Here is a 144,179-nt window from a genome sequence, read left to right as displayed (position 1 = left end):
TTGCAGAGGAAACGGTAGCAACTGGTCCAGATATGGAGTAATTTGACACTGAAACATATAAGCAAAATTCACAGGTTAAATGTTAAAAAAATGAATGTGCAATACCAATGGTTTAGTACTTTCAAAGACTGTGTGTTATTATTGTCCTGAAGGTAGAGCAAGTCTTCCCCTTGAAGACCCTCAATTACACCATATGTGTAGATTTTCCTGTTGTTTTGGTAGGATGAGATTTGCTTTGTTTTGTAAGAATAAAATATTCCCTTCAGACCAGAGGCCAAGTCTGCATCCTCTATGGACATAGGTGTGGGCATTGCCTATACTGGCATTTCCTCTCCACTTTCCAGTTGCGTTGTTGAAAGAACGTATCTGTCGTGCTCCCTGTGTTTCTTCTGATCCAGGAAATTCCTTCTATCATCACTTAGCTGGTGCAGTATAAAGAGAATTTGAGTCTTTTTGACACTGTATGCCACTCAGGACAGGGCAGGGCCTACTTCCTAATACTGAAATACAGCACAGTGTCAGACAAGAATTGCTTGGCAGTCTTGCCAATCCAATGTCTTGAAAAAGTATGATTTTCTAAAACTACATTGAAAAAGATTTGGTGGCTGTGAGTTCTTTAAAGAAAGAGAATCTTATCAAATCACAGAATCAAAAGGGCTGGAAGGGACCTCGAAAGTTCATCTAGTCCAATTCCCCTGCCAGAGCAGGAACACCTAGTGTAGGTCACACAGGAACTCGTCCAGGTGGGTTTTGAATGTCCCCAGAGAAGGAGACTCCACAATCCATCTAGTCAGCCTGTTCCAGTGCTTCATCACCCTCTCCATGAAGAAATTCTTCCTTGTATTTCTTTGGAATCTCTTACATTACAGCTTATACCTATTTCCCCTTGTCCTGTCATTGGACATAATTGAGAACAGCCTGGCTCTATCCTCCTGACACCCACCCTTTATACATTTGTAATCATTAATGAGATCACCCCTCAGTCTTCTCCAAAGAGCTCCAGCTCCCTCAGCCTTTCATCATAAAGGAGGTGCTCTACTCCCTTCATCATCTTTGTGGCCTTGTGCTGAACTTCGTCCAGCAGCTCCCTGTCCTTCTTGAGCTGAGGGGCCCAGAACTGGACACAGTATTCCAGATGTGGTCTCACAAGGACAGAGGAGAGGCGGAGGAGAACTTCTCTTGACTTACTGCCCACAACCCTTCTAATACACCCCAGGATGCCATTGGCCTTCTTGGCCATGAGGGTACATTGCTGGCTCATGGTCATCTTTCTGTCCACCAGGACTCCCAGGTCCCTTTCCCCTACGCTACTCTCTAAGAGTTCATTCCCTAACCTATTCTTTCCCAGACGAAAGACTCTACACTTGCCCTTGTTGAATTTCATTAGATTTCTCCCTGCCCAGCTCTCCAGCCTCTCTCGTTGAATGGCAGCACATTCTGGTGTGTCAGACACTCCCCCCAGTTTAGTATCATCAGGAAATTTGCTGATAGGGCCCTCTGTTCCCTCGGCAAGATCATTAATGAATATACTGAACAATATTGATCCCAGCACCTACCCCTGAGTGACTCCACTAGATATAGGCCTCCAACTATACCCTGACCCACTGATCACCACTCTCTGCCTTCTTCCCTTCAACCAGTTCACAATCTATCTCACTACCTGATCATTCAGCCCACACTTTCTCAGTTTTGCTGCCAGGATGCTGTGGGAGACGGTGTCAAATGCTTTACTGAAGTCAAGATAAACCACATCCACTGCACTACCACCATCTATCCACCTGGTTATGTCTTCATAAAAGGCTATCAGCTTGGTCAAACATGACTTCTCCTTGGTAAAGCCATGTTGACTGCTCCAAAAGACCCTCTTGTCCTTTAAATGTCTGGAGACAGAGCCTAGGATAAGTTGTTTCATTACCTTTCCAGGGATGGAGGTGAGGCCAACTGTTCTGTAGTTACCTGGCTCCTCCTTCTTACCCTTTTTGAAGACTGGAATGATATTTACTTTCCTCCAGTCCTCAGGCACCTCTCCTGTTCTCCACAACTTACTGAACATGATGGAGAGTGGTCTAGCAATGGCTTCCACCAGCTCCCTCAGCATCCGTGGATGCATCCCATCAGGGCCCATGGATTTATGTACATCCAGACTGTTCAACTGATCCTTAACCCAGTCCTCATCAACCAAACAAAACTCTTCCTTTAACCTGACTTCCTCTGGAGTCTGGGGCTCCTGAGGACAGTCTCCACCAGTGTAGACAGAGGCAAAGCCAGGATTCAGTACTTCTGACTTCTCTGTATCTGTTGTCACCAGGGCACCCATCTGGTTCAACAGTGGGCCTATATTGCCTCTAGCATTAATCTTATCTGCAATGTATTTGAAGAAGCCCTTCTTGTCCTTGACCTCCCTTGCAAGGCACAACTCCAATGAGGCTTTAGGTTTCCTAGTTGTCTCCCTACATCCTCTGACAACAGCTTTATATTCATCCCAAGTCTCCATTCCTTCCTTCCATGATATATAGACTCTCTTCTTCTACTTGAGTTTGCCCAAGTTTCCTGTTTAACCATGCAGATCTCCTGGCTCCCTTTCTTGATTTCCTTCCTGCTGGGATGTTCTGATCCTGAGCTTGGAAAAAGGGATCTTTGAGTAGAGGCTGGCTATCTTGGGTCCCTTTATCCTCCAATACACTGTCCCACGAGATGTCCCCTAGCAATTGCTTGAAAAGGCCAAATTTGTCTCTGCTAAAGTCCAGGGTTGTGATCCTGCTTGAAATTCTGTTCCTACCACGTAAGATCCTGAACTCCACCATCTCGTGGTTGCTTCAGCCAAGGCTGCCCTCAGCCTTCACTGCTTCAACCAGACCTTGCTTTCTTGTGAGTACAAGATCTAGTAGTGCTCCTCTCCTGAGTTGGCACATCCATCATTTGCATCAAGAAGTTATCGTAGATGCAAGAAGCAACCTCCTGGTCTGTAAGTGGCAGCTGTGTAGGCCTTCCAGCAGGTGTCTAGATAATTGAAATCCCCCATGAGAACCAGGGCCTGTGATTTTGAGGCTGCTCCCAGCTGCCTGTAGAAGGCCTCATCAACTTCCTCATCCTGATCAGGTGGCCTGTAATAGACACCCACAACAGTGTCACACATGGTAGCCTGACCCTTAATTCTAATCCACAAACTCTCAACTTGCCCTTCGTCCTCACCTGGACAGAATTCAGTACATTCCAGTTGCTCTTTCACATAAAGAGCAACTCCACCACCTCACCTGGCTGGCCTTTCTCTCCTAAAAAAGACATAGCCATCCATGACCACATTCCGGTCATGGGAGCTGTCCCATCATATCTCTGCAATTGCCACCAGATCATAACCCCTTGCCTGTACACGCTTCCAGCTCCTTACCATGCAACACGCACTGGCATAGAGGCATTTCAGGAGGGAAGCTGATCATGTAGGATTCACCCCTGTCACTGGCTTGCCTCTACCCAGATTTCATACACAACAGGGAATTCAGAAACCAAATAAAATCTTTTTTTTTCCTGTAGTCATAGTAAAATTTAACTAATAGGATGATGAAAAAAACTTGTACCTGAGGAAATGGTTGTCGTTTTAAAAGAAAAGCAAAGAACTCTGTCTTGTAACATATCCTCTGTCTGGATGAACTAACTTTCCATAGCATGACAGGATTTTCCCACTGACTTATCAAAACCAGTAGTCAACACCTTCTTTCAAACAGTGAAGTAGTAAAGTTGCTAACAGATCAACTTCTAACATACAAGACTAAAAAAAAGAAGAAATAAACATTGAGGTCTTCAATTAATTGAGTGAAATTGGAGCAGATGAAGTATTGAGTCAACATCCTTACTGAGTCAACAGGTGGTGTGATAGGGTAGATGAAGACATGGCTAATGTAAGGAAGGCTTATGGTGAGCATAAATCTCTAAAAGCATCTGAAATATTGTTTATATTGCTCCATTTCACATTGGAAATTACTTCCACATCTATCTAGGACAACCACAAACAGGAATGTAACCCCAAATATGAAAAGCCTGAGGCACCCACTTTACACAGCTTTACAGCTAAATGCATATTTTAGATAAAAAGACATAAGAATAAAAAAACGGTCTTTTGTACAAACTTGTAATACCTAGGAAATATGTAATACATGCCTTTGGGAGTTAGGTTCAAAATATTTATCACCAGTATATGTGATGCAGTTCAAAAGAAAGCAGGAGAGAGAGGCCATCCAATAGGATCCCAAACAGTTCACAGTCTGACTTGCATTACAGCTGTAGTAATTTTCACAGAAAATGCTGCACTTCAGCTGAAAGTAAAAGAGAGAATGACACAAGTGCATGAAGTCCCATAGTAAAAGATGGGGGAAAGTCCCTGTGTTAAGGATATCATAAGTGTAATAAACAGAACTTGGAAGAAACCAAGGTCAGCATTCTGCAAAGTAACATCTTTTCAGTTACACACAACCCCATGCCATAAATTTACATTTGGGCAGTCCAAACAAGATTTCATGGACATTACTGTTACTCCAATAACTTGGAGTTAACAGCATTCTTAAACTGGTACATGTGAGTCAAAATCATATTTGAAAGCAATTGTCCTTTCTCAAAGCTGAAAATAAGTTCTACTGTAAAACAAATGTAATTACGTCTCTGCAGAAAGGAACACGTCCAGAACCATCATGAAGTTGGTTGTAATCAACGACCTTTTGCGAAATACCTTGAACTTTCTTTTGTTGATGGACCTTTCTAAAAGTATACTGGGAGCCATAGGTTTCTGGCTTGTACCCATTTTAAACAGCGCTTATCGCACAGTGCTACAATCTGTTATCAGATGACCCTGTGCTCGTACACAAACACAACCACTATCAGGCACAGACAGCCTATAATCTGGCAATAACTTTAAAAAACAGAAACAAACACAATGTGTAGGGAATATTAATAAACTCAAGGAATTCTGGCACAGAATAAGACTACCACTAAGGATTTGGAGGGAAGTGTAGTAAGACATGATAAAAGTCCACTTAAATTTCAGTCCTATTCCATATGACATAAGTAGCTATTGTCACCTGAAATACTCTCTTTAGAGCAGGTCAAAATGCTTTTGCCTTATCTAGCTTTTGCAAATGTGATAATTACCTTGTTTTACAGGATTATATTGTGTCTAGTAAGTTAATACACAGGCATTTGTACAAAAACAGCCATTTAATTATAACCATTATTCTTGCTTTGGAAGAAAGGTCTTACAAGAAAGACTCTTCCTTTAGCATATATTACAGGATAAATTTGTAAAATTTTGGAATTCTTCAATAGCTGTAACAGGAGCTAGATTTCTTCAAAGGCACACTGATATAGCAAGATATTTACAATGGGCTAATTTCAGCAGCTACCACGGTTCATAGTCTGGTTTATGTTCACAATCTCTCATAATACAGTCCTCTTAAAAATGTACTAACTTTCAGTAGAAAGTCAGAGAATTGTTTACTCTATAATCAGGACTGTTTCCCTGCCACATGACAATACAGCACACAGTGTCACTTCTCATACTGTATCCAACTTTAGAATCCAGAGGACACAATGCAACTACACAGTTAAAAGTCACAACCAGAAAATAGAGCAGGGCATAGTGATGGGACCGGTGTGTTCAGTACCGAGCCTGAGCTGACAGTACATATATTTTATCTTTGTATTACTCTTTAAATTATTTCAAAATATTATCTCCCTTTCCTGTTTTGGATCAAAACTTGTAACACATTTATGTCATGTTACCAAAATCGAATTTCAGAAAGTTTGGTCAGCAAGTCTTTGTGGCATTAATAAGGATCACTTAGGAATTACTCTTACCAAATGTAGAAATAAATCGTATTCCATTTAAATGGTGATTGCTCTTTCTAACCTTATCCCTCAAGCTGATGCAAGAGTTCCTGGAAAATTTCAAGCTATGACGTTTTAGAGATAGACTTACTTAAGAGAGCATGGAAGATTTTAAGGCACTCAATATAATTTTTCCTTGATATGTGAAGCACATTCCTTTTTTAAAAAAAAGATCTCACTAGTTTATTTGCAAAACTCATTGAAAATAATAAACATTGTTCAGAGAAGACTTTAATTTAGAGAAATCAATCTCTAGATTGATCATTCTTCTGGGTATTTTAATACAGATACACTTCTCTCATCGTTACCATGACATCACTGATTACAGTATTCCAATTGACTAATCAGGAAGGAGGCTATGTCTAAACTGGATGAGGTTATGACTCTAAAGTATTGTTATCTTTTTCTGCTAAGGAAAGATTGGTTAGGGAACTCCCACTCAGGAATTCTTTCTTTCTCCAACTGAAGGGAGGTTGAGGTGCCAGTTCAATCTGCTTTATCACATATGTTGGTAGATTGCACCCGTGCCTATGCTATGAAATAAAACTCATTGTCTCCTATTACCATAAAATATTTGTATTTCAGTAGCATTCACAGGTCTCATAGCACCTTAAAAAATGTGGAAAAACACATTTCTTCCCTAGAGTTATTTATTCTATTAAAAATATCAAAAAAGAATATGGAAAAGGAAACAAGAGAGGGATATAATCATATTTACATACATGTATATCATAGAATCATAGAATGATAGGGTTGGAAGGGATCTTTAGAGACCATCTTGTCCAACTCCCCTGCAGAAGCAGGTTCACCTAGATCAGGTTGCATAGGAACATGTCCATATGTGTGTTTTAACAAAAACATACATTTTTTGTTAAAATCAACATGAACAAACCTAGGCATTCAAAATTGCCAAGACAAAAAAATATGTGACAGAAGAAGAATTCCCATGTAGAACAATTTATTGAAATCTAACTAAGATTATTTAACTGAATATGGGCTATAGAGAGTTAGTATAACAGTAATTAAAAAAAAATCAGAATGGGGTAAAAAAATCAGAATGGGGTTAAAAAATCGAATCTGGGATGGTATAAACTATACAGAATATAAAAATTGGTATTTTTATCAAGAAAAATCTATACCTAAAGAATAAGTTATCAAATATCTGATAAGATTTATTTTCCAATAATAACATCGATATAGTGAAAAGTTATTTTTGAGAATTCAGTTACTCTCAAACCAAATATTTAATTAGTCTTACTACCATCCTTTAAGTATACAGATTCTTTTGCCTGAGTGATGTCAATTTTCTAAAACAAGTTAAATCTGATTATCCTATATTCTAAGATGCCCCTAAAATTTACACTCATTTAATGAGTTATTATCCCTACAGTCACATGAAGTATAAAGGCTCATGGTATTGCACTTTTTATTTCCCATGAAAGCATCCGTGATAAACAGTTTTGTAAGTGGAGAATTGCATTGCTGCACTGGGGGTGTAATTACACTGCATTTTGATGCATCCCCTTCGTTTCTTTTATGCACTGAAGTTTTGCAATATTCTCCTTTTTGTTAAGGTCAAGCAGACATATTCCTCAGTTGATCTAAACTGTCACGGGGCTGTTAAAGTTATTGCAATGGTGATTTCAACATCTGAAAAGATGGATTCTCAGACTGCACAAAAGTGAACCTAAAAGTAACAGGAGAATTTTCCTTTCCCCCCTACCTTTCTTTTTTTTTCTTTTTTCTTTTTTGGATACTTTATTTCTTTCAAATAACATATCTAAAAGAAAAAAAATATCAGTAGGAAATTACTGAGTCATCTGCAGATGATAGTTGTTTGTAAATGTAAAGGTAAGGACATTTCCATTTACTGAATTTAAATGCATTCCAAGTGGCACAGCCAGCACAGTGTCAAGTTTTCTGCCGCGATAAGGCTGGAGGCAGGAAGCCATGAGAGGTCAGGAAGGAAGCACTATTGAGCCTGAAAGAGGACCGAACAGCAAAAGGCAGCAACAGAGTCTGGTGTATTTAGGCTATGTAACAACTGCACTATTTTCCAAAGATAAACACCCACAAATGCAAAATTGAAGCTACTGTCCCTTTAAATTTACTGGAGCGGGGGGGGGGGGGGGGGGGCAGGTGGGAGGAGAAGTAAGGAAAAAATCCTTGTTTGCTGTGTTTGCCTTTTGCTTCCAGCAGCCTTTTAAGGGGAAGAGGGAAGGAGAGGAAGGCAACAGGGAAATTACTATTTCACATAAACATTTCTTCTGGGGACTAATTTGTTTATAGCAATTCAATTTGACCCCGAGCACACCAAAGGAAATTACTTTAATACTGGTTTTGATCCCTCATACCAGAGATGAATCTGAGTGGTTTAGTTTGCATTGGTGTGTTTCCAAACATCACCAACATCACCTGCTTCCCATTATACTGCCCGATGGGAAAAAGGTCAAGTTAAGGAGAAAGGGAAAGCTCCTACAAAGTTTGGCTTGTAAAAAGCCACATGGAGAGAAAAGTGCAAGGTTGTTCCTCTGTATTACAGCACCAAAGGTTTTCAAAGTAGGCTAAGGGGTCCAGCTAAACTTCGATGACAAGTGGGTTTTCCACCCCATGAAATGAGGGGATTTACATTTTCTTCTTTTTCCATTATGTGATAAATACATTTTACATTTTTCCTTTGAAAATGAAAGACACACAGCAGAAGAGACATTTGTCTGCTTAAGTGTTCATTTACTTGCTATTTTACCTACTGAGGTTGAAACTCTTGCTCTGGTATTTGCCAATGTTGGGGAGGGGAGGGGATTGGAGGAACTTGGCAATCTCACTTTTGGTAGTTTTGAAATGTTCTCTTTAGAGAAAAATGATGCTGAAAAAGACCATCTTAGAATAGCTGTTACCTGGTAGGACACCCCTGAAGGAGAGGGCAGATCCAGACCAGAAACAGTAATCATGATGATGAATCAGACAGTGCTAAGATTTGTCATATATTTCATTTGTTCTTACTGTCTGGTTCAGGGGATAGCAAGTAGCCTAGAGTGAGTTAGTATCTTTCTTGGTCCCATTGTGAATTTTATAGGATTTTTCATGTTCCTCTGATTTTAAAAGTTCTGTCCAAATATTCTTCACTAGCTCTAATATTTAACTATGTATCTTTAAAGTCAGTTCATGTAAAAATATATTATAACATCCCAATGGTTCTATGACTTTCAGGCATAAATAGCTTTCAATTTTGTTGCTACTATTTTATGCTTATATAGTTAGTTGGAAGCCAGACAATTTACTATTGTACTAGGTCATCTAAAACATAGAGAGCGTAAGCCAGTGCCCACTGCCTTTAATGAAAGCGGGATATCAAAAAGTATCAGCTCCAGAAAGCCGTCAAAAATACAATTGCTCACAATAGAAAACTTTTACTTGTGCTTTGTGATCTGGGCCCAAGTGCGTGCAGAGGAACTCATTCCTGCTGTGGGATTGTTCAGCTGCACTCCCTCACATTACAGAATAAAAACCAAGAAGCATATCCAACCTACAGCAAAAGTCAGAGCTGTAGATGGGTTATTACAATTCTTTTTCTACGGGAAAAGTGGTGTTAGCAGCAGAGAAAAGCAAAGAACTTAAATCCAATGTTACTCCATTATTTTTTATTCTTTTTCCCCTAACCACAGCACTGTCATTAGTTTCCTGGTTTCTAGTGCATCTTTTGGAGCAACTCAAACAAAGCCTTTCCATGAGTAAGACATTCATTAAAAGGAAATATGGAAACATTTGAACTTTTCAGTTAGACCATACAGGGCCCCAGCCTTCTTGAGGAAGGTTCATACTTCGAGCAATTTGCTTCTTCCATTAAATCCAGCAGTTGTTTATTCCCTGTCAACATAGTTTTCAAAGCAGTGCATTACAGGGAAAAGAAATAGATTTTTTCTGAGGGTTACAAAGCAGAGAACACAAGTCAAACAGCACACAGAAGGAGAGGAAGATTTTACCGCATATGCTTGGTTTAGGTAGGTTTTGATCATTTTTTTGATAAAAGTCGTTATTTTCCCAAAGATTTCATTAACAGCATTACATTTGAGAAATACCTTGGAGAAGTATTTATATTTTTAAAATAATTTTAATTTGAAAATAAGATGATTTCTAAAGATTGGAGCAAAGTGACAGAAAGAATCACTGAGACAGGTAATAAATGGTAAATGTGGAGCTGCAGTGCACTGATGGAGGTAAAGGAGGTATCATCCCTGATGTGTTGCCTGTGAAGTGTGGCCATCCAACTATGACTGTTGGTGAGATACCAAAGCTACAACTGGCCCTATAAAACATAATTGCTTATTTGCCTTGTCTCTCATACCTTGATAGTCTGTGTTCTTTAAGACAGATGCTTTCCTTTATTATGTTTATGCAGGTCTTGGTACCTTAGAGCCACTCAGCAATATAAATAAACAAATATTCTTTTTTAAAAAGAGGCATGTGAATACTCCTTTTATAAGTCATAATAAATTCGTTATTATGAATTCATGATTATATAAGCTGGAACAACAAAAGGATCCAACAGGTAGACAAGGAAAAACAATTTAGCTATCATTTTTTTGATATAAAAAAGAGATTGGAGGCAACTTAAATGATTTTTTTATTTCAGGACTGTAGCTTCACCTCCCAAATCTCAGACATGATTAATTTTTTTAAGTTGCTGAGTAGAACAAAAATATTAATTTGAAGAGATCAGAAGCCTTATCAAAAAAAAAAGACTTTTTTTCTGAAGTTTCATTAATTCAAATCCTTTTTCTTGACCTGAGAGATAGTAGATCCTGCGATCATGTGTTTTGAATACACCAAACCACTTATAATTACTTTTTTGACACTACCTGGCTTTCAGAAGGTAATCTCAGATGAGAACACTGAAAGTTCAAGAGCATTTAGATGGAGAGATTTTCCTCCAAATAATATGATATTATATATGAGGTACCCAAAATGGGAAAACTGGGATCTGAAAAAGAAATATGAATAAACCTTCATGCAGCAAGAAGTGATAGCACCTTAAATAATGTCTTTTATCAGTGCAAAATCCAAACTTACGATAAACTAAAACTGGGAAAACATGAACTTTCATGTGGGGGAAGAGGTCTGGGCATTTCTTAGTGTACATGAATGTGTTCGTCCACATGCCTGGTCAAAACATGGAAATTCCTTTCTGAGTCCCTCTGGCTGAAACATTTTGCCTTTGAATGCTTTCTCTGTCCAATTAGCATGAAACATAAAATGCTTTTAATCAGACAGTCTGGACCAGTTCAACAGGAATATAAAGAAAAATTCATCACTCAAGAAGTGACTACCAGTCAAGAAGACTGGTAGTGCATCTCAAACATTGTATAATTCCATCCCTTTTAAGAGTCAAAACTTATTTCTGCTGGAGAAAGGTGAAAGGAAGTTCACTCATGTAAAAATATATTACCTACCTGAGCTGCCAAGGTCAGTGAGACCTCTCCTAGGTTGAATAAGTACCGCTTGAGCAAAAGAATTAGACTGGGAGGTAGCTTTAGCTTATGAACTACTTTTTAAGTTGCTAAACATTCTAGAGAGGTAAATGTATAGAACTAAATTCCACATGTTTTATAATCATATGATTCCTTTACCATAACCAGTTTGTACAGAAGTAACAGAGAGGAGAATTTGGTTGGTGGCATGACACTCATCTGAAAGGAATTCTTTGTCACTGCCATTTAACAATAAACTTGTGCAACATTACCATGTGGTACTTCCATAATGGGAGAGTTAGCAGAGCCTGCCAAAATCTGGCCCAATTTTACTTCAGGTTTTGAGCAAAACCAGGACAATTTCTGGCACGATCTAGAGATTTTTATTAAATTGGAACTGATGTAAAATTGGGTTTGTCTACTTAAAGCATTTACACTTACTTGAACATCAAAGCACAGTTTAAGAGTCAGCCAAAATAAATGAAGTGAAAGGGTATCCACAAATCCTGCAAGTTGGAGTTAACAAAGCTTTTAAAAAACTTTGCCAGCTATCATTTGTGATGCATGAAACTCTCTCCATGTATGTAACAGCTATATAAACTAATGCTAATATACCATTAAAAGAATGACACTTTGTTTACAGTGATATGTTCAAAGGCATTAGGTTTAGTATAATTTATCTTTTCTCATGTTAAATCTGACTGCTTTACCTGCCCATTACAGGTAGTTTTCTCTATGTATAGGTAGCAGAGTCCTAGACCAAAGACATATCCAGTACAAGTCTAATCTATGTCTAATTTGTCAAGTAGACAGTTCTTAGCATTGTGGTCCACAAACACATCCTTTTTCCTTTCCAAGTAGACAGCTGAAAGGCATTTTTCATAAGATTACATGCAGCAACAGGTACTCTAGAACATGCACTGTAATGCCTAATTAAAAACAGTACAATGAAATTAAATTCAGATGGAGGACCTTGAGAGAAAGGAATGGTACTATGCTGTTTGGAAGATACTTTAGAAATAGCCTCATAAATAAGTTTATGCAAAAGAAAATAGATTTTGTTGCAAAAATTCTTTAGTCCAATGACTAAGTATCATGCTTTCTTCTCTGATGTTCTCATTCTTGTCTGTTGTCATCCTAAAACAAAAGCTGATTTTCATGTTTCGATAAGATGTTTTCAGACTGGATACAACTATTTATCTTCTCCCTCCTGTGTGATGTCACACAAAAGATTTGAAAAATAAGCCTTACTTCACTGACAGAACCAGAAGAAATCACCACTTAAATTGTCATTTCAAAAAATCTGAACAAGTAGATTAAGCATTATCATTGCCCTGTTAAAGGCTCTTTCAGAGATGCTCTAGTGACTACAGAGGCAGCAATTTAAGACATGACAACCGTTTGCCTCTTCTGTTTGTCTGCCAGAGATTATTTGCCTCAGAGCATGCACTTGCTTTTTAGAAATTCTGTTTTATAGTATCTTATCTGAAACAGTTGTGAAGGCTGATGCACATTACTGCTGTGTTGTACTATGAACTAGAAAGGCTGAGGTGCAGGTATATATCCCTTCTGCTACCCTGCCACAGGAGCTAATCTCTGGGTGGGTAAATCCACCAAAGCTAAAATCAACTGCAACCCATAAATTAAGGCCTTTCCAGAAGGTATGAAATATTGACTGATCTTCCACTCTCAGAGTGGTTTCTATTCTCCTCTGGTTGACTGCAGAAGATTAAACCCCCTTTCCTCTGCTTGAAGACTGGAATTGGCTTAATGAAGGGTATAAAACTATGGTGAAAGATTTATTTGGTATGTTGTTTGCCATTAGAATTTGGTTTGGAATTTTAAGGAGCTTTCAGGAGACTTAAGCAGATAATGATCTGAAGCCACAAAATTCCTTCAGGCATTTCTTCATCCCACTATACACTACTTGAGGCAGTAACATCTACCTACTATGCCTACTGGCTATTTCTAAGCAAAAGGACTCCTTAATAGGTTCTTAAATGCTCTTGTCACCAGATAGCTTTGTGTTTTTAAGCAAAGTGAAATTCAGTGCTTGAGAAAAGTGCAAGGATGTTGATATACTTGAAATTAACTCTAGTAACAAATTAAATAACATCATTAGCAAACTTTCCATGAGGAGGTGAAAATGAAGTTGTTACATATTCCAGCATCAGCCACATTACTCACTCTCTCCACTTAAACAAAGCCCAACGTTGCACAATAGAGTGAGAGGTGTTCAATGAAAACTCACTCTTTCTGCAACGATGCTTGGACTACATTGGTTTTTTTTTAAGAGTAGAAGAAACTGCACACCTGCAGTCACCAAATCCTCCCAGCCTCTTACAGACCCTATGGACTACTCCTCCTGTCTGCACCCTGAACTTTAATTTGACACCTCCTCAAAAACACTGTTTTCACAACATACTGAAGGTCATCATATTTGGATATTGCAAACCATTGGAGGCAAGAAAAGGATGCATTGAGCTGAAAGATTCTTACAGAAAAACCCATGGTAACCGCTCCCTTTCTGATAGTACAGGGCCTTCCACTGATCCAACCTATAGTACTATAACATTTTTAGGCAGGTAGACCGTGTGGGGCCGTTCAATTTAACACCTTAACATTTCAATTAGAAGTCAGTAAACAGCTGGTGCAGATCATAGATAGTCACAAACACTTGGAAAATCAGGCCACAAACATTCTGCATGAGAATCACTGTCCAAGCAGACTTAAAGTTGACCACGCACCACGTTTGATGGTCTCATATGAGTACCATCACAGAATCAGTGTCCATCTGAAATGAGTCATCATTTGAGCAGAAAGGTGATAGAAAAAGGGAATAGTTTTCCAAGTTTTTTTTGATAAAATCTGAAAGGGAACTGAATGATATTGTGATAAGTAGTAACAACTGTTAAATAAGCAGAGCACAGTTTAATTTGCAAGATTTCTTCCGATCCTTTGATGAAGTCCGAGATATATTTTTGTCATTTATCCCCTAGTTTCACCTCCACAAAAAGAAAGGCAGTTTACCACCTTAGAAAACTGATGAATGTTGTAGCTGAAATCATTTGTCAGAAACAAAACTGTCAGTCACACCCTGCTGGGATGTCTATGCAAGTAGTTAAAAAGTAAGCAAGTAACCAAGTGAGACATGGAAGAATTATCCTTCATTCCAATCACCCATAACAGGCATGTGGACCACATCTACTGATTCTGAGTATAAAACTGCAACAACTCTACCTAGTGATGCCAGTGTGTCTGTCTTGGAGAAATTCTTCTCCATGAAAGTCACCTGCTTTTTGTTATTTTCTTAGTACATAATTAGGAGTGAAGCTTAAATATTGTCCATTCACACTGAGATTTTCACATGGGAACCTAAGACATCGTCCCTTTTTTTGTTGTTTGGTACTGAGTTATTTACTGTGATATATTCCTGAGAACTTTAACAGGAAAGAACAGTAGCTGACATCTGGCAGAAATCTAGACAGTTATGTAGATTATAAACAGAATGATCTATCACTTTTAGCAAATATATACCAGAACAAAAGACATTAAGTAGAAGCATAACTGGCAAAACATAGATGGCAGGAAGAGATCAAAGAAATCCTGCTCTTTGCTATATGAATAGAATAGGTGAAATTACTATACAAGGAAGAGTCTTATATAAAATTAGCATTGATATGTTTATCCTTGTTTTGAATGCAGCTTTGTTTGAACTGAGAAAAAAATCATAAAGCAGCCAACAGCGCTCAAGAGTGGCTATCCTTTATTGCTGTATTATGTTTTCAGGAAAGATTGATTTCCCCCCTCTCCTTTTCTTACCCCCTGCCATTAAACATAAAGGTTTCTTCCACTAACACATTTTTATTCATCTAAAAGCATTGAATAGAAACATTATATAGAAATGTGTGCTAAAATAGATGAAAAAACACAATTCCTTCTTAAAAAAGCATATTAACAAGCTCATTTTAATAGAGCATTGTATGCTCTATTAGAAAAAAAAAAGATAATACAACTGAAAGTTAATGCTTTCATGTCATTAAGAGTTGATAAGCTGTATATAGGTAGCTGTGAGGGGGTTCAGGAGTGGCAGAGACTTCAGTGGTGATGGGGTTGCATAATCCTGCAGCCACTGCCAACTCATACAAACTGCAGTATGCAATACCAATGGAGTGAGGGCTCCAGCCCCTGTGGCACTCCTGGGAAACCTTTCCTAGGATTTCCTCCATTTTTTCTCCGCTAAAAAATATCCATTTTTTAAGACCCATTTATGAGTTGAACTGTCTAAAATCAGGAATTTTGTGAATATACCACTAAAATACACAGATATCATAGGACTGTCTTATCTCCTCTCTCCCAAAAGTGCTCCCAGGCAAGATTTCTTCACCTATTTCTTTTTTTTCTGGATATCATCAGTGTAAACCCAGGTGTTAAAACAACAGAAAAGGCTCAATCCAGAAACTGCAACCAGAGTGAATAAACTATATGACTTTCATTGGATAAACTTTGTTATAGGAGAACTTCTAATCAGATGGATCCTATTACTCGATACTTGAAGGCTGCATTGCAAACACCAAGCAGTCCTACTGCTCTCATGGCATTAATGCATTGGTACTTAATTACAGTTACTGTGAATACAAGATATTTTTGCTGTTTGACTGGGTCTTTGTGCCAGAGTGGTTATGTAGGATCAGTGAAACAGAATGTATGTGCGTGCCTCAGATATATAAATAAAGGGTCCAGTGTCAAATGTTGCCAAATACAGTTTTAAATAAAATTGGTTGATTATGTATTGAAGTAGGTATGATATCCCTATACAACCCTTTAAGACTGGGATAACGGTAACTTGACACAAAGAATCAGAATGGATAATGTAGGGCTGTGAATCCTTCAGCTGTAATCTCTGGAATATCTATGTCAAGGCATTAGTCAGCCAAGCTTTAGTTGTGATTTAGTTTTGCTGCATGAGATTTTTTCAATGCAGAAACTGCGAAATTGTTAAGAGTAATGCAATGAAGGAGTTCAGTCGTGCTACTCTCTGTCAGGCAAAACTAAGGAGCACACTAGAAACATTGCTTTAAAAAGTTAGGATCAAGCATTAAAATCGTGAGAATGTGACAAAATCACTTCAGTATGCTTGACTGCAAGTCATGAAGACAGTAAATATCCGGCCTCCTACAACTTAATTTAGGTGGCTCTCAGATAAAATTGATAAGGATTTTATTCCTGTACTTCAAATAATATTATTTTACATTGTCTCAAAACTTATATACGTGAGGTTTTGCTATACAAAGGAAGGCAACTTCACCAAAAAAATCAAAGATGTAAATCTGATGGTACTTTTTAAAATACTACCTGAACATATGCTACAATAAGCCATCGTGGCTTTAATGTCTGGTTTAAGAGGCTTTCATTAATGAAAATGTAACAATTAGCTCCTCCACATTTTCCTAATAGGCAACGTTTAAAAAAAGCAAGTTCGATAATGCATTGCTTAATGCAATTTTTTAATTTCCAGTAGAGACAAACTGAAGGCAATCAGTGGTCTACCTAACCCAACGTGATAAGACTCATAAAAGGCAGGTGTTTGTTATGGTTTGAGCAAAGAGTCTAAGAAACCCTAAAGGATCCATTTATAGAATAATATACCTAAAGGAAAGCCTCTTCCTATTTTTTTTAAGCATAGAGTTGGCTTCTGTATGGAGGCAGCAGAGTTCAGATACCTTTCAAGCTCCTGTGATTTGCTGTCCAGTTAATGATCACATTATCCACTTTATTTAATCTCTCTATAAAGAATGACTGATGCTTTTTACTGAACTATGCTACGTTATGTGGTTCAGTAAAAATGGTTTGTCAGTAATTTTTATCCACAGCTGTTTAGAAATTTTCTATGACTTGTAACAGAATATACAGATTTACGAATATTAAGGCATTTCACAAGAACATCAATATTGTATTTTTAAAAATTAAGTACTTGAATCTCATGAGAACTTTTATGCCTCTCTGTTCAGATACATCATCAGATTGTTTTGTATTTTATTTTAATATTATACAATAAAAATAAAAATAAGGACTTGACTAATACCTGAGAGCTTTTTTGAAATATCATAAGAAATGCCAAATTTCCTCTCTTGCACAAAATTAGAAATTTCGCTCCAGCCCACAGAAATTTCTTGCTGTTATATGTTTTATAGTAAGGCCTACAGGACAGTTCCAATTTACACAGACCTATATATGTACATGTAGCCTACTTTAGGTCTTGTTAGAGGTTGTTGATGACAGCCTTCTCAAGCTCCATCCAGAATAGATTCTGAGAGTCATTCAGGGCAGATGCTTCAAAGTAGATTGTATTACTATCTCTTAAAGAAACCAGGCTGGCCTTCAACTCACAAAAAGCCTTGTATTCTATGGAAGGATATTCAGGACAGTATTTTTTGTAGAAATAGTCAAATCTCAGCATGTTGTAAGGTCTGAAGATATTTTCTTCTTTCTTATATCTAGGTAAGTTGCCTCTTTTTTTTCCCTACAGAAGTCTTTTGGTCCTTGGCTGCCAGCCACAGTAAAACAGCTGAACATCTTGATTATCAACTTCGGTTGTATTTTCATCCTAGAAACAATTTATTTCATGGCTCAGGTGACAACTCAGCCACAGAATAACAGGAAAATGAACGTATGCTTCCAAAATAGTATAAAACTTGTTACATTCACATTTCAACAAAAGGTCTGCCCTGAAGTGTGAAGTTCTGCACTTCAGCTTTAAAACTAAAAGGCTCAGAAGGTGCCCAATCAAGTTTACTGTCTTTGTACAACACTGTATCTTTAACCTTTCCAGACCTTCTTCCTGTGTTAACAGTGATAGCAATAGTGACCAATACACAGTTTCCTTTTTGTAGGAAAAATAACGTAACTATCAGAATATATCAGAAGTTATTAATGAGATTTAAGTCTTTTGAGGACAAATGTTCTATTGTCCAGGCAGAGAGTAATACATTAGTTTGAATGCAAGTATGATCAGACATTTGGTATTATATTCACTGTTTGTTCATATCTTTTGAAATTTGGGATTGATTATAAATATCTCTGATCAGCAGTTCTGTCTTACAAAAGTGCTATGCTTCAGCATCCCTGAAATCAACTCTTTAGTGCATTTAGAGAAAGAGGATGAGCAATCAAGGAAGAAGTGTCACCAAAACCACTCCCCTAAGATGCACTGAAAATGGGATATAATTTTTAGTAATACATTCATGAATTTGATTGCTTTTTACAAACCCTGGAGTTTCAGAGTCTGCTTAAAATACCTATACAGATACTACTTTTTAAAAAGATGCACAAATAATACCTCTGAAGAGCAGATAACAGCTTCATAGAATCATAGAATGGTAAGGGTTGGAAGAGACCTTTAGAGATCATTTAGTTCAATGCCCCTGCAGAATCAGGTCCACCTAGATCAAGTCGCACATGAATGTATCCAGGTGGGTCTTGAAGACCTTCTAAACTGCTTCTAAACTTCTAAGAGGTTATCTAATTAACAAACTTTCAGGTTTTTAATTTTTAAATTATGACCTTTATAAATCAAGAATAAAGGCTAGTCCCCACTATGTAAATGTTTCATTTCATTACTTAATCAGATATTAATTAAGCAGAGAATCGAAATAAAAATTAGAAATTGCCATGCTGTTTTGAGTGAGATTTATTGGCACCTACTCCATGCAACTGTTTTCTCAAAAAGCCTTGCTATTACATGCAGCTATTTCTTATTATGTCTGTTTAAAACAGAATGTTGGTTTATGACTGCCCCTAGAGAAAACCATTTCAACATCATTGAATTAATTTGTCTATTTGATACAACCACTGATCGTAAAACTGTGTTCAAACATCTTCTAAAAAGACCCATCAGTTTTGTAAAGCACTCTTAGCTTCTATTTATCAAATTATCAATTTTATGTGAAGAAGAATTATTTGTTTTCATACTGAATGAAATGTCAACACTTGCCATAAGACTTTAATGTTCAGGCTCAGATATCCAATTCTGCTTGGGCTAAACAGGCATGTAGCTGCATCCATTTTTACTAAGGAACAAAGAAACATAGGACTACTACAGTGCCCTAGGATCACTGAGACCAGGTGTGTGCTCTAAAACGGTGGGATTCATCTCATCAAATTTTGATCATCTAAGGATAGTTGCCTATTCCAAGTATCCTTGTAGAAGAGTGAGATTCACTCCCATGATTTAGACACCTACTTTAGCCTCAGTCTGAGACACGTATTATCTCTGGCTGTAAGACTATTAAGATTTAGAAGTATCTGATTATTTCCTTTTTCCCTTACAACACAGTCTTAGGGCATTTTTCAATATCCACCACATGACTAAGGTTGAGCATTAGGGACAAGTTTTCTTTCACTGTACTAGAAAGAATGAGCTTAACTAATTAGAAAACATTCAAGTGAGAGAGAAAATGAATGGAGAGAGAAAACAGTGTCATACAATTCCATAGGGAAAAGTAGTGTCCCTACTAAATCTAGGCTAATAACAGATCAATTAATATAGCCAGAAAACAAACAAGATAACAGGCATATACAGGATTTCTTTTGGAAGTTTTGTGAGACTGAAAGAGCGCCTGTTTTTTCAACTTACTCAGTTGTCTTAATAAAAAATATTCCCTGTATAAAGTTTTAGCTCATTAGTCTGTGAATGTTGTAGATAGTTATCAAGACAAGCTTTAATCTTCAGAAATTTTATTTTATGTTTTATAAGCACAAAAACATTACTCTTTGTGATTTCATGTTTAGAATCTTCAGGATTTTTGTTTATCTGAAATTATCTCTCCATTTATGGTTGTGAAATGCATAGTTCATTTTTAGTGAAGCCATTGTATCTTGTCATGTGTGGAAGTATTCACATGAAGCAACCTGAAATCCTTCAACTGTTCTTCCCTTTGCAGAAATAGGGTGATTACTCCAGAGAACAATTCAGAGCACTGCATGACATTTGTAATTTCTATAATTCTGTATCAGAACCTCTCTCTTTCTGAATAAAATAAAAATCTAAGGAGATTAGGCAGAAAATATGAAATGTTAATTGGATGCCTAAAACTGGGTAGTGTGAGTGTTCTTTCTGCTATTAAATAGATAGTATGAACAGTTTTAAATACTATTTGGAAAGATATATTCAGTATACAGCCTAATTTGTAACAGTAATGATGTCATCACAGCAGTAAGGCTATGAGATAGACAAGGTTTGCACAGAGATTTAGTAAGCCTATATTATTAAGCCATTTGATACAATCAGGGAAAAAAACAGACAAAAACTCTTTAAAGCAAATAAACTCTTTAAATATGTTGAAATTGCAAAACTTCTCTGGATGCAAATCAGTTACAGAAGTTCAAGGGAATCTGAGAAAGTCAGAGGAAGATAAAGTAATAAAGGGTTACTACCTACACAGAAACCACGTCTAGCTCAGGAAATCCCAGAGCTTCAAAAGTTTGAAGGCTGGGACAGTATTCAGGAAAATAAGATACATGCTTGCCCTGTTCTTATAGTTCCCCTGCTCTTGGCCACTGCTAGGGATGAGATAGTGTGCTAAGCAGACCTTGGTCTGACCTAGAACAGATGCTGTTCTGGACATATTTATAGTTTTTTGAAATAAACAATAAAAATTAATTATAGTTTCATTTAAAAAAATAAAAGCATGCATTTCACAGTTGAAAAATGTTTTGCAGGTGTTGTTTCAGAGAACTCATCTCTGCAAGCATCTAACACTGATAGTTTTTCAATCTTTTAAATAAATTACTTTTTGCCACATCTCAAGAAATACCTAGTTAGTAAAATGCAATAGATTTGGTTCAGGAGCTACATTAATGACAGTCATGACATTTTCTACTGAGGGACTGATCTGTTCTGTTTACCAACAAGTACTTCAAAGCCTCTAGAATGCACCTTCACCCTAATTTAGCTTGCTAGTGCTCTAAAATGTTTAGGAGATGAAAGCAAAGCTAATCCACAATCCTCTCACCTTCCTGGTTATACATGCAGCACCAATACAATGCCTTCTTGATTAGAAGTGAATCAGGTACAGAGTGCAAGGAGAAGCCTTCAATAGAAAATATGTAGATTACTATTGTTTTAGTTAGGAAAGGACATCCTCTCAAGCCTAATCTATGCAGTGCTATCACGTGCTAAAATATTCTCTTTGGCAGTACAGCAGCAAACAAACAAGGTCTTTATTGTACTGCTCTGAAGTATCTCAGATTCACTTGTGATCACATGCTGTTGCAAGAGGAATGTGAAACAATAACATCACAGCTCTGGTGAACACATTCACAAGATTTACCTGTCAAGAAGACAGTGGATGTGCTGCAGTGAGAGGCAGAGATGATAGCTCATTTCCTTGTTTTGTCTTGTTTGCAGAAAACGGGATCATCTGAGGGGCTTGCAGTTGGAGAGAGACAAAGGTTTCTGTTTCTTAAGTTGTGATCTCATATTGCTAACAGAATTTTAATGCATGACCTGTCTGATCTCCTGCTTAGGCTAGCTGAGAGCTTAAGCTATGTGATGATTGTCTTATAAGTCCAAATATATATAAGTACATATAAGCACAGTGCTACCCAACAAATATATTGAAGACCTTTAACTATTGTATACTGGAGAAACCAGGACAAGACATATGCTCACTGATAGCAGTTATGGGTCTGGCATGAAATCTTTCTCATCTTCTGCTTAGAACTACCTACCTCCTCAACTAGTATTTCAAGGTGGTTTTGGTTTTTTTGTTAAATGTGAAGCCAAGCTTGAACCACAAAAAAATGCTGTCTGTACTGACCGTGCTTTACCTGCAAAAATCAGTAGAGAACAACTATGAGAATAATTCCTCTTTAGGAATTGGTAGCTACTGTGGACCCTAACAGAAACCAATGGGCCCAAACAATTCTCTAACCTCCAGATTTTTACCTTCAGAGGATGAGAGATTGCAGATTTGAGTCCCAGACACTTAAACAATGTCTTCATTGCCACAATTATTATTAATATCCATTTGATATACTGTTATAAAATTCACCTTGACACTGGGCTTAATAGCTTCTGCTGTGGTGCAAAAAGATTATATGAAAAACTGGACTGTTTGACCAGGAAAGACTGAAAAAAGATTACGTCTCTTCAGGATGGAGAGGAGAAGACTGAGGGGAATATGACTGAGATCGTCACAAAGATGGTGGGTAAGTTCATATGATGAAGGTGAAATTGTTACTCGCCAGTTCTGCAGCAGTAGAATGAGAGCAAACTTAGTGAAAGTATTAGAAAATGGGTTTAAAAGAGGTAAAATATTCTTTTGCACAGCAGGCGGTAAACTTTGGAAATTTGCCACCATAGAAGGCAGAGGAGGAAGAAAGAGGTAGCAGGTTCAAAAAGTGCTTTGATAAATTCATAGGAAACAGTTCTGTAAATAGCTTGTGAAGGGAACAGTCAGAGACATGCCCACAGAGATCCTTCATGCCACAACTGTGGTTGTTGGGAAGTGCAAGGGGAAGGCACTATAGAATGTGTCTGGGTTTGCAGGCCTTTCTCCAACCAGCATCTCCTGTTGCCCCACTGGAGTCAGACTGTGGATACAGACCAGGCTCTGATCCTCTATAGCATTTGTCATGTTACGTCATTCTTCAGTCAGTGAGTCTTCTCTCAATTTAAATCAGAAATCTTAGACCTACTCATCATCCAGCTTTCTCTTCTGTGCTACCCTTAAAAGAGGATGCACTTATCCTTAAGCACCACAAGAAATTCTGATTATTTCAGCGAGACCAGTCTTACACACTTGAAGTTTACCACTGGACCTGAAGTAGCTGGCATTCAATTCTTCTGTGAAACTAAGAGAACCTAACAATTGATATTAGAAAGATAACAGATAAAACCACACTAAATGAACAAACCAAAATATCATGAATTGCTTCCTATTACAAGCAGCCAGTCCATCACTTCCCTTGACCGATGTCTCTCTCCTTTTCTTCTGTCTTATTGTCACTTGCTAGTGAAGTAAGGAAAAGCTTGCTCTTAAGCTTCTATTCTCTCTCTTTTCTTTCTGACTTTTCATTCATCTTTACCCTACTCATAGCAGCAGGACTAAGCAGGAATTTAGGCCTTAACTGAAACATGTAGTGCTTTGGAGAACTTGCTTAGGGTCTCTGGATGTCCATCAATGAAGAAGGCACATAGAAGCTCCTGCTATTCTAAAGGTGCTCACTATAATGCTTTCAATGTACTTTCGAGGTGCTTGCATAGAAATGCTGTATGAACTCCACACACTATTATTAAAGTCCAGAAAACACAGAGGATAAAGATGGGTTGCCAAACTCAGCAGCAGCATGGTGGCTGTTTGTGGTCACTCTTTAAGGCTTACCCTTTCTAGGTTTTGAGGTTAATGATATTTAATTCAGACTATTAGGAGCTGAGATGTCTCTCAAACATGCCACATAAGATGTGGGCATGTATCCACCCAGAATCCTACCTCTGAAAGGGAGTGAGAACCAAATGCTTTAAATAATAGTGAAAGAATCCCCAATTGCTCACAGTGTATATATCAGAAAGTTTCCAAACAGACCTCTAAATTAGAGGTAGTATATGTCAAGCTTTGCATCCCTTGTAGAAAAATATCACTGCATTTTTTGTATAAACATCTGGTCCTTTATTTGACATACAGGGACAAAAAGATGAAGTAATGACTTCTCACATTGTCTAGCTAAGATCTTCTGATTGATAAAATAAGCAGGAAAGTGGAAGGAGAAGACATGCATGCCTGCTGTTAAAGAAAAGCCTATTTGCACATAATGCTCTGGAGAAATTACTGAACATTTCATCCACACAAAATACAAGTTCTGTCACTCTGCCAGGGTCAGTGAGACCTGGGCTAATCTATTGAGGCAGTTCTAGTTATGCAAGTTAAATGGTTTAGTGGTTGCTTTAATTAGGAACCCCATTTTTGTTTACAAACTCTCCAAAAATTGCAGCAAAGAATGTTGAATGCCCATGCTTACCAGCTCCAGTCCTTGTCCTAATCCTTAGCCCTCCAAGAAGAGTTTCTTTGCCTCCTGCCACCCATGCCTGGCAAGCTCCCAGAAATATATGCCTAACAAACACCAGGTATTGCAACATAAAAGTGAGATGTAGCACAAATCATCCCATGTATTACAAGGACAACTAAGGCTAAGAAATCATTGGCACTGTAAAGAAATCAGGAATTTAAATTAAAGGACAATAAAAAAAAGTCTTCACGTTTTCCTACACCTGCTAACAACATCACTGCAAATGTTTTCATTGTGACACCAATCATCCTTCACATAACATTCCTTTCTCATTCTTATCTCACAAGCATATCTGCACCTTCTTCCATGCTGCTCTTTCTAGCAGATAGGAATGACCTTCCATAATCTATTTGTCCAATTCTACCTTTACCTGATACAAACTTCTGCCAAAGGAACTTTTTTTACAACATTGCTTCATTAAAGTTCTGTGTGTTCTAAGGAGAGAAACTCATCGAAAAAGCACTTAAGATGGTCAAACCTAATCCTATTTCCATACCATAGCCTCATCCCCACTGCTTGATTCTCTTTCTCCTGAGGCTGTTTCTTCTGCAATTGGTACCACTGTGCACTGGTAATGACTTATTGAAAGCTCAGAGGCCCCTGCTGTTGTAAGTGGATATAATATAATGATCCTCAGGAGGGACTTGTTGGTCTTCTTCAGCTTTGCCTATGAAGTTCATAATTTATGAGAGATGCATGCATTCAGTGGGACTGGGGTCATCTTTCACACATCCCATGACTCAGGTAGCATATTTACAAGTGCTGTCATTGTCAAACAGCAGTAAAAAGTGGCATCTCTCATGTTAGATGTAGGTATACAGAGCCAATTCAATATTTTTCAGAAGTATTGTTTTTTTCTGCTTTTAAATAGAAGGCTAAGCCATGACTGTTCCTGTCAGAGGAAGAAGAAAAGTGGGAAGGCTGACATATAGAATAGGCAAGAGGATCCCTGAAGAGTTCAGCTGGACATTGTGCTCCTGCAATGTCCAGGCCCCCTCTGCTGTTATGGCCCTTTGATCATGAAGCCCTCTCTTGGATAGAGGAGCAGCAGTTTGGTCTTCTACAGATCAAGTACAAACAAAGAAAACACTGCATATATAATCACTTTTTTTTGCCTTGGCAGCTGCGTGCCTTGTCTTTACCTAGAGATTGCTGTAGATATACAGTTTTTTACAAAGTATGTGAAGGAGATGGCTTTGACTTTTCACTTACTTGAAAAACACCTGTAGAGAAACAGGGAGTTTTGATGGAAATTGGTTTTATAAATTTGAATTCAGCTAAGTCTCCTCTCCCCAGTGCTCATACTTCTCAGAAACTTTCAGAAAAACAGTAGACATGAGGAAAAGATCTGAGTTTTCACTTTCAGAGATCCTAGTGAATCAAGATAACCTGAAACAGACCAGAAGGTATTCATATTCACATTGGAGAGCTGTCTTGCTGAAAAAGGACTTTGAAGAGTTTCAATGAAAGTGACTTTGTGACCTGACTGAGTGCCCTGCCAAGGGAAGCAACTAGACATAGTGTTCAACCAGGTGACCGTGATGAAGTGACTAGCCAAGGTGCAGTTTTGACCAATTAATACCATTGTCAGCCACACAATTTTGTAGCTTGCAAACATGCGTAATGAATCAGGAGAATGACTCTCCAAGATGTACTGAAATCCAAAGGAAAATATGACAAAATTTGGGCAGCAGTGGGACCAGACATCCTGTTCAGAGAAGTTGTTCTTCTGTGCAACTTCCTTTCTCCACTTCCCTCTTGGCTTCTAGTCCTGTCCTCAGGTCATTAAACCACATCACTTGCCTGTTGTTAGCAGGTTAGAAATACTGAGACAGATAGGTACTGACATGATATTGATAGCAGTTTGATAGCAACAGATCTACATTACCAGCTATAGCACTTGCTCAAATGCTCAGTCCCTCTTGCTGCTAAGTACCAGCTGCAAATTTACACCTCCCTTTCTATAAGCCTAAAAGAGTTTTCCCATGTTATTATTCAGTCAGCCTAGTGATTTTTCCTACATAGCTGCAGCAAAACACATCACAGACGAAGATCTGGCCACTCTCAAAGTGTATTTGATGAGTTTGGGGTTGTTTTTTTCAAGTAAATTTAAAAACCTCAGACAAACAATGCAGCATGTTTTATCACTGGTTTAATATGGGATTCTCAAATCAAAGCACTGCTGATCAATAGCAAAGTACCTAACTCTTAGCTTTATTGATTATGTCTACACAGACTTAATTCACAAGTCAACCATACTGGCTCCCCAGATCACTTTGTTGAACCTAGGCATAGCTTGCACAGAATGGAGAGTATCTTCCGATCACATTCTTGTCCTTTAAACTGATTAATCCAATCTAAATTCATGTTTACAATTGCTAGACAGTTAGATAGTGGTGTAGCGAGGGAGAAAAAGGTTTCTCAGCCTAGTCTGAGTTGGGTTTTCAGCACATATCACAAAGAAATAGGCTCTCTTTTCTGTTGCATCAAAAAACACCAATGTACTGATGCTGTCAGGTGATCTCAGATCTTGTCAACTCCTCTGAATTATTTAGATTTTTTTCCTCAGAACAGAAATTATTCTTTTTTAAAGTCAAAACAATAACATCAACAAACCTCCCATCAACAAACCATGATCTGCAGGCAAATATCTCTGTAATACAATGAAGGGAAAATGTCAAGGCAGGAACAGATTTTGGAGAACACTTTTTGAACATAACCTCTTAATTTGCAGGAGTCCAATCAGCAAGATGTCATCCAGCTGACTGAAGAAGTGAAGATGCACTGTGTGTTAAAATCAGGCTCTTAGCAAACGCTTTTCAGTACCTTCTACTCTAAGACCATTCTCTGTATTAGCCAGTAGGGATGTTGTCATTAATTTGAGGTAGTGAGAGATTTCAGCTGTGCAGAAGTCTGTGTGGGTGAAGGATTTGAGTGAAGAACAGGAAAAGGAGAGGAACAGCCATTCAGCAGTATATCAATGTATCTTTTCATAGCTGTGCCCACCAGGGAAAGGAGGGTAAAGTTGAATCAAAATTTATCTGTCCTATCCTGCATTCATAAAGGGCTTCTAGGGGGAAACTGCTTCTCTTAGTATACTGTACAGCTTTCTCAAATAGGTTTGCTGGGTGATCAGTTAAGAAGGGGAAGAGTATAAATTTATAGCCTTACAGACTGCCCTCACTGCTTGTACATGCTGTGTTGGTTTCACTGTCGTGTTTTTGAGACTGTGGGTATGACATTAGTTTCTGCCCCATGCATGATCACCACAGCTGCTATACTCTCACCTTCTGTAAGCAGCATGTAGCACCACAGCGTAACAACTTCAGAGCCACAGCAGAGTGCAATAGTTAACCAACATTGCAGCTAAAGACATTAGGGCTCTGGCTTAACTCTAAATGAGAGTGACCATAAAAAAACCCCAGTTATTGAAAATCTTGAAAATCTCACAGCCTGGCTACATTAACATCCATCAATTACCTGAGGCAGCAGCACAAGGTCAGTTTGCAGGCCTGTCCCTTACCAGCACTGAGCCTCTTTTCACACAGCTTGTAATTGTGTCACAAACCTTGGTTCAGGCATTTCTCTGATGCTGTCAAGGAGAGAAGAGTCCAGTCTGTCAACAATCCACACATCAGGTTCTGTCCCCATCACATCACACCCCCTCCCCACACCATTTCCCACCTGAGCCATATTAGGTATTCTTAGTTTCTGTATCTAACTATATCTTATTTGAGTTTGGCATATTGAGCTGTTGTATGAACACTGTTCATCCCTTCCAGGCAATGGCCTAAATGATTTTTAAGAGAACAAAATTTCATTTCAGAAACTGCCCAATTTTAAAAATAGATGTTGAAAACCAGATGCAAAATCATGAGCCCTATTGCTATTTCACATTCTCTATAGATTAAACTACTTATCTTTTTTTGCTGGGGGTGGCGTAAGGCCTCTATTCCCAGAAAGCATTTCTCTCATAAGGGGAAGTTGCTTCCTTAGATGCTACACTTAAAAAGTGGAAGAAAGTGGACAGAAAGATGCACAGGCCAGGGATCGTCAGTCTTGTGAAGAGTGGGGAGAGTTAACTGGTGAAATACCTGTGAGTCCCCAAGGAGGAGAAGGATGGAGAGGAAAAGAAGGGAGGCTGAGTGAAGCCCAAGTCAGATTAAGATCTATTTCCCTCTTTCTTCTTGTTAGCTGCAGCTGGGTCTCACCCACCCTCCGCCTTGAAGTTGTCAGCAAGCCAACGCCTGGCACCATGGCCAAGTAATTACTGATGACATGTGAGTTGTATTCTTTCCAGATTGGCTTTCCTGCCTTTCTGCAAGAAAAATAAATGAAAAACTGTACCCCAACAAACATGACAGGAAAAATAACAATACTTGTGTGGGACTGATACTGGAAACGTCCTGCTCCTCCAGCTGCAGACTGCAGAGAGCTACTGCCACCCTCACCCTACATCATCTCAGCAAGGAAGGGAGAGATTTGAGGTAGGATGGGAGAAGGCCTCTTTCCAAAGGTCAGCACGTCTCTTGTAGTCAAAGCCCAATGCCACACCAAGAACAGGGAGAAGGTAGCAATGCAGAAGTTCTTGGGAATGGAAGTAATCGAGACAGAGACAATACAGCTTGTATTTGGTTTACTAGAAAGTAAAAGAACAGTATTGTTCACTATTCTCCTCTCCCTTCAACCTGAGTTATATGACTCTGAGCCATCCGTTAAAGTCTCATAAACTCATGTCTGACTGAAATGCAAGTGAGTCCCTCCAAATAATGATTTCTACAAGTCTTTCTCAGCTATCAAGCTCTTCAGTATAAGATGGCAAGCTCAAATTCCAAAATTCCATCCCATATTACAGAACTGGCCTTAATAGTTTGTACATCTCTATCTTGCAAAAATTATCTGCTATCTTATGCAATATGCCGACTTATTCTATCTCACAAAATCAGGACCAGAGATACCACTACCTGAAGTGATATCCGTATGCACAAACAATATCTCATTTCTACCAGAAAAAAGGGCCTTTATTTTCATACAAAGTTTTATTCTATAACTCTCAACAGGAGCCACAGAGAACAGTTTTCTCACCTTCACCTCCTGCAGTCTGTGAGATGTTCATAATCTCTCTCTGTGGACAACACAAACAGAAGTGTATCCATGAGGTGGATGAATGGATATCATTCCTTTGGAGGTCCCATGGTCTTTTTTTTGCACTATAAGGACTTTATTTCTGTTCCTTTCGTATCTACAGTGATAGATTCAGCAGGACAGTCCTAGAAACGACTGGTTTTGTTATACAGTTAAGTTTCCTTGGCTACATGCATATCAGCATACCATTCAATTCATGATGGAGAGATAGAAAATTCAAAAGTGAACCTCTTCATTGACATTTTTGCTATGTCCTTATGAAATTATTTCAACTGTGTTGGAGTCATGAAAGAACAAAAATTCCCATTAAAAGAAAAATTCTGTCTAATTAGAATCAAGAGGTTATTTCAAAATATACTGCACTTGAAAGCCTCAAAACTGAGGCTTAGTCCTCCCAACAACACCAATCAGCCAAAGTGCCTGTGAGAATTGGTGGGACTCTAATAAAAAAAGGCCTGGTAAAAATTTGTAATAGTTTTTATGTCATTGAAATCCTGATGCAAAATCTGGGCTTGCTCCTGCGGAGGCAAGGTATCAAAATAATACGCTTTCAGATGAATTAAACTTGCCCATTGTCCTTAACACCACAACAGGGCAGAACACAGAACTACTGTTCTCCAGCTGAAGGATAATAACTTCCTGCTAAGGGATGATGACTCTTTTAAATACATTAACTCATTCATTTTCAATCACATACCCATATCTCTGAGCAACTCACCAGAAGGTGTTATCAGTGGAGCATGGGTATTTACCTAGCTCTGCTCCTCCAAAATCTTAACCCCATCTTTCTCTTGGTACAAGTCCCTAACCCTTTGTTCTGGTGAATGAGACTGCTCCCCGTCTAGTAAGGTTATCACTGCTCAAACAGCTAAGCTGTCTCCAAAGCAGTTTCTGAATTACTATAGTTTACCTAAAAATTGAGTAGTGACAAAACACAAAACAGATCTTAGTATGTAATTAGTAATAGACATAATCCGTGTGTGACTTTTTAGAAGAACAGGGTTATTATGGCCGAAAAGAGCAACTCTGCGAGACAGGCATTTCAGTGTCGTCAAAATGAGAAGATAACCGGATGTTGTGCCCATGAAAATACTCTGCCTTCTTTATTTAGTTTTCTTCTTTTGAAAATATATTCCATATGTAAATTCATATAACACTACAGAAATGAACATGAAGCAGAAACATGAACAGAAGTTGAAGAAAAGAAATTGCAGGAATCAACCTTTATGAAAAACATATCTGTTTAGCCAAGAGCAAGTTTGGACCTTCTGCTTCTTTCCAAGTGCTTTGACACACATGAATCTGTCTATGAAAGAAAACAATAATTGCAGTAAACTTATTAAAAAAATGAAATTATTCTTCAGAATATTTGGACAGATCCTAAACTGTAAAGTGTATATATAACAAACTAACATCAGACCAGTCAAAATCTGCCCCACAGCTACTTATAGAATCATAGAATCAAATAATTTCAGTTGGAAAAGACCTTTAAGATCCTTGAGTCCAACCACTAACCTCACACTGCCAAGCCCGACACTAAACCATATCCCTCAGCACCTCATCTACATGTCTTTTTAATATCTCCAGGGGTGGTGACACATTTCCCTCTTCTGCTCTGTGATCTGTTGCATCAGGTGGGTTTCTTGCTAAGTATTCCAATAAGGCCAGTTCCTTTTGCTGGGGAGAGAAGCTACCTGGCCACTTTGCAAGAAACATGCGTTATAGGTAAGTTGATGTGCAGCACCAGCATATGCACTTGTTGCAATGCAGGATACATAAGCCTTTCAACTTTAGTTGAAGCTCTAGAGCTTGTACTCAAAATATCCAGTGTAATACCTGTGTGGCAACTACGGTAGTGATAGCTATCATCCCTTTTAAGTTCTGGTAAGTGGACAGTATCTAGGGTATTTTGATTTATTTTTTACACTGCTTCCCCAGCACTGTGTAGGAACAGTTCCACTGGCCTGGATGATGATAAATAAGCAGATTTTAATTATTGATACTTCAAATCTGCAAACAGCTGGTACTTTTCTAAATGGATGTTTTGCCTTTTTGGCATGCCTCTCATTTCTTACTGCCATTTCTTATAGGAAAGAAAAGGTGAATAAGGAGGCATAAACAGGAATTTGCCCTTAATAAACTAAATTCAAGTCTTTCTGCTCCAACCACAGGTTGTTTTTGCACAGTCCATTGAGCATAATGGTACTGGGATGCACAGACTCTATCTCCAATATAATGATCAGATGCAGAACATTTCTGTATGGTACTAGGAAATAATCAAGAGAGAATAAATACATAAACAAACTGAGAAGTGTGTATGGCAGGCTCTGCATTCTCAAAGTAATGTTTGCCCTATCATCTTCTATTTTATTCACATCAGAAGCTTCCCAAAGTCTTTACTCTGCAAGCATTACATCCTCTTCCACAAGCCATACTCACTTGTGCTGCAGCAAACTCCATAAGATTATGTTATTATTAAAGTCATAAGATTATGTGCAGGCTGGATTTGCACAAGAAAGGGAATCTTTACTTGGAATTTTATTATGGTAAAGATTCAAATACTGCATCTTTTCTCTTTCTCTCTTCCTTCCCTTTCAATCTTTATTTCCCCCCTTTCTGTAGCACTTAGAAATCAGGTTTCAGGGTGTTAATAAATAACAGAGCAGAATTTTGGAAGATGTCCAGCTCTTCACCCCACCCAGATGAATACCTGGAAGCACACTGTTACCATGGCTATCCTGCCAGAGTGAAATCAAGTGAAGCCTCAACTGGAACAAATTTTGAAAAGATGAAAAGATGTTCTCTGAAACAGGTAGCCACAGGACCGACACAGCAATACTTAGTTTACAGCTTTATATTTTTCTTATAAATAATGTCGTTTTACTCTACAAATCCTTTTATGGCAGGACTAGACATGTTGTGAATCTTATTTTCCATGTACTTTATCTTGCTATTTTCTAAACTAATCAAGTAAAATAGTTTTAAACTAATAATTTTGCCAAAATATAGGAATTGATGAAGTTTAGGATTTAGGATGTTGCAAGTCTATTTGCTATCATCTATGTTGCCCAGTATCTGGCAAAACAATATAAAGTGGTTTTCTTTCTGTGTCAGTGCTAGAACTGGCTGAGTATTTGTGGAGCATAAAATGTTTCACATGTATTGTTTCCATTTCAAAAAGTTTTCACCAAATCCAAGCCAGGCACCCAGTAGAACTCTCCAGCCACTTCTATACACTGAATTATAGCCATGGACACTAATGCTCCCTTGTGTCCTTGGTTCCAGCATCCTGCAGAAGAATACTCTATGCTTCTGAAGTCTGAGGTTTGGGTACAGCATCTCCAGATCAGGAACTGCCAAAATCCAGCTCCAAAACCATCATTCCAAGACTTTCTGGTCCTGTATCTTGGAGTGAAGAGGCTGAGAATTCAGGTTCCTTCATCCACACTTTGCCTCAGTCAGGCCAACATTTTCTGAGTGCTGCACCTTAATAAAATCCACCCCCACCCCCAGGGTCCTGTACATCCTCAGGAAAGCTGACGTGATGGTCAGTCATGGCTGAGTGGCAGGAGAAGGGTGGTAGGAGGTAAGGCAGCTTTTCATGCCAAGCTGTGGGTCCCTGGTGTGATGTTCTGTGAAATGTGATTTGGGTGTAAACTTCAGCAGAGAAGACTGACAAATCAATAGACAAAACCAGCCCAAAGTGAACATCAGTGCCAACTCAAAAGCTTACTTTCCTGCATGATATGGCTCTCAACTGGGGTCCTTCACAAGCCTGGGAAACTGCTGCAACTTTTGCACCTTCACACAGAAATACCAGGCATAATGCTGGACCTTGCTCTCAGAGCCTGGTAAATGCCCTTCCTTCCTAGCTTCCCTTCACTGCAAGACACCCAGAAGAGTCAGAGGGCAATAAATACTGTTACTTACCTTATTCCCTTCCTCTTCTGTCTGTGGAAGGACAAAGTCCTTCTCCTTCAGGGTGACAGAGTTGGCTCATATGTCCTATCTGTGACAGATGGGGTTATATCTCTGGAGACAAGGTTCCTCCTGAGTCTTCCTCCATGACAACTGGCTCCACAGAGCCCCTGCTATCAACCTCCATGTGTCTGGCACCAAGTCTGACTATTGATTTAGTAGCCCATTGTCCTGTGGGAAAAGGGCTTAGTAGCAAATACCAGAACACAGTCAATAACATACAACCTCCAGATTCTGTGTTAGAGCTTCAATGCTGGGCCTCAGGGACCAGAAACACCTCAGTAGCACTACTGCAAACCAGCCATCAGACTGGTGAAGCAAATGGATCAAAGTAGGAAACATCAGAAACAGGCTAAAGACACCTACTTTGCATGCCTCAGGTGTCTGACAAAATGTCATAAACCATCTGATTGTAACACTTTAAGACTCTTTGAAAACCTAGGAGTTCAAAGGTGTGATTCTGATTCTGAGTAGCCACTTCTGAGAAGCCACTTATTTCAGTGCAATTGCTCCTGATTTTCACAACTATGAGCTCTTTAATTTTTAAAATGCCAACATCATGCTGTCACCAATCCCGAGCCTGGAAATATCAGCAGCTCACGACAGATGTGTCATGTACTCCCTCCTTCCCCTTTCTGGATCCCTCTCCCTGCTACTCACTAATACACACTGCCAGGGCACAAGTTAAGTCCCCAGCAGTGTGATGTGTTCTTGTAAAACAAAATAGATGAGGTTTGAAGAACGTAAACAGGACCGTACTAACCCAGTTCATCCTATGATCCCAGGCTCCAAACAAAAGGGCAAGGGTGGGGCCCACAGACCAGTCCAAGTGTCGGGTGGGTCCATGTTTTACGAAAGATAAGAACATATTCTATTAAAAAAAGAAAGTCTTTTGTACAGTTGCTCTCTGAAACCCTGAAGGGGGAAAAATTATCTTTGTGCACAGAGTCCTGTGGTGTGGGGCGGTGCAGGCACACACAGCACCAGGCACTGGTGTTGCCAGGCACTGGGGATGTGTACATTGCTCACAAGCCAGCACTGCCAAGGGAATGCTGGTGGAAACTCCATCATCCAACAGCAGCACAGCAACAGTTTTGCCCTGTGGTATATTTTTATCTTGTTGGCATTTTTCTTCTCTTTTTTTAACCTCTTTAGTTATTACTGTAAATGACAGTTCTGGGATGCTGTCTTCTCTTGTCACCATGACATACAAGGACTGGACATTTATGTGGATGAGAATATCCATCATAATAATTCTAGTATCAAGTCTAGCATCAAAGCATAAAGCATGAAAGTCTTTATGCTTTAGGGCATGTGACTATGCAAATCCTGGTCCTGATCCAAAGTGAATGTGTTTTATATTGGCCTCATGAGGATCTCAGATTTGAGGGGCCTCACACTACTCCAAGCCAGTTCCCAGCCCCTTGGGGAGCTGCAGCAGTGCCCACAAGCCCGTCTGAGCGAGATCTGCACCCCTATGTCCTGCACTGCAGTGCAACTGTATGGGAAACCTCGGCAGTGAGGCAGCCAGGAGTTTGGCTAGCCTTGTTAGCAATCCTGACAAAGCTCTCTCTGGGGGCAGGTACTCCCCTAATTGCCTAGGGCAGGATTTTTATCTGTTTCAGAGGCAAGGGACAGAGGATTGACTGAATCACAAGTATAAGCACCTTGGAAGTCTTATATTCTCTTGCTTTCATGTTGTCTCCACCACTGCTGGAACTGCAGGGTTTGGGTTCACATCCTATCTTGAAAGTGCATTTCTTTAAAGTTCAGGGAAATGTTTCAATTTGATTTCAGTCCAAAAGGAGGTAGATTTAAAATACTGGTCTACATCTCGATTCAGATTCCTCAAACATTTGTAACTGCTCACATGCAAGAGCCTGGGAACAGCCCATCTTAGGAATCATCACAGAACAAGTAATATTACTGAGATTCAAGGAAATTAACACCCTCCTACAAAATCAAAATAACTAACTTTCTATAATCCACATATAAGTCTCAGCAATTCAGTGAAGGATTTTACTCCTACCAGCATTTCATTCCTTTCAGGAAGGGTTAATTACTCCTAAACAAAATATATGTTTCTTAGGAAGTACCTTTAAGTGTTTAGGAAGGCACATTTGCCTGTTTACCCTAAAGAAAATCAGTCCATCAAATTTGATGACAAGTAATATTGTCCCTAAGAGAAGCTCTGTAATTACCCATCTATCCCTTTCTATTCTTTGTAATTATTCACTTGCAATTATCTCCATCCTGCCTGATGTTTTTCTAAATCCTGCATGAATATAAAGTAAAGCAACAGTGAGATCAGTCATGATAGTTCTGAAATAATTTATAATTTAATGAGAGGATGGTATGGAAGGGGTTACACTCTGTGCTCCAGTTCCTCTTTTTGTCCCCAAGGAGAGGAAAGAAGCAGAATACCTCCAGAAGCTAATGAAACATGGAAACAATTTGTGTACAAGCAAAAACCCAGTTTGTCGTCTCTCAGTGCCAATAATAATACTTTATTTCCTATTTGTACTGTATAATGTTCAGGATGAAAAACAAGTGATATTACTTGGTAATTCCCAAAGATGTCATTTTATAGGTAGCATGGCCATCTCCCTGAACTTAGAGTGTATAGAAATATCTCTGCATCCATGCAGAGGGAAGCCAGGAGCTACCTGGTTTGTTTTAGTTTGAGCACCTTTGAAACCTCCTTGATGGAAAACATCAAGAATTTTGTCTCCTTTGAGGAATCAGACTTTGAAATCAGGCTGTTACAAACCCACTTGGAGCTATCCATCTGTAAAGGAAATCCAGCTATATCTTCTTTACTGATAGTACTTTAAGCCATATTTTTATCCAAAACCAGACGTGAGGGCACAGCACAGGGTAGGCTGTGAGGTTAATTACAAATCAGCACTGATTACCACTGACAATTTCCTCAAGAATGAATTAGCATCAAAATCAGTCCCTGTTTAGCTACGATGCAGCTTCATGTGCATTCGTGGATATTTCCCTGTTTTCACTAGGTCTGGGTGTGTCCAAAGAGGAATACAAAACTGCTTATCAGAACGACACCAAAGAAAGAAAGAGGAAAGATGGAGCGTTAGGGCACCCTACAAATGACCACTGAGATAATTAAAGCAGGTGTCAAAATCCCTAACAATTGCTGAGAAACAGTACCTCCCACCCTGGCTCTGGTGTCAGAGTAACAGAGATAAAATAACAAACCAATGAGGTCCCAGTGGGTCTCCACAGGCACCTCAGGCAGGAACTGAGCTTGCTGGCAATGCTTGCCTCCTGCTGTGAGCTTGTTTTCTGTTTCCAAAAGTCAGTTGCTTTGCGCGTGAGACACAAGTCCCCTCACTGAGGACAGCAGTTTGAAAGCCTGCTCTACAGACCAGGAACGTAACCTAAGCCCAACAGCTTTCCCGTGTTTCCAGAGGTCCATTGCAAGCTGTGTGCAGCAACTCTGTATTCAGTGACTGCCTTGCCCACCTGCATATTCAAGTTCTCATTAAAACCACGGTGAACTTGCCTTTGACAAAATAAAATTAAAAAGTAGTAGCACCATGCACCCCTACACACAAACACACGCTTTATGAGGGTCTGTAACAACTGGTTTCAAACTCACAGAAAACAGGAAAACTGCCGGCAGACAACAGCTCCTGGAGTGATGGATCAGCACTGAGAACAAACTGGAATATCTCTGGTGCCATCTGCTAGGTGCCTCATCTGCAGCAGGTTAAAGCCTCAAATCACACACTGGTAGTGCCTGTATTTTTTCAGAGTGGTAATGATGGGGCACCAACCAGTAGTTAAAATATCATGCAGACCTACCAGGTTTAAACAAAAAAAAAAAATAGTCTAAGCATCATGCTGTGTGATACTTTAGCCAGGCACGAAAAAGCAGATGCAGTCTCAGTCCTGTCACAGCTCTCCGTGCCCTTTGCATGCAGGTATCTCACCAACAGACATGTGCATGTTGCACTGGCACATGCTGAGCTGCTGGGCCAAGGACAGTTCCACCCAATGGCCTGGAATTCAGGAGAGGCTGGATGTAGGTTCAGAGGGGCAGCTCACAGCCAAGGCTAGGTCACTTCTTCACTCTGGGGCATAGTTTCTTTCTGGTACCTCTTGCAACTTGAGCACTCTTGCTGTCATCCAAGTAATTACTGCATGAACGTGTTCCTTAAGCATGAATTAGGAGGCTCAGGTATAAAATGGCTGTTTCTTCATTTGGGTAACAGGGTTACATGTTGCAAGACAAAATATGTTCCAAATAATTTTCTAATCCTCAGACATTCCAAGACTTAAACAAGGTGAGAGTGACATTCCTTAGTGCTACCTATACAAAGCCAAGAAAGAGGAGATCCATCTGTTTCTCCTTTCTATGGTCACCATGGCAATACAGCTTTAGCACATCTTGTAAATACAAGCTTTGGAGATAGACTTAGGAAAGCCAACTTCAAACAAGCGCTTCAAACAAGAACTCCCTATTGTCAACTTCCTGCTGCTTAAATCAGGAGACAACTACTCAATAAAATGCTAGAAAATCACACGAGGCAATCTGATGTTGGAAGTTTCTCATCTATTCCTTGGGACCCAAGCAGCCTTACAGTTCAAATTTAACAGACACCAACCAGCAGGAGCAAGTACATATACCAAGGCAATATCAAGTGCACTCATCACAAAAAGGCCCACTACAGTACGTGTCTTGCAGTCCTTAAACTCATGCGCTGTTCAGGTCATATCTGCAGAAGTTATCTGGTATGAGAGAAAACTCCAAGGGCAAATCCAGACTTTGCAGACCCATACAGGGCTAGATACTATGGAAATGAATTGCTAACAGTGTTGACCAGCTCCATTGTTTAAAGCAGCGCCTCTCAGACTTCAGCAATAATTCAACAGTGAAATAAACAGCTGTGATCAGATAGCCAGGGAAATTAGATAAAGAGCACAATAGCTGTGAAGATAGGAATATTTCATGACGAGTCATATATCAGTTTATTCCTGATTTAAGTCCCTTTTGATTACTCTTTGTTAATACCTCACATCTGTATGACAAATCACAAAGAAAGGCAAAGATCTTTCGAGACAGAATCTGTTTTCTTGCAAGATGACATGTGCATGCTACCTTCATGACTTAGAGCTCAGCCATCCTCTTATGACTCTTTCATATTACTTAGAAATTACTTAGAAATATTACTGCTTTTCAGGACACAGCAGTTTCCTCAAAGATAGTTTTTACACTTTAATGTTCTCTCAAGGTACTACACTACTCAAAAATGCTCCTTTCCTCTACATCTGTTCCCACAGAAGTGCAAAACAACTCCTTTAAGTCTCAAGACAATGTCTTCAAAATTTTTCTTAAGATTGGGTTAAACCCAAACTTGGCACTTATTTTATGCTGTCGCATACTTATTTCTTTCAAAAGAATGCATTTAACTGGAAAAGCAATAATAAACCCAAAATGTCTGGATTAATGGGATTATCATGTTGATTTAATAGTATACTTTCGAAAAATGTTACCAAAGGGGCTGAACACAATTGCTCTGGATGAAAGAAGCTGCAAGCAGCTGGATTAAGCTTTCAGCACTGGGAAAGAAGCAGTCTCCAGCCTTGCTAAATGGGGCTAACGTGGAATTCAGGATGCATCATACACACAGCTGGCTATAAAACTCTTCAGATCATCCAGCTCTGCCTCTCCCCTAGAGCAAACAATTCTCTTTGCATTTCTGGTTACTCTTATCAAAGGTAAATAGGCTGAGTATTTCATAGTACTCTAGGGTTTTTTGAGGATATTCTCAAAAGACCTGGTCAAGCTAGAGGACCCCAGCCTAGGGAGGAGAGGCTGCTCTTTTTACACATTTGGAGGGCTACTTTTTAAGCTAAGACATTGTGAAAGGTATCTCTTCTTCAGATAGTTTTGAGATGTTGGTTGATACCAAGCTAAAACATGCATATCTAGTCTTTACAACCATGGTAAATTATTTCAATGTCATATTGGTTAGCATAAATGCAATATTACATTCTCTCAAATTAGTAAATTTCACAAAAGAAGGGGAGAAAAGTCATGTTTAACTGATGATACTGAACTACTGGTTTGCCTTTTTATGGACATGCCATGCAGCTGATGTTCAAGCATTCCCACCTAGTGTTGTGCTTTCAGTTTGTTGTTATGTGTCTTACCTACAATTAAATAAAAAGCCAAAAACCTTCACAATTTCACTTTCAAGTTTTAACTCCAGAAATCCAAAAAGACCTTTCTAAGACTTTTTTTTTTATCCTTGTGTGTCTGAATGTTGGTACCTTAGCCTCAAGCCTCTGGGGTCTCCTTTCAGTGCATTTTACCTTGAGTTCCCTGGAGTTGAGGATTTACTACCAGTGGTATTCTTACAAGCAATACTATACTTTAATCACCATTAATTATTTGCAATCTTAATTTATCTTTAGTATGTATTTTTAGGGAAATTATCTTGGCTTTTTCCCTCCAACAGTTCTACAGTCTACAGGAAGAAAAGTTCAGCTCTGTTTAGGAGAGCTACATGATGGAGGGAGAAAGCTTTTCTGAAGTGATAAGTAAGTGTTAAGCATTGCATAGAAGTCTCCAAAATTTCCTCAGACCTACTCAGCCTCCTTCCTCTCCAGTTCTGCAAGAGCTGATTCTCTTCCTCCTGCAAATCTGGTGGTGTAATATGGAGTGAGTTGTAAACAGTGAGAATCCATGCAGAATTAGTAAATATCGAGTTTGTCATGGATTCTCTTTTCCAATCGTAAAGGTGAACGTTGCTAACAATCTCTCTTATGTCCTCTAGGATAAGTTTCAAGAAAATTTGCTAACTGTATTAAAATTATTTTGGAAATACACCACTGTTACTGAGGCAAAGACTTTCCTCTGTTTCTTGATAATTTGACACCAATATAGAATGTTTTAGTGTGAAAAATCTAAACCAACCCCATAGTGTTTCTGCTCAGGTATATTAATGCAAAGTTAAATATCTTCCTAAAAAACACTACAGTACTGCATGAGCAATGGGGTGAAAGTCACTGACTTTACTGCACATTTATGCAGGAGTAATAGAAATCAGAATCTAGTTTATTGTGCTTGTTGGCAAAGGGATAAGCAGAGGTGCTCACTTTAGTAACAACTCCAAACACAGCTTCTCTAAATTGCACCGCAAAATTCTGCAGATGAAAATAAAATTTGAAGATAGTTTTAGATGAAAGTTTTGAACACTTAGCAATGATAATTATTTTTCATTTTTCAAAAGTTGCTATAACTAGACACAAGAAAGTTTTGAACATATTTTGCAAATACTCCAATTGGATTAGGAGGACTTATCTCACAAATTTCTGCACCCAAATTAGGCTCCAAATGCATTTAGGATTTATAGCACAAAAGCCTTTGCAATGCTGACTATTCTTTTAAGAAATCCACAGCGTATCAACAGGAACGCAGAGCATGCCTTGGGTTGCATCATTAGCTTCAGTTTCAGGAATTACTGAAATCCCCTAAGCTACAATTTGTCATGATTCTCGTTCTTGGGAAATCCTTTAAAAGGGACTGTTAAAGTAATTAAGCTAGTGTCCTCGATTTAATCTTTAAGGCTGCCTGGCCAACATTGAGTCACCGTAGTCTTCTAGGTCAGACAGGAAAAGAATTGACGTCATTGCAAAACGCCACTGCGTAAGTGTCTCCAAAAAAAATGGCAGCCAAGTGTACACAGTTGGATAATCAGATGCTGTGAATAACATGCTGCTCAACAGGTGAGCTTAGGGAATTTGGCACTTCAGAGCTGAACTGAGGCTGTCCTTACGCAGATGATAAAAGATCCGCAATACACTTTCTCTGACATAACATATTTAGCAAACTTATCAAGATGTTTCCTCTGTCCAGAAAGTCAACCAGCCTATTAGGAATGATAATTTGGCACACGATATGCTCGAGGGACAAATACGATAAGGGATGTTTCATACAAAGGGGCTTCCACTACTAGTCAGTTATGTCAATCTGCAGCTAAAAACAGCGGTGTAAAAATAAACTTTAACTCTTCACCCTGGGCAATTAAGCTGTTTTCTAACAAAATAAGCATGGCTTAAACAGACACCAGGAAAGAGAACTACAGCTCTGTTGTAACACATATTCCTGAAAAATCAAAAACAAGCGCTAAAGCATAGCACTGCATTCTAGATATTTTCCCACTCAACATTTAACATTTCCAAATTCCTGATGAACTGGAACAGAACCACATAGTTCAGAGACCACAGTTTTCTCAAAGCCTGGAGACCCTTCAGAAGAGAACCGTTCATGTTCAGACTCATTTTTAGAAAAGTCACAAACAGGAAGCGCATGTGCTGCTGTTCACAGGCTAATGGAGGGAGCATAAAGCTGTGTTTAGGCATACACTAACCTTGAACCTTATCCCAGTGACTTGTACCTGCCCCGGCACTCATCAGAAGGCTTTTCTCATGACTAGCAAAAGCCCACATCCTTGCAATTATTTGAATGATTCAGAAATACATCTAGCTCTGGCTGTCCAGAATCCTTACCTTAATCCCCAGAATAGCCTCATTGGAGCCCAGAAATCCTTCCTACAGCAGAAATCAAAAGAACACACATTTGTCCTTTAAATATGTTAATGATTCTTGTCTTTGGTTTATCTCTAAGAGCTTTATCTATCTAACTATAAAGCTACCTCTGTTGGAATGATCCTAAACCTAAGCCCAAATCCAACCAAAAGCCCACGTAACTCTTGGCCACCACAAAATTCTTCAGTTCGTTGTATTCACCTCAGTTTTCCCAACAGGATCAATGATACAGCATCCAGTAACAACCTTGATTGTTCACTCTTTTACAGATACCTTAAACAAACCATAATTAAAATAATATCCAGTCTTCATGTCAATACCCATAGAAGCTGTGACTCTAGCAGGACCTAGCACAAACATATATATTTCATACTTTGTTGTGTGAAAACTCAAGATATTTTAAAACATGCCTTAAAACATTCTCACCTGTCAGACTGAACCTTTATCCTAGCCCTGCAGGGCTTGTAGGATGTAGCAGTGAACTGCTTTCACCTTTGTGGTGCTCAGGGCTAAGGCTTATTCACAGCTGAGCAACTCTACATAGCTAGCAGCAGAAACGATACCGAAAGTATACTTCAGAGCATATAGCTCTGCTAACTCCTGCCATCACCTTTGTAAATGTAACCAGACTATAGCTGCATCTTGGAGTTAGAGTTCATTTCCAGAAGAGAGACGATCTTATTACTGGATGTCCAAAGCTACTATAGTAAGATAGAGACTGAGCCAAGGAAGACAAACAACTTCTGCTGAGTTCTGGCATCAATATGAGTTTTCTGTGCTATACCTTACCCTACAGTTAGAGTTGGGCTTATGTTTCTCTTGGGCTCAATGTGAGATGAGAAGATTGCTTTATCACTGAATTTTACAATACCTGGAGGTCTATGAAGAGGGCAGACACCCAAGATAGATGCCTGAGGTTGATAAGATGCAGACTGATGTTGAAACAACCAGCACTTACAGGGTTGGGCTTGATGGGCCATAAAAGTGGGGCCAGAACTGACTGGAGCAGAAGGCAGTGTGCAAAGCCCAGTGAAGGCTGGAGGCAGTAGTGAAGGGCTCCGAGTTCATTAATGGGTAGTCTGTTGATCAAATCACAAGCCTAAGACAAACTTAGCATTGGAGATGGACTTTAGGACAGTAGGAACTAAAAAGCTAAGGAGGCTGCAGGATCCTACAGGAACAGATTGATGGCTATGATCATCTCAAAGAACTAAATAAAGGTAAAGATGAATTAAGTTTCTGCTTTATGACTATGACAAAGTAGTTATATACAATTATTAAACCACTCAAAATATGTTTAGATAGGGCTGGACACAGTAGTTTTACCTAGTGACCCAAATACATTTCCGAAAGTCACTGTCTGAACTTGTCATTAGAAACTCCACCGCTTTTACAGGATCCAGCAAAAAACTACCTCTAGGTCTGTTATCTTAGCTGTAGCATCCTAAGCCCTAATCCTCAAGTCAAACACCTAAAATTTAATTTCACCATAAAGATTTCTAGAAGTCACAGAACTATGGAGTAAGCAATTCATGCTGCTCTGTCTAGCCCTATCCCTACTTCTGCAGGCTTTGCAAGATGCAACAATAAAGCCATCTCTTCTTTACCCTCTAATCAGAAGGAAAACACTTTCACCAGATGAAATACAGACAGACCTTGCCCATATGACAATGACTCACAGCACTAACAATCAGCCAGTTGCCTCTGCCCGCTCTAATCCTTAACCTCATAGTACCATCCTTTCTCTTTAAGCCATTCCCCAGTACAGAAGCAGCTACATTGGGATACTGTTTCTTATGAGGAGGACTGAATCAGACCATGGACTGCAACAGAAAACTTGGCTGTTTCCACATTGATTTTGCCTCTCCTCTCACTTCAACTCTTTTTTTTCCTGTTTCTCTTCCCTTCCTCCCTGGCCTGCAAGTGCTCCCCTCTCTGCCAGCTCTTGCAGCGTTCCATCTTACAACATTGATGCAGTGTGCATGGTGGAGTACTAGGTGAAATAGGCCAGAGGATGCTCACTGCATGGGTTTGTCAGCAGTTGTCTTGCTCCTCCCTTCATCTCTCTTTTGTCTTTTCTCCTTTCTGGGGTCAGGAACTCACAGAGCAGCAACTGTCCAACCCCATGAGGCCAGCAATTTACCCAGGGGATGTTCAAGCTGGCCAGGCAGGATAACACAGTCAGGACATCAAGCTACACCTCTCAGGTCATGCTGCTGTGGGGAGGGTGACTCCTCATAAGACTTTTGGCACAAGCAAGGGGCCCAGTAACCTGTGGAGCTGGGAGCAAATGCTCTCAGCCCTGGTGCTGTGGTGGCTGCTGTCTTCTGGGAGGCAGATAGGCATTCTGAGTGCATGGAGCTGACATGGCCCCCAGGAAAGCACATCCTCACCGTGCTGCAATGCGGAGCTTTGGAAAGAAGGAACAAAGCTGCCACAGCTAGAGGCACAAGGGTTTTTTGGCAGTGGAAGGCAGTACTGGGCACAAGGGAGGCTGGGGATGCAGAAGCCACAACCAACCAGGCACAGGTATGTAGGGAGGACAGTCAGAAGCGCAAGAAGGAGGAGGAAGGCACCAAACTATAGAAAAGTGGTATCACAGTCTAGAAAGTCTACATTTCTCTGGTTCAGGGGACTCATCTAGAAGACAAATGACTGACACTGGGGGTTTCTGATCAATCATAGACATCTTGCATGACCTTGGGCAGGTTTCCCCACGCTGCATGTACACAGCATCTATCTTAAATGATGCAGGAAAACTACCTTTGTTTTATACAAGTGGTGTGAAAGAACTAACAGAAGGCCATGAGGTACTCTGATAGAATCATAGGGAGTGCTATAGCCATGAGTCAGCCAGTTCTATTTACTTCAGTATATGAGAATATTATTTCAACTAGCCCTAAGAAGTAATGTCGACCTATATCAGACTTTGCAAACACAGAACTCCACAAAGCTTTTGCAATTTTGGTGGAAAAAATTATTCCAAATACTTAAGGTTTCATTTCAAATACAACAGTGTGAAAAAAATGAGTCACAAAGCACATGAAATATCTCTCTCTAGTGATACTCCTCAGTGGTATCAAGTAATTATCTTATAACACAGATATCTGAAGAAGTTATTGTGCTCTAATAATCCAAACAGATTTTTTTTCCCCGCTTTTCTTTAACACTCAGTGCAGGGTGAAATCATTGTAAAACCAAGGCACAGTGAGTTCTGGGCCCCTCTTTTCCAGTTTTTACCAGGAGACTGAAAGGTAAAGATGACTGTGGTGATAATAAAGGCACCCCTGTTAGAAGGTGCCACAGAGCTGGTAGAGCCCAGCACAGAGGGTGGTTGAGATTTATTCTCAAAGCCTGGACGGCTATCTTCCTTAACCTTTAGGAAATCAGTCTTGAAAATACTGTCTAAACAAAGAAATCAAAAGGTAAATTCTAATGCAGCTAACGTCTCTAAAAATAAACAGGCATTAGCATTTAGTCTCATTCTTAGCTAGATCAAATTGTAGTCTTCCTACAAACTGGTAAGAATGATGTCTAAGATCCATGAATATTTATCAGGAAAGGTGTTATACTTTACAAGAATAATCTCCTAAACTTGGAAAAAGAGGTAGTCAGAGACCAAAGAGAAACAAAAGAACCAAAGAAACTCTTTAGAGAGATTTTGAACCTTCCAAGCAAAGCCAAAGAGCCTTGGTGCTGACTCTTCACCTTGGTGGCCATGCATGCCAATCCACAGCCCCTGCGTCTGCCACCTCACCAAGCACCTTATTTACATGCCAACGACTTTTGCCTTCTTCAATCACAGATTATCAGGCTGTCTGGTAACAGAAAGGGGTGGCCCTTTAAAAGCTGGGCCTATATTTTTCACTATCAAAAATGTAAATAACCAATGTCAGTTTAAGGCACCATAGGAGGGCAGGGATAAGTTGCAGTTATCAAAGGACTAGAAATAGCTGTAAAACTTGGGCCAGTCTGTCTCTCGACCACAGCACCTAAATTAGCAGTGAATGTAAGCAATGAACAGGTCTCAGGATCCAGGAGTGAAATCTCTTCTGCTCAAATTTTGAGATAAGATTCTCATTTTCATTTCCTCTTAGCTTAAAAGTAACACATTTTCTTCCAGGAGATTCTACAGCTTTTACTTTTAATTTACATCTGTTCTGCTAGCTGTTAAATGAGGCACATAGGCAAATGCATTACTTCCTCCTCACCCTTGTTCTTGATCAATGATCATGCTGAAGGGCTTTTTGGATTATTCGATGGTCACTTGGCCAATCACATCAGCAATTACTTCTCCTACTGCATAAATTCCCCTCCTTGAAAGATTAACCTGTTATTCCCACTTCAAGAACTGTGCAGATTGTCTTCTTAGGGTAGCAAGAACAGGCTTGTACAAAGGACAAGCAGGAACTTGTTCACTTAGCAGTCCTTTCTTTTTTTCTCCTCTGTCTTTGCCCCATTAACATTGCACTTCATTGTGGCAGACAGAAATCTGAATCATGAACTGCTTAGCTCCTGGGAAGAATTTGTATGGGATGAACTAAGTAATGTTTACTTCTACCTCAACTCTTCAATATTACAAGGAATTGTCTGTCCGCACTGTGGATTTGCTCTTTGGAACAGCAGTATCTCAACATTTACTTCAGCTAGGAAATATTTTTCCAGTGGAGAATCTCCAGAAACTGCTGTAAACAGCTATAATTTAAGCACACATTTTATAGAAAAAAACAAACAAAACCAAAAACCAAACCAAACACCCCTATTTTCAAATTTTTCTTTTGATTTTTGGAAATAGGTAACAAATATTTTTAAATCAGCTGAACAAATGTACAAAAGCATTTCTGTAGGTTTTGAAGCTCTGAAGTTTCTATTTTTTAATGTATGAGATTTCAAAGGGTTACATGTTTTCCAGTGGTCATTGTTGTTCAGGTGTTCATAGAAGGTATCAGCAAACCTTGACAGCATAGGGAGGATTATAAAAGCAACTTTGTTTGCAAGGCAGCCCCAGGTTAAGGAGACCAAAGTGAAACAAAGTATTTCTGGTGAAAACCTTTGCCTTTTTTTGTTGCTGCCAGTTGCCATCATGCTAGAGGAATGCCAGCCACCGGCATTCACCACGGAAAGCCTCTGCTTGGCTGGCAGAGTACATTACGTACAGTCAGGATACAGCGTCCTGAGTTCTCATACCTTTTCCAGACCTGCCAGCTTGCCTATCAGCTTGTGGTAATGGGAGGTGCTCACCTGTTTCCTAACAACAAACAGTACTTTACAGTACATTACAGGATCTGTAATGGCTGGTACAGTATGTGCTGTAAACTGCATCTCTTATTGGAAAGGAGAAGCTGTCCAAGCCGGTCACATAAGATATGCACAAAAAGGTAGCTAGGCAAAACCAGGTTATACCAACAGAGCTCCAGGTTTCAACTTTACCTCAACGTTATTTCAGCATCACCTGAAGCATCGGACAGTGATGATTTCAAACGGTACTGGCTGTCAATAGGGTTGATTCAGGAACCCATAACAACCTCAGCTTTACAGCAGACAGTAGGTAAGCCTGTCAGAGATCTAAATAAAGTAGATGAATGAATGCAACCGTCTGTCACATGTGCATTGTGTGCAACAAAGGTAAATTTAAGTTGAGCTAAGGATGTTTTAAGAGCAAGTGTGCAAAGCTGAGCTTCTGAATAGGTATTATGTCCTATCAAGGACTCATTGTTTAACAGATCCTATACCTAACAATGCCTCATTGTGAAGGCTCCAAAGATCAGTGCATTAAATACCAGTTTTTCAGACCCCGTCACATTTTCAGTGTCTTCCAGTGCTGCAAACACTTGGATATTCTTGCTACACTCACACCTGTATGTGCATCTCTTTGCTGTGTCTATGCTATTCTGTGAATGGGAGAAGTGGCTCAAAGCAGAGGATTCTTTGAGAATTTTATTCGGTCTCATTCCAAAGAAATCTCCTTTTTGGGATATTGGAAAGCTACAGCACATGTGGAAAAACAAATCTGGATTGCACGACTGATTCCACCTTCCGGATGGCTGCTTCCAGGAGAAATAGCACTGTGTAAGGCCATGGATTAACATGCATTTACATGCACAGGCTCTGTGCATGCAGCTGGAGGGAGGATATGGCGTTCTATAGGTGGAAAGATTCCGGTTCATTATACTGTGTGTAGGAAGTGGCTTTATACAATGCTGTCAGGAGCACAGGGAGACAAGTACTTCTTCCTAACTGACAACTAAAGTATGCAAAAATGCTGAAATCTGGTTACCAAAAATGAGTGGAAGACTGATGATAGAATCAACATCAGGGCAGTATTATGGTGCAGAAGCGCCGAGAGATCTCTACACCTCTGCTGCGGAGAAGGTGAGACCTAGCTCTGGATTTGTAAAACCAATGTAATGTATCGCAGAAAACATTTAATTCTCAACAATTACAACGTGAGACAGGTTCCTGGGGCAGATATCTGACACAAGTGGTGGTGGTGGGGTGTCAACAGCTCTCCCAGACATTAAGGTTAATGAAAGGTCTACATTTTCCTTCTGGCACAGCCTCCGGAGAGGGACCCCTTGGGGGCAGATTGGATGAGGAGGAAGGCAGAGCTAAGTGGGAGGGTGAAGGGGGAGGGGATCTTTGAAACCACTGCTCAGAGATGAAAAGAGTATGCTTTCCTGGCTCTGGTATCTCTCTAAAACCTCTGCACAGATACAGGGAATTTTTTCAGAGAAAGCTAAAGCCACTGCACCTTTTGCTGGCAAAGAAGGACAAATGATTACTATAAATGCACCTCCTCTGCCATTAAAAAGTAATAGTCAATAAATGCCTTACAGCAAGTTTGACAAAAAGAATTCCCTGGGCTGGTCTCCCAGGCTAGTTATCTTCAGGTTTGCATCCCAGACTTTGCAAATGTGAATTTTTGCTCCAGTTTTGTGCCTGTATCACATCAATGTATGGCCTGCAATTAGCTACCTGTAGCATTCCGAGAAGTGTTATAATCCAGTTTTGTCAATGGATAGACTGGCCATTTTCACGTGTCTTCAGAGACTGAGAGGACACGGGGCCTGTCTAAGTAAGCAGACAATGAAGTTCAAAAAGCATGCCTGTAAAGCACTAGAAGTTGGTGTAGTCACATCAGCTGTGAAATCGGTTGTGTTAAAGCACAATTAGAGTTAAGGACATTTTCATCACCTGCCTTTTCTAGTGTTCTTGTCACCACGTTAAGATAATTAATTTGCAAATCTCCTCCCTTCTGGAAAAATTTCCCATTCCAGAAAATCAATATAGTAGAGCTACTAATTCTCCCTTTCCTCACTCCCAGCAGCCTTATAGTAGCATGAAGAAGGGAGAAAAACTCTGAACCTGTCTGTGTTCAAATGTAGCAATCCCCAGCACTCAAATATTCCTGACCAGATTTTACTTCGAGATTATAAATGGAGAGAGACTTGACTCTTAAATTGACCCCAGAGTGATGGAATTAGATTTGAACCGCAATTTAAAATGAAATGTCAGTCCCTCAGAGCTGCTCAACTCTGCAAATCAGCCAAGATTTTTCCAGCTTGGGCTAGCTTAGAATGGTTCTGACTGTGATTTAAATTTTATCAACACAGAAACACTCTCCACTATGTCTTCCCATGGCATTGAGTGGCCCTGAATTTCTGGCACTCTCCTTCTTTTCCTCAAAATGGTAAGGTTTTTATCTGATTAGCTTTAAGAGATCTTGATAACTACTCGACCTAGTTATTTCTTGAATTCATTGCTTGGAGATCAAATATTACATCACAAGAACTTAATCTTGTTCCAAATGAAGCCAAGGACAAAACTCCCATTGACTTCAGGCTGTGCAGGACAAGGCCATAAATCCTTAAAAAGCTGAATGTCCAATTTTCAAATTAAAACATAATGAACTTAATAGTCGTGGATTTAAAGGCTGTTGTTACATTTTGCATCTCATTTTGCATGAGATTCTACAGCCTGGTTACAAACACTTTTAAAATTTTGATGCTCTGAGAGAGGGTCATTTTCTGGGAGCTCCCATCATTATCTATCAGGCCAGTACACAAAACACACAATGGAAGTGATACTGCCCTGACTGCAAACAATGTCTTTGGAAAGCTTCAAACAATTTCTTTGTAAACAATTGATCAGGGTAATTACATTTTCTAATCTGAAGTGGTGCTGTGACATTGTTTCAGGTAACACATGAATCATGCTAAAGGGTTTTCCTCTGCTAGGCTGGCTACCTTATCTAAGCAAGCTCTAGTCTAAGGATGGAGACCTAAGCCTGATGAAGTATTGTACTGGCACTGCAGGCAGTGGCTCCACCACCTGCCCTCAAGACTCCTCCAATCCACTGCTACTGTTGGGCAGACAGCTCACCACGCAATTAAAGAACCTGAAGAAATAGTGGAGCTGTGCCTAATGCCTCATGATCTCAACTCATTCTCTCTGAGAGATGAGGTGTCAGATGGGACAACCTTGCTGCATATCTGAATGATGCTGAGTCCAGGTGAGAGAGCTACAGCTCCGCTTTAGCAGAAGGCAAACATGCCCTTGATGACTTTGCACTTGCTAATGAACACAAATGACCTAAAACACAATAAGTGTGTCTCCCACCACCTTTAAGCCAAGCTGCGATGTAATAATGTGGCTGTCAAATCCTCACCACTCTATGGGATTATGTTAACAAACTAGTCCAAGTTTATTTCACAAATCATGATTAAATGCTTGCACTAGAAGCAGCTTTAGCTTTATGGTTTGTTTGGTTTTGTTTTTAACAGCAGTTACAATACTAAAATTGCAGTATGACCTGCCCCTGCAATGTTCTTTTATTCTACAATCTCTTGTCATAGATGGAATCTGTACACTGCTTAATTTTTGTTATCATGGCCTTGGATCTAGCAGCTATGATTGTCATGATTAAATCAGTATTAACTTAATTACAAAGGGCTTTACTCAAGATAAACTGTAAAGAAGTGATCCAGAACAGTGAGAACTGCACTGCTGAGGACGTCTGGCAAAGGCCCTTCAGACACTTTGAGAGTTTTTCCTCACATAAGTTTTGTTTTTTTTTTTTTTTTTTTAATCCAGATGTGTTGCTTTTGTCAAATGTCAGAAATTAGATCAGTCTGGCACCTCTGAGTCTGACCCTTGAAGCCAGCCTCATCAATGCCTTTGGCCATGATTTCTCTTTACTGCCATCAGCAGCTAAATTTTTCACTTAGCTCCAAACATGATGCCATTGGTGGTCTGCCATGAGTCAGACACTGAGGGTTTCCCTAATTTCTTCCTCTCAGTGCCACGAACAAAGGATATCAGGATTTGGCACACTTCTTATGTTCATCTCCTGTTCCAAGGTATTTCCATTCTGCAGGATGAACACACAATCATTGATATAATTATGGTGGAAATGATCATTTCATCTCTACTTGCCTCCCTTATTTGACCTGGCAGAAGTTTAGTTATGATTTAGATAGTGAATCTCTCTCAATTGAATCCAACAGCAAAACTCTCATAGTTTTTAATATGAATATCAGTCCTTTCCTAGTTAGGAGAGTAATCATATATTGCTGACACAACAGCTGATGATCTAGCCTTTTAAAAAGGCTTCAAAAAAAATCTCAAATATCTCCATGCATTTTTGAGAGTACTACATAGTAAATATGCATAAGTCATGTCTGAACAGACAGCAAGGTACATTTCAGCATTTCAAGTGAAAAGCTAAATGTTTTCCATAAATTATACAAGATTTGCTTAAAAGTGTAGGACCTAAGCTAAGTTGTTCAGAGACCATGGTCTGTGTATTCAGCTGTTTGAAACACAACCTGTGGCCAACCACTATCTATTCTCCAGGGAGAAGTCTGGAAGAACTTCCACCAGGTGTGTAAATGTCCTGGTTTTCCTCAAAGTCCTGTCTCCTCAATAGACTCCATTAGCATTCTTCTGAATACTATCAACTGAAAAGCAGACATGGCATTCAGTACAAAAGTCAGTCCTCTAGGGTTTTTTCTGCCACCTACGATAAAACAAAGATACTTCCAGATAATAAAAATGTCCTAATTTCTCACAAATGCATCCAAAAATTTCCCTTGCTTTCCAAAAGCAGGTGAAAGAGCCATCATTGCACACCTTCTCGCTTTCAAGACCTGAAACAAAACAGTATCCTATTTATGACACATTTCCATGGGATGATACTAAAAAGGTCAGGATGAACTAATGGATCATTTATGATGACACTTTCTTATATGACAATTCTTGTATGACATTTTTTGGATTACATTCCATGTAGTTTGTTTTTCTGGTATTTCTTCCATAGTTTTTCGTTAATTATTGAATACTTTCTCCAGAGTCTTGAAAATAACTTACTTAGGGTTGTGTCCCTTCTGTTCATTGATATTTTCTTCATTTTGGCCAGTGGGACAAACACTTGCAATCCTCTCTGCTGCTTTTTGGTCTAACACAAGGTAGTATGCTGTTAGAAGGGAGTTAGACCTAGTCTTGTCTGTGAAGCACTAATCATTTGTATGCAGGTTGATTACAAAGCACAGAAATTCTGTGTTGCAGAGCTGTTAAGAGAGTCAAACTTTTGGGTCATGGGCCAGTTTCTTGTACGTGGACTTCTGGCAAAAGTCAGAGAGTTAGAACTCAAAGACAGACACACAGAAAAGTTTTCCCTCTGGAGGAAGGGATGGTGGATTTGGTCATGTTATGTACAGTGCACATCCTTTCTGGATGACAGAAGCTTAATTTCACCAGAATAAATGCAAGGTGCTTGACATGGGACAGAAGAAACCCTTGCAACAATGCAAGATGGATACTTATTGGGGAGGGAGCAGCTCTGCAGAGCAGGCCCTGAGGTTGACAAGTTGTTGAATATGAGTCAGCAGTGCGCCCTTGAGGCAATGGAAGCTAAGCACATACCCAGCTTTGTTAGCAAGAGAGCAGCCAGCAGTTTGAGGGAAGTGACTGTTCCCTTCCAATTCACACTTGTGAGGCCACATTTGGAGTACTCTGCCATGTCCACTTTTGGATTCCCCAGTATGAGGCACTAACATGTCAGCCCAAGTCCAGTGGAGGGTCACCAAGACTGTGGGGCATGATATTCAAGAAGGGCTGAGGAAACCCAGTTTGCCCAGTCTGGAAAAGAAAAGGCCAGGGGTGGAAAGGGATCTGATTGTGATCTTCATCTGCTTAACTTGGTCCTACAGGCAAAATGGAGTCAAGTTTCTCAGAGGTGTGCAGCCAAAAGACAAGAGGCAATGGTCACAAGCTGTGTCCAGGGAAACCGTCAGCAAGTATAAGAAGGAAGTAAAAAATCAGGTAAGAGTGGTTAAACTCAGACAGAGAGGTTGGGGAAATCTCCACCCTCAGATACTTTCAAAACTTGACAAGACAAGGTTACAAATAACCTCATGTGGCTTTTAAGTTAGCCCTGCCTGGAGCAGAGGATTGGACTATCTGACCTCCAGGGGTCCTTTCCAATCTAAATTATTCTGTGGTTCTATAAATAAGGTAGAGACTGCAAGGAAAAGGGCCTAAATCAGATTCAGGAGTGGCATGAGCCTTTCCTGTGTTGAGATGAGAGAACAAGCCTGCAGGCTGTTGCTGCTGCTGACCTCTTTAGGGCTGGATGATTGAAAATCACTCCTGGATGCAGCGGAGCGTGTGTTCCTGGCACAGCGCTTGCATTGAGCCATTCCCAAGTTTCTCTAAGCACTGGCCTTATCTGGGTGGAGTGCTGTCAGTCAGGCATTTTTTCCTTCAATTTTGCCTCACCCATTGCCAGTGCAGCATGTTAAACCCAGCCTGTCAAAAGGACTCACCAAACCTCCACACTCCAAGAACGAGTGAGATTTTTGCAATAATTTTTTACTACTTTTTTTTTTTTAAATACAGTTTTCATTTCTTGGGAAATAATTTGTACCTTTGGTGACAATGTTGAGCAAGTAAAATGTATCAATTACACACAGATTCCTGTTTCTAACCTGAATTAGAACACCAGCAGACAAGAAGAATCAAACAGATTTGGAACAGAAATATTACCCTTTCTTTTTAGCTAAAAATGATTCTACTTCAGATAAATAAAGAGATATACATTTAATTATTCAAATGACTTCTTAAAGTAAAAGGCTGGAGTGATAACATTTCTCGTGTTGGGTAATTAAACTGATGAAATGTATACTCTTATTTCTAATAAAATAGATGTTCTGACACGTTCCTTAGTAAAGCTTTACTGCATCATCAGCCACTCACCTGGCACACACAACCTCCCTTATCTGTGTTGAATCAAAATGCTTTACATTAATTAAAACAAAAGTAAAAATCAAGTAGTCAGTTGGAGACAAAAAAACATTTTCATTTGATAATACTTGCCCAATAAAGCTGTCTTGCTGTCTTTTCTTAGCAAAAAGTATTGGAGTTTGGATTTTCTTGCTATAAGGAATATAAACCAATGAGCAACGTTGCACACTTAAGTGTTTCTAATAATGTGGGTATTTTGAGTTTAAGTTGTTCCCTTAGGTTTGAGGCCTATGGGAAGAGTAACAAGAAAATGCTATGACCAATAAATTCAGCATATTTTTTAGGACAGTCAATGTTTCATGAACAGTCTGTCTGTTACTCCACTGTTTCAAGTCCCCAGATCTTTAAGTTTTGAAGTATCTCCTAATTTTAATCTGTCATAGAGATGTAACTTTGTGTTAAAGTCTTGCATTTCCTTACATTTAGAATTTGACATTGACACGCCACAGTTAGTCACACTTGACCTGTAGGAAAAAAGATAAGTGAAACTATAAAATTATCAGCAAGTGTGAGAATACTCTCAGGATAGCAGACTCCATCATCCTGGTCCTCATTCAGTCTCTATCATTATCTTTTTGTCCAGGTGGAATTCAAGGTCCAAACACTCATATCGTACTCAAGATGAGCCAGACTCAAGATATGTTCTGTGGATATAATATCACATCTGATCTATTCAGACTGTAGGAAAGGAAGCTCAGTTCACATCACAATGCATGTGTGACCTGCCTTTCCTCTTAGCAGAGCACAGTTGAAACCAAGCCTGCACCCTGTGTGAGCATGGGCCTACATTGCACAGATGGTTGACAAGCTGAGTCTCAGGTGGGCTCATGAAAACAGCCTTACCTGGTGGTGGAAGTAGCTTCAACCTGGTCAAAATCTCAAACGTTATTTTGAAATGTTCCTGCTCTTCAGTACATGACCACTTTATGAAGTTTGTAACATCTTTTCTACTCAGTTTTGTTTTCCACTTGATTTTGAGTTCAGTTCTTCACTAATCCTTACGCTATTTTCTTACAGTCAAGTGTCTGCTCTGAAATACATGAAGGTGAGCACTTGTAGACAGAAAATTGTCTTCTTCATTTTCAAGGGGACAGAACGCAGTATTTTCTTGGCCTTTGCAGCCAGAAACAAAAAAACCCATGCAAATATTATGTGTGATAAGACATGGAAAGAAAAGATTGCTAATGTTAGCTCACACATCTGTAGCTCTTGCCTAAGCAGACTCCAGTGTCCGGCAAATCATACAGATTTTAGTGCATGTGCCACATCCCAGTCTTTTTGCAGTGCATGGCAATACTCCCAGTAGTTTCAATAGGAGTATGTTCTAACACAGAGTTGACAAGCTTGAAAAAAACTAAAAATAAAACAAAAGTATTTTTAAATCTTCATATTAGAACAAAAAGCATCTTACAGGCTCTGTGTCAAAAGTGAAAACTGAGGCTGGAACTTAACTCCAGCTTCAAGCATATTTCTAACCTTTATGCCAGTATACTGACTAGTTTCTTTAAATACAATAGAAACTCTGCCACTTTGAAGATAAGCCCTCACAGTTAGCTTAAAACAATAATTCTGTACTTTCTTTCCTGTTTCTAGATTTATTTTAAGTATTAGTATAAAATGTCAGAGTCTGATAGCAGCCAGATCAGTTTGTATAAAAATCAACTGCCTGTTTGTAGTATATTACGGGCTATATTTGACACAGGAAAGCACTTAATCATGAATGCTATCAGCACACCACACCCATCTTTGTAAGTGCCCTATAAGCTAGATTTATCACCATGAACTCAAACTGGATAGAGACAAGTAATAATGAATAATGTCACCCCCCTCTGTGGAGGTGGGGTTAAAGGTGTGTTACCCACAATATGACTGCCAGACAAGAGTTCAGAAGCCACATTCGTAGCTATCAGTGCCACAGAGTCATCAGAGCCATCTCCCTTTCAGTTTGAATTGATGTCCAGAGGACTATTTACACTGGAATCATCAGATTCCAAAGCATCAGATAAACAGTGTTTAGATAAAAGAGGGAAGAATCCGTCCCAAATACATAATCGCACAAATTCTATCATACTAGGTATTGTATATCTCTTGGCTCATTTATTGTTGCAGCTCATTTATAAGTTTGAGCACTGAAAAACAGCATGGCACTAGAAAGTGTGTCTTTTACTTTATCACTTACAGCTTTTTTAGTCACAAATGTCACTAGTGACCATACAACTGATTTACATCTAAAAAAATACAGACATATTGTCAGCTGCATATAGCAACCAATACTCTGACTGCCAACTCATTCATTAGAGGTAGTGACTCAATTTCTAGCTCTAAACTCAAAATAAGATACAGGAAAGAAAAAAAATCCATTAATCTATTTAATTTTCATTATTTTTTTTTAAAATCTCTTAAAAAATCTATTAATGAGATGTCATTGGTATTCAGATGTTTACATTACATGAGACATTGAATTAGAGATAAGGAAGATGCACAAAGCAATCGAGATTCCAAACCAGCTCAACTCCAGCTAGATGAGACAAACAAGTAGCTTCAGAAAGAGCAGGACTAAGGCTCTGAAAAATCTAATTATTAAAACTCTGAAAATCTCATAGAAAACTCAAGCAGTGGTTAAATATAAGGATTTTGAAAGCTGGAGGATACTACAATAGACAGCACTCTCCAGGTGATCTGTAAGCTTCCCCAAAGCACTGGTTCAGAAAATAGTTCAGAGATGATGCATTATACCTGGAGGTACATAAAAGAGCAAGCCCACAGACAGGTAAATGAAAGAAAATAAAGGCAGTACCTGTGAAGTGAGAAAGCTGAAATTTTTTATTAAACTAATGGCAAGTGAATAGGCACCAAATTAAATGACAAAGGCCTATTTATTTCATACAGGTAGCATTAGAAAGAAGTATTAATCAATCTTAGTTTACTAAATTGCGGAGCCAGCTCAGACACTGCTCACCCATGGAATCCTAAATCTGCTGTCTCTGCTGCAAGCTGCTTTCCGGGGTTTTGTGAACAATATATCACTGTTTTTAGCTTCCATCACCTTACCAGGCAATACCACAAACACTGAAGGCTTCATCCCTGCCCTGAGCACTTTCTGTTGATTCAAAGGGTGAAGCAATAGTGACAGCTCCAAAAAAGGAATGGAAAACTGTCAGAGGATGTCCCCACTGGCACGTGCACCAAGCCTGGCCCCAAAAACCCACATATGAGCAGAATCCATGTCACTACCTCAACACTGATCCTCTGCTAATTTGCTTGGTGCTATAGCCTCTAGGTTGTATTGCACCAGTATCAGCTGCCTCGGGGTCTCTTCAAGGAATTTGTTCTTTGTGTGAAGGTGGCCACCACTCACAAAAGGACCGAGTGCTTGTGCTGCTCTGACACACATACTTCTAACCTAAATCTCTCCTAGCGGCAGCACACTGACCTGCAGGAGAAGAACATGGTCACTCATCTAATGTCACTTACCAACCCACAGGAATATGCTGTGAGAAGTCTCTCTCCAAAGTCGTCTGTCCAGGCTTTCTTCCCTCTGGCAATCTGGAGGTGTTGTCTGCTGCTCCCCAAATCACCCACATCCACAACTCCATCTCATAGAGACAACCTGGGTCCCAGGAAACAGACATACTCACTGGCAACTCTGCAAAGAGACAAGATGAGCATGTGGCTGGATGTCTACAGCTGCACACTCCAGTCATGGTCTTCATGGTCTGGGGGGCAGCTGTTATGGGATGGGAGTGCACTACCCCTTTCAGCCAACTGCCCCCATAGCCCTTATGATGGACCCACTCATGCAGCTTTGTGCTCAGCACACCAGGGGTTAGTAGAGGTACTACAAATGCCAACACTTCTTGATCTACTTCTCTAGTGAGCACCTAAAGCTGAACATCATGCTTGTGGACATCCTTTATCTGGGATTGGACAAATACAGGGGAATGGGAAATGGTGTCTAGTCCCAAAAAAGTAGTGTCATGCCTCGCAGGAAAGTCAAGCGCAATGGTGGCAGGCCGAATACAGAACTACTCTGCATGTAACCATCTCTGTGGCTTCCCTAAATATAATCCAGCATTTCTAATGCAGAGCACTAGAATTAGAGTGGAAGTAGAATCCTCAAAAAGCTACTCAAAGAGTTTGTCTCTCTAGTCCAACACCAGGATACATGGATAAAAAATGCCTTATGGATCCATCAGGGGGTATCTAATGCTGTCAGTATCCAGAAGTGGCCACTCCAACACCCTACAGCTACATAGCCAAGAAATACAGTATTTGACTGTCAGTGCAGTGTTAGCAATGACAAAAATGGCTGAATTACCTGGTCTGCCTTGTAAGGGAGGCTGACGCTGCCCCAACTGCAGAAATCATAGAATCATTACAGTTGCAAAAGATCCTTAAAACCATTGAGTCCAACCACTAGCCCAACACTACCATGTCCACCACTAAACCCTTTCCCTTTGATCTCTCAGATGTCACTCATGTAGTACTATTCTTATTTCAGCTTAGTCACAGTCTTACAGAGACAAGTAAATCCCAGATTCCTGATGTAAAAACACAAACAAATAAAAGAAACACAAGCAGAGAGGAAAAAAAACCAGGAGGAAATCTAGCTGACTACAGCATAGTCAAAGCAAAACACACCCATGCTCCCCCCTACTTTGTAGTTCACTTTTAAGTTGTGTGGTATCCAACAGCTGGAAACTGTCTCACCATTGGGCTGTGCATAGAGATGTGCCAGAGATTCCCCTTTACTCCCTTGGGTGGGATGTAAAGAATTCCTCTCCTCATAGCTAGCATTCCTTCTGCACTGAGTCACTTTATATCTCAGACAATAAGGTACAAGCCCTGTTCAGACATTCATAGATAGACACCGGGATTTTTTTCTAATGATATAAATTTGAAAATGTCCATTGGATATGAGGCTTCCTGGTCAAAATCTGTATTAAAAACAGAGTAGCCCACACTCACCACCTGCAGTTAAGAGTCATACTTTGGTGTCCTTATCTCAGCTTCCTAAGATTAATTATTCAAGACTGAGGAAAGAGATTCAAGTTCATATCTTATTCAAATAATATCATATTGATATAAAATTCTAATTAATATAATATCTATTAAAATAAATTATAATCCTGGAAGATGCAGCATTCAGTAGTATGGTCATCTGCTCATTCCCCTTAGTAGCAGCCAGCACAAGTACAAAAGTCTGCTGTGTCATGTATTGTTATTCCTAAGAATAAGCCCACCTGATTCTTTATCAGCAGCTTTAGAACACGTCATTTATCTGACGTGTTTGTGATGCAGTGGTGGGATAGAAACAAGAGGGTCTGGGGTTGTTTTGGGGTTTTTTGTAGGTGGTTAGTTGGAAATACAAGTATAAGTCAAAAGTGAATATGGGTCATAAGCTGCCAAAGTGATATTTCTACTTTCATAGAATCATAAATGGTTTGTGTTGGAAGGAATCTTAAAGATCATTGAGTTCCAACTCTCCTGCCACAGGCAGGGTCATCTTCCCCTAGATTAGGCTGCTCAGAACCCCATTCAGTGTGGCCTTGAACACTTACAAAGACAAGGTGTCTACAGCCTCTCTGGACAACCTACTCAGTGCCTCATCAACCTCCCCAGTGAAGAACTTCTTCCTATTAGCTAATCTAAATCTACTTTCTTGATTTATTACTTTGAAGACATTATCAGAGATAGTTGAAAGTAAATATCAGTGTTATCACTGTTGTCACTGCTAGGAGAGATTCTGGTTAAACCCAGTGCAGACAAGAAGAGGCAAAGAAGGCATAGCTCTGATCTCCAGTTCAGGTTCTATGTATTAACAACCGACAGAAGCTGAGATCTTTGCATTTGTGGTTCTCCAGCAAACTGAAATGAAAGAAAAGTCTTAACAGCAAAATTAGGGTTTGAGGTTTGGATCAATTTCCCACTTCCTTACCAGGCTGAACTTGTCAATTTTGGTGATTATTGTCCCTCTGGATTCATTATGTGGGTTTTAGATATTTTATGCAGCTTTTTCTACCTTGTTAGTTTTTTGTTTGCTTTTTCTCCTGATGGAGGAAATTTGGAATTTCAGGAAAGTAGATCCAATTTACCTTAGTCTGAGCAGAGTAAGGTTATTTTGCCATTGCTCAGCAAATTAAATTATTACTTAAAGTAGTTTATTGGTACTGCAGCCCATGAGTGAGAGGTACAGCTCCTGTACAGACCAACCAAAACTCTGTTGATCAAGCCAGACGCTTGGAATATTCCTTAAATTCCTGGCCTCACACATCAGGGCTACTTCGTGGTGGTTCAGTCTTCCTGATTTTACGTTCACAAAACCAAAAAACTCCAGTTCCCCCCCAGTATCTTGGTTTCATCAGTGCAGAGCAGGAATTATTTTAAATTGCTGAGAAGTTTAGTGGTAAGCATACGTAATTTTTCATTCAGTCTATTTGATCTCCATTTCAGAACCAAGGTCCTCCAAAAATCGATGCTGCATCTAGCCGCTTGTCCACACAGCAACTGAGATTCTGGATGACTGGAAATGTATCAACACATTTTACTCATAGATAAGAGCTTTATCTTCTGCAAGAAAACTGTATGAACAATATCCAGGGGATAAACTTAGGGAGCTATTTTATTGTAAAAAGAGATTTATAAATGCACGCTTATAGATACTAGAACATGCTAAAAGGGTACTGGTGCACGGTATAAGCTAGTTTTCACAGAACAGGCATCATTTGTGTTCAAGCGTCTTTCTAGGCAAAACACTGGCTCTCAGCCAAGTAAAATTTTTTCAACACAAGAAAAATGAAATCACTTACTGGAACTAGCCTACTGATTCACTTTTGGTCACTTTCACCGCTCAGTCCAATGTCCAGGCAACAAATGACTCCTTTTCCTGAACTGGTCAGGATTAGGAGGTGCCAGCCAAGGCCAAGTTTTGCAGAGTTGTGTGGGAACGGGACACCGCAGTAGGTGAAGAGCTTGCTTAGAAGTTGGGTTGGCTGCTGATGAAGGAGTTTTTTATTTATCATATCCCATATTAAAACACAAAACTCTGGTTACAATGCACCAACACACAAAAATACACTATTTTTTGAAGTAACATCTACTTGCCTGGTACAAAACAACTTTTATGTGTACCTCTTAAAAACCCTAACCATCTTCTTACTGTAAAAGACACCCAGATAAGCTAACTCTTTCTTTGTTCCTTTTATTTCTTCTGGAAAAACAAAATCAAAGGCCAGAGTGCAATGTAAGGGGTAGTGGTACACAATATTATATTGTAAGCATACATCCTTTATAGAAAACTTTCATGTAGCTTTAAGTAGCAGAGCAATTGCAGCTCTACAATTCACTGAAGCCGTGGGTGTCACGCTATGACTGATGAAGAGTCTGGGCCATTTGGTTCTACTAATCACAATTTCAAAAGCCATTACACAAAATCTCTGCCTTGTCTCACTGTAAAATGAAAAAAATCAAACTTCTCTGTGTTTTTTGTTGTTCTTCACCCTCCTTCCAGGTGAATTTACTGGTAACATTATACCGAGCATGGATTTGATGTGGTAATCAAACCTCTACTATGGACGAATTTTGTATGTCTCATTTTTTGAGATTCAGAATCAGGCTGCAAAAACATTGCAAATGATCCTATTTGTCTGTTACACTATATTGACAGCAACTGTCCATCAACATGCAAATATAATAAAAAAAGGTGCCAACTTAATTTTTTCTTATTCACAGAAGTAACATGCAATAAGTTACTCCAGTGACCACATTCTGTAAGAAGCAGCGACTCATGGCTATAACTCACTTAAATGTCTTGCAGTTTCTCCATTCTACCTCTATACGTTCTTACAGGATTTTTATGCTTCAGCTAACATTGTTGTGACTAAAAAACATCTAGTGTTTCCTGTCTATATATGAAGCCCTCTGCCTTTAAGAAATGGTCCTCTTAATAAAGTTTATAATACTCTGACTCTCACTTTTTATTGGAAGTATTTTGCTTATACTTCTGTTCAAAGACACAGAATACATTCTTGGTTCAAACCTACAAAAGCTACTTTGGTTTTTTTGTAGATTTTCTGAGCTCATTCACCAGTAACTTGTGCATGAGGCTCCAGGTGCTTTGCCCACAACACTGTCTTTCTAAAGGAAATGCAGAGCAATGCTGCAGGAAGAGGGCTGAAGAAAACTCAGATTTCTTTGATCAGGCCCTGATGCACTCATTTTTATGCTGGATGTTTCTCCAAATAGTTTGCATTACCTCATCAGAATACTGGTTTAGGGGTTTTGGTCCTGTACCCTGAATGATCTCTTTTAACCAGATGAGGTGGTGGATCTGTGGGAGTGAGAAGCTCCTACAGACTCTCCTTTCTGCAGGGGAAGAAGGGGAAACAAGGCATAGCCATGATATGCCTCTAACCACAGCAATTGCTGCTTGCTATTGTTACAGCTGTTATATAACTCAGTGCTGGCTCAAGGTTACTCAGTAGATAGTATCATAGAAGCATCAGTGGACCTTGCACTGAGGTGGCATTGCACCAGACTCCTCCTCTGTTGATAATGAAGATCTGGCCACTACTTTCAAGATGACAGAGAAAACCAGATAAAGCCCACTCTGGAATGGAATCAAATTCTCATAATCACCTGAACATTTCTTCAGCCTCCACCTTTCTAAAAATGGGGCTTTTTCTATGAGTCTCCTTTACATAACCATTTTACAGACAGCTTTACCTGCATTTTGTTTTATAATCCTGTCATACTTGCTGCTTCCCCCTTTCTTGTACATGTGTGTGTGCTTTTGTTACTTGTATTGTATAAGGTGCCTTGGGATATTCGCATCCTGTGCATTGTGTGGCATTGTGTTGAATAGGAGGTACAGAAATTAAAAGCAGGTCTCCTCCTACCCACATATGCCTTTTCTTTGCAGGTTTTCCTGGAAGTTTTGTGTGGGGAGGGAAGGGAAGAGGTAAAATATGACTTGGCTGAGAATGCCGGATGCTGAATCAGCTGCGATTGCCTCACGTTTTCCTTTCTTTTAAAATAAGGGGTACAGTTTTTGAAAATGTCCATTTGACTGCAGGCCCTACCCAACCCATCACTTCTCAGTAAGTCACTTTTTGAAAATGGTATATGTGCTTCTCAGTCACAAGGGCATCTTCAGAGAACATCTTTATAATGCCTTCCTCCTAAGTCTAGAGACTATGTCCTCAGAGACTGCAAGATCCTGGTGTAGATGTTGCAGACTACCATGGTGCTCAGGATCAGCTGCAACTAGTTTTACTCTCCCCAAAATATTATTTGCAAAAAAAGGAGATAGCTATAACCATTAACTCAAACCCCCTTCCTCTCACCAGCACCACCAACCCCCCCCCCTCCCAAAACCACACAGCCTCTTAAAGCATACTTTTATTCTGCTGCACTGCTCTGGTTGAAGGAGCTGATACCTGAAGTGCTGGCCCTTGCTGCTTGCACCTACATAGGCTGGCACAGATTACTCTGATAAGGCTAGTCAGCAATGGCGTGCTGAGGCAAAAGTCAATGCGCAAAAGAACTCTTCAAGAGCAGCAAACAAGGAGTGTGGCGTCAAAACCCTACAAGCCCTGGAGAGAGTCCTTTTCAGAAGACTTACCCATCTTAAGGTTACAGACTGATGAAATCAGACAGTGATGAGAAGCTAACAGCAGCTCTCTGGAAGCATGTCATCTATTTTTAGCAGGGGGCAGTATTTTGCTTCCACAGCACCCCTGTCTTCAAAAGAAAGGAAGAGCTTGATGCATTTTAGATAAAGCACACACAGTTCTTTAGCATATAGCTACATACATGCTCATCCTTTCAAAGGCTGCTTCCCTGTTGTTCAATAACTCATGCAAATAAAGGTTCATCCCGTATTACTTGTTTACTGCAATTGAATACTTGAAACCCTGGCAGAGAGGAGAGGAAAACAGAGCATTAGTGAGGGCTGTGGCCTCCAAAGTGTGCAAGAAAAATGACTAGAGTCTGACAAGAAAGGCCTTTGCTTTCAAACACAAGAAAAGTAATTACTGATTGCTGTTTTTCTCTTCTTTCTCCTTTGCAGAAATGTGCTTACATTCACTTGATACAGCAAGCATTTGAGGTCTTGATCACTCTCCTAATGGTTCTTAATTCTTCCTACACCGTTCTCAGTTAGATGGAGCACCTTATAATATAACTTCCTCATTAACATCAAGAGCTGTGATTATACAGTTTTGTTACCAAGGGCTTCAAAGGCATGAAGCCTAAATATAATCTTACAGTACCTTGTTACAATACAAAGCACATCCTCTAATACATTTTTTTTTGTTTGCATAAAATGCGGGACAATAATGGTTCACTTGACCTTTGCCCCCCTGTATAGTTCATTTTAACATTGTTTGAGGAGCACAGAGTTTGCATTTTGCAGGGCACAGGTGCTCTGCCCCACACTAGAGGCTCAACCCGGTGGTGCGGCGCACTGCTTCTCCCCACGCCCCCCCCCCAGCAGCTGGACTCAAGGGATTGCTTTTGTGGTCCACCAGGAATTTCCTGTGATAGAATATCAGAAACCTACTGGTGACTAGTAGGAGGTGACTTCACAGGGCAAAAGTTCTCTCCCTACAATAAACATTCTCAGCACTGCTGTGGAGATTTCCTACACAGACCTGACAGCAGCCAGCTACTTGTCATCTCGACAGAGAATGGCTCAGGGAAGGGATCGTTGTCGGTTGCAAGAGTTTGCCATCTTAAAAGTGAAGCTGCACCCCTGCTGCCATTTTATAAATGCTTCCTGAGAAAAGGAAGAGCTCAAACTATCCATGATCATCTAAAAAAATTCCCAACAATATTGACAGAAAAGACTTAATAAATTTTACAAATCCACAGTCAAAGACAGAATATACTGGTATCTGTAGGTACCGTGGCACGCATACAGTCCACACATGCCATATATCCTGGTATCTATAGGTACCATGGTACACATACAGACCATATACACCATATAACCTGGTATCTCTAGGTACCATGGCAAACATACAGTCCGTATATATCATATATCCTGGTATCTGTAGGTACTGTGATACACATACAGTCAGAGAACTAACTCAACAATAAGGAAAGCACCATATTCTTTCTCTCTCTCTCTCCATGTTTCCTTGGGGAAAAAAAAAACCAAACAAACCGAAACCCAAAAATGTAGCAATATTCAGCAGCCAGATCTCTTGCAGAGGACTGTCATTTGGAGCCTCCAAGTAGTAAATCTGAGCCTGACACAATTCCCTTGGCTACAGCTACTAAGAGGACTGTCGGGGGCACTAGATTTGTTTGACTGGCTGAAATAACGTGCAACTGGGCAGACTGCAGTGAAGTTTACCAAAATAGCTTTAGGGAAACAATACATTAATTTCCTGTGGAAAATACATCTATTAAAATGGAGACTAGGCTTGGTTGTGTCCAACACAGTAAAAAAGTATGCTGTAAAGCTTGGAAGAAAACACAGCTCAGTGTTGGCTTGGAAGTACAAAAAGTGCTGAAAAGTATTTGCCTCAAAATCAGGGCTGTGCCAGGGTCCTCCTTGGTAGTAGCAGTGAAAGACAACAAAGATTTCCAGAAGGTATCTTTAAGCTGTCTCACCAACTCCTCCACATATCCCAGTCTTGATCAGGGCTGGACAGAACAGAACTGTTCTGAACACATCTCACCTTGCTCTGCAACCAATAGCACTGCATCAGGAAGAAGGAAGGAGAAAGAGGCAGTAAGAAACCTGAGAGAATACTTAACAAGAGCAGAGATGTTTGATGCTGCACTCCTTGTTTGGTGTTCCTGAAGTGTTCCTACATTCATTGATATCTGCACAGAAATCCCTCACTAGTGTGGTCAGAGCAGTCTGTAAGTCTTGCACCTGTAAGTGTGAGGTCCAGGGAGTCAGCACTTTAGCTTCTTTAAGCATAGCAGTGGGGAGGAACAAAGCACTGCTTTGAAGAGTTGTTTCTTGCATTCCTAGACAATCTCTTCTTTTTCCCCAGCTGTGCACAACCTTTAAACCAGCGTGATTTCTACAAGAGCTCTGACCAATCCCTTTTGAAGGGCCTAATTCAAAGAAATAACATCCCTCTTGCCCCACAGTTTGGTAATGATGCACTAAGAGACGAGATCACATTATTTGGCCTCAGTGTACTCACCAAACTTTTAGTGACAAAGAGATGTTCGTGTTGAGGGAAGACTAAATCCACCTGTCAAATACTTCTTTTGATTTTTTTTTTTTTTTGTGATCAAGGCTGATACGTTCAGTCTCAGTGACTGAATTTCCAGTCAGTCACTATGTACTCAGGAGGAAGAAACCAGTTTGGTTAGCTTTTTTTCTGTTTCTCAGCAAGCAGAACACTGTATTCCATTTCTGTGGACCGTGACATCCCATGGTACATTAAAAGCCTTATTCAAACTGCAAGAGAGCCATATTTTACACTCAGCAGGAGACTCTAGGAAGAAGTATGAGGCCAGGGTTATTCTGACTCTGGACAGCTTGTCAAATGGGGAGCTAGGAACAAAGCTTAGGACATTCTCTGCCAGTTCATGTGATCCTGAAATAAATAGGTAGAAGATTGCCTCAGCAGGGATTTTCTTTATATTGCAAGAGACTCAGCATAGAACAAGGTTTAAATTCAGAAGTAGCTGAACCTGCCCTCGTGCTTTTGTTCTAAGTCTCCATCTCCACTCTGCAGCATTGCAAAACCTGTGGAAACGTCAAGGATGGCTCTGAAGTAACCAGGATTTTATTTTCTTGTCCACACTTGAATGGAGTCTGTGAACACTAAGATCTCAGCTTGGTTCATTGACCAGGTTTGCTGATATTTGATAATTCCTCTTCTAACACAGGTCATGTCCCGTGCCAATCCATAGTTTTACCTTAAAACCATAAAAAAATTCTTCAGGTAGTGGGAAAGCTTAAGAAATCCTTTATTAGTCCAGTCAGCATTTTATTCTGACTTATGTATTTAAAACGATGATGACAGAAACCACAGGAATTGCTTCTGCCTTCTGAAATACTGAATTGTATGTAATGAACTCTACCACAAAAATCTCACACATCATTCACCACACAAAGGCAGAATACATTGTATTTCCTATGGCTATCCAGTTCTACTATGCTGGAGAGGGGGCTTACACCTCTCCACACACCAGGAGCCCGTCCTCTTCTTCCCACAGATATTTAAGACAAAGAGGAATGGAAAAGGCTCTGCAATGTGGACGCTATCCTTGCTCTTTGACTTTAGCATGCAAGGCCAGATTTAAGCTGGGCAGGATCTAATCTTCTGAGAGTGCTGAACATCATCATTTTCTAGTTGATACTGCTTGTGACTGTGTTGTGTAAATTAGAGCTGTCATCCATGAGAAATAAAACGATCCAACCTTGGTTATGCCCTTGAGTTTCACAATGAAGAGACATAGAGGTCAAAGGGGCCTCCTGAGCAAAGACGTTCACCCTCTTCCAGAATGCTCCAGGATGACTTCTTGTCTCCTGCAACTCATTGTAATTCGTACGGCACAAGTAGTCAACAAACTGCAGCGATTTTGCCTTTGCATGTGATAGAAATTTCAAGGAGTCTGTACTTCATGCTATGAAGGAGAGAAAACACATAAATACTGATTCCATGTTTGTACTAGAAAAATTCAATCACAAAACTTCTACTGAAAATGTAGGCTAAAGTAAGGGAGAAAGCCTCCACCAAGTGAATATGTAGGAAAAAGGTCTTGGCTTGGAGCTGGGCTCATCAATTCACGGGTGCGCCATGGGAGAAATTAGATCCAGAGACTTTGGCAAATTACTATTTTCATCAAAAAGAGGCATAGTAAATGATATGATCCTTTTGATCCCTGCACCTGCTACACTCAATGTGTGTCAGGAGAAGGATTGAGGTCAAACAAAATGGCTCTTGCTTTTGAATATTTTTGAAGTTTGCAAACTCAATCCAGTTTTGTTTTGGGTGGAAGATCTCTTTTGAGAGGTCTCACAGAATATGTTACATTGTATTGGGGCATGGGGTGAAGACAACAGTGACCGTTGTCTGATCTTACATAGATTGGTCTTCTCCTTTACATTTGCCTTATTTCCTCAAGGCTGTAATCAGAGGAGTGGAGGACAATCAAATTTTGAAGCCCTGGCTGTGCTTTCTGAAAGAAAACAGAAAACTTCACAGAGTCATCATTGTATTTCCCATCTAACAAGGTACCTGACAGTAGAGGACTTGAAGAGGGAAGCAAATATTATAGAACAACTAGGTTTCCAAAATCCAAAACATAAAATCTTGTCCTCAGCAGAGCTAAAAACAAGACAGTCCTCCAACACACTTATGTTGCAATACTTTGCTAAAAACTTGCCAGGCTTGAGGAAATCTGAAGATTCTACAGTGATCAGTTCTGGGGCCAGTCTTGTTCAACACCTTCATCAGTGACCTGGATGAGGGGACAAAGTGTACCCTCAGCAGTTTGGCTGATGACACCAAACTAGGAGGACTGGCTGATTCCCCAGAAGGCTGTGCTGCCATTCAGCAGGACCTCGACCGGCTTGAGAGTTGGACAGAGAGGAACCTCATGAGGCTCAACAAGGACAAGTTCACCTGGGGAAGAACAACTCCATGCACCAGTACAGACTTTGACCTGATGGAGAGCAGCTCTGCAGAGAGAGACCTGGGAGTCCTGGTTGACAATAAACTAAACGAGCCAGTAATACGCCCTCGTGGCCAAGAAGGCCAATGGCATCCTGAGATGCATCAAGGAGAGTGTGGCCAGCAGGTCAAGGGAGGTTCTGCTCCCCCTCTCCTCTGCCCTGGTGAGGCCTCATCTGGAGTCCTGTGTCCAGTTCTGGGCTCCTCAGCTCAAGAGAGACAAGGAACTTCTGGAGAGAATCCAGCACAGGGGCACCAAGATGATCAGAGGACTGGAACATCTTTCCTATGAGAAAAGGCTGCAGGGACTGGGGCTGTTTAGTCTAGAGAAAAGGACACTGCAGGGGAATTCCATTAACATTTACAAATATCTAAATGGTGGATGTCAGGAGGTTGGGGCATCACTTTTTTCTGTTGTATCCAGTGACAGGACAAGGGGTAATGGGAAGAAGCTGGAACACAAAAAGTTCCATTTAAACATAAGGAAAAACTATTCCACTCTGAGGGTGAGGGCACTGGCACAGGCTGCCCAGGGAGGGTGTGGAGTCTCCTTCTCTGGAGGTCTTCAAGACCTGCCTGGATGCGTTCCCGTGTCACCTGATCTAGATGAACCTGCTTCTGCAGGAGGGTTGGACTAGATGATCTCTAGATTCCTTCCAATCCCTACCATTCTGTGATTCTATGATCCTACTTCACTATGCATTTGCATTTTCCCTTAAGGTAGGGTGAAGAATTATATGACTTACTGATGGTAAAAGCAAGATAGTTTGCTTTCTGTCCTACCTTAACACTGACTATTGGCAACCAGAAGGTGACTGAGCAGAAATACTCTGCTCTCTCTGTGATCCTCAAATTTGCCACTTTGTGCTTGGGTCCACAGAACGGTACATTATTTGACTTCAGGGTAAGAAGGAGAACAGATGCCTTTTCCCCTTTCAGTAGGACACTTACAGTGCCATGTCATAAACATGAACTGCACATCACAAAATTGGTTTCCTGTAACACTTTGGTTACAGGAATGAGCATGCAAATACTGTGTATTTGTAGTATATCTGATTTCCTAAGGCTACTCATTCCAGTATTTGACTGTTTGGTGCTGCTTTTCCACCTGGAAGACTAAATCTCATCATACCTTCAGTTCTCTGATTTGTAAGCAGAGCACTAGAGGCATAAATTTATTCCCACTAAACAGTAACTTCATGAGGCAGCTCAGTGGGGCTGTCTGTAGAATGATGTAGCATAATGTGATTCTAAATCCCTTGAAAACTGGTGCAAACATAAAGTTTCTATCATCATTTAAATCTATTTAAAGAAAAAGCTCTGTCACAAGAAAGCCTTGCTTATTGTCTTGTTAGTACCTCTTTTCCTGACAGTCTTAAAGGGTTCACCACCACTTAATTATTTCAGTGCAATGACAGAATTCATCTCACCATTTCTGACTTACAGATATCCTGAAAGACTGCAGTTTTTAACATCAGGAAATGTAAAGGTAACAGCATAGCAGCCTTCCCATTTACTAACCATTATCTTTCAAAACTCCTTTCCTTCCCCTCAAAGTTGTTGCCTCATTAATCTCCACGCGTGACTGAAAAAGTGTTAAAAGCTTTTGTGAGCAATTAATTACAAAAAGACATCTGGGGACATTTCACAAGTTTTAAACAGCACCGTCTGTTGTGGTGCAAAGCACATACTGAAATATTCCTGCTTGAGAACACACCTGAGACTTATCCTCCCAAATTAAAGACCCTTAATCTCAGCACCTGACAGAGATGGAGCCAACCTGTTCGCCACGGTGCTCAGAAGCCGTCCGTGTCTGCGGGCTGGGGTGGCCGGGGCAACATCTCCCCCCAGCGGCCGCTACACTCCGATCGGTCTGACATGTTTTCATAGGTTAATTTGGGAAAAAAAAAACCCACAGGTCCATAGGCACACTTCAGCCTCAATTCTAATATCTTGTGTACCTTTCACTGTATCACTTCCTGCGACAGATGCTGCCGTACTTGCGAAGTTCTGCAGATGGCCACTGTGACTGGCAAAACTATTACAAGTAGATTACACACAAATTCAGTCCCATAAATTGATTTTTTGCCCACTGCCTTCTTCCAGCTTTGTACCTGTCTCCACTTACACTCTGCTTTTTTTTTTTTTCCATTTGCCACTCCTAAACAAGAGAAATAGATCCTGTGTTCAGTTTTGGACCCCTCACTACAAGAAAGACATTGAGATGCTGGAACTTGTCCAGAGATGGGCAACAAAGCTAGTGAAGTGTTTGGAGAACAAGTCAGATGAAGAGCAGCTGAAGAAGCTGGGAATGTTTAGCCTGGAGAAGGTTGAAGGGAGACATGATCAGTCTCTACAACTACCTGAAAGTGGGTTGTAGGGAGGTGGGGGTCAGTCTCCTCTCACAGCTAAGGAGTAATAGGACAAGAGGACATGGCTCCAAGTTGCACCACTGGAGGTTTAGATTGGACATTAGGAAGAACTTTTTCACTGAGAGGGTTGTTAAATATTGGAATTGGCTGCCCAGGGAGGTGTTGGAGTCACTATCTCTGGAGATATTCAAAAGACTCATAGATGAGGTACTGAGGGATATGGTTTAGTTTAATGATGTGTCTGGCAGTGTGATGTTAGTGGTTGGACACAATGATCTTAAAGGCCTGTCCTAAGCAAAACTATTCTATGATTCCATGTTTTTGTTGACTAGTGCCAGAAGGAAATACACATTAACCACTTACTGATAGTGAAAAACCCACAGGGCTGAAAAACAGACACAAAGCTGGAGACTGCTGTTCCCCTCCTTAAACCTGGCATTTACAGCTGCAGGAGGCAGCCAGCTCATCCTCCAGTCCCCACCAGGCAGCGAGATGCTCCACCTTGTTGGTGCTGGGGTTTTAGTAATAAGCATATTTTGGTGGCTGAATCCCCTTGTGAGATGCCAGGAAGTACCAGGCAGCCTCCTTCTTTAGCAGTAAAACACACATTAGCTCTGCTGACCCCAGGCATAGCTGAGGTACCTCTTCATTTCCCACTGAGTCACACAGGCAGGTGCATTCTCCCAACTCCAGCCAGGGCAGAAAAGGAGCTGGTACCCCTCCCAGTAAAAACTAGCAGGAAAGGAAGAAAATAGAGGTTTTGTTTTTTGGGTTTTTTTAGACAGATTGAAAATGGTCCATTTATCTGCAAAATAAGTTTATGCAGAACATCATTCTTTATGTTTGTCTGGGTAATCAACAAGAGCCACAAGACACTCAAGGCTAAAATTAAGAAAAACAGTCAATGTTCATCTCAGAAAAAGTTTGAAAATGATCTTGCTAAGATAAATCTTTTCCTGGACTAACAGTAGCTTCCAATATTTTTAATTCTATTTTTGTGCTTTACATCTATTTGTTTCTGATAGATTTTGTTGATATGTATCGCCTTTGTTTAGGAATGCCAAGTGAAAAAAATGCAGAGTAAGTAGAAATAAGACAGGAACAAAGCAGTGTGCAAAAATTAAACTTACTGAGATGAATTTGTATTAAATACACTTAGAATAGTCTTGAAAGTTTTTGACCTGTTGATGTGAAAGCAGAAGGTTATAGCAATTTTTCCAAATTTAAAAAGATGTCAGTTTTGTATAAATCACACAACAACTGAAAGGGTGGTTCCTACTACAGTTATCAGCAGTATTAAGCCTACTGAGACAAAAGAAAATTTGGGCAGAAAAGGTTTCTATTTTATGTTTGACAGGATATTTTGTGGATTTGATTCCATTTCCCTCTCCAGTCTGTACCTCTGTGTGTGTCTTTCCAATAGCACCAGGGACAGGAGATGGCTTATGAGCAGCACCCTGCTGAAGCCTGGCTTCTCTATCTGAAGTCTGGAAGCTACATTTGCTGGTGTCTAACGAGATGAATTCACATCTAAGTCCATCTATTGGTACGGACACAAATCTCCTCTACCAGTGTGGCTGCTTGTCTTCACAGGACTGCTGGGACCTTTTTCTCTTTGATACTTCCACTCCTCCCTCAAGGAGACCTGAAACATTTTCAAAAGAAATGGCATGGGAGTCAAATGGACACACAGATAGGCAAATGTGTGCTGTTGCACAACACTCATTTCCTTAGGAAATGAGATTAAAATACAGACTATAACACAGGAAAACTTGACTGTAGCATTCCCTGAACCCAATTAAGGGAATCAGCTTCTGACTGAGGTTATGATAAGAAGCTACCATATTCTAGGAATGCCAATCACCTTCTGACTGAGGTTATGATAAGAAGCTATCATATTCTAGGAATGCCAGCTGGCCTTAGTGTTAGCTACTGAAGCATATTTCCTTTCCTTTCCCTTCTGGATGGGCCTGCAGCCAAAAGCTCTGCTACGTATTGAAGAAGTGGCCATGCCAGCATGGCCGGTTCTTGCTCTATCTGTGCCTCCCGAACTTTGTGACCAATGGAATATAACATTTGTTTTCAGACTGATGTGGAAAAAAAAGCAAAACAAAGAAGCTAGGTAATGTAATTGATCCAGAAGAGACATGTGCCATGAGCCAGGATGACCTGTGGCCTGTAGGATTCTCAGGCCTGTCTTTCATGGAGTCAAGGGCTTTAGTATCCTAGGAAGGATGGCACAGAAGAGGTTGAAATGGGCAGAGAGAATATTTGAATTCCAGCCTTTAAAGTTTCTTTCATGTAATAATAGCTATTCCATTTGAGACCTTTATATTCTCACTTTGACCCCTTTCAATTAGCAAGCATTTCCTGTTCATGTTAGTCATTCGAACAAATTGCTCAAGCATACAAAAAGAAACTCAGTCATTCCTCAGCGAGCACAAAAGTTCCATCATTATTTACATGATATTGTAGTGCATAGCTTAATGCATGAGCCACCATCTCTATTTGCACAAGTTAATAAGATTTTATGGAAAGCATTCCCATGTCTGCACTGTTGGAGCTCCATATTACATGCTATTTTGGAGCGGATGTATGGAGCTCCATACCACATACTGAGACCTAGTTCTATCCCAGAGCACCTGCTAAGTGGGTACTACTGCTACTAGCCTGAGTAGCATGGGATTGACAAAGATTATACAAGTTGCCTGAGGCTGTGAGCAAGTTTTCCAGAAGTGACACCAACTTGTACACAGAGATGGAGTCATAACAGATGTCTTGCTTTTATTCCCCAAAGGCACAAGAAGCTACTTGGATACTGGAGTTTTATTTTTCCCCCACCATGATGCTTTGAACAAAGGCAGGAATCCTGCACTTGTGCTCTGAAATAATGAAAACAATCGGATTAGTCTGGCCAATTAACAAAACTCCCATTACCTCAAAAAGCTCCAAAACCAAAATGAGAAGCAAAATGGAAATCTTTCCATACTACATTCCTTATAAAATCAGATATTATATTCAAAGCCTTCGGGATCCACAACATTTAGTTTTCAAATGAAGTATCTGATGTTCCTTACTTACATCTGATCAAAGTTGCATGTACCCGTTTTGTGCCTCTTGTTCATAACTGATTGTTATCTTTTTGGTGTAAATTAAATGAAGTTTAGAAGTCAGCTTTTGTGAACTTTGAAACTAATTATTCAAATTGACTACGAAAATTAACTACCCTTTAACCTTGTTTGTGAGTTCCTTCTGGAGAGACACCAAGGACAGCTGCAAACATGAGTGAGAGAAATGTAGCTTTCCTTTCAGGCAAACACCTTTCTGAGTGAGTGTCTAGCCCTGGGCATTGGGCACCTCGCTGGGGATGGGAATAGGGCCAGTGAGCCAGGCAGGGATTGTCAGGCTTGCTGGTACCCTTGCAGCTCTGGAACAAAATTGTAAAAGCTGTGACAACAGAAAAAAATTAGGCCGTGATGATGTGGACTACTCTGCATTAAAAAAAATAGTTTTGTGTACACAACGCCAGGGCACCTGAATCTCAGCTTTATGGAAAGGCAATGGCTGTGAGGCAGGCTTGTATTGCTGAGTCTGGAACCTGCTGCCTTTGACAGAGATTTTCACCTTGGGAATTTGTTAGCCCTCTCTCAAGAGGCACATTCTCTCAGGACAGTAAGCAGATGAAAAAAATCAGTGTATTTTGAAATATAGAATCTTTCTTTTTTCACGTGCTAATTAGAAACATACCACAGATACAGAACCAGAGCCATATGTAAAGTTCTGAGTCAGATATAAGCGATTATCTGAAGGAAAAAAAGCCTGCCTTTTCCGTTCAACAACAGAGGGTTTGTGCAAGTTCCTAGTTATTTCATTCAGGAAGAATCAAAGTTTCCTTTCAGTCACAGAAAAACATTGAGCTCTGACTTTCTGTAGCCAAACACAGTGCTAGCAGCAAACACTTATGTCAAATCAACCTAGATATTTCAAGAAAAAAAGACATTTTAAGACAAAAATTTCCTCCAGTCACAAGGACTGCTCCAAGAAGGCTTCTTTAGGGCTTCAGTGTAGGGATTCATGCGAGACCTGTTAACATGAGAAACCACTGAGAACCTCTGTAGTATACTTTTGGAGTCAATGATTAATCTTACAGGGAGAAGACTGCTTTGGTTCACATTGTGGGGGCTGTTTCCCCAAATTTATATGGCTACTCTTTTTGGTAAAGGTCATACACAATTCTCAGAAATATGTTACACTCTTGAAATGTTAATCTATATAACAAAAACAACAACAAAAAAGTAGCATTCTGAAAGGTTTTTTTAGTGAAGTTTTACTCTTCCTCTTTAATACCCAGCTCGGTAAGGTACAGACCTCAGAGCACTTCCAGCAGGATCTGTAATGATGATGGAACAGAGATTCCAATTCCATTGCAAAATGCTATGCCTGGTCAGCAGACACCAATAGAAAACTCTGCAGCTAACAGAATATCCCGCTATATTTGATTTTGGATGAGCAAAGAGAACCCAAACAGCAAGGCCATCCATGATGCCATTAAGGAAAAACCACAAGCATTCTGAACGCTGTCAGCCCTTTCTGGGTGCTCAGACCAGCTGCAATGCACAGTTCCCAGGACAACATGCAAAACTTTCATGGCTCCAATATTAAGCTTGAACAAGCTTTCAAGCTAACTTAACTTCATCTTTGTAAGAGTACATTAGAAACCCTGAAAACAAAGGGCAAAAGTGATGAAGAAATAAATTAATTGTTCACATTGAACTTTAAACCTTCTGGACTCTGAAATGAGTGAATAGAGACTGAACCAGAATTCAGTGAATTCCCACAGGAATAAATGTGTCTGGTCACTAGGTGTCAGCCTTGCCTGTACCAGGAGGAAACAGGACCTTCTCCCTACCCCAGTGAGCAGATGCAAAAGATCGTAGCAGCCGTGTAATTTGAGGAACTGAGCAGAGGAGGATGCTGCTTGTGCTGGATGCTTATGTACCCGGTAATATATTTGTAACCCTCTGGTTTGGATACTGGAAGCAACAGCGTGTTTCTCTCAATGCCGAGGGGATGTGACTGCAGAGACAGCAGAGTTCTGCTCTAAAACAACAAAAAATCAGCAGGGTATATGCAATGAATCAGTAACTGTTTTGCAAGCCCCCACAATATTTACTGCTTATCCTCAAACACCAGTTCCTGGAATAATGCCACCAAATGAAAATGCTGGCTCCCACTTCTTAAATTTGCTTCTAGCCTTGCTGGATACAGGAACAATGCTTGGAAACAAGATCCCTGCAGGGATGAAAATTCTAAAGACAACAAAGAAAATCTAAAATGTATTCTTTAAATAATTTATTGAATAGTTACCGTTTATAACAGTACAGTCAGCAAAAAAAAAAAAAAAGACTAAACATGCAGCAGAGTTTCAGTGGTGTCTCCACAATACTCCTATGTTTCTATTTTGGAACCTCTTGAGGTGGACACTTTCATACCTTGATTCTCATGATCCCTAATCTGCACAGATTATCTCCTCTTTCACTAGGGTCAACTATAGTATCATAGCTACATGTCAGAACACATAATGGTCTGCTGTCATTGCAGTTTCCTAATATGCTGCAAGCAAAGTTGTCCAGCTCAGCTGAGAGCAACAGTTCAAACTGGGAAAACATGCACTTTTCACAAGATGCAGAAAAAATTACTTGTCCCCTTTTTACCTTCCGTTTTCTTCTTAAATTTCTTTTAACAGACAGATAAGCTTTTGCAAAGTTAAAGACAAAAATCACAGTAATCCAATGCTTAGAGTGCCTCGGACATAAATGAGTGTGGAAAAACTGACACAGACAGAATTTTAGCTCCCTACAGTAATTAATTTCATGATCATTTCACAGTAAATGCCTGTCTTTAATGATGAAATTAGAAGGGCTGAAGCCTTCCAACAAGAACAAGAAGTCACAACAAAGTAGTTACAATTAGTCCAGACATTTCAGAAGTCCTAGAAGCCAAGGCAGCAGCAATGTCACAGCAGCCAAGTCCAACACAAAACCAGTAGAATAGTATTTTAACTGGAACAGTCTCAAGCATAGTACATGGCCCATACCCAAACTGCCTCCTGTGGCAACTGCCTTGCCAACAAGAAAAAAAAGGGATAAGTGATAGTCTGGGCACTAAAAACATTTATAAAACCTCAGGGATCCAGAAATCATTGGAAACAAGAGAAACAGCAAATCCAAATCTGTATAAACATCAGTCCCAAGTATGTATTTTATACAAACACCACAATTCATCACAGTAGTTGTAGAGAGGATCCCGAAAGTCACTTCTCAGACAGCAGTGCAACATCTGCATTTATGTATCTCAGTCACTTTCTCTAGCCATTACAAGCACCACTTGCTGAAGCAGACACCTCGGAGGGCACTATCTTCCTCTCTCATCTTTTCCTTTTGCAAATATAGGTGACTAATTTCCATGCTTCACTTACAAAGGAAACACACAGAACAAACATCAGCAATGTATTTTACAAGGGCCAAAGAAGGTAAGTGGGCAACTTTTGAATAACCAGTCCTGCAAATTTTGAATGACAATACCAGCACAGGACTTGAAAAAGTCAGAGGCTTCCAGGCAGTCATGTCACCTATTTCTGCATACTAGAAAAGCAGCAGTCTGCAATAGTTGTAAAACAACATCAATTGTCTGACTGCCAGTGTTTCACCTCTTATGGCACCAAGACATCCTCTTATTTGGTTTTTATTAAATTGGTATGCTTATTTGCTAAGACAAATACAATCTGGTACATCAAGCTTCAGAAGTTCCCAGTAGTGTGCTAGGCAACCCACACTAGTAGCACATTGATCTCTGAGGAGAACTTCCAAGCATTAAATTGCATCTTGGACCACTGAAAACAGAGTGGGATTCAGCTCCAGATAAGTATACTCTGTGTGTATAGAAGGATATTATGTGTTAAAATTACTATCACAGTCAGTGGACTCTATAGAGTGCAATTTAGTTGCTCAGATGTCTGCTTCAGGCTGAATGCAGTGATTCTCAAGGCTTCACCCACAGTATCAATCAGATTTGTACTGACTATAAAATAAGCTTAAACAATTGTCTAAGTAAGACCAATGTAAATTCAGACTTGCATTAATTCTGAAATTAAGACAATACCTCACTGTATGAATTTTATAGGGAACTTGGAATTCAACTTTTGAAACTCTGAACTATGGCTATATTAAACAAGGAAAGCATCTTCTTTTTCAGATATTAAGAGTGAATTTATTTCTTTTACTTAAGGTACTCAATGTTGGAAGCAAGGTAAACTACACCAGTATTACAAGAAAAAAAAAAAAGCCACAAAAAACTAGTTTACTGTAAATTTACACACCATTTTTTCAGATATTTCTCCAAGTACATGTCTCTAGCTGTCATTATCCAAAAAGTAACAACAAAAATATTAACATCAAGAAATGGCAGACTTTCAGGCTAATCCATCCATATTTATAGAGTCCAGACAGGACAACTCTATCAAGAGACAGAGGCTGAGTTTCCAAAAATGCAAGGAGAGACTGACTGGGGCATTGATGCATTGAACTCAAAACTGCATACACATTCAATCTTGTATCTAGTGTGTGTAATTCTGAGTTAAGCACACAGACATCCTTCTAGGAGTGCTCCTTAACTCTGGAACACTCCACAGCTGTTGCTCAAAGGGCCCTCCAACCCAGTCAGTGTGTCTTGGAATCTACAAGGTTAACAAGTAAACAACACTGCTGTTGACATTTTTAACAACAAAAGCAACACCAGTCCAGGAAACTCAAGCCTCGAAAAACCCCCTCCTATAAACAGATGCAGGAATGATCAACACTTTTCCTGCTCCAGAGGCACTTAAAACAACCAGATTTTCAAACCCAGAGTGGGCCAGACAGGATGACACTGTGAGAATGATTGAGCCCTGTAGTTCCCACCACTGCAACAGCAGAAGTGAGAAGAGACCTACCTTGGGAAGATGCAGATGCAACAGAAGGAAGATTAACCAAAGCAGACAGAATAAGATCTGAGGACAGTTTGCTTCCACTGAGAAACAGTAATTCTTTAGACAATACCAGATATTTCTGTTACAAAAGGACCAAGATCAGCTACTTGAGCTAGGAGATAAGCTTAAAAAGTTCATAGTTTTCCTCTTACGGGTAAGAATTCTGTCACATCTGGACATCTAACTACATCTGATAGGGTCAATAGTAACAATAAATTGAAGTACAGGCAATATGTTATGTAAAACTAGTCCCATCTGGTCACTGATCAGGAAATTAGAAAAAAAATAAATCCACATATGGAATATTAAACTGGCCCTTTTGGACAGATACAGAATCTTTCTTATTTTAGATATATGCAAATATAACACTCAAAGTACACAATTTGTACAGAAATTTCAAGTTAGAGACAACTATTTACAGAACTCATGAGTGTTCAACAGTGCAAAAGTAACTCTGCATTAGAATTTCAAATTTCAGCAATAAAATAGAAAATAATAAAATAGCAATGGGAAGCTATCTTCCTAATTGATCACTTTTATATGACTTCCTGGAGCACTAACATCAATTATGCTTGTATGTCAAAACAATGTTGGCACAGTGCCAGTTCAGATTCAGATCAGGGCCACCAATTCAGTCCTTTTGGAAACCAGAAAATGGTACAAGTCAAGTTTTGTTTGTTGAACATCCATACTGTAACATGAAGTATAATGAATTAAAAGGCTGCCTGTCTTTGTTGCACATAAAAGAGAAAATGCATACACTTTAACTTGCTTCATTTTGAGTCTGCAGTCAGTTGCTGGTAAGTATAATACTGATTGATCTCATAAGAAACAGGCGATTTTTGATTATCAAAGTACGATATAACAAAGTATGTACCTGTTCAGAGGCTTTTAGTTTGACTTCAGTCTCCCATATGTAAGCAGTTTTCTCAAGGAACCATTCAAAAGTATGATGTTGTTGATAAAGTGACACAGTTGACAGTGTTTTATAGTTTTTTTTTTTCTTTTCCTCATCTACTTAGTAATACTTTTCAGGTTACAGCAGATTGGGTGCTTCTCACAGTGTAATACATTGTTGCATATGAAAATTCCCTATCAAAACAGGATATCAAAGGCAATCATTTATCTTATGAACACAAATATGTGATATCTATTCCTAAGAGGACCTTGGATGCCATAGCTGGCTTACAGTCTTGCATCAGTGAGCCTGACCCTCACATAAACAACGCACCATTGGGAGGCTGTTTATTATGGATTTATTAGCAACCTTGTCAATAACTTGTGCTTTTGATAATTCTGTATTTGGTTGCCAGGAGACTTGTGTTCCTGATGAGATAAAATGAACAGGAAATCCTCTATAGCCTTGTCACTTTTTTCACTAGTAAATAAAAACCAGAACAACCATCATAAAATAGTAGCTACTGTAAACAGAAGACAGAAAAAAAAGACAAGCATTGCATATTTTAAATAAAGCAACATACAGCCCTTTTTGCCCTCTCCAATTATAAGATGATAAAAGATCACCTTTATAAAGTAGAATGACCGGATTTTGTGGAACGTGGCTGTTTTGGCTCCAAGGTATTTGTAGTGTTATAGTATCAGAGCCAGGATACAGCTGCCTTGTGACTAAGATGTCGCTCACTGAATAAGTGCTATCCAATCCCTCAACGTCACCAGACATCTGTTTCCTGTTTTCATTCTTTCCTTCACTGTTATCATTTTATCCAAGTTACCCTTTCACCTGAAAACCATTTAGAAACTCACAGAAAGCAGCGTGTGCACGTATATGGATATCAAAGAAGTCGACTTAGGGAAAAAAAAAAAACCTGCTGAGAGTAATTTGTTCATTTTAATACAAAGTGGAAACAAAGTTGCCTTCCCCCCTCTTCTCCTCCCCAAAATACACAATGATACATAAACACTTTTGTCTTCTGGTCTTCACTAATATGACTAACTTCCTTCTTTACTTCCAGTTAAGTAGCTTTCCTGTTGAGTACCACCACCTCCACAAAATACAATTGTGAATTGATTCATAAAAACAGAAACATTATGGCACAAATAAGGGAAGGCAATAAATACTCTTCCCCCCTCCAACTCCTTCCCAAATGGAGGCAGTAGTATTGTAATAACAAAAAGAAAAAAAAAATTAGGAAAAAAAAAAAGTATTGCTTGTCATTTAAGTTTCCAAACCAACAATCATCAGGATGCAGAACAGGATATATCTAAAGTGAGAAAGTTATTTACTTCTCATTCAATTTAACACTTGCTATACTTTTTTTGGCACACAGTATTATTCTTAATGTGCCAAACAAGTGTTGTGCACCTTATAAAAATATGAATGTTAACACTACTAAGACCAAATTCCTGCTATTCAGAATCCAATATTATATTGCTGTTTTGTGGTTTAAGTACAGGTGAAATATAACAAGTCAGGAGAATGACCATTACTGATAGCATCTCACATCCATTAACAACAAACAATAGAAGCCGAAGAGTAAGTCATCCAAAATTAGTGACTTTCCAGTGTTAATCTCTAAATTTCAGATTCTTAAAGCAGCATGAGAATGTAAGATTTGTTTTATTTTGTTTTGTGATTACAGATGCTCATATTAATTGACAAAGCAGTTTCTTGAGCAAAGTAAAAATCTGGGCTGGTTGACAAAAATATTCATTCGCTTCTTGTTATTCTCTGAAAGAAAAAGATATTTTAGTTTATTTTGTTTTTTTCTTTTCTTTCCTCCCACCTTAAGGCACACCAGTGAATAACAGGCGTTATACCAGAGAAATGGGAGATTCTTCACTCAGAGAGCTTTCCCTAGGAGATGGGGTGGTTTGGCAGGTACAGGTAACTAAATATAATTTCCAAAGCTACACGAAAATTGGAAAGCAAGACAACTTCTTGTTGTTCTGGTCTTCTGGACCATTTCCTGCATCCTAATAACCAAATTATCCCCATTTTAATGCCAAATTCAGCTTCCATAAAAGTTCATGTAATTATGAAGCATCTCATTAACTTCTGAGTAGTCAGAGCAAGTTCTAATAGATTAACTTAGTCTCCTCTTTCATCTTTCAATTTACTGCTTGGTTCATCACCCCAAATGCCCAATCCTAAGTTTCCACATAAAACTTAGAATACTCTTACATAGTAACAACATAATAATTTCTGGAGAAACTGATGAAAAAAAACATTTGTTGGAAAATATTTTTCAAGATTGTATCAAGTTGGTGCGATTAAAATACTGTTTTCCACAAAAATAACTTCTTTGTAGCTTTTCATAACTTCAAATTCATTTGTCCACTGTCACATATGCAATCTGTGATCAAGCTCAAAACTGAATCCTAATTGTGTACTTCGTCCATCACATCCCCAGCCCTTGCAATCTACTGCCACTGTCTAATACTCACTGGTTTTGGATTCTGCTATGCTTTTTTATTAATGACATTATGTTTGTGTCTGGACAAGTTTTAAATTCTGTTTGAATAATAAAAATATTTAAGATAGTTTTTTTTAATTTTATTTTAGACAGAAAGTTCTTTTAAACTGCACATCCTGTTGTTCTCAATTCCATCTGAAAGAGCAAGACAAAAATCAAAACTTCTCAACCTCTACTGAATGCAATGGCAAAATCCAAAACATCACAATGGAACTGAACAGGTTAATGAACTCCTCTCTACTTTTTTATTTCTGGTTGGTTTTAATTTTCCCCATCCAAAAATAGATGGGCTACCTATTGTAACTATTCAACATTACATTATAATCTTATGTTTTAGAAAATGGTAGGTAGAGCTAATATTGATTTTGTACAGCCATATTTCTCTTTTTAAATGAGGGGGTGGGATATAAACGAATTATTAGGTCAAGTTGCTCTTTAGAATCTTCCCCTGAAAAAAAAAAAAAAGCAACATTGAAATATTTTGTCTGAAAAAAGGAACTGTCAAATCATCACAAGAGAAAGTGCTGTTACATGCACTTTGTCGGGCTCTACACTATTTCCATACCTTAAGACTTTTCATACTATATTACGACAATAAAAATGTTGAGAGCTACATCAGATGACTACATAAACAAAAATTTATATTTTGTCTCTAGTATAACAGCAGTCTTAAAAACAAACACAATTTCTTATCCATTATTTCATACCCAGATGTTTCCTGTACACCTGCAGTTGTCTACAGTCCTGAATTCATGAGCTATAGTATTTTAGCAGCTTCTCATCAGTTGGTTTTAGAACTTTCTTGTCTGCCATGTTTACAATCCATCCTGGAGCAAGACCAAAAAATATCTGTCTAGGATCCTTGCGTGAGCTTAACATTTTGAAGAGTTCATCCTTAGTTATGTCTGGTAAGACATAGCCATATTTTTTGGCAAGTTCAAGCCTGGCTTCCTCAACCTTAGCTGGATCTGCCAGGTACCCACGATTCTTGGCATCGGTGTAGTAAAGGACTAGATCTTCAGGTGGAAGCATTCGCTTTGGAATAGGCCGGCCACGCAGGAAAAATACTACTGGCTTACATAAAATTTCTGTGGGCAAACATGAGAGAAAATTAGATACTATACTTTGCAATACATAGAAACGTTAAATGACACCTTCTTATTTAGCATTCTGTGCTAAATACTAAATCGTTATTAAAAGCAGCAAATCAAATCTTAAGAATGTTCCTGTTCAGAACGACACACTGGATTACAAGGTTCACTTAACTAAACAGATGACTCATCACTATAAATATCAGTTAAAGCAAATCTGAATTAAACAATGCTTTTAATACTTTCAGAATGCCTGCTTTGCAAAGATACAATAACTAAACTAGATGCTGCCATTTATTTAAAAGACTGACTTTGGGGCTAGAAGCAATGAATTTACATGGCCATTTACACAGTGGCCATTTACACAGTGGCTGACAAATGTCAAATTTAAGGTTTCTGTAAGCATCTTAAATTTTAAAAAAAAATAGAAACAATCAATGGTACATGCACCTATATAATAATTTGTGAGACTGCCCTTTCACCCTCAAATTTTACTGAATTTTTCAAGTTACATTCCATATTTTTTTAACATTAGTATTTTTTTCTTTTCTGGATTGGATTTAAAAAAAACAAAGCCCAACAAACAACTTTTACCATTCCAGAGTAATATATTTTGCACGCTAAAAATCTCTGTTCCTCTTGTTGTCAGTCTTATTCATACATGAAAGCTCCTTTATTGTCAATAAAAACTGCATGAATGAACATCAGGCAGGATGCAGTCTCCAGCAAAGCAAAGCCTCATTCGTCAGTGAAAGTGTTCTGAAAACAATAGCCATTTTGACTGCAACAACTCTGAACTTCTGCAACTTACTTGTCCAGTTAAAGTGAGGAAATAACTATCTTAAACTAAAAATATAAATATTGACAATGTTTTTAAAATCTCCTTTTCTTCCTGAATTTTCTTTGAGTTGTTAAACATGTGAGAAAGTCAGAAAAGTTTTGAGAAACAATCTTTTATTAGTTCCTCTATTTACAAAGTTCTTGGATTTCTAGACTACTGACTCTGGTAGGGCTAAACAGCTGAAGGGCTAAAAAAAGGCAAAACTGAGGATGCATTATAGTTCAGTATTTATATAACAATGCGTAGCTGAAGCTTTTAGAATGGAACAAGTGAAAAATTTCTTCATAAGAACTATGAAACTTTGATTTGGATCATGTAACATTTGCACATTCAAAAAAGGGGAAAAAAAAAGCAAAAATGAAGATAATTTCTTACCCAGGCTCCTTGGATCATAGAATGAGGTTGTTACAACACCTCCATTCTTTTCTATGGCTGCAATTGCTAACTCAGATGCCCTCTGCACTTCAATATTTACTTTTGCTGAAAAAATATCAGCTCCCTGTAAAGTTCAAACACATAGCAGAGTAACATTAAAATGAGCATTTTATGACATACATTTAGTCTTGTCTATAGCTGTAAGAAACACTCTATCCTGCACAATATTAGGATTTGTCTGTTCCCTGCACTGACAGGTGACCAAATTGCTCTCCAACCCAGCCACCTGGGTAGAATGAAAACCAAAAAAAGTCTTTGCTCATCAAAAATATTCACACATTCAGTCCATTCTAGTTTTCTGTCTTAAAACAGCGGGCCGACGACCCCCCGCTGTTCCGCGCTCTTTACCCGCCACCGCTGCGTTCCGCGGGCGCGCGCCGTGCCCTGGCACGCAGTGCCCTCTAGCGGACGCACCTCCGCAGCAACGCCAACAGCGACCGCCTGGCCCAAGTGCAGCCCGGCGCTGAACCGCACCAGACCGCCCCGCGCTTTACGCTGCCTGGCGCGGGAGTGGTCCCGCACGCACGCGTACCTGCTCCACCAGTTGCACACCGTAATCTCTTTTGAGGGGCTGCACTGTGACACCTCTGGCATTAGTGAGCTGTGTCAAATCGATCGGTTGAGTGGGGTCAACTCTACCCAGATCAATCAGGTACTGCAGCCTCTGAAGACTGAGAGGTTGATACTGACGCCTGCGGCTGGGGAGAAAAAAACCAAAAAACACACCAAATCAAACACTGAAAAGTTTACAGCACTGAAGCTTTAATAGAAACCTGTCAACACATTGATACATCACATTATATTCTGTTTTCTACCTATACCTAAAACTACCAAGTAAATATTTTAAACAAACCCATCCCCAAACCATAAGTTTAATTCAAACACAGGCTCTAGTTGCAGCCCATGACTCCATTACGCCTCCACATTTGTTCATAGCCTCCCCCACCTTCAATGTGATACTAATAATTTTGCTGCTGCTGAGCTCAATTCAATCCAGAAAGCCTGTCTACCTGCTGACCCATTTAAGGAAGAAATTTTGCAAACACTAAAAAAAAATTACAGAGGTTGGCAGTTTTCTGTCTCCACACGCTCTCAGATGTGGTTAAAAAACAGTGAGACTGTATTAATTCCTTCTCATTGCAGAAGCCTGGATTTTTGCTGTTGGTTAATCATGAACTTCTTATCGTAAGCAGCTCAGTGTCTCCATTCTGCAGCATTTCCTTTGCAGGACTGTGCATCTACACTCTGTTTTCAGCTATTGAAAATGCTTCTCATTTACTTTTACAACTTAAACGCGAGGAAGTAACAGTACTTGTAAATAAGTTCAACCACACTTCAAAGCTAAGGCTGACAGAGAAAACCTTTAATAACCAGACAGGTCTGTGAGTTATCCTGCATGCATAAAAAAAATGGAACACACCTATTTGATGAAGTTTTATCAGGAAATGAAATATGAAATGAAACTGTAAGTTTAACAATTCACAAGCAAATATACATTAGCCTTTTCATTCTTGAACTGCCTGCTACGTCTGGCATGTTTTTGTGACTGTCTGCAACAGTGTATGGGTACGGGCTTTATGACCATACCTAAAAGCAACAAAATGGTTACTGGTGCAGGTAACACCCATGCTAACTTAGGAAATACAATCAGCTTTAAACAACAACAACAAAATTTCACAAATCAAAACTTTGTAGTTGTCAATGTAAGTGAAGGAAATGAATAACACCCTGGCATATAGCACTCCAGCTAAGAACTGTGACTGAAGACATATTAGAAAAGTGACTGTAAACATTAAAAAGCCAGAAGAGGGTCATGGCACAAACAAACACAACATGAAAAGGGGACAAAAGTGTCAAACAAGGCAGAATGCCTGAGGAGAACAATGGTGAAACACTACTTAATGGCCTCATCCAGCAGATCTGACATTAAAAGGCTTGTTAAGATTCTAGGTGCAACAGATGGAGTACAAGACAGACAAAGACAGTGGTGTTGCAAGGCTAAAAAAGTAGAATCATCATGAGAAGCAGAATTGTTTGGCTAGCAGTAGATCCGAGCTTCAGGTGATTAAATCAAAGAGAAATAATAAAGCAAGGCTTTGGATTATACTTCCGTGCCTAACATTCCTACTTGAGTCAGTGGGACTGTTTCCAGCCAGTTCAATAGTTATTTGCTCTGCAGACAGGCAAAGAGAGAAATAGGCATGCATGGAGGAGTGGTCTCAAAGGAGAATCACACTCAGCTGTAGCAGGAAGGGAAGCCTGCTCCACACAAGGGATTATGCAAAGAAAAAGGGTAAATAAGTAGAGCTGTAAAACAATGGAAAATAAGTAAATTAAAAGGAAAATCTCACAAGAAGTGGGAGATTCTGCTGGTAGGAAGTGAACAATCCAAGTATCTCATTTTCAGTTAGGTCTGTTTTGGCATATTAGATTATGGCTTCAGGAGAAAGATCAAAAAAAAAGCAGGTTGATTAATTTATTAATAAATGTGAACAACTTACCTATGTCCCTCATTAAATCCATATTTTGGTATGACCAAGTAAAATGGAGTTTGACCACCCTCAAAGCCTAACCGGGGGCGATTTCCTCTTTGTCTTTCTCCTTTGTGACCTCGACCACACTTCCTACCTCCGTATCTTCCACGGCCACGTCTTCTTTCCTTGAAAACAATCAGTGATACATTTAGTCAGCTACTGTGGTGTTCAGGATCTATAAAACGTTAGATTTCAGAAATAAAACAACTGAGCAAAATGTTGACTCAAGGAAAAATTAAGAGATAGCTCTTTTCTAAGGGGAATGTCAGAAAAGTAGTTGACGTGATTTTGGTAGAGTACAACTGTAGGCAGATACCACAAATAGTCTGAAAGTTTCCATGAACACATATTGCAATAAAAAAAAAAATAGTGGTTAAAACTACTACAGTGGTCAAAAATAGTGGCTCTTACACCCAGCGCTCTTCAAGTTAGACAATTTTCCTAATTAACTATTTATGCTTCCTTGTATTTCATGAATAAGTTGCTCAGTGCTCAGAAGTTTCCAAACACTGACAACAAAAAAAGAAATTTAAAAAATAAAAATAAAAATCAATTCTATTTCAAGTCAAGAAGACTATATATGCTTTGCACACATAAAATTCTTTTTACAGACCCAGACTTTCTAAAGAGGCTACAACTGTTTCCATTTCCACTGATGACAAATCCAGAGAGAAGGTTGTATTTTAAACATTTATTATTTTTTTAATTAAGACTCCAATGTTAAGCTATTAGTTTCCTCAAGCATAATTAAGTAGCACTGCAGTTGTTAAGTAGCAGCTCTGCAATGTTCTTGCGCTCACCTCCTAGTTGTGCCAGTAGAAGCACTTGCACAGCTAAATGGCAGTTGGAATCAAAAAGATAAGCAAAGCTAAATTATTTTTTCTTTTTTAAAATTTAAAATCCAAGGCCATTGCACCACTCAGTAAAATCCATGGGTATGCAAATATCCATAGGATTACAAAACAAAGCAGAAGTGGAAATGAGCAACTGGGAGCAACCACTTATTAGATGAAGCAGCGCCAGTTCAGTTTAACCTAACAAAGTTGTCTGTTTAAGGTGACTTCATTTAACTCATAGACTAAAAAACAACCTCACAGCACTAAAGCTCACTCTGGTTTCTTCACACTTTGCCAGGGATAAGGCCAAGCCTCAAGTTTCAGAATCCTTTTTGCTGTGCTGCCCGTGGTAGAATTCATCATCCAGCTCCAACAGGACAATCACTTCTCTGCATCACTCTGATGGATCCATTTGATCTTACATATTTTTTCCCATTTAAGCTAACATTCACTGCAGTGTGAATGCCTGTGCTGCTAACTAGGCTCATATTTACACAACATAATTCACACATCTGCTACTCTTCAAGAGATTCCTCAATGTGACTCAGGTTGGGAGACACGCAAAACAACACATTCTAACCAGTATTTGTACTGCTAATATGTTAATTGTGGTTAAGAATAGCCACTATTGGATCAACAATAATGGAAATAATTTAAAGAGACTACAGTAAGCCTCTGATTTCTCATTTTTTTGTATTCATCACTCAGATATCCAAACTTCAAGCACCTCTAATCCTACATCACTCCATTCAGTGACTACAACACAGAATACTGAGTAAAACTCAGGTCTGAAAACTGCTCATTACATCATGGTACTTCACTGTTAGCCTTACTCCACATCACCACAAAATTAGGTAGTTTATGCTTTCTATTGTGTCTATAAGTTTTACAAAGTCATGGAGCACTTAATGTTAGTCAGAGCACTAAAGTATTAGTGGAAAAGCCAGTATCCAAAAAAAAAAAAAACTAACACATTAATACATTTTAAATATGATCTGACCTAAAATGCAGAGCTCACCTGTATTAATCCTATGTAGTGTCGAGTTCAAGTTCAGTTTTATGCTAGACTAGACCATCCCTGACACCAAAGGAAGCTGACTTGTCCCCAGTCCACATGCTGCTTTATTCACAGCACCTCTGGTGCCTATCCAAGCAGCTGCATTAGACATGTCAGGGAATTAGACAAAAAGGAACTTTTGCCTAACTAGTTTTCAGCTGGTTTAGAACCCTGTTCCAGCTCATCACAGAGTCTCAGGCAGCAAAACGCACATGGAAGAAATACACAGTGGGTAAGAGCACTCCTGGGCAGAGAGGGCACAACTGGCCCACTCACTTCTTCTGGCAGTCACCCATGCAAAAACCAGACTACTTTAGTGTAACACGAGTTCACTGGCAGTATCTGATCACAAACGAAATGTAATCAGTACATGAAGCAGATTTTACATTGTCAAAGAAGCCAATCAAAACTCTTTCCCCTCCCTGCAACTTTTTTATGATATCAAATGTTCTCAAACCTGTTTCTTCAAGATCTTCTTTAGTCACAGAATAAGGGTATCAGACACCAAAAGAAAAATACCAGGGCTGCTTCTTCCAGCTCCACTTAACCTTGGCCAAGCTGGGCATTCACAGCTCAAAGTAAAGTAACTTGACAGAGGAATCCCAATAGATGCAGGAGGGATTAAGATTTTCCTTTCTCTTGTCACAGGTTTATGAGGTTACAACTATGCGACGCTCACCAATTCTGTAGGCATCTCTAGGAAGCCTTGAGCACTGCCAGGGAAGTGCTGCTCGGTGCTCCCTGATAGTTCTCTATTCCCGTAACTTTAGCCCTTGAACCTCTTCCCCCTGTTCACTGGTATTTCCCTCAAACTTCCTTCACTTTAAGAGAGACAGGGAAAAGAACAATTAGTTCGGTTTTTAAGAAAGCAACAGCAACAAGAATTGCAGGCTAGTATTACATTCCTTTTCTTTTTAGCCTTCGCTTTTCAACTGTTGCTATTGTACCCTGCAAATATTTTGTATTCCATACTTTCTTACTGTTTCTACCTACCCCCGAAGGATGGCCCTGAGGTATAGCTACGGCCACTCATCAGCCATTCTCTGTGGTAATAAGTCACACACAGTGGCTACAAGACATACAATGGCAAGAAACAGGACCAATACAGACAACACTGCCACCCGCTCCTCAACCATCCCACGCCTATTTTGGCCAGGCTGCTCTCCAGGGCCTACCGCAGCCTTCTCAAAGGTCTGCTGACAGCCCCCGGGCCCGGGCGTGCCCACTGCTGAGGCGGCATCCTGCCACCACTAGGAAAGCGTGCCCGTGACTCACTCCACAAGCTGCACAAACTCACCGGCTTTTTGGAGCCTGGGCTGGGCCTTAGGTTAGCCAGACTGACCCTAGGCAGCGACCGCAGCAGTTCCAGAGCCTTGGTCCCTCCATTCCCGCTCATGTCCGCGCACTTCCCAAGGACAGGAGCGCCGCTGGCCACAGCGATGAAATGCTTTACGGCACAACCGTAAAATGCACCTCCCGCGCCTTTGCAACGGTGTCGCGCAGCCACGCCCGCCGGCGGGGGACGGGCCAGGGCGGGGCGCGCGCGGCGGAGGCAGTGGCGCCGTGGCTTCAGCCGGCGCTGAGGGACAGAGGCCAGGGCCGGCGCGCGCGGGGATGCTGCGGACTTAAGTGTGGGCCGTTGGTTTCAGTCGCGCCTTGGCTGATATTACCAGTGCGTTAGGCGCGGGTCCCAAACTGCCTTTCTTTTTCCAGTCTCTGCGTTTCTGTGACTCACCCAGATCGCAGCCGAGTATTTCAAGCCGTCAGGCTGCACCTGGAAACGACTGACTGACAGTACACAGCACATCTGTCTACTGAAAGTGCTGCACCTCATGTTAATCCAAGAGGTTTAAAGACAGCGACTAACTGTCCGTGTGCATTGCTATTGGAGACTTTCCTCATGCTGCCACAGAACTTGAATCCAGCAGTTCCTTCAGGATTTCAAAGGCTCGGTTCCCTCAACATTCAGCTGTACCCCACCGTGCGACTCATCTGAGCCCAATCCATGCAGAGCTTGCTGGAGTTTCTGCAGTGCCCCTGAGCCATGCCAGCAGCCACCGGGAAGTCAGGGAAGATCATTCCAGCTATACTGACTAAAGGATTACAAGCTTGGTGTAATCATGAGCAGACTACTGATCTGCAAGGCTGGAAGTTCATCATCAGGCCACCTCATGGAAGTGATATTTACAGGGTAAATAGCATGGTAGAGAGGGAAGACAAAGCTTTGCCCCAGAAGGATGCTCCACGGCAAGAGTCAGGTTCAACATATTTGATAAGCACCTGACATGGCATGGAGCTCGTGATCTTTTAGGAATCTGTCATGCATAAACTGTATTTTCTTAACATATTTGAATCTGATGCAGTAGATCAGGTAAGAATACACACTGAAGTAGAGATAAGGAAAACCAAAACCTGTGAAAATATCCCAATTTTAGCAATAACAGAGATCTCCTGACATAAACAACCTGTCTCAAACCAGCCTGACAGTAACGGCAGAAGAGGCTGCATGTTTAATGTTACACAGTTGATGCAAAGGCTTCCCCAGTGTATTTTATGCAGCCATGATGATTAAAGTACTAATGTTGCTGAGCAAAAAAAGGCTTTGTGAAAAAACCGTGCTCGCCTGGTATGGAACACACCAGTGGGAAGGATGTGAGGCAAATATAGAATGCATTCAGCTGCTGTTTGAGCTGCCAAAAAAGCACCCATGTTAGCCAGATACCAGACGGCAAATACAATGAGTAAATTGATTTTGTGGGAGGAAATATCTGACAAAGATGTGTGGAACAGAAGACAAAGAACAAAGTATTTCATTTTTATAGAAATGTGTTTGCCGTACTTATTCAGACTTGGTCTAAGTATTCGGAATGGACTGGAACGATCCAGTAATTTCAATACAGAATGTCTGAATAGCCTAATACATTTCCAGATGAATAAGAATCATTGACTCTTTGACTCTTAGCCAAGAGATGTAGTTTGGTGATGAAGACATCTGATCTGATGAAGACAAATGAGCTCTGTCTAACAATGCTGTTTGCTGTATTTGTGCTGGTTTTCCTGTTTCCCATGACTTTATTATTCCATATTTACATTATTTGAGAATACTATAATTTCCTTTTTTCCCTAAGCCTTATACTACAGCATAAAAATGATTTTTACAGGAAACACTCAGAAATGTACAAATTATACTATAAAAGTGCAATATAATCTGACAGATTATATTATAAAAGTGCAATATAATGTCGCCTTCAACACACTCTCCCACAGCATCTTCCTGGAGAAACTTGTTGCCCATGGCTTGGATAGACCTACTCTGAGATCAGTGGAAAACTGGCTGAATGGCCAGGCCCAGAGAGTCATAGTGAATGGAGTTAAATCCAGTTGGCAGCCAATTACTGGTGGTGTTCCCCAGGACTCAGTGCTGGGGCCTGTTCTGTTTAACATCTTTATCCATGATCTGGATGAGGGAGTTGAGTACACCCTCAGAAAGTTTGCAGGCAGCACCAAGTTCAACAGGAATGTTTATTTGCTTGAGGGCAGGAAGGCTCTTCAGACGGACCTGGACAGGCTTGATCGATGGACCAAGGCCAATAGCATGAGGTTCAATAACACCAAGTGCTGGGTCCTGCACTTGAGCCACAACAATCCCATGCAATACTACAGACTTGGGGATGTGTGTCTGGTAAGCTATTTTGCGGAAAAGGACCTGGGGGTATTAATCAACGGCCATCTGAAAATGAGCCAGCAGTGTGCCCAGGTGGCCCAGAAGGCCAATGGCAACCTGGCTTGTATCAGAAATAGTGTGACCAGCAGGACCAGGGAAGTGATTGTCCCCCTGTACTCGGTGCTGGTGAGGCCACACCTCAAACAGTGTTCAGTTCTGGGCCCCTCACTACAAGGACACTGAGGTGCTGGAGCGTGTCCAGAGATGGGCAACAAAGCTGGTGAAAGGTCTGGAGAATAAGTCTGATGAGCAGGGGCTGAGGGAGCTAGGGATATTCAGCCTAGAGGAGGCTGAGGGGAGATATGATCATTCTCTACAACTTCCTGAAAGGGAGTTGTAGTGAGGTGGGCATTGATCTCTCTAGTAACAAATGATGTAACACCAGGAAATGGGTTTAAATTGCACCAGTGGCGGTTTAGATTGGACATTAGGATGAGAGAACTGTTAAGCATTGGAACATGCTGCCTAGGTGGAAATATTCAAAAGACGCACAGATGAAGTGCTGAGGGATATGGCTTAGTTTACTGATGGGCTTGGCAGTGTGAGGTGACAGTGTGAGGTGACTGGTTGGACTCGATGATTTTAAAGGTTTCCTCCAACAGGAATGAGTCTACGATTCTATGAGATATATCCAGCTACTTGAAAGGTAGTTCTAAAGGTGAAAGTTCAAACTATTTGAAATCCCTGGAAACCAAAAGACAGAAGCAGCTTTGCAGGGCCTGCCTTTTCACTGGCGTATGCAGACCTCTCTTGTCAATACGCCAGGCTTCTGCCGGGCTTCCGCGAACGGGTTTCCCTCGCAGGCGTTAGCCGCCGGCGCCGGCACACCATAGCAGTATGCTGCACCGACGCGCCAGCTGAGGCCGCAGAACTCCCTCCGCCACTCGTCACAGGCAACAGGCCGGCCTGGGAAGGCCCGTACGAGGCCGAATGGGACTCCGAGGGAGCCACGTTAATGGCTTACCCCGCTTACGGGCAAGCTCGCTGCCAGGCCTCCCGCTGGCGGCAGCAGCTCCCGTCGGGCAAGCCCGCCCCGCTCCAGGGCTGGCCGTGGTGGGGTCGAGCAGGAAACAGTGTCCACGAGCGAGGCGGCGACATGCCCCAGTACCCAGGGTTCTGGGCGCCGGGCCCGGGCCCCCGCCCTCGGCTGCTGCCCGCCTGTGCCCCTCCCACCCCGCCACCCGCCTTTCCCCGCCCTCCTGGCCCGGCGCCCGTCCCGCCTCCCCGCTCCTGGCCGGTATCCCACTGGCCGCCTTGCAGCCCGGTGTATGTGCGGCAACAACATGTCGGCGCCGCTCCCCGCCATCGTTCCGGCCGCCAGGAAGGCGACGGCTGCCGTGAGTTAGGGCGGGGGGTGAGAGGCGGGGAGGCGCCGGCGGTCAGGGGTCCGCCCTGGCGGGCGGCAGCCCCCGCCCCGCTTTGTTCTCCGCTGCTGTCTCAGCCTCAGGGCGAGTGGGTGGCCCTGTCGCCGGTCGGAGCGGCTCCGCGGCCTGAGGCTGTGGTAGTGAGCGTGCTGTGAGCGGGTATGGCGGGGCGGCCTGGGCAGGTTGACAGGTTTCTCCCGTTACTTTCCTGCCAGCTTCGGGCTGGGCTCGGGGTCCCTTTCCCAACGCGGCTGGAGTTCGCGCCGGGCGAGGGAAGGTCATCGGTGTCAGCAGGGGCCACGCCACCCTCCGTGCCCGGAGGGACCCCGAGATGCCGTGTGCCAGCTGCGGTCGCGCCCGCTGATGGCGGCGGGGAGGCCGGGGCGGGGGACGGAACTGGGGTGGGAAGTGAACGGAACAGAGTTTTCTCTTGAGAGAAAGTCGTGTCGTGCTCGGAACTGTGTGTGCTGTTGTGTGGGCCTATGTAGTACGCGGGTTAAGTACTCTGATCTTCAGGGAGCCGATACCACGATGTGATTTTTAATTTTTTTTTAAATTTTTCCCCTTTAGGTAATTTTTCTTCATGGCTTGGGAGATACTGGGTGTGTATTCTGATCTGTTATATACTTCATAGGTACTATAGTTTCAAACGTAAGGCTGCATGTTTTAAAGGCATAAGAAGTTAAAAGTTACTTAAGTTCTTTTTTTTGCCTTTAATTGAATGCAGCAGCTAATAGCAGGTGAAACTTCATGTAGGATGGAGTGATGGTGACAACTGTTTATTTAAAGTTTCCCGGCTTAAGTCCTCAAAAAACTTTTTCTTCTCAATCACTTACTTAATTTGTTCTGCATGTGTTCCCTCTTTTGTTCTTCAGTCAAACTTGGTGGAAAAAGAAGGATGTGGGTTTCTGATCTTTCGCTCTCCTGAGAGTAGGTTCCTGATTATTTCTGTGCTTGTCTAAATTTAGAGTTCTTTTTAAAATTATTATTCCAGACTCATGGATAGCTGGTTTGCTGGTAGGTACTGTTAGTCCCTCGTTTCTTCTTCAGTATGTCACACATTAAAATCTGGACGTACTCAGTGAATCTAAGCAAACTCCTAAGTAGTTACCTAATGTCTACAGATTTCTCTAACTGATGTATGGTCTTCAGTCTCAAAAACCCTCACCCCACCACAAATAAGCTTTGAAACACCATATTTGCTTTGTTCCTGTTACTTCCATTTTTTGAGTAGAAATGGCAAGGGTAGCTAATTTCTGGGAGGCGTTCTATGTGTGGTGTAATGGTTCCATTTGAAGCTTGTATGTGCCAGGATATAAGCATAGATGTATTAATTAACATTGAATTAACAGGTTAGGAGTGTGTTGAAACCTTTTTTTGGTGTAAGACTTGAAAGGAATTTGTACTTAGATACTGAAAGTAAGTTGCATGGATGCTTTGTCTATTATGCTTCCTTGCTTTTGTTACCTGAAACTTGAATGTTGTTTCTAGGTTGAAATTTGCAATGTTGAAGACTATTTTTTTTTTCTGAAGAACTTAATTTTGACAGCAGATTTTTTTTTTAATTGTTTATCCCGGGCACTTAAAGAGTTAAGTATGTACACTTGGCAGTATTTTACAAGATGTTTCATGTTTGCTCTCATTTGTCCTGCTGACACACCACCATGTTTGCATTATCTGGCTTCCTTTCTGCTGGCAGGACATAGCTGAGGTAGCAGTGCTGCCTGTGTCTTGGCACCAAATGTTCAGCAAGTGATTGTAGAATCTTCTGAGTCTCTGGAACTTGAGTCTTTGCAAACCAAGATGATGATGATTTTAGCAACGGGAAAAACACAGAGATTTGCTCTTTAATATAAACTGTGCTCCTTATAAAAATGTGGTGTTTCCATTTTGGTTGCAAAGCTAATGCACAGTCTCAGTTTTGCAAATGCACTGAGCACACTGGAATGTATGCATTGACAAGCCATAACACCTCAATGGAAATATGGTGATTTAGCTGTATTTGTTCCTGTAGTCTACTGCAGATCAAATGAGCTAAACTGCATTTAACATACTCCTTTTTTTTTTTTTTTCCAAGCAAGCCATAATAGTGACCCCAAAAAAGAATGATGTGAAGAGAACTAATTACCAACTTTATAATTTGCCACAGTTTAAACTGGCCTTTTCTACTTCACATGCATTTTTAAATTGTTCACTTCAGTTTACCAACTGAATTTTCATTTGAGAAGTGTCTGGCAGAGGTTATGTTCTTTTTCTCTCTTAGCTCCTATATAAATGGCACTTAAAGATTAGTACATACTTAGCAAAATCTTAACAAAAGGTACAACATAGAAGATTCTTCTGAGTTTGTGTAAACGTGTATACAGTGTTACTTTCCAAATTTGTCAAATTAATTATAATGGTTTCTTAAAAAAGTCCAAAATTCTTACTTAACTAATTTTTCTGAGTCATATTTCTCCTTTAGATTCTTATATGTCTTTCTCTGATGCTGCAAATATGGTGCAAGCAATATCATGCAAATTTGTTAATAGTATATATAAAAGTATTGATAGGAAGTAGGCTGGGATATACAGCCAGAGTTTCCACATTTGATGTGTTTAACTTCAGGTAGCCTGCATTAACTTTTCAGGATGTTATTGAAACAGCCAGACATGCTTTTATGACATCTGCTGTTGGTCTGATGAGTCCAACTATGTCACTGATGATTTTGTTACCAGTGTTTTCTTCTTAGAATTGACTTTTCAGTATCTAATTTAGTTGGATGAGTTAGGAATACTGACTAATGAGAAAAATCAGGGAATACAGGTGCTATTGAGTGTTCTGGAAAGCCAAGGGCAGGCACAGGCAGGGGTTCTGTACCAGTTCACATTTCAGTTTGTGTTTGGATAAGTCCTGGAGTGAGTCTTTTGGAGCCATTTATTTAAATTCTACTTCCCTGATTTCTGGTTGGTAGGAAGCTTGATAAGTTTCTTGCTGTGCAGATTTCTCATTATTCTATGTATTCATACAGCACATGCTTGCGATTAAAAAGCTACCTGCAGTCTGGAGTGTTACTCAGGACTGCTTGAATCTTAAAAGCATTTGAGCTGAGACAAAGTTAGAATCGAAGAGAATAATTTCAGTTGTAAAAGACCTTTAGGATCATCAAGTCCAACTGTTAATGTAACACTGGCAAGCCCACCACTAAACCGTATTCTTAAGTACACATCTACATGTCTTTTAAATATCTCCATGGTATTTAAAATGAGGACTTCCTGAGGAGCCTGTTCCAATGCTCGACAGCTCTTTCAGGGAAGAAATTTTTCCAAATATCCAGACTAAACACTCACTTGCACAGCTTCAGGCCATTTCCTTTTGTCCTTTTACTTGTTGCTTAGCAGAAGAGATTGACACCCACCTTGCCACAGCCTCCTTTCAGGTAGTTGTAGAGAGTGATCATGTCTCCCCTCAGCCTCCTCCAGACTAAACTTCCCCAGCTTCCTCAGCCGCTTCTCGTAGGACTTGCCCTCCAGACCCTTCACCAGCTTTGTTGCCCATCTCTGAACACGCTCCAACACCTCAATGCCCTTCCTGTAGTGAGGGGCCCAGAACTGAACACAGTATTTGAGGTGCAGCCTCATCAGCACCAAGTACAGGGGGACAATCACTTCCCTGGTCCTGTTGACCACAGTATTTCTGATACAAGTCAGCATGCCCTTGGCCACCTGGGCACACTGCTGGCTCATTTTCAGCCGGCTGTCAACCAGCACCCCATAGGTCCTTTTCCATAGGACAGCTTTCTAGCCACTCTTCCCCAAGCCTATGGCTTTGCAATAGTTAGTAGGCCTGATTGTCTCCAGGTGGAATTAGTTTAGATGTTAGTTTGCTGCTCTCCCACATCAAGAAATGTGGGCTGTGAAAAATGCTATTCTTAGCTCTACAGGAGCAGCAAAGTAGCCTCTGGGCTAGAGCTGCCTGGAAGCAGGGTACGTCTTTTCATACATTGTAACACCCAAGCTAATAAAGCAAGCTAGATACAGAGCAGGCTTTGTCTAGGGCCAAAGTGGTATTTCTGCAACTGTACTACAACTGTGATATTCAAATTAGAGAAAGTTTCTTTGGCTGTATATGTACAACAAATAGTCAGAGGCTGAACAAACCTTTTAAGTTTAGTACTACCCTACGTACTGCAGTCGATGTGAAATTTCTCTAGAAATGTGTTTATATTGGTCTAATTTGGCATATTTCAGAGTTGCTGTGTGCTGTTGAAGGAATAAGAGCTATGCTAAACCATAAATACCATTCAATATGTTTTTTTGTTAACAGGCATGGATGGTCAGAATCACTTGCAGGTATCAAAACCCCCCACGTAAAATACATTTGCCCACACGCGTAAGTTTGTAACTTTTCTTGTTTTACCTTTTCCTGTGCAGTTATATATTATAAAGAGACTTGTATGGGTGAAGAAGTCAGTTGGGGTTTAGATGTCTCTGCATTCTGTTTCTGTATAAAAAACCCACTCTTAAACTAATGTTAATGCTTTTAAATATTTTGTTGTTTTAAGGAACTGCTTTGTGATTTACTTCAGGACAAACCTGCATTTTTATTCATATTTTGCTTTTGTTACTAATTCAGACTGAAGACATATTTAGAAAGTTTTATGTTCAAAATTAGACTGGTTTGAATTTGTTCCCTGCCCTCCCACCCCAAGCAGTCATTTATTAAAAGCCAGTCTTAACAAGGCTTTTTATTTTATTCTTTATATTTTACTGACTATTAAACATACTTTGTGTCGGGTACATGTGCTTTGTAAACTCAGGTGTGTGTGTGTATAGCAGTTGAAAATTCTGTTACCTACAGCAAGTTTCAGAGATTCACGGTATATTAATATTTTCAGCAAATAATGTAATTTGAGCTTTGTGCAACTTGAGAAGTGAGATACTTCTCAGCAGGGCCAGTAATCAGTCAGTAAAGTATTAAGATCTATCCATTTATCTATTTCCTTTAATGACAGAAAAACTTAGTAAGCGTGGTCTTTATTTTAACACAAAACTCAGATTGTCTTTTGCTCCAACAGTCTTGGGAGATGTGGAGCAGGGATGATGGGGAGATAAGTAAGCAATGTTTTGGTGTATTACTGGTTACTGGGCTGTGATTTATTTATTTCTTTTACTATATGGCCATACTTTGAGACATTCAAGAAGTGCTTATCAATATCTTCTACTCTCTTTGCTTGTCCTGCTGTCTTTTTTTAGTCTTTCCCCACAGTTTCAGTAGATTAAAATTATAGCCTCAGTTTCAGTAGATTCAAATTATAGCCAGATATGATCTATGGCGTGGTCTGTTGAAGTTGTCTTGGTATGTCTGAAAAGATGTCGTACAGCAGCAGAAGGGTGGGAGTGAGTCACAGAGTCTTAAGGATTGGAAGTGAAGGCAGGTGCTGCTTAAGCAGTTTCAGATGTTGAGAGAAGCATGTGTGGCCAGACTGTGTGACGTTGGGCTGCTTCCTTAAGTTTGCTGATGTTACTGTATAAGGTGCTTTCATCCACTGAGCATGTGTATGGAACTGTAATAAACAGCTGTTACTTAGAGATAGCTACATTAGATATATACATATAGTTCTAATATAAATATGGTAGGTAGGCATTCACATACCTATAAAAGAGTGCATTAATATTTTTTCTTGCTCTTCATAGAGTGGTAATTCAATCGTGAATATTTAATGTGTTTGAGCTGGCAGGTTTCAAGAGAGATTTCTTGAAGTGACACTGTAAAGCTATATTAGCTACAAAGCTAATGTTAATTATAGTTTAAAAGTAAGACAGAATTAGGGATATGTAATTTCATGACATAACTGCATCTGCATTATGAAATTTCAGTATATATCTTAGGTCAGTGTTGTTCATTCTCTTTTCTAGGCCAGTTATGCCAGTTTCTTTGAACATGAACATGGCTATGCCGTCATGGTAAGTATTCAATCACAGACAATTGAATCAAAAGATGTCCACGGTTTTGAACTCAGTGTTCTTAATTAAAAATCATGAGCAACCTGAATGGCTAGTTTTAATCAGATAGAAATATAAAAAGTATTTTGCTTTAGTTCTGTTCTTGTAAAAAGGCCATCACAAGTGTGCTCTAATTCCTTGTGTATCTATGGTAATGGTTATACCTCAGTACCTACCTATATGTGTTAAAATTAAAAACTCGGTCTATTTCACAAGTATAATCTGTATTGTGCATGAATTCATAGCCAATAGTAGTAGAGACTTGCAGTGGAAGTGTTATTGCTACTACTGAGACATGTAAGACATATTAAGTAGGTCAGTAGGATATCTAGAAACTATTTTTTAAAGCATCCATTCTGGATAGAAATCAAGAAAAACATTATAGATTTCAATGGTCTTAAATCAGTCCTTTTTTTTTTCCCCTTCTCACATAGCTTTGTTTATTTTTCCTGTATTTCTTAAAGTATTTTAATTTTGTGCATGCCAACTGATAAATTAAAAATCCTGCTAGTATTTTTTGAGCAAATTTTGAAACTGAGGTGCTTACTCTGCAGTAAATTTTAGATCATAGCAAAACTCAGAAAAGCTTTGTTGACTAGATCTAGCCTTTTAGCCACATTCTCAGATTGTCCACTATTTCTTGTAAACTATGGGTGTCTGATACTTAATAAAATGTCAGCTAACACTTTTTGTCTGGAATATATCACTGTTTTATTATTTTTATTTTAAGGAAGTGGAATGAATGCTCTGAGTAATTATCTTGTTGATATTTTTGTAAGGTTTGATATCATTGGACTCTCTCCAGATTCACAGGAGGATGAAGCTGGGATCAAGAAGGCAGCAGAGAGTGGTACACTTAGGAATACATTTTATGGCTTAAAAGTAGTTCTGTGTATTCTTAAAATTGAATTAACAATCTGAAACAGGTTTTCCAAAGACAAAATTCGTAGTGAAAGTAATATGTGTATATTTTGTTATTGATGATAAAAGTTTAGCTAAGTGCATAGTTCGGTTTATGGTCTTGTTTTTTTTTTAAATTTGTGAGTAGTTAGAGTAATTCACCAGTACAAATGCTTCATACTCTTACATAAGAAGCATACATCACACAAGAAGTATACATGTACACTGCTGTACTCTTTTTATTACAAGCTTTCAGGTACCATGAGCATCCACTTGTGATGCTGGATAGGTAGAAGAGAATACTGTCTTCCCAGGAGTGAGCCTTTTGCAAGGCTTTTTTGTATGGTTCTCTCTTTGAAAGTAGTGCTGTGGCATTGGAATTGATGATAATGCTCTATATCTTTTGTTACTTTTTAATGTATGTCAGGCTAGGTTTTCTTTTCGCTATCTTTCTGTTGACATTAGGGAGAAAGCTTCTCTCCTCTTCTAGACTTCCTACAGAATGGAGTGGTTTTTAACTGCTGGCCTTTATGTTACAGTTAAAGCACTGATAGATCAAGAAGTTAAAAATGGAATTCCTTCTAATAGAATTATTCTGGGAGGCTTTTCTCAGGTAAGGTATGGTTGGAAAGAACTGTATCTTTTTCTAGGGGAGTAGCCTAGCTTTCCTAACGTGGGAAATCCAGGCACTTCAATTGAAAAGAGTTACTATTAGGTACTTAAATTTTAAGGTGTTGATCTTCCTTTGCCTTAACAAATGAGCTTTTTCTAGTTTTATGCAGATAATTACTATTGACTGGAAATTGAACATGCATGTGGAAAAAATAGTCTAAAATTAATAATTACTTATAATCTTTAAGGACATAACTTATGTAACTTTGCTTGAAAAATGATGGTAGTATTTTTAATTTAACTTTGATTTGGTAGGTATTTCATGGTCTGGATTTATTTGGGAAATTCTTCCTTTCATACTTCTAAAGACATCTATGATAGGTGGGTTAACAGATTAATTTGTCCACACGCCAACTCCCCAATCTACATGCACGTAAATGAAAACATTAAAGTAGTGATAATACTGTCATGAGTGACAGTGCTTGCTTTATTTATTTTCTCCAGCTATTAGTTATGGTAAATTCACTGGTTTACTTCTGAATTGATAACGTGGATTGGGGCAAGGGAAAAAGGAAAATAAATGTTGTACAGAAATAGTGGTTTCAGTGTTGGTTCTAAGGAAGAATCCAGGAGAAACTGGAGATCTTGAAACAAGCATTAAAAGGAACATTACCATCACCATTCTAATAATGGCATCTCTTTTTCTTAGGGAGGTGCTTTGTCATTGTATACAGCTCTTACAACACACCAAAAATTAGCAGGTGTTGTAGCCCTCAGCTGTTGGCTTCCTCTACGGGCGTCTTTTCCTCAGGTATTTATGTTTCTTTCCTAAGCTAATCTGCTTTTGGTGAATGAGTATATCTGAAGAGTGTATCTGGTAGAGGAATTAGTGGCCATCATAATTACCAGATATTGACAATTGTTTGGTAAATCTGAAGTTTTTAAAATAGGATCCAGGATTTTTAAAGTTTAGTAAATACAGAAAATGAGGAAATACTCGATTGCTGTCTCTGCTTAAAATGACATTCCTAAGAAACTTAAAAGGTACAGCAAATATTCTTTGAAGGTGAATTTTCTCTTTGCCATTTGTTCCATCTGCAAGACACTGTTCTTATTAGGGACTAGATATTTAAACAAAGTATCAGGATTTTACTTGGCCAGAAATCACATTTTTCTGTTCGGAAATTAATGCCAAAATTTTACTTCGAGGGTTTTGAACTTCATGTGCTGTCAGGCACAGAGCTTACTTGATACAAAACTTGCACACAATACATTGTGATCCTTTCCTTCAGAATTCAACTTCTTTCTTATGCTGCAGGGAATAGTACCATGTATTTTATCTTAAAGATGTTAGCCTTAGCTCTACTTACTGTCTGTCTTTTTTCCTGCCCTCTAATTCCATCCCTAACAGGGCCCCATCAGTGGTGTGAACAAGGAGATTGCTGTCCTTCAGTGCCATGGGGACTGTGACCCATTGGTTCCTTTAATGTTTGGTTCTCTCACTGTTGAGAAGCTGAAGAGTATGATAAATCCGGCCAATGTAACCTTCAGGACTTACTCTGGAATGATGCATAGTTCATGTATTGAGGTAAATTTCTTAATATACAGTGTTTTAGCTGGGTATGGTTAGAGTTTTTTTCCCTCAAAACCAAAAAAAGTATTGGTTGGGGTTTTGAGGATGTTGTGGGCTTTTTTGTTTTGTTTTTTCTAATAACAAGTACTTGATGCTACTGACTTATTCGTAAGATTGTGTTTTGAGTACTAAGTTAGTTGTTCTCTAACATATTTTTCTACTCCAGTCTCTATTATTTTTTTACTAACAAAAAAACCAACTTGATGTTTGAGAGAGAAGAAATTGTGTTAATTCTATAGATAGAAAAATCTAAGGATAATGTGGAGAGGTGGTTGACACAATGGAATAGGCAGCCTCAGAACCTATATTTATTGTTCTGGCTCAGCAGACGGCTGAGATGTAATTATTTGTTACTGACAGAAAGAGGTGGACTAGTTCCCTCTGCTTATGGCCTTGTGGCCCTCTCTTCCTTCTTATATCAGCTCTTGATCTGATCAGAAACTTCTTTGAACCATTTGAACTTACTAAAATGGCAAGACCTGCTGGCTTCAGTTTTTGCAGCTGTAGTGAGTTGAAACGCGAGAACTCACACAAAGTAAATGGTAGGAGCAAGAAACAAGAGAGGCTAGGAAGAAGTCTGCCATTTGTCAGCAGCAGTAACTTTCTTAATTTGGGTTGCTGCATCTTGTGGGAAACTGTACGCTTAGACAACCACTTTTTGGACGCTTACACAGTTGTCTTGCCTTTAGGCAGTAATTGTATCGACTGGTCACACAGAAATGTTAATAATGTGCTCTTTCTTACAACATTGACTTAATTAGAAAAAAGAAATTAAATTCTTTTTAACATGGATTGTTTTCCCAGTGTAGTTTGGTGTATTGCTTTCCCTTAAGGAAGAAAGCATCAGGAAGGTTGTCATGGCTTAACCCCAGCCAGCAACTGTGCACCACACAGCTGCTCATTCAGTATCCCAGTCAGTGGGATGGGGAGGAGAATCAGGACAAAAAGTAGAACTCATGGGCTGAGATAAGAACAGTTTAATAACTAAAGTGAAATAAAATAATAAAAAGAATAAAATATAAAAATAATACTAATGAAAAGGAATATAACAAAAGTGAAAGAAATAAACAGAGGAGAAAAAAACCCAACACCAAAACAAGTGATACCCAATGTGCTGACAACCCACTGACCAATGCCCAGCCTGTCTCTGAGCAGCAATCTACCTCTCTCTACTGATTCCCCCTCAGTTTATATACTGGGCATGACATCCTATGGTATGGAATAGCCTTTTGGAAAGTTCAGGTCAGCTGTCCTGGCCATGTGCCCTCCCAGTTTCTTGTGCAACTGCTTGGTGGCAAGGTATGAGAAACTGAAAAATCCTTGACTTAGGGTAAGCATTACTTAGCAACAACTGAAACATCAGTGTGTTACCAACATGATTCTCACACTGAATCCAAAATGAAGCACCATACCAGCTACTAGGAAGAAAATTAATGCTATACCAGCTAAAATCTGGACAAGATGAACCTAAATAGTTAGGAGGAGGAACTGCTGGATTTTCACAGTGCCATTAACTTCAAAAAGTTTAAACTGTATACGAAAATATGGCCTTGGCTACATTCAAATCCTGTCTGTCCTGATCCTAGTGCTGTTCAAATTATTTGATGATTAATAGGTAGCTTGCCAACTCACCTTTATAAAGAGAGGAAAAAAAAGTAGTCTCTTCCTCTTTTTCTTGTATTTTAGTCTTTTCTGAGTGCATAGCACCTTGAACAGTAAACAGCTTTGACTTTTGTGCAAAGTGGTATGAGTTTGTCAAGTAAGTAATTACACAGTATTTGTAGCCCAGCTGCTGAAATGTTGAAACATGATTTAGTGTGTCTGAATGTATATTAGCAGGGAACTAATATATACTTTTATCTTTAAACAGGAGATGATGGATATAAAACAGTTCATAGAAAAACATCTACCTCCCGTAGACTGAAAAGATATGTGAGAAAACTTCTATATAAATACACCAGCATCAACTGTGGTAGAGTGTTAATCTTTTCATATGCCTGATTGGAAGCATTACTTCTATACTTGCAGTGTTACTACTGTGTTGCAAATTTATACTTAGGATGAAGATTAAATAATACACATGTACAAGAAATTATGATCTCTTTAGTATTGATTGTCCTCTGGTGGGACCGTATGAACGAGGCAGCTAGGTGACAATGACAGAATGTAATCTAAGCATACTGTTTAAAATGCTGGATTTTTTTTAATTGCAGAGTTTTGATCTATGTGTAAAAGTAATAAAAAATTAAATGTGAGCAACATAAATGTGATTATGTATACTTGAGATATGATTTGTTCGTAATACTCATTGAAAACGTAGAAAAATATTTCCTTTATGTAATGGACACGTGAAGTACTCAACATGTAACATAGTGGGCATATGATGGTAAAATAAATGGTACCAAGGATAAAGCTTTAAATATTAAATGCTAATTGTTACATCAGATAAGGAGGATTATTCTCCTAGAATAGCTAGAACTCTGTTGAGGGTATTTTCTGTATTTAAACCACTTCAATTTTTAACTGTTTTCAGATGGGTAGATATTGTGGAAATTTTAAAGGGATTCATTCCTTGTTAGACTGTCATTGGTTGCTTATTGTCTGGGTTTTTTTATTGTTACTGTAAGCTTCTGTTGGATGCTGACTTGGAACAGGATTCTGAAGAATTGCATAGGATTAATTTGAGTTACATTTAAAACCTCCTGTTCTTGTAATGAATATCCATCTTGTGCTTTAGTCTTTGTACCTTTTTTTGTGTAGAAACGTTGATGAAATATTTTATGTGAGCAATTACAGCATATACAGATTTTTCTGTTTGCTTTGGGATAACTAACTGAAAGCAATGAAGCTGTGTAGTTCTGTGTATTGTTCAAGTCTCCTCTGTAACAGACATTATAGAAGACCTGCTATGGGGGGAAAAAAAAAATCTACAGCATACTCTTCTTTCACAAGCTTAAAATTCCCAAACACACTGGGATATAGAAATTGGTGCCCACTCAGCAGCTTTTTGCAGTTAAAAGATACACTTTTCTTCTAGAAACAGCTGTTCTATAGAGTTCAGGGGCTGTCACCACACTTAGGAATGTTTCAAAAATACACTATAGTTTTTACTAAGTAATATACTGCCTGTTCTATACTGTGTTTGTAAGCAAAGAATATTCCCGTTCTCCATTCATTTGTGTTGTCAGCACTGTGCTTCCTACTTGCATTGAACATTCTTTATCCTCTCCCAGCTTAATGAAGTGATTCTCTTGCAATGTGTATGGACTTACTTCCAAGGCATCTGACAGTACAAATGCATAAATGAGGAATTACACCTTTTTATCCCTTCTTTAACACAGCTGCTGTCAGAAATCTGACTTGTTCACCAAGTGTGAGTTCTCAGATTCCAGTGCTTTTCTTCATATGTATTGCACTGTTTTTAGGAAGCTGTTTTTTTCTTTTCTAATCCAGTTTATCTGGATTTTTAAACATCTCATAATGTGTAAAATAGAAAAGGATTTTTTCCTAAATGGTATTAAAACCCTTTTCGATACTCCATCTGTGTGTTTGAGAGGGCACATCTATTAACTTTGAAGTTTAATTAGTCACTCTGTTCTGTTTATATGCCAATTTGTCTGTCAGTTAATTTAGTTCACAGAAGAAACCATAATATTCTGACTGTAGTTGTGCCAAAGTTCTATTAAGAAAACAACATGTCCTAGTTTCAAGTCATTCACAAATTGCATTAGCTAATTTTGCAGTCCTGCTGCACTGCAAACTTGGTAAGCAAACTATGGGGTTTTTTCCTAGTTTTAAAATTTACCCTCGTTCCCCTGTTGTCTAAATAATTCCCTGAATATTGTCATGTTTCCTAAGTTCGACACAAGCTTCCAATTTTTGCTTATTATTTTCTTGTTCTGTTTGTAAATCATTTGATAATCCCTTAATCACAGAATCTTGAGGGTTGGGAGGGACCTTGAAAGATCATCTTGTCCAGCCCCCCTGGCAGAGCAGGACCTCACAGTTCAGCTGTCTTTCAACTTGTAGTTGATTGTGTGCTCATTTCACATATTTTCATCTGTAAGTAATAATTTTTTAACTCCTTCTAAGATGTTAAAATGAGATCAGTCCTAGATTTATTCTTTGTGGACTTTGTAACACTTTGGTTTGGTGAACTGTATTCACAACTCATGGACAGTTTCTAGTATTTATGCATTTTAATCCAAGTCAGCTTCAATTGCCGTCTCCATGATGCTTTCAGATGTTTTTCTAAAAATGCTTTTGTTCAGCTACTGCCCTATCACAAGATTGTTTTACAATGTTGTTTTGCTGCTTGCTTTATCTACAAAGAGCTGTGTTACCAAAGTAAATGCACATAAATTTTGCAACTTATTCTGAATTTCTGTATTCTAAGAATTCTTCTCCTGAAGTTTGTGTTGTTTTACAGAAGTATATGAATATGTTGTAGCTGGGGGATGTTAAAGACCCCAGAAGATAGGCTTCAAATACATCCTGGAAGTTTCCTCTATCTTGTCCCTTCCTATAATACAGTATATATCTTGAGCTCCAGTCTTTTGTAACTTCCCAGCTAATTGTGTATATGATCTTGTAGCTGAAGTACTGCACTACCAACTGATTTAATGCTGGGATTGTTGGCACGATTGCATTCACGAGTAAAAGCTCAATTAGACTCAATCTGGTGTGTGGGATTTCCTAATATTCTTTTACAATGGAAAAGTTGGACTGTTTGAAATGTGAATGTCCTGTTCTCATAAACTACAATTTGAAGCTCCAATAATGGTTTGGGGATTTTTTTTTGTAATACTACACTTTCCCCAAAAGGGGATAATGTCTGTCAAACCTGTGAAAACATTGGTATGAAAATACCTTGCTTGCAGATCGGTTTGTTTCAGTGGGTCTCTTATTCCTCAATGTGTTTTTCGTTTCAAAATGGTACTTACATTTGGCTGCAGTTTTGTGCAGTCAGAAATCTGACTTCTTGTTGGAATATGTTGCCTACTTTTTAATAAATATGTTGAATTATGTATTAAAAGCCAACCTTCTAGCTGTTCCTGAGGTAAACCTGTACTGGGATCTGTGCTGTGATGAGGACTGTATGATTTGGTCTCCTTCTCCTATCTTGTATAATTACAACACAGTAGATTGGTAAAAGTAATGTAACTATTAATTAAATGTAACTGATTAGAACTGTTAATTAAAACATGTTCTCTCTGATGGAGTATACTGCACTTCACTGAAATCCTTAGGATGCATGTTTTATGTAGAGATGTGGTTTGTTGATAGATGTGACTGGGAACTAAGATGTTCATGAAGCCATATGTACAAGGTCTGTGTATCTTAAATTTTATAAAAAAATACTGAACACTTACTCTTTGTGTCATGAATTATAAGCCATTTACATTTAATATAAACATTGAAGATGTAATTTACTTAGTTTACTAATTTTAAGAAATCTTAACTTTGGAAATTATTTCTGTAGTAGGAAATGATGTAAGATCCTTTTTTTTTTTAAAAAAAATTTTGAAGTAACTTTCAATCATTATTTGGGCTAGTATTAAAGGCTTTCTGTGCTTACCTGAAAGAAGTCAAGTTTTCATGTGCTGTGAAACAGGCACTTGAGTCTTGCAAGTGTATTGCATGGTAATGTATGCATGATGCTGTAATATGAAAGAATGATGATTTGTAGTTACTGAAACAAAAGAAAATCAGTTTATATTTTACTATCTCATTGAAAGAATGCTAAGTATGATTTGATTTATTTTTTAAAATTCTGGATTAACTTTCATTTAACTTATTTTCTGGGAATTTTCAGAAATTTTGAAAAGTAGAGGAAGTGAAAATATTTTCTAATAGTCTTATTCTAGGACACTAAAGAGACAAAGTCTTCTCACTGTGCACTGCAGCACCTTACTCTGGGAACTCAGTAATGTCGAGGAGCTTTTGAAGTTATGTTAGATTTGAAATATATACCACTTAGCATATTTGTTTAAAAAAAGCAGTTTTCAGGTCACGGATTACTTGTGCTTTTTAAGTTAACTGTAATATTTGAGGCTGATTGGTGGTATATGTAGTGTGGGACACTCTAGAGAAAAAAATGAGATTATTTGGGAAGAGATGCTGACCTGGGTTCTACAGGTAGCAAAGGCAGACTTTTCCCTTTAAGGAACTGAAAGGCCACTTACCTCCATAGTCTATGATATCTAAAAGTCAGTGTGTAATACAGTTGGGAAGTTCACAAATGTATACACGACAGATGCAGTGTTGTATGTGACTATATTGTGTCAACTTAGGGGTATAAGAATAGCTAGTAACAAGAAAGATGCAATAGTATGCAAAGTAATTTGTCAGTTTATATTTTATTAAATACTTCTTGAGCAATTTTCAGTTTCTATTTGCTCTCAGCCCTGGCATTCCTAAGGAGTATAGGATGAGACGCCTGGTGTAAGTGAAGAAGGTGACTCAAGAAGTTTTCAGAAGGTCTGTTGGTTAGTTTGGAAATGGGATTCTTTGACGAATGACAGCTGCAGAGCAGATTTTTTTTTTTTTTTTTTTTTTTTTTTTTCCATTTTCTTTTTATTGCTTGTCAATCTCATGTTACCACCATTTGCCTTTGGGATAACAGGTCTTATTAATTCTCTTTGAGTGAAACAAGTGCCTTTGATGTAGCTGATTAAAGCTGATTTAAACAAAGTACTTCTCTTATGGACAGCCACAAAGTGATTCAGTAGATTATAATTTTCTTTTACTTCCAATTACTAGAAAAGAGCAACCTATTGCCTCCTTTTTCTCTGCAAAACTTGTAAAACTTAAAACTCCTAGCCAGTTAGCTGGAGTGTAGTAAACCTTGCTTCAGGCATATAAGTGGGAGGTTTACCTTCTCCATGTGGAGAATGATCATTCAAGGCTCCTTTTTAAAATGGCTACATGTGTGTGTTAACAGTCTAAAAGTTGGGCATGTGAGTGTTCCTGGTTGTGACTATGAGCAGACTCTTAAAGTAGCTTCTGCTGCAAATCATATGCTAGCTATGTTGTAGTATTTAAAATTGAGGGGATCTTTAAAAGGCTTAAATATTTTCAGTCTATATAAAAGAAGAGATTAGTAGAGGTTGCCCCAGAACAGAGTTTAGTAAAGTGACCTTTAAAACATAACAAAACATTTCTTAAATAATTTTAGTATTTAAATGCCTCCAGTTACTGCTAAGTTGAAAAAAGGGAAGACATTTTGAAAATGATCTTAACATACTGCAAACACCAGAATTTGAAAATGATACTTGGTCTAACTTCAGGCCATACCATTATAATCTAGAGCTAGTGTGAGAAAATAAATTAAAAAAAAACCAAGCCATCTGTTGAATAACCATTGAAACAGCTAATCAAGATGTATGTTACTGTTTCACAAGTCTTTGAGGAAAAGCTTACTATTAATGAGGAATTGGAACTTCCATTTGCTATAGCTCACCTCATATATCTGTGGTTGGACTCATCTCCTACTGCAAGGTCAGTGATCAGTTGGCTGATTCGGACCAACTGAAATTCTGTTTTGGTAGACCTAAGTCATTGTTACACTGAGGATTCAAATACAGAGAAGAAGCAGGAGAGGCATAATGAGTATAACACATAGTTACATAAAATATTGGGGAATGCTGTGACTGTTGTGTTTTGCACAGTTGTGTTAGCACTTGATTAGAGGAGCTTTTCCGTACAGAATGTTAGTCCTTAAAATGGATGATTTTAAGTGCCTCAGGACTTCAGAGATCCTTCACTACAAATTTTGTGTGCACTACTGTTTGCAACTTCCCTCTGTCCCCAAATTTCTCAAGATGCTGTCTCATATCAAGTGAGACTATTAGTAAAAAAACTACATCCTTTCATGTGCACCCTCTTAGGAAAGAAGGTGCCTAGTAAGTGTTAGTATTGTGGAAGGTGCTGTGGTCTGGTCAATGAGGAGCTCTAGTGAGTTAGACACAGGGTTTTTGGAACAGAAGGTGTACAAGACCTTGTGAAAGAATAGTGATATATGCTGTAACAGAGAAATGCAGTGCAACAAACTGTTATTTCTTCTTTCTAAAGGGTTTATTGAGGATAAAGAAGGTAAACAGAAAAGAAAAAGCTGCATAGATTAACTATTATTTGGTCTCTTTTCCTTCTACTATTCTTTGGACTTAGTGGCATGTTTTAGAAGACTGATGCTACAAGAGAAGCAGCTAAAAGAGAGCAAGGGCAGTGTGATGGATTTGCAATAAAGAAGTGCTGTCCTGAGGATGATAGAGCAGCTAATGCAAAGAATCTGGTTAGTACTGGTTCAGTTATTGAGTATCATTGTGATATTGTAGCATAATGTACAAGTAACATGAGCTGTGTTTTGTTCTAATTAGATCTGTTTGCAAAAAAAAAAAAAAGCATACCCTCTGGTTAGTCTTTGATTTCCCTCCTGAAATATTTCTGATGCTACTTTTATTAGTTAGATGTTGAAGAAATGCAATGTGCTTTCCCCTTACTATAAGTGCATATATTTTACAATTTCCTTACTAGGTACATTTTGGATATTAGTAGACTTCATCTGCATTTTTTAACTCCATGCATTTCCAATAAAGATGTTAAATTATATTTTAAAAATAAATTAATACCGGAAGACTTTGTCCCAGAACTTAAATATGCTTACACTAACCATTCTGACTGAGATTTCTAATTCCTTGATAGTGTTATCCCTGACCTAACTGCAGAACACGTACAAGCTTGTTTACCATCAAGTGTAGCAAATAGCTCTCAGCTGCTCATATATTGTGTACTGCTTTCATTGTTGATGTGGTTGTGGGAAAAATGATAAGCTGCATTTGAGGTTAGCATCTTATTTAACCCAAGATTATTATTACGGGTACTAGGTTACTGCATCTAGGCAAAATGGAGTTAAACCTGAACTGGCATGGTCCCTTAAATGTTGCAGTGAGCACTGCTGGGTTTTTTCTTTTCTCTCCAAAATCAGTCCCTAAAAGAAAAGGTATTATTTTCCTTAAGAAATCATTACAGAATCACAGAAGGGTGGGGGTTGGAACCATTCTTTTGTTTGTTTTTTTTTTCCTTTTGGACAAAACAAAAAAGCTGCAGACCATGTGTCTGCATGATTGTCCAGTTGATGGCCTAGATCTAAACTGTGGGAAGGTCCTATCTAGGCTGCAAATAATTTGTTTGCTTCTAATATGTCTCTGTATGTGCAGGCCTTTTAGCTGGCAGGTACTGTTAACAACAGCGTGCGTTGACCATGATGTAGAAATGCCTGAAACCCTCCTGTCTCTATATGCCTTCAAAACACAAGACACTCTTGACATAAGTGCAGTGGCAGTTTGTGGTGTAATTGCTACCCTAAGTGTCATTCCAAGGAAAAGGCTTATCTTACCTCTCCTCTGAAATGTACATATTTTACAGTTTACAACTCAGGCATCCACAGCTGTGGTGGATTGTCCCTGGCTGAATGTCAGGTGCCCACCAAAGCACTTCTATCACTCCTTCTCCTCAGATGGACGGGGAAGAGAAAATGTGACAAGAGGCTCACAAGTCAAGATAAGGACAGGGACATCCCTCAGTAATTGCTGCCATGGGCAAAATAGACTTGGGGAGGGGTGGAAATATATCCTCCCCCTAGCAGCACAGGGGTACGGGGAACAGAGATTGTGGTCAGTTCATCACATGTTTCTGCTCCTTCTTCTTCAGGGAGAGGACTTCTCACTCTTCCTCTGACTCTGTGTGGCATCTGTCCTATGGGGAGACAGTCCTCCATGAACTCCTCTGACTTGAGTCTTTGCCACAGGCTGAAGTTCTTCACAACCTGCTCCAGCGTGGGTCCTTTTCATGGGGTACAGTCCTTCGGGAACAGACTAGTCCAGCTTAGGTCCCCCACAGGATTGCAAGTCCTGAAAGCAAACCTGCTGCAGCATGGGCTCCTTTCTCCATGAGTCCACAGGTTCTGCCAGGAGCCTGCTCCAGTGCAGGCTTCCCACAGATTCACAACTTCTAAAAATCTGCCTGCTCTGGAGATGTAGGATCCTCTGTGAGCTGCACGCAGATCTCTGCTCCACTATTAACCACGATGGGATGAGGGAGACAACCTGCCTCATCATGGTCTTCACAAGGTTTTTTTAGATTTGTTATCCCAGAGGCACGGCCACCCTTGCTGATGGGCTCAGCCTGGGCCAGCTGCAGGTCCATTTTCGAGCTGACTGGCATTGGCTTTGTCAGATATAGGAGAGGCGTTGGGGATCATCACACAGAAGCCACCCCTGTAGCATCCCCACTACCAAAACCTGGCCATGCAAACCCAATACAGCAGCCTTAGAGTGCTTATTAGTAAGAGTTTACAGAAGGATGCAGAAGTGCCCTCCTGCATCTTGGTAAGAGATCGTCTTCATGAAATCTTTCTGTAACTTTTAGATATGCTTACCATTTTCTTGAAGTAAACACACTTATTTTACAGCAAAAAAAATGTTTTAATGATGCTGGCTTTTAGAGTGGGGTGGTTTTTTGGGGTTTTTCTTTTGGGTTGTTTTTCCAACAACAGAACACAGTAGTGAGGTATGTAACTCAATTGACAGAGAATTTGGTTGATGATACATATTATAAATGTGTCAATCTTTATAAACACAGTATGGCCCACGGGAACATACATCAGACTTAGACTAGCTTTAAAGCTTGGAAACACTGTAGCACATTGCAATGCGATACTGAGCCAGTGTGAAAGTTTATCTCCAACCCTCTTGCGTTGACTCAACATACCCCAGAAAAGTGCAATTTGAAATCACTACTCTATTTTACACAAAAGTAACCCTTCAGGGACAGACTTTAAGAAAACTCTCATTACAGGGAAGAAGGGATTTTCTATCCCTTTAAAGCCGACGACATCAAGTGTCTGCTATAATTCTGAGCCTTTTGACAGCTGAGAAGCCCCGACAGCGGAAGCAACTTGCAGGGGCCACGCTGCAGTCCGGTCGCTGCGCCTCAGGTCCGCAGAGCCGCTTTAACCTGGAGAGGGGGCGACCGGCTCAGGCGTCAACTGTACTTCTGTCGGGTGTTCAGTGTCTTTAGAGGCGGCGGGCTGCGAGATCCAACCTTCCCCTGCCGCCCCATTCATCCGAGGGGCGCCTCCGGCCTGCCAGACCCCCTGCTCGTCCCCCTGCCCCACGAGATCCCCTCCCGCCGCTGCCGGCGCCGCCGCCTCCCCTGTGGCCCCGCCCCCACCACGGGCTCATAGTCTCGGCCTGCAGTTAGCGCTGCCTGGTTCCTGCAGCCGGTGCTCGGCGCGTGCTGCCTGCCGCCGCTCTGGCTGCTGGGTCGGGGCGCTGAGCCGCGGCCTGGCTCCGCTGCTGCCCGCAGAGCTCGGTGGCGGCGCCGGCCGCTCCGCGACGGGAGGGAGGTGAGAGGAGGGGACTCGCCTCCGCGGGCTTCAGCTCCCACTTGCAGCGCCGAGTCTCGCTCAGGCCGCCGCAGCCATGACCACGGAGGACGAGATCATCCGCATCGCCAAAAAGATGGACAAGATGGTGCAGAAGAAGAACGCGGTGAGCGGGGGCGGGACGGGACGCGGCTCGGTGCCACGGAGCCACCGCCGGCCCCGGGCGCCCACTCTCCCTAAAGTGGGTCCGGGGCCTTTCCCCTTACCACCGCGCGGCGCTGGCGGCCGTTCAGCCGCCTCCTTGTCTCCCCCGCCGCCCGGCGGCCTTGGCGGTTTTCCCGCCGCCCGCCCTGTCAGCCGGTCCTCCTGCCCGGAGGGCTGCCCTGACCGGCGGCGGGGAGGAAGCGGCGCTTCCCGAGCCCGGCTCCTTCGACTAGGAGCAGGTTCCTGCCCGGGACCCAGCCCTGAATCTAAATATCGTTTTCCTTCGCTCACCGTTCTTCAAAGTCATAGTATTGGCCTCGGTCGAGAGTGGGATGTGCAGTGGGAAGCCCAGGCAGTTACGGCTGCAGATGCGGTCTCCGTTAGATGGGTTGGTTTTGCTTTCAAGATGTGAAAGCTGGAGTTTTAGTTAGGATGTGCCAACTGAAATTTAAATGAAGAACCCTAATCCTGCTTTGGCAGGGTGTCCAGACTTGCATAGGCAAACTTCTGAGGCATAGAGGGGATGTGAGACACCTTTTTTTTTTAACCTGAAACCGAGCATGGATACCACTTTGATTGTGTTTATTAATTCAGAGAAGAAAGTCTGCCTGAGAACAGTGGTAAAACATAGGCAGAATTAGCTTAGCCTAGCTTAAGTGGGATTTTCATGTGTGGCCTTGATACAGAACTTATTTAGATAACATACTGACACTATCCCCACAAAAACATCAAAGTGAATAAAGTCACAGTGTTCAGCACCATTATGGTTACATGTAAAATAGAATATTAGTAAATTGTAAACTTTATTTTTTACTTCTCTATCAGGTGGGCATGTTGTTACTCTCTTGTAACTTATGATTCCCCCCCTTCCCAAAAGCTACTGTTTTAATGCATAAAGTTAGGATTTTTTTGTCCTATATGTGCATTAAACGTTCTGCATTAATGATAGCTCAGAATTGAGTGGTGTGGAACTTTAGTTTCTCTCTCTTTTTTTTTTTTTCCTGTTTGAGGTAATAAAAATTATAAATAATGCTTTTTAGTAAGATTTGCACGTTTCTAGAAATACTGGTTGAATTAAGCCAATGAAACTTTTTTTTTGTTCAGAATCTAAACAAAGCCATTGCAAGTACACACAGGCTGTGCATTGCTGTGTTTCAAAATCGTTGATGTTTCATAAAGTTGTATGGTTTAACTCTGATACATTTGAACCCTCTAATGATACAGTGGGGAGACAGGAGCCATATCTACTGAAAATATTTTTTTTACAGCCAGTGTTTATATTTACCCTTTTTGTTCCCTCTCTTTGCTTCTATTCCCTGTGATTTTCAGTCCCATAAAAATCACTGTCTCACTGTCCAGACTCTAAAATTGAACTAGTGACTCTTTCCTATGAGGTGTTGAAAGGATGAAAATGTCCAGACTGAAATGTTTAAATATTGTGGTAATGAGAATGATAAAGTGTAGCCAATTCAACATTATTTATAAGACTTCTGATAATAGAAAGAAAATGTCAGCTTCCAGGTAATATGGGAATGACTGTTGATGACCAGTGCTGTAGCGATATCAGAGGTGCTCCTGGTACTCACAGTGCATTTCTCTAATCTGGGAGGCTTAGGAGTTTGGATGCAATCCCTACCAGCAACTGGGGATGTGCATTCACACTGTAATGTGTGTAACCTAATTAACTTTCAGCGCTCAGGAGAGCGGTGCAGTGTGTTCACTGGGACCAGTGAAGGTCTGATTTGGCCAAGCGCAGCAGTGCACTCAGCTTGGCCAGGCTGCACCTGACTGGAGATAGCAGCTGGGTCTTTGTCTTCAGTCTCAGGAGTGAGAGTGCAGGCAGTACCACAAGCAGCTGTGCTTTGTTGGAACAGAACTCCTTTGTTCTAGCTCATTACAAGCAAAAGTGGCTCTGTTGTTAGTTTGATGCTGCCTCAAAAACTTTCTGAGGCTGAGGGCTTCAGCTGCCTCTGTGGCCAACAGAGTGGAGGTCTGAAAGTTTATCCAAAGTGCCTGTGTGTGCGGTGATAAAGAAACTTTAGCTGTATGTCACAGGATCTTGAGGGTTGGAAGGGACCTCAAAAGATCAAGTCCAACCCCCCATGCCAGAGCAAGTCACCTAGAGTAGGTCACACAGAAACTCGTCCAGGTAGGTTTTGAATGTCTCCAGAGAAGGAAACTCCACAACCCATCTGGGCAGCCCATTCCAGTACTCTGTTACCCTCACAGTGGAGAAGTCTTTCCTTAATGTTTCTTTGGAACCTCTTATGTTCCAACTTGTACTCATTGCCCCTTGTCCTATCATTTGACATCACTGAGAAGAGCCTGGCTCCATAATGATGCTACTGACAACATTTTGTATTTTTTTTTCCACTTTTACTCAACACAAACTTGTATTTGGTGTATGTCTAAGAATGAGAATGATTTGATGAAGCCTATCAATAAAAGAAAAAAAAAGCTTTAATACTTATTGACTCTGAAGTTGTCAAGACTCTGGTGGCAAGAGATGCTTCATCTCTCATACAAAAGGTGACTCTCTGGCTTGTGAGAAAGTGCTGTTTGGCATTTCTTTTTATGAGCTGGAAAGGTAGGCCGTGCAGACACCCTTCCTGAGTCAGAGTCTCTGTGATTTGCCTTGACTATGGATTTAATTGTAGCTGTGCAGATTTCATAACTATTTTAGTGAGATGATATATGCAGTTCTTTTGTTCTGAAGGACAAAATAATAATGCAATGTTGTATGTAATACTCTGTGAGATACATCTTTCTTACTTGAAATATTGGTTACTTGTTTGAAATATGCATTGCTTCTGTTTCAGGATAACTGTGATTAATAGTAGTGCTTTTCTTATAGATTTTGTTGTACGTAAGTCCACTTTTCTTTCATTAACCTGCTGTAGTGCACAGTATGAAAAATAAGGCTGTGGCCATGGATTAAAAAAATCAAGAACAGTTTAGAGAAGAAAAAATAAAGTTCTCTGTGTTAATGAAGGTTTGCTTCCTTAAGTATGACAGTATTACAACTGAATAGCTCTGCTCTCTTAAAAAATGTACTCCATTTTCCATCCCCTCAAGCATAGCTTTAAAATATGAATATAGAACCTCATTCTGGTGTTATGATCTGATCAACTGAGAGGAGCTGAGAGAAGTAATCTGCTAAATCTGTATGGAGCTGGCTTCTGTTAATTCAAGTGACAAGGTAAACTGAAAGCCAGCGAGCCTAACAGTACACAGCATTGTCTTTCCTTGTCTATAAATTACAGAAATGTCTTTAAAATGAAATTTATCATGATTTTCTTAATGTCTGGGTAGTTTACAACAGCAAAGCCTTAAGTTAGAAAAAGAGGAATTACAAGTTTTACTGTGCAACTACCACTCTGATTTTGAGAAAGAGGACATATGACTTCATGATGGAAAACTGTTTTGTTGCTCTGAGCTTAAACAATTTAAATTTATTTTGACAGTATATAATTTTTTGTATGCTTGATACAAATGATTAGAATGAAGTCTTAGGAGGCATTAGTGCATTAGAAGTTATTAGGAGTTTGGTACAGAAAATGAAATAAACTGTTGGTAACATCTGTGTGAAGAATACCTACATTTTAAGTTTTTTTTTTTTTTTACTTATATACTTATAACCTTCTGTATCTCTAGTTTGGGGAAAAATAAAGTTGTTTTGACGTATACAATTGGAAGGGGATTTTATAGAAGCAAAGAAATTTTGACTGGACTGTGTTTCTAAGATGAGATGAAGAAAGCGCTACAGTGTCATGGTGCTGAAATTGCAGACCAAGATAACCTCTGTTTATTTTGAAATCACATGCTCTGTACCATTTGTTAATGACTTCATTGGTATGGAGATTTTACCAGATTATAGTTTTGAAAATGCTACATAGACTTTTGTCATTTACTTTGTTTTGCCTAAGAAAATTTTCTTACATTAGATTTTGTTTTGTATTGGTAAAGATACTTCACTTGATTTACTTGGATCTATGTTTGCACAGAAGAAATCATGCTTATGGCTGTTTAGTGAAAGAAATGATTTAGTATGTGAACTCAATTTAGCATCTGAAACAGCATGACATTTCCTAGTCTTGCATAATTGCTGCTAAAATTATATGGTTAAAACCAGAGAAGTTTTGTATATCATGAATAAAAGGGAAGTAGACTTTTTTTGCCATGATGGCAAAATAATAAAGCCGTGTATAAGTGAATTGGGTTTGTGTAAAGTTTGACATACTGAAATGCTTGTCTTTAGAAGCTTCCTTCCTGTCAGATTGAAAAAAACAGGTGGTAGCAGGTATTTGAAAACATCGCAAATTGTGCCTGTTTGGATGTGATACAAGTTCTACTTTTGTCTTTCTAGGCCTTTTGGTGGTTATTTTGTGTTCTATTTTAGTGGTTAAAGTGTAAGACCTGCAGATGCAGCAGGAGATTACCAGAGTTTCCTTTTAACAGGTGTCACGGTATAAGTTGATTAGGGGGAATTAAAAAGTAAAGGAGACCAGAATGCATATTAAAGTAAAAAAAATAGGACGAATTGAGGGAGGGATATGGAAAGAAAAAGGAATCAGATTTTTGGGTTTATTGGGATTTTTGAGGGGTTTTATTTCCAAACCTCAATGAATTGGAAAAAAAAAAAAAAGGCAGGAGGGAATGGGCTCAGACTGAGTAGAGTGGCTTCTCACATGTGAGGGCAGTGCCTGTTTGCTGTTTGTACTGCACAGCTTAAGAACCATATACACTTGAATAGCAGCAACAGCATCTCAATCTGTAGGAACTTGCCTCAGTTTCACAACACACGTGCATAGTAACAAATGGGTGGTGCAGAGTTTTGCATAAGTAGAGGTGGTAAATCATCAGGGTTGTAGAGGTTAAATTATGGAGTTCACATTTATGAAAACTTTATTTTTTTTAAAGGCAAACATTGCCAAGGAATGAATTTTTAGTAAGAGTAGCTGTGTATAGAGTTTATTAATACCTAACAGTACAATCTCTGAAATTAACTCCTCTATCTAGAAAGTTGCTGCTTGCACAGTATTGGTTTGTGGCTCTCCTTATGGTCTTAGCAGGGGAAAAAGAAAAAAAAGAAAAACTTATGACAGCTAGCTGATAAAAAAGTGCATTATCTCAGATGTTATAGCACCTTAGGATGGGTTCTGGCTTCTAGTTTAGAATATGTTGGTGTTCGGCCAGCCTGGTGTAGGCTGGAGAGTTTTATCTGCATTAATCTATGCAGCCTAATCTGTGTATTTAACTGAATTAATATTTAAACTTAATAGTTGAAAATAAGCCTTGAAAGCAAGTCTTACTCATACTTTCATTTTTTAAACTTGGATATTTGTTGGTAGACACATTCACAAACTTAGAGTTTTCTACTGAGGAAGCTATGTCTAGTAAAGTAGTGTAATCTCATCAGAGTTTTTAAACCGGTAGTTTTCTGACTCTGCCACAACACCATAAATACAGTTAATAATGTTGGCTATATATGTTTTATATATATGGTTATATGTGAATATATATATGCATCTTTGATGCACTATGAGGAGCTCCTTAACTTCCAAGTTTTTGTGCTAAAACAAGTGAGATTGTTCTTAACTGAAAATTGCTGTAGTTGGCTTGTTTCTGATGCTGTTAAGTGAAGTACCCTTGAGGCTGTTTTCTTGAGTATATGTGTTGGTTAAGTAGCAATTGACAGAATGCTTTAACTGGTATTTGAATTATATGAGATAAAACTTCTCTAGTTTTTGAGTGAATACATTTATTTCTGAGTTAAGGCCTGTTAATACTTAGAGGCAGAGCATTCCTTGTCCTCAAGTTGTTCTATGGATAAATTTGGAACTGACTGTTTGAATCCAATCTGCAACCTTGGAGGCAGATAGGAGTATCTTGTTGGTATTCTATTTAAAGGACCTGATTACTACTAAACTGACTTTTCATTTTTTCTTTCTGTTTTTTGCAGGCTGGAGCTCTTGATTTACTGAAAGAGCTTAAGAATATTCCCATGACCCTTGAATTATTACAGGTATTATTTTCTTACTGTCATTATACTGCAAGTATTAACTCCATAATAATAAAGGTGAAGCCAACAAATTTGGAAGAAGGTTAAACTATTAAAGTAGATTACTAGGTTGAAACTCCTTGGAAGAGACAGTGTTGTTATAGGGTACCTATTAATACTTTACCCTGATTAAGGGTACTTAAGTGTTTTCTTCCATTAACGTGCTTTTAAAGCCTATCTTTCTGTTTAAGGTGAAAACAGTGAATTTTGTCATGGACAAAAGGGGAGAGCTGCTTATAAACTTACCTTACATATAATCTTTGATTCTCACTACATGTGATGTGTTTAATTCCCTCTGAAGGAGAGTGCACTCAATTACAGCTGATGCCTCCTAAGTTAATTATGATACTACTACTGCTACTACTCCCTTTCTATTCCGCTGGACTGGAGCGGTGGTATAATACAACCTCAGTTGCATGCATACTCTAGTTGTGCTTCTATGTGCTCTAACATAGAACTCTGACATATTTTTTAAATAATTTATAAATAATATATAAAATACTAACTCAATAAATTTTATTTGCATGTCAAATTTCAGTTTGCCCTGTCATTCAACAACAAACAACTTCTGTTCCAAAGTAACTAGATGTTTCCTATCTCTGAAAATTTTCAAATGGCAGAGGTAAACATAAGACCTGGTTTGCTGGGATAGCCACTTAAATTTTAAGAAACTGAGAAATAACTTTTTTCTTAGTGACAATTAATGATCACAGATACAGAATTAGCTATAAAGGTCAAATCTTAAGTGTCATAGCAATGTCATATGCATCCTGCATATTTGCAGAATGTACTTAGTATGTTATTACTAATATTGTCTGTGACAAAATAGGAATTTGAAAGTGTCACCTTCATGCATGAATGAGCATGGCTGACACAATACTGCAACCTTCTCCACTGTGTCCAACCTCTTTCCTTGAAAACCCCAAATAAAGTCTCACTGAAAAAAAAAACCCAAACCCTCCACAAGACAACAGCAAAACCCAGAAAAACCTCTTTGTTAACTTGACTCTTTTGAGTTTACTTGTGCAGGTCTTAATACCAGGTATCTGTCACATAATGGATTTTTTTCCTTTGAAATGAAAAATCTCTTAGCAAGTGCTCTGGCAGTTTAGTAAATCCTGTTATGCAAATGCATTTTTCGTAGTGGGAGGAGCACCTGGGGAACAGGGGGTGTTCAACCTGGAGAAGAGGAGGCTGAGGGAAGACATGATCACTTTCTTCAACTGCCTGACAGGAGGTTCTGGCCTGGTGAGGGTCTGTCTCTTCTTACTAGTAGGAGTGATAGGACAAGAGGAAATGGCCTCAAGTTGTGCCAGAGGGGATTTAGGTTGGAGATTAGGAGGAACTTCGTCACTGAGAGGGTTGTTAGACACTGGCACAGGCTGCCCAGGGAAGTGGTAGAGTTACCATCCCTGGGAATGTTGAAAAGCTGTGTAGCTGAGGTGCTGAGAGATGTAATTTATTGGTGGGCTTTGTAGTGTGAGGTGAATGGTTGGACCTGATGATCTTAAATGTCTTTTCCAACCAAAATGATTTTATAATGAGACCAGAAGGAGAAACTTTACACAGAACAGCAAAACACTTCTACTGTTCAACTGTGAGGATCTGAAGAATGTACAAGTAGATAAACTTATTCTGTTTTTTAGTTACAATGAAACCATCAGAGGAAGACTCTTCATCTGGCCAAGTACAAATAAACTCAACTGCCTGCCTTTTAGGGCACTTGTGTGACCTCGACTTAATTTATCTAAGTTTATATATTGTCTACTCTTCTACATGAGTGAAGCTTATTTATTCCCATCTGTATTACAGGTACCTGTTGTTAGAGTAAATTAAGAGTTGCAGTAAAAGACTGGTTTTAATCTCTTGGGACAGGTGCCATATGAGTTTGTAAAGAAGACTTCTCTGTTACAGTAGGTTTAAAGGAATTGGGTATTTTAGCATAGTTTTGCATAGCAGGTTGACGGTAGCGTAGTTTAGAAGTTTTCTTAAGAATCCACTGCTATATTCAAAATAGTTCTGCTGTGTAAGATTGCTTTAGCAAAAGGCTTAGACTCAAACTTATGTTATTTTTGTTATGCGTTTTATAAGTGTGTAAAGTTTGCTGCAAATTTTCTATGTTAGTCTCCCAAATTTGCTTAAGCAATGGGGGACTCAGAGCAACAGTTGAAATGCAAAGTAATGGTGTGCTGTTTCTGTGGTAGTTGATCATTAACATGAAGAAGGGTGACAATCATGAGAAAGTGAGAGGATAACTTCCTCTATGTGGATTGAGGTATCTATTGATGTGTTTGAACTGGTTAAATACAGGACACAAGTGAAAAGCAGGCTTCCACACCCATTTTTAAGCAGTTTTGAAAGCTGTCTCCATTGAGAAAAGCACTGCTAACTGTTATGATAGTTTCACTATGCTTGTGTAATGAGAAAAGTGACAATTCTTCCTGTAACATGACTGTTGTTTCAGTCTGAGCTGAGAGGTGTTCTGAATAATTTACAGGTATGTGGAACAGGAAGGTGTGCATTAGTAGTCTGGGCTTGTGTCCTTCTCACCTGACACAGAAAGCTGAAATGGTTACACACAATAATACAACCGTGCAATATTGAATGAGTTTTAGGTAAACAAGCTGATCCTTACTTACCTAGGCAGGGAGCCAGTAACCTTCCTCACATGTGACTTAACCTGGTGGTTAGGATTGCAAATCTGTTTAGCAGCTGCACAATATTAGAGGCATCACGTCCCTGGTGCTAATTGTGGGTAGTGAGCAGCTGAACAGTGTGACAGTCTTTATTTTAACAAACAGATTTTACTGGAAATAGCACACATGTATGCAAAACTAAGCTATGAGGTACAGTCCTTGTTGATGTCTTCAACAAGTCTGAGAACTCTTTACAGAGCCTGCGCAGCAACTCCCTCCCCCTGTTAGCAAGCAGAAGTGGATCCTCGCAAAACCATGACATGTGGTTGTGCCCAGTTATCCATGGAGGGTTGGGGCTTTTTGTAGAAATATTTTTCTCTTGGGTATGGTGAGTATTTTAGGGAATTCCAAGCATGTGTTACTCTTCATTGTCTGAAAATAATGTTGAGAGTATGTGTTTAAAGTGTCAAGAGAATTGGCTGGTACTGTTAGAGTGAGCAGAGTCCATCTTGAAACACTTTAGTTGCAGGAGAGTAACCATTTGTTATTCGTTAATCCAAGGTGCATGTTTAGAGCTGATGCTTTGACCAGAAGTTATTTGATGTATTTCCTTTGCTGAAATAACTAATGAATATTTCAGTATATTTCCAGTCATTTACCTATCCATGGTGCCTCAAAAAGTATTGTGTGGATTGTAAAGAGTAATTTACAGAAGCAAGTAATTTCCATTTGTAGCAAGCCACAAAGATTTAAGTTTTCCTTTGAAGGAGAAGGAAAATTATCATGAACTACTGCAAAAGCAAATAGAATCATTTCTATTTAGTGGGTCCTGTAAATGGTTAATGCAACAAAAAACAGTATCTTAAGAACAATTTTTAAAAATTAGTCAAGATATGAAATGATAATAAAATATTTGTGGTGTTACATGTTTTTCTCCTTTCATGAAATTAAGGGTGAAAATGGTCTACTTGTTAGATGAGCACATTAGTTAGAAGTTTTCCAAAATGAAACTTCTGCTGCTGTTGAGCTATATTTGCATACTCATCTTCCAAGAAGTGGTGCATAAATTCATCTCCTTTTCACTCTATAGGTGGCAGTAGTGCCAAAGGCTTAATGCTTGTTACTTTCTTGGCCTTTTCAGAGAGGCTAGTCTTACTGTTTCTTTCTTAAAAGAAGAACCCTCTGTGCTTAAGATTTTGAAGAATCTTGATATTACCAAAATTATTAGGAACCTAAAACTTGATCACTCCTGACTGATTCTACAGCTCCTTCCACAACTTTAGATATCTTTGTTCTCCTGTGGAAGCATTGAAACTTTCTGCACTGATGTAGTTGGTTTTTACTCTTTGACTAAATGAGAAGTCTAAGAGTATGAATTCACTGAAGCCATTGGCAAGCTTCTCGTCATGCCAAAACATAAATACAGTCATTACTTCACAGAAAAATGAGGCTTTGAGGCTAGAACCTTTGCAAAAAAAATTGTATCACATTGTGAAAATCATATACATGTCTCATTGTTGAGTGTTTTCAATGTTGTATTTAGTTTAGGTAAATAGTTCTGCAAAGCTTTTTGAAACTGTGCGGGAGCAAAAGTCTTCTAATTGACTCTCACTGCCCCCCACCAAACTTCTATCATGGAGGCAAATGGTAATGCTATTGTATTTATTTTGTAAAAGTCCCTGTTGTAAAAATAATTTTCTTAAAGGCTTGCAGTATTTCATCATCATGCTCTTAAATAAAAATTCCCATACACACAGAAACAAAGGAAAAAGATACTTTTAAAAAACAGTGTCAAAGTACAACTTCATATGTATTTGGTTGTTAAACTGTCTTCATGTCTGCTTTTATAGTGATAGTGTATATTTTTGTTTCAGTCTACCAGAATTGGAATGTCAGTGAATGCAATACGCAAGCAAAGCACAGATGAAGAAGTTACATCTTTAGCAAAATCTCTTATCAAGTCTTGGAAGAAACTGTTAGGTATGGTGACACAAACTTTTTTTTTTTCCTCTGCTCTTACATGTTTTATGTGCATGCAGTCTTGATGGAAATCCCTGACATTGCCTTGCTTTAGATATCTTTGTGCTCCTGTGGAAGCATTGAAACTTTCTGCACTGATGTAGTTGGTTTTTACTCTTTGACTATCACCAGTGCATTACCGTGAAAATATATTCAGAGAAAAAGTTGATATATTTCTGTTGGGGCTGGCAAGCAGTAGGAAGCCAGTTTCTGCAACATGACTCATTTCTGAAGTCTCATTGCCTGTTGTTGAGCTAGAGTGACTGTACTGCAGTACTAAGCACTAACGAACCTGTTCTTGACTATTTCCTTTGTCAAATATAATGGGTACTCTGAACAAGTTTTACAGAATCTTCTGTGAGAGCACAAAGGCTTTGAGGTTTGTTACAAAGTGATTTGTGAAGAGCAAAAAAAAAACGAGTAGAAATGCTGTAAAAAAATCTGTTAGAGCTTAAAGATAGTGAGGTAGAGGTAGATCTGCACTTTCTGAAATAGTTGTAATTTTAAACAACTTGATAATTAATAAGTAAATACTTTTTGTTTAATTTTACTTAAAGCAATGAATGCAATTAGTGAAACGTTTTTTCTTTTTAAGCAGGGTTTTATTCAAGGGTATTTTGTAGTACCTAATTTCAGTGGATTTGAAAACACTCAAATCTCAAACTATGTATAGGCATTTTTGTTCATGCTCTGTCCTATATTCTATTTCTTTGTATCTAATTTTAGGTAAGCTAAGATTTAGGAAGCTTAGTAGAAAACCAGTTTACATTATTTTCTACTGATTTAAATGTTTTCCTTTCTGCCTAGAAGAATATGCTAAATACCAGGAGGTGTTAGAACCCCCTGCTGTTTAAAGTCAGCCTCATTTTTAGCAATCAGATACTTTATTACTGTTTTGTAAATAATGTAGAAATGACTTTGTATCCATCTGACAGTATCCCTGTAGAATTAGACAATTTTTCACAGCTTTTAACTTCTATATTCTAGTAAGAAGCATCAAACTCTGCAGCGGAATTTTTTTAACCTATGTTAAAAAAGAGCATACTAATTAGGTTAATTTTAGTCATTGAACTTAGTACTAGATATGCTGATAAAATACTTTAAAAATCGTGATCGTGACTTATTAAACATTAAATACATAAAGAGTCTGATCAAAGTTCACTGGTAAATAGTGACAATTCCCTACTTTTTATGTTTAAATTTCCACTTAGAACTTGAGTCCAACTTGTATTATATCCAATGCAAAAAATGGTAAGATACAGAAGTGGAGAAATGGACTTGGATATTATCTTGAGTCACTCTAAAGATTTCTAAAAGCAGCAGCTGGATTGAGTGACCTAGCTCTCAAGTTATTAATCCAAATTTATAAAAAAGGCCCTGTCAAAGTTGGCTGATTTGGCTTTTTCTTTCTACAGTTCAAATTTTTGATACTGCAACTTAGACAACAAAGTAGGGACTAACTCGTCTGGTTATCGCTGTCCTTTGAGCAAAGGAATTACTATTTATCTGTTGAGACAGTAAAAATAGTCATCTGTCTCTCTTAACACAGTATCTTAAGTCAGTGAAACTTGTCATAATACATCATTACTTATCACTGACTGATCTTTAAGTGTTCCAACATTGTGAAACGCAGGGAGAATTCCTGCCTGAGGACCAGAGGATGTTCATGCTGTAGAAGTCTGGAATAAGACTGTGATGCCTGATGGTTATGGCAGGTCAATCTGGGTATAGGCTGCTGCTGGAAGGGGTGGTCTTGACTTCCCCTCTGCATGGGTGACATTGTTCTCTCCTGCGCTGCAACTAGTGCTGAAGTGTCTGTCCAGGAGACCAGAGCTGGGAATTGACAAATTGGAAATATTTTTTTTTCATTTCTTCTTATTTAAATTTCAGCTATATCAGGTTTTTGTTCCAGTTTGTTTGCAGTTACTGTTTCCCACACAGGGGTTGTGGCAGTAACATATGGCTGGGGCAAGGTCAACCCTTCCCCCCTTGATGGCTTGCTACGTTCAGGTAGTTTTAAGAGAGCTGGGAGACTCTTTCCTAAGGCTTCTTGCATCAGGTGAAGTCAGTCAAATACATGAGGAACTGAAAAGTAAATAGCAAATATTTGACATTAATAAGAACTGAATACTTTTTTCTTGAGGCAGCAACCTTTGTGGTCTAATTTTTGTTACAGGACAGATATTATTGTATGTACATTGTTGTGCCAGATGTAGTGTAGTTTTGGTTGTGCACTTTTATGTAAAAAAAATCAAAATTATTCCTGAAAATATAACACTGCTTATTTACTCAAAACTTGCATAGTTTATTTCTCCTTGATTGTAATGTAGATCTTACAATAAAGCATGGTAGGGCATATGTTTCACCTCTCGTTTCACAGATTATTAATTCATTAGAACTTGCCCTGGCTTCCACATTTATGAGATTTTATCTGGGCTGTGCAAAGTATGGGTAGGAATCTTACAAAGTACTCTTATTCTGTTTTATCATTAGTTTTGACTTTCTCAGAAGAATACAAAATACCGTATGTTGAGCTGCTTGAGAAATCAGTTTCGATTATGCTGTTTGTAGTGCATGTAAAATGGTATGGATCAAAGATGGCAACAGAAGCGGACAGCTGTTACTCGTACCAAGCATTGTACTGAGAGATCTGAAGTCTTTGTGAGTTTTTTTTATAAATGACATTTTGAATTCAGGCAAGATTGTTCACTGTTTAGGCTGCATGTGCTGTTTAAGTTCAATGCTGTTGGAACTTAGGTTTTAAGAATGCATGGGCAATGTGAGAAGAAATCAAAGTAAGGTGGTGAATCACCGGATGTTATGGCCTGACTAGAGCTATGCCAGGTTAGACACAAAGATTTTTTTTTTTTTTTTTTTTTTTTTTTGGTAGGGTGGAGGGTGAGGTTGAAAGCTGCCCACCACAGGTCTTGCAAGTGTTGTCTGAGGTGACTCACTGAGGGAGCTACACTGGAGGATTGCTTTCATACATTGCTGTAAGAACGTTAAACCACACCACCCAGTTGACCCCAGTTTACATAAGGAAGCAAAATCGACTCTCAGAGTAAAATACCATTTGGTTATAACATGAGGTTTGGAAATAACAGTCATTTTGCTATGTAGCTGAGTGTATGGAGGATGCTATGCAGATAACCTAAATAGGTATGCATTGATTTGTTATGAGGAGTGTTTCTTTTATGATTAAAAAAGTGATTTTTTTTTTTAAGGAATTTAACATTCTTCATCACAAATACTTACTGAGGTCAAAGAGTATACAGTAAAAAAGACCATCTACACCTCTAAGTAAACTTAACTCCAGTAAGTTTATGTTCTGAAACTGAAAAATGCAGAATGATTGGACAGTAATCTTAAGTGCTTAATATTTGTCAAAAGGAGATAACACCTGCCGAATTTCACAGAAGCATTTTACTTGGATTACTTTATTCATATGTTCCTTTATTGTTTTGAATCTGGGTTTGATTCTAATGAAGCAAGCTGGTACTGTCTTCCAGGTGTGTTAATGCTGTCATTAGGTAAAGCTGTTCAAGGACATCTAGTAACCTAATGTCTTTGCTCAAATAAACTGTTATTGGCAAAACAATTTTCTAAATTAGCCCAATAATGTTTAAGATTATTGTTTACTATTGATAAGAAGAGTAAATGTCTTTGACTTACTAAGTTAAGTCAAGTGCAAAGATAATTTCAGTAGTTTTAATTTCCATACCAAGTCTCAGCTGTATAAGTCACCTCCTGCCAAATGTGTGTTTGGAACTGTTTCATGTACAAGTATTAGATCTATAATTTGTTAAGATTATTAGTGGAGAAGTAATAACACATGATGCAACTTACATGACACTATATAGGAGAAAAAACATGTGTAGCAAAGAAGTTAATGTGTCATGCTCTTTTGTCACTTATGATAAAAGAATCTTTAAAAAGGGGAAACAGTTCATGACTTTGTTTTATTGATAAATTTTAGCTATTATTCCTCACCATACTACTGTGAGGAAGAAGCTTGTTCTCTATCTTACCTTCATGTCCTCTTGCAGAGGAGTTGCTGACAAGTGTAGCTGTTTGTGCATCTCGATTATTTTGGTCAGAGTCTTGCAGAATGGGCACTAAAGAATTAATATGTATAGGAGTAACTGTTAAATTAATGATTATGCCATCTATTACCTGTTCTCATATCTCTTCAACTTATTTAAACTGAATACTCAGAGAGCTTTCCAAGTTTTGGTGGTGATCTCTGAATCAGTAACTTATGATAACCCACTAAATGAAATTCGTGTGTGCTTCCAAGGAGTAACTCCACCTTTCATTAACATTTCAGAAAAAAATCCTACTTTAAAAAACTTTATAATTTAAAGTTAAGTTTCTAAATTACTAACAATAACATCTTTTTATTTTATGATTTTTTTTTCTTGTTACTAGTAAATATCGTGAATTCACTTGGAATATAATTAGAAGAATCTGCAATGAAGCCATTAATAGCTTCTAACATTCAGATTAGTTATATAATCTCTGGTAATATATTATTACACTAAAAGTTTTGTTCTGCTAACAACACAATTGTGTCGTATTTACCCTGGAATGATGGTTTCACTGGAAAATATAAAGTATCTCTAAAGTTAATTGCAAGTCTCAGATAGAAACTGCAATGCAGTAGTCAGAATTTGACAATCTTAGTCCAGTGGCTAATAATTCCTATTTCTAGACTGTTCTGTGCATTTTAAAGAAACATTTGTTGCCAAAGTGAGTAGTTGTGTCAATATGCATATTGAAAATGATTTTTTTTTCTTTGTCTTAATATTACAGACTTTAGTAGGTATCTTAGCAATGGACTGTGATCCATTTGGTTTATAGCCTCATTAGCTTTCTTAGTTGAAATTGCTTATAAGTCCAAATTTATCATATTAGTAGTTCATAAATTTATATCAATATTAGGATTTTTTGAGTAACACCGTGATTTTATTAAAGACAATCAGTGCATCATCTACTGTGTTTAATTTCCCTTTTTTTCTTCAATGGAGAAATTTGTCAAGCATCGAATACAAATTTACAAACAGTAGATTAGGAAATCACAAAATTTTTAAGCTCTTGAAGGCTGGAGGAATATTCTGGAAGACTATCCGTGTGCTTGCCTGGTTCCTATACTGTTTTGTAGGTATCTGTTTTTAGATACAACTGGAGACAGAATAGTAGATGAGTGCTTGGTCTGATCCAGTACAGCTGTCTCTGATCATCCTTTTATGATGATGATTTTTTTAAAAAAAGTTGTATTTGATTTGATAAATTCCTTACCTCAGAAGTTAAGGAGAAGATCAAGGTCCTGTTCAGTTTAAATGTAAATTGTTCTTATTACAAATAAGACATTACAATAATTTTCTTCTACTTCTAGGGGAAAAAAAAAAAGCTCAGTGCTGAAATAAGAAACTTGAATTTGTGTGTCCTGTACCACCAATTATCCTGAGAAATGTGGGGATGCGGCTCTTCTGAAAATGAGGATACTTTTAGATGGTCAAACAAGGATTTAGATACCTATTTCAGGACATCCTAGTGAGAAAGCCTGAGCTCTACCATGTTTCCCTCCTTTTCTTGAACTGTTTTTTTTCTTTCTTTCTTTTTAAAGTTTGTAATATATGCGTATCCCAATAATATAATCTATGGATTTAGAAATGTAATGTCAGCTTTATAAGAGCTTAAAGAAAGGCATTCACAAAACCTGTCAGTGATGCCAGTCACACTAGGCTTTCTCTGTAGGCAGCCAAGAGTCAGCCTTTCTACAGAGCAAATCAAAGCAGGAGCTCGATTTAGCCACTTGACAATAGAAGGGTGGGTGTGTTCTTGCTATGCTAAAGTTAAATGCTGTGATTGCCTTTTTTAATAACGGCTTTTGTCTTTGTTCTTCATAAAGTCATTGTTAAACATAGCCTTTTATGGGAAAAGCATTCAAATATTTTTGAACACTTAAGGTGAATAATTTAAGAGCTATCACAGAAAATACTCTGCGTGTCTCTGGAAAAGTCTTTCCAAAGCATGTGAAAATGGTTTTTTGTTTTTTGGCAGCCATGTTAGCTTTCACACCACAGTTTTGTTTGCTTCAGTCTGTTGGTAGAAATCCCATGAATGTAATTTAAAAGAATGGCATGTATTTAGTAGGAATTTACGTTTAAAACACGGAAGACAAGCTTCAGAGTCTTGATACAGTAGTTTAAGAATTTACTGTCTACCAGTGTTGGCAAAAATAAATCATGAAAGTCTACATTTTTATCATATCTTCACTACCAGTTTAAGCAGATGCTGGACTTGAGGGATCTGAAGTGTTGTCATATTTTCCATTTGCTGGGTTTGGGAAGGTGTTGGGGAGTGGAAGGCTGTACTGCAAGAGAAGGTCAAAGCAGAGAGTGGGAGCTGATAGCATTTCCAACTGGTTCAGAATATTTTACCAGTGCCTTAAATCAGTTACTATTTCTGAGTAAAAGAATTTATCATGTTTTGTATTTCCAGATGGACCTTCAACTGATAAAGATTCCGAAGAAAAGAAAAAGGAGGCTGCGTCTTCCTCACAAAACAGCCCTGAAGCAAGAGAAGAAAGGTGTTTAATTCTTCATGACTATACAAATAATCTCACTTGATATCAATTAACATTAAAATATTTTGTCCAAATTTGTCATATTAGAGACAGCTTCCACATTCTTTTCTGAAATACCTAGAATTATACAAGAGATTGTGTGGTTTTAGGGAAGTCAGTTGTGCTACTGCTGCCGTTAAGAAAGATGAAAGCCACAGGTAAAGATACTGCCAGGCTTGTTATTGTTTGTTCCATCTGTCTTTTCTGTCAAATGTTCCTTCCTCTTTGAATACTAGTGCTGAGCTTTAAGAACTGTAAAACAGCTTGCAGCCACATCTTTGTGGTAATTGCATATATTAGGTGTTTAGAACACTTCTTTTGTCAGCTTTTATGTTTATTAAGTAATCTCATCTGCACTTTATTTGGTAAACACAAAATACATATCAGAAAAATGAGACCATTTTAATAACATTGTGGGAGCTGAGGAACATTTGCAAAATACTGTCTGCAAGCACATTTCTTCTATAGATTTCTGATTTTAGTGAATGTTTCCAGCAGCCATTTTCAAATAGAAATTTAACTTCTAACCACTTGTCCCGGTGAAAGCTAAAAACTCTTTGGCTTGGTACCACTTAAATGCAGTAAACAGACTGAATGTGATGCATCCAGTGCAGACCGAATGTTAATGTGATGTATCTTTGCTATGAAGTTCGGGGTGGGGGTGGTGGAGAGATTTAATGTTAATGAAGAGAACTGAGAATTAAAACTTACATGCCACAAAATGGAATTAAATAACCTGCTGTGTCTCTATTATGTGGAATACCCTGGTGAATATTCTAATGATACTTTTAAAATTGTATTGACTCTAGAGCTATAAGTAGCTTTAAAAAGGTGGCTTATGTTCTTTTCTTGGAATACCACCAAGTGGTATGTAGATAAATAGACCTGAGTTTTGCCCTGGAACAAAGTAATTTGAAGGGAGGGGAAAACATTAATATTAGTTTTCTTTTTGCCTTGTTTTAACAGTTCAACTAGCAATTCCAGCAGCAGGAAGGAGGAGGGAAGTGCTCCCTCAAATTCTTTCATCCCTTCTTTTCCCCGGGCTCCAAGCACTTCAGATTCTGTACGAGTGAAATGTAGAGAAATGCTCTCTGCAGCTCTCAGAACAGGAGGTGAGCTTTGTAGACTTATTTTCAAGTTTAACTATTTCCTTCTCTGTTTTAGTCCTTGCCCGCTCCATTTTTGTCTTGCTTTGTAAGGTAAACTTATATCTGCTTATATCTGTTTGTGTGTTAATACCCATGGGCCAGTTCACCCAGGTTGCAAGTAATGAGTAACCCTGACAGCATGGTAATGTATTGAAATACATTTTTCTTGCTGGTGATACGGGATGTTTTGTGGCCTCTGTTCATGTGGTATCTCAACAACAGTGGAACTTCTTTTCAGGAATGTTTTTGCCTTGAATCTTTCCGTAGAAGCTGCTATTTTTTGTGGTCTTATCTCTGACTGAGAGTGCCTTTGTTACACAAGAGGTCATGTGGGCCTTCAGGTTTCCGTTTTTGAAGACTGCCCTTCTATTTTGATTTAATCTTGAAGTTTCACTGAGATACCTGCAATAAGACAGTCTTGCATTGCTCTGGCTTCATGTGTTTTGGGCACCTGTACATTTCTTGACTGTTTTGGGATTCTTTTTCTCTGCTCATGTATACTTGAGTGTCTTTAAAATGACACATTGGAAGGTGTATTAGATAAGGGGCAAACTAAAAGTTGGACTGTTCAGAATGACCAGAGTTTTTTTCTGGTGGATCCTTTTCTTCTGCCAGAACTTATGACCCAGCTCCTGTTCTCTGTTCTCCGTTTAGTGTAACCTGACCCAGTCTAAACAGACTTCTGAATCATCTGCTTTTACCCTCCTCACTCTTATTCTTTCTTTTAATTTGTATAAATTCATATACAGACAGTAATCAAAGGTGACCATGAATTTATGGACTATATATCCAGAGGACCATGAACTTCTAAAATAATTTGTGACCAGAAAGTTTTCTATAGCATCTTAGTATTCCTAATTCTATGATTTTAGCTATTTTTCAAAGAATGCTTTTTTGCCATGTTACTTTCTACAGCACATATAAACTGATCATCCATGGGTTGAATGTCAGTCTCAAAAAATAAGGTTATTTTCTTGTTTTATGGCCTTCTGCATGAGATTGAAGGAGAAATGGTGTTTGGATTACTCATTGAAGTACACCCATGTGAAAATGAGAAGGAGGAAAACACATACTGTATCTAATTTGTCCTAAGCTATCTTGGAATGACAGCTGTCTCTGAGTAAAGGGTTGGTTGGAAACAGTAAACAATTATTTTGAGACATTTTAGGTCGTGTTTAATTGTCTTCAGGATTTCTATCATTTATTTCTTCTAATTTACATGTTTTATGACACAGCTCTGCTTTGTATTCTTTAAAAGTATCTAATAATATTGTTTGTGTTACTTAATTACTATGTTTCTAATGAAATCTTTCTCTTGCATGCATGCAAAATGTTGATTGCTTATGCTTCTACTGTGTGGACTGAAAGAAATGATGAAACACAAACCAAAATGGTTTATTTTTTATAATAGTCTCTTCTACACAGATTCTTGGTGGAGATGGGTATTGACCAAAACCCTTAGAATATTTCAATTTTTTCTGTATAACAAAAACTCTTGTTACTACTTGTTTACAACTAGATGTCAGAATTTTTTGATTTTTGTGAGAGATTTAGAGTTGGTCTATTTTTTTCAAACTTCCATTACTGCTCTTTTCACTCATGGAATCAGAGTCACAGGATGGTAGGAGTTGGAAGGGACTTCTAGAGATCATCTAGTCCAGTCTCTCCCTCACTTTTGTTCTTCCATGTAGTAAGTTAACAAAGTTTTGAAACAATAAATATACACTGAATTAGGCTTTCCTATACAAAAGGAAAGTTCGCTGTACTTGTTTCATAGTTTGCTGAGTTTCAGAGTTTCAAAATGGACTCTCAGGAATATCGAACTCTGAGATTGTCAGGCTGCTAAAATTTTAATATTTGTTTTCCTCAGATGATTACATTGCTATTGGTGCTGATGAGGAAGAGCTGGGTTCTCAGATTGAAGAAGATATCCTTTACTGTACATCTATGTGCTCTAGAACAAGGGTATTTTAAAAGCATTGATAATGTAAAAATTAATAAACTTGATCTGTTTATTGAACATTGAAAATTTCATTTAAAACAAAAATAGCAAATTGTGTTTTAATACATCAGTGCAGAAATTTACTGTTAAAAAAAACCAGCACAACTCAAGTGATTTGCCTTAAAACATGTAGGAATGTGTGTAGGTGAGTGTGTGTGGGTTTTTTTCATTTCTGTATGTTTTTCTTGCAGCGGCAATATTATGTCTTCCTGAAATGTTCTGACACAAAATGCTGGGCTCTTCTATGTTATTTTTAAATCTTGTTAACAGGTTTGATTTTTTTTTATAATGTCTTTATTTCATTTTCTACAAGTTTATTTCTAAATGAATTTGCAGTTTTTGAAATGGTCATTCTGGTTGCACTGTTTGAAGAGTTTACAGAACAGAGGTCTGGCCGGTATTTCTTTTTAGTGGTGTGGTGTTTGTTTTTTTTCTTAAGCACAGAAATAGCTTAAGCCTTCATGATTCTAACTTGCTAATGTCCTTCAGTAATTATGGTCAACGACCATTTATGTTAAGGAATTTCCCGTGTCTGTTGCAAACCTGTTTTAAATTTCTGATAGTGAGCTGCCAGTGTTGGATTATTTGATTTAAAAATTAATTAATCCTCAAGATGATGCCAAGGAACTGGACATAAATTTATGGGTGACTTTTCACAGTTTCAGTTGAGTTCCTACTACCCAAAAATTCATCTTTCACTGACCATGTGCTAGACTATGACTAGGCTTCAGAGGGACATGAAGTCTGCTGTGTTGAACAGGAAAGTAACTATTGGTTGGGGTCAGGGTGTGGTCTTGATCAATAGTGGAGAATGACATTGCTTTAGGAAAAAAAACCAAATCCCTTGTAGTGTTCTGTTTTATTCACTAGTGTTTTGTTCCTTAATTCCAAAGCACCTATTTTTCAGGAATTAAAAAACACTGATATGAAGTACAAAAACAGGGTACGAAGTAGAATAGCCAATCTCAAGGATGCGAAGAATCCAAACCTAAGGAAAAATGTGTTGTGTGGGAACATTCCTCCTGACAAGTTTGCCAAAATGACAGCAGAGGTAAGTACAGTGTAGGTCTTAAACTGTTTCCCTATTGCACTTAACATCCTGCCCTGTGTTTATTAGCCATAAAAATCATTTATGAAAGCTGCACTCACTGTTGAAAGACTACCTTGTTTGTGGCTCATATAAGTCTCAATTATAGGGTTATGTTGGGACAGAGGGAATGAAAATCTTAATAGTTCCTAAATACCTGATTTTATCTTAAGTCATAAGGCAGGTAAGCTGTCACGTGTAAATTTGCTGAAATGTGGTATGTTGTGCCATATTTACAAGGCCTCATGATGGATCAGGGATCATTTTTTAAGTTTAAGAAGGTGTAAATATGTTTGGCTAATGACTACAAGCTGCTTCTCTGTTCACTTTTCTGCATCTGTAACTGTTAGCCTGTCTTGCCATTTGTTTTTCAAATGCTAACCTTTGCTGATATACTCCTATGCAAAGTATATAACATTGTGGTTTTAAAGATCAGTCCCTCTCCTGTTGGCATTTTCAGTGTTTGTTTAAAGCTTGTCTCAGATTTGAGAGAATACTACAAGTGATTTTTAAGGAAACACTTAACAATAGGTAGAAAAAGTTATAAATGATAGGGGAAAGAAGCTGGCATTACTCTTTAACTCAAATTAAATTTGTATTGTTGAAAGAACATTTCGGACAGCTGAATACAAATTCCCGTTCAGATGCTCCCTGTCTTCACAAACCAAAATAAGTCTAGGAAGTCAAATGGAAAATTAGATTTTATGGGAGAAAAACAGAGAAGCGCGGTTAACATCTGGTTTCAGTTTTATAGTTCTGCTTTTATGTGTTGGTTTCTCTGCCCTGCAAATCAGGTATAATGGAGTGTCCTGTAGACTGAAATGAATTAAATTTATGATCAAGTGATGAAAATCATCATTAGCTTTGTTTTAAAGGAAAGGGATGGGTTTTGGTCATTTTTTCTTTTCCCTTTTATTTCTTTATATAAAGAAGATGATGACGGAATGTATAAAGGAAAGTAGATTGTATCTTCACTACATATTTTGAGTATTTTTCATTCTACATGTGTGTATATGTGTATGTACAGGCATAAGTTTTGTGTTGTCCAGTGCCCGTTCTTTGTTTCAATTATTGTCTTGGATTAAAATTGTAATGGGTAAAAAAAGCTTTTAGTGTTATAACTATTTCTAAAGTGAAACAGCGTTAATACAAAATTTGGATTGCACATCTACATGGGATGTGGAGTAACACTTCATTGAAGAAAAATTAAATGATTTGTTTTTGCTGTGCATATTTGATTACTATGTATTAATGGAGATCCTGCACACAGGCACCATAGTAAAGGGAAAAGAGAATTGGTGAATCTGAGCTTCTGTTAGTGTTTTGAAACTTAAGTTTGTATGAGTCTCGTAACATATGGTAAATTATGGCTATGCTGTATTTTGCAGAAATAGTCAAAATAGTGTAAATTTTCCCATTGATCTTTTGTAGGTCAATGAGACAATTTTGTAAGGATCTAAGCTAGGGAGAGAATCTTTTTCCTCCTCTCTGGAGAACTTTTTAAGTCTTCTTCTGCCTTGTCTCTCTGTATTACGTCTCTGAACTTTAGAAATGTATTTGCATAGACATGTTTCCAGGTGTTCGATATTGCAATGTTGTACTGTGTAAGAAAAAAGAACGCTTGTAGCTTCTGTGCTGTGAAAAATCCCAACTTCTGTCTTGTCTAAATTAAGAATGTGTGGAATTACTTTCCCCTTCAATAGAGTTGTTGTTCATGAATTCTAAGCAAAAAATTGATATGGGCTCGCACAGTGGTTATGACTTGTTTAAAGACAAGAATTCTCTAGTAAACGGTCTGCTCTTTGTCCATAACAGGAAATGGCAAGTGATGAGCTGAAAGAAATGCGCAAAAATCTGACCAAAGAGGCTATCAGAGAGCACCAGATGGCTAAAACAGGAGGTACCCAAACTGATCTATTTACATGTGGCAAGTGCAAAAAGAAGAACTGTACATACACCCAGGTATGTGGTTATTCAGGCTTTTGGTTTTCCTTTTTCAAAGCTTAAGTCCTATATAAGGATTGTCAGAGAAAAAAAGTTTAATTATAAAATGAACTTTTAACAAAATGCAAAATATGTGAAGGTAGTTGAATGTACTTAGGTGTGCTTCCATAAGTTATGTTTATTGTGTTCATTTACCAAAGATTTTATGTCAGTCCAAGCTGAATTTCTATATAGCCTGAAACGTTGGTTTCTTTGCAATGCTGAGTTTTGCTAATCTTTCTTACTACGTTCTTTATTAATGTGCTTGTATGTGGAGGAGAGCTAATGTACTGGTTTTAATATGTGTAAACTTTTTCTTTACAGAGGGAATAAACAGAAGAAAATAATGGTACATACACATATATATATTTATATAAAAAAATCTGCCATTTAACTAACACGAGACACTGGTCTACAGCCATTCCTACAACCTTTTTCTATTGTAATTAGAAACTGTGTACAAGAAGGGCTTTAATTTGTTTAGCAGTGCTTCAGGGCAGGCAGTTTTGATTACAGGATCAATTGCATTTATAATTTAATATTATGTATCAGATGCTTTAAGTAGAAAGCTATTTTTCAACTGTGAGACTTTGAAGCCTTTGTATCAGTAAATATATGTAAAACTGTACTGAAGTTGTAGTTCTACTGCAGAATATTTTCCTAGAAATATGTGCACAGTTTCTGTGCTGAAATTGATATTTTAATGCTACTAAATCTGTCAAAACATGTTTATGCTTTACATTCTAGACAAAAAAAAAAAAATCCGGTTTCAATTTGTATGGAAAGTTAACTTGTGGTTTTATCCACATGTGGTTTTTTTGTTTCCTTAATGTTAAACCTTTTTAAACCTTTTTTACCAAAGGTTCAAACCCGCAGCGCTGATGAACCCATGACAACGTTTGTTGTCTGTAATGAATGTGGAAACAGATGGAAGGTAAGACTGTTAGACCGCTCTGTGTGTTGGATAACTAACAACCAGTCTCTGTGCCTAATTTTGGTTTACAGTAAATGACAGATGAATTTCAGTTGACTTTTGATTATTTCTTAGCCCAGTAATGATATTACGTGTTGATATTGCAAAATAGCTCTAGGTTAGAAAAGAATTTTGACTGAAGGTGTGAGATCACACAAGTAGGAAGGTGGCAAAGGGGGAGAGAAGTCAGGAAATTGACTTAGTCCTTGTGACATTTAGTTACAATATTGCGTTGCCATACAAAGTGGCAAGTTAGTCACTGTATTTTCTCTTTTTACACCCAAAGATATTCTGGTTTTAATTTGAGTGGAATAGGCATCTTTAGGCCTTTTATTCTTGGGTTTTTTTTGCTACTGTGAAGAGAGGATAAATGGAAAGAATATGCCGCCAAATTTCTGTGCCAGCGTTAAGTGTAGGGTAGTGATAACTTGATTTAGGTTTGGTGGTTTTTTTTAAGTTCGAGAAATGGCGTTATAAAGGCTTCTGAGGAACACTGGTAATCCAATAAAGTAGAGAAACACTGAAATGAAGGCCTGTAAAATTTACAGCTTGAGACATTGTAACATTCAGTGTGAAGCATGATACCCTCATTCTGTTATGCACGCTGCAGCTCTGCAGAACCACAGTGCACAGCATGGGCTAAGATTACTGCATTAAAAAAAAATCTTTTATGCCTCTTGTTTTATTACTGAATGTTGTTCATATCTGTAATCCAAGATATCTAAATAGTTTATACAGCTTAGAAATTGTTTGATGCGGTACCTAGAGGAGTTCACGTGCCCTTAAAACCTTCTGCAAGGTGGCAGTTACAAAAGTGTCCAGATGAAGTTGCTTGAGTCAAAGGAATGGTTGCAATATAAGCAAGTGCTTTAACTAGTAATTTCCATATCTGAAGTATGGTGTCATATTTCTCTTTCTTCTTGCAAAGATTTAGAAATAAGCTGTATGAAGATCTCATAAAAATTCTTTTCTTTTGACAGTTCTGTTAGAAGAAGAAATTGTCAAGACATCTGGACCAGTATAAAAGAGGATTTTGTAATTAGCTTTAAAAACTAGGCTAAGCATCTAGCTTCCTGCAAATGAGCATTTTTTTGGGTTTTCTTTTCTTTCCTATTTTTTAGCAGCATACATGCCTGGAATTAGCTGTTGTTTTGACACAACCATCGTTTCCTTAAATGCCTTCCTATAGCTCATAGTCAGTAGGGCCAGGTTGCTCAATTGTATGGTGAATGTTAAAATATTTTTTCATTTTTATAAGTAAGTTGACATTAAACTTTTACCAATTAAACATTTCAGTAATTGGCTTGTTTTTTTTCTAGCTATGTAAATAAAGTACTGTATTTTTAACAGTCTGAAACATACACACTCCTCCCACGTTTTTTACCTCTCCACATTTATTCCACTCTAAGAGTGAAGCTTGTTTCTTGCTGCTGTGTTCACTAGTTTTGCAAAGAGAAAAGGTATCTTATTTTATCTAACTATGTTAAACTCTGTTTTTAACTAAATCTCAGTTTAGTTAAGTCTTTAGTTTGTATGTACTGTTTCTGAATTAGGACTAAATTTGTGGTCATGAGGTTTGGAAATTCATTAGTGGATACGATGAGCTCTTTTGCAATGGTTGACTAAGTTTTTTTATGTAACCAGCTTTGATCAATGCAATATATTTTATTGCCCAAATCATGTATATTACATTCTATCAGTAGGTATTATTTCTAGGATTATCTGAAAATAGTAGGTTAAATCTGATTTGAGTGTTCCGTTTTGCTTAATGTGCTTGACAACGGAGTTTGGTATAGACTTTGTAAATAAACAAAGGCATTGTGTTGTAGACTGTCCTAATAACACTGGCTAACCAATTCATCACAATATAAACTGACTAGGGAGGTAATATTAAGTTCACTTCATATAGATGACAGTAATTTTGTTCATAATTTTGAGATGTAGAGTATCCGATGTCAATCACAGACCTGCAGGTGAGAATGAACTCTTAAAGTTACAGTCTTTTTCCATATGTGGAATGATATAAATACTGCTTTTTTTACAGTGCACATGTTTGGAAATATTTTCAAATGTAAGCACAAGGTAAAATGTCAATGTGTTTAGAAGAGATTAAATGCGTCCATTATACCAGAGTTTATATTATTTATTTTATCAAAGCCTGGGGCTAAGGAGGTCTATCCTGGCAATGTATAAGGGGTTTGTGGGAGAGTGGGAAGAGTATGTGGGATTCCTGGAGAATAAATTCCTTGACTGTAAAGGAAAACCAAGATTTTTCTATGCTGAATATTTTTTTGTGTGATGATGGCAATTGTAACAAGTGAGCTGGAAATAGTACAACGACACTCAAGCTTTACCAGACGTTTAGTAGATACTTTACAGAGCAAGCTTTGCCAGTCAGTTTGCTCAAGGAAAGAAAAGTAGCTTTTCTGCTGAAAGGAAAAATGATTAAAACAGAAGTTCTAGTTGCAAACTTTTTTTTTTTTTTGGTAGAAAATTGTTCAACATTTAAAGTTTCTTGTGTAACTTTATATAAAAATGTTTTAAACTCAGTTTATTTGCCCTAATTCAGAAAACATTCTTTTTTCCTACTAACAGGATAGGTTTCTTTCTATCTCATATGTGGGTCCTTTGGCAGGATTGCTTCAGAGTTACTTAACAATGCATAATTGTGGGTTGTCTTGGGTTTTTTTTCAAGTTAAGACAATAACAAAGTAATGACAGAAGTTTTATATCAATTGCAGTGCTTCATTTAGAGACCTTTTGTGAAGGACAAAGTTAAAAAAAAAGAAGTTAAAAATTATTCCAAATTGGATGCCAAGTAGACCTACATTTCAGCTGCTCTTCATAGCGTGTTACAAGGCCGGCACAGGTTGGTTTGTGTAATCTTCCTGACACTACACGTCATTTCATTTTCATGCCTGACTGCCATTTAGGGAAACTACCATTTGAAAAAATACAGTAATCATCTTTACTTACTAAATGATATCTCGACTTTATCACAGTTCTAGTTGTTTTAATACTGATTTCTGTGATGTAGATGTATCCAAGTAGTTAAATAAAACATTGTTTCACCCTTTCTCTCTTTTATCCCCATGGTAAAAACAGTTTATTTCTTGCAGTGAAGCAGAAGTCCAAGAACTATATAAAAAAAAATCATAGGTGCCTAAATTCTATTCAAGCTTCATTTTGGTTACCCAAATCCAAAAGTAAAACTGCCCAGTAGTGAGCTTTGGATTCATGTCTGTTCAACAGGTGCTTCTGTTTTCCCAGTTGTCTGAAATTACGCACCTCTATCAGAGAGGATGCAAAGTCTTAAGGATGTATAGAAGAAGAGTGTAGAGGTGCAACGGGAACTCTCTCATTTCCCTAGCTGGCTGGCTTATCCTCCTGAGCTGCAGTCATGCTACAGCTGACCTGCAGCATTTATATATCTTATGCAGTAAAACATGGTGGCAGAAATGGTGATGAATCCCTCCCATCCAAGAACAGCAGGTTTTTTTATTACCTTTGTGGACACTTGGATCATCTCAAACAAAAGAGAGACTGGAACATAGTTGTCCTATAACTTAAGCTAGTTTTTACACTTATCTAGTAGAGAAAAAGAGGGAGGCATGTTCCGTGTAAAGTGTGTGTATGTATGTAGAGCTTTCAGAATGGCATCTTTCTTCTGTGAGGAAGGCCAGAGTTCGCTGCTACTCAGAAAACATAGTTTCTGGATCCTCTGTTAGAAAGTATTTTCTTGTACAGAATTTTGTTAACTTGCTCAGGACAGAGTGAGTTTTAACGTATCCTGTACCAAATAATTCTTTTTGATTAAGCAGAAGGTAAATATCAGCTCAATGATCTTGGCTTTTGTGAAACCTACCTTGGAGCTCTGTTGCACTTTCCAAGCATTGCAGGGGAAGTGCCTGTTTATCACCAAGATTTCAGAATTCCACTTGTGGTCACATATGTGAATTTTAAATTGAAACTTACAGTCCATACCAGCTTAGGTAGAACTTAAATTCATCAACATGAAGCCTTCATTCTGCAAAAAGAGGTTGTATTATCTTCCAGATACATGCCTTTTGAAATAGTTCATTAGTAGTCATTTTTATAAATAAACCTGAGGAGTTTTGCCTCAGGTTTTTGTACTTAGGTAC

At 39.0% G+C, this 144,179-nt stretch overlaps 3 protein-coding genes across 7 annotated transcripts; 2 read left to right on the top strand and 1 right to left on the bottom strand.

Moving 5' to 3' along the window:
* Positions 1 to 82,964: 82,964 nt before the first annotated feature.
* Positions 82,965 to 91,140, bottom strand: MRPL15 (mitochondrial ribosomal protein L15). Of its 4 annotated transcripts, none has more exons than XM_061995624.1 (6): positions 90,991 to 91,140; positions 87,768 to 87,925; positions 85,799 to 85,964; positions 85,207 to 85,330; positions 83,883 to 83,987; positions 82,965 to 83,347 (listed from the first exon to the last, which is right to left on the bottom strand). In XM_061995624.1, exons 1-6 carry the CDS (start codon positions 91,087 to 91,089, stop codon positions 83,253 to 83,255), a joined length of 747 nt encoding a protein of 248 aa, XP_061851608.1. In that variant the 5' UTR covers positions 91,090 to 91,140; the 3' UTR covers positions 82,965 to 83,252. The 4 variants fall into 4 exon arrangements, with proteins under 4 accessions (XP_061851608.1, XP_061851607.1, XP_061851605.1 ...); XM_061995623.1 differs by adding an exon at positions 90,373 to 90,514 and having other exon boundaries at positions 83,255 to 83,987; positions 90,991 to 91,066; XM_061995622.1 differs by having other exon boundaries at positions 83,263 to 83,347; positions 83,607 to 83,987.
* Positions 91,141 to 94,648: 3,508 nt separating this feature from the next.
* LYPLA1 (lysophospholipase 1) lies at positions 94,649 to 109,281 on the top strand. Of its 2 annotated transcripts, none has more exons than XM_061994672.1 (9): positions 94,649 to 94,754; positions 95,352 to 95,383; positions 99,087 to 99,152; positions 100,679 to 100,726; positions 101,545 to 101,615; positions 102,205 to 102,278; positions 102,987 to 103,088; positions 103,689 to 103,865; positions 105,781 to 109,281. In XM_061994672.1, the coding sequence occupies exons 1-9, from the start codon at positions 94,686 to 94,688 to the stop codon at positions 105,832 to 105,834; spliced, it is 693 nt and encodes a 230-aa protein (XP_061850656.1). In that variant the 5' UTR covers positions 94,649 to 94,685; the 3' UTR covers positions 105,835 to 109,281. The 2 variants fall into 2 exon arrangements, with proteins under 2 accessions (XP_061850656.1, XP_061850657.1); XM_061994673.1 differs by lacking the exon at positions 94,649 to 94,754 and adding an exon at positions 94,774 to 94,940.
* Positions 109,282 to 115,213: 5,932 nt separating this feature from the next.
* On the top strand, positions 115,214 to 141,325 carry TCEA1 (transcription elongation factor A1). Its single transcript, XM_061994670.1, has 10 exons — positions 115,214 to 115,462; positions 121,463 to 121,525; positions 126,072 to 126,177; positions 132,721 to 132,808; positions 133,811 to 133,956; positions 135,863 to 135,919; positions 136,891 to 137,045; positions 138,897 to 139,043; positions 139,927 to 139,998; positions 141,018 to 141,325. The coding sequence occupies exons 1-10, from the start codon at positions 115,394 to 115,396 to the stop codon at positions 141,024 to 141,026; spliced, it is 912 nt and encodes a 303-aa protein (XP_061850654.1). The 5' UTR covers positions 115,214 to 115,393; the 3' UTR covers positions 141,027 to 141,325.
* Positions 141,326 to 144,179: the final 2,854 nt, after the last annotated feature.

The sequence above is a fragment of the Colius striatus genome, chromosome 4 (assembly GCF_028858725.1).
Source record: "Colius striatus isolate bColStr4 chromosome 4, bColStr4.1.hap1, whole genome shotgun sequence".
Lineage (NCBI taxonomy): Eukaryota > Metazoa > Chordata > Aves > Coliiformes > Coliidae > Colius > Colius striatus.
The sequence above is the reverse complement of the archived record's forward strand: the minus strand, read 5'-3'. Positions and strand labels throughout refer to the sequence as shown.

Bases quoted from the DNA above. Each gene is read 5' to 3' on its own strand.
- MRPL15 (XM_061995621.1), bottom strand. From the start codon at position 91,089: ATGAGCGGGAATGGAGGGACCAAGGCTCTGGAACTGCTGCGGTCGCTG. The intron at 87,926-90,990 runs GTGAGTTTGTGC...ATTGTTTTCAAG, and splicing joins GCCCAGGCTCCAAAAAGCCG to GAAAGAAGACGTGGCCGTGG. The intron at 85,331-85,798 runs GTACGCGTGCGT...TGAACTTTACAG, and splicing joins GTGTGCAACTGGTGGAGCAG to GGAGCTGATATTTTTTCAGC.
- LYPLA1 (XM_061994672.1), top strand. From the start codon at position 94,686: ATGTGCGGCAACAACATGTCGGCGCCGCTCCCCGCCATCGTTCCGGCC. The intron at 101,616-102,204 runs GTACACTTAGGA...TTTATGTTACAG, and splicing joins CAAGAAGGCAGCAGAGAGTG to TTAAAGCACTGATAGATCAA. The intron at 103,866-105,780 runs GTAAATTTCTTA...ATCTTTAAACAG, and splicing joins TGCATAGTTCATGTATTGAG to GAGATGATGGATATAAAACA.
- TCEA1 (XM_061994670.1), top strand. From the start codon at position 115,394: ATGACCACGGAGGACGAGATCATCCGCATCGCCAAAAAGATGGACAAG. The intron at 137,046-138,896 runs GTAAGTACAGTG...TGTCCATAACAG, and splicing joins TTGCCAAAATGACAGCAGAG to GAAATGGCAAGTGATGAGCT. The intron at 139,044-139,926 runs GTATGTGGTTAT...TTTTTACCAAAG, and splicing joins AGAACTGTACATACACCCAG to GTTCAAACCCGCAGCGCTGA.